This window comes from Oncorhynchus nerka, linkage group LG25 (genome assembly GCF_034236695.1).
Source record: "Oncorhynchus nerka isolate Pitt River linkage group LG25, Oner_Uvic_2.0, whole genome shotgun sequence".
In the NCBI taxonomy this organism is placed as follows: Eukaryota; Metazoa; Chordata; class Actinopteri; order Salmoniformes; family Salmonidae; genus Oncorhynchus; species Oncorhynchus nerka.
In genome coordinates, this window is record NC_088420.1 from 53,849,765 (window position 1) to 53,987,997 (window position 138,233).

Below are 138,233 nucleotides of genomic sequence, written 5' to 3' on the forward strand. Positions count from 1 at the left end.
TGTATATCTAGACTTAGATTTAGCTTTCCCTGACTTTGTCGCCATAATGATTGATATATAAACAGCTGAATATGCGCGTTTACTAAACAATGCAATGCATAATATGCGTTTCTCCTTCCGGTATGAAACTTCAATAGCGAATGACTCACTTTACGCTGGAGCTTACTACATGGGTTGGTCTTGCAACACATAAACATGGCCTATTGCCGTTTAGCTCAGCTCATTGGCCATCTACCCAGCTAGATTTCAAGACGATCAGTGGTCATTGGGTTAAAAGACAGTCAATCAACGAAACAGCGGGCAAATCATTGGTGCACAATGATGTCATGACTTGTCTTCAAATCGGTTTCTTTCTGCAATACGTCCTGCGAAATGGCCCATCAGGTTTGATTGTGTTACAAACAAACCAGTTGATTGCAGTGAAACCAAACATGACTGGAAAAGTCACGTTCTGTGTGGGTTATTTACCTGGAATGTGTCGTCGAAAATGGAATGAGACGGAATTCACGACACAAGCGGTTCACAAAATGTTTCGTGTTAGGCTATAAAAACGGATTTTATCAAACAAAAGATCATTCATTGTGTAACAATGAGCATTGGAATTGCAAACAGACGAAGATCGTCAAAGGTAAACTATTTATTTTAATGCATTAATGCAGTTTAATGTTACGCCTGTGCTGGTTAAAATTCTTGTTTTTTATGGGGCTCTATGCTCAGATCGCATCGTATTCTTTCGCAGTAAATCTTTTTTTAAATCTGACAACGCAGTTGGATTAGCAAGATTGTAGGCTTTCGATACATGTGAGACACTTGTATTTTCATGAATGTTTAATATGACTATTTATGTAGCGATCACCGTATGTTGTGGAATTTCAGCCCGCTAGCGGGTTCCGTGCGCAGAGGTTAACAAAGGCTTCCAAACCTGCAGTGACTACAGGGTAAAACAGACCACGGGTTGCTGCCACTCCAATATGTCCCCTATACAAATGTAACTGTTGGGACACTACTACCAAGTCTGGCTGCACAACCGATTGGCACAACCGATTGGCAAATGTACTGCAAATTGAGAAATCATGTGACTAACCTGAATAAAAAGAAGAAGAAACTACACTATGAAACAAAGATAAATTACATAAAGAATGATAGTAAAAAGCTTTGGAGCTCCATCATTCTGTCACAGGTGACAGAGGTGTCACTACAGACATCTGTTTCACCTGTCTTTGTTCTTGTCTCCACCCCCCTCCAGGTGTTGCCAATCTTCCCCATTATATTTATACCTGTGTTCTTTGTTTGTCTGTTGCCAGTTCGTTTTGTTTTGTAAAACCTACCAGCGTTTTTCCCCTTGCGCCTGTCTGTTCTAGTTCCTGTTTTGCCTGCCCCGGCCCTGAGCCTGCCTGCCGTTCTATACCTTGCCCCACCACATTGGATTATTGACCACTGCCTGCTCTGACCCTAAGACTGCCTGCCGTTCTGGACCTTTGCACCCTATCTGGATTACTGACCTCTGCCTGCCCTTGACCTGTCATTTTGCCTGCCCCTGTATTAGTAATACACTTTTGTTACTTCGACACTGTCTGCATCTGGGTCTTACCTGAAACGTGATACATTCATTGAATCAGATGGCTCATTCATCACAAAACCCACTGATATTGCCAACTACTTTAATGATTTTTTCATTGGCAAGATGTGCAAACTTAGGCCTGACATGCCAACAACAAACGTTGACAGTACACATGTTTACTCCATGTGTAACTCTGTGTTGTCTGTTCACACTGCTATGCTTTATCTTGGCCAGGTCGCAGTTGCAAATGAGAACTTGTTCTCAACTAGCCTACCTGGTTAAATAAAGGTGAAATAAAAAAATAAAAAATAAAAAATTAAAGTATATCTAACCAAAATATGAAAGACAAGCATTATCTTGGGCTCCCGAGTGGCTCAGCGGTTTAAAGCGCTGCATCTTAGTGCTTGAGGTGTCACTACAGACCCTGGTTTGATTCCAGGCTGTCTCACAACTGGCCGTGATTGGGAGTCCCATAGAGTGGCACACAATTGGCCCAGTGTCGTCCGGGTTAGATACAAGGGATGCATGTCGAGATACAATGCCATTTTACAATAAACAAATTGACAAAAGACTTTTAGCACACATAGGGAAGTGTAACGGCTTTCTAATGGTGAAGGAGAGTCGGACCAAACTGCAGCGTGTCTATTGCGATTCATCTTTAATAAAAAAACGTAACACACAACAAAACACTAACACTACAAAACGAAAACCGAAAACAGCCTATACAAGTGTCTACTAACCTCTAACCAGGACATCAAGACACACAGGACAATCACCCACAATACAACCAAAGAATATGGCTGCCTAAATATGGTTCCCAATCAGAGACAACGGTAAACACCTGCCTCTGATTGAGAACCACTTCAGACAGCCATAGACTCTCCTAGAACACCCCACTAAGCTACAATCCCACTATACACACATACCAAAATCCCAAGACAAAACACACCACAATACAAAAACTCTATGCCACAACCTGGCCTGACCCAATACATGAAGAAAAACCAAAATACTTAGACCAGGGCGTGACAGGAAGGACATTCAACAAGCACAGCACTTACACAAATTACTGATGATTGGCTGAGAGAAATTGATGATAAAAATATTGTGGTGGCTGTTTTGTTAGACTTCAGTGCGGTTTTTTACATTAGCAATCAAAGTCTGCTGCTGGAAAAAAAACACATGTGTTATGGCTTTACACCCCCTGCTATATTGTGGATAACAAGTTACCTGTCTAACAGAACACAGATGGTGTTCTTTAATGGAAGCCTATCCAACATAATCCAGGTAGAATCAGGAATTCCTCAGGGCAGCTATCTAGGCCCCTTACTTTTTTCAATCTTTACTAACGACATGCTTTGAGTAAAGCCAGTGTGTCTATGTACACAGATGACTCAACACTATACACATCAGCTTCTACAGCAACTGAAATAACTGCAAAACTTAATGAAGAGTTGCAGTTAGTTTCAGAATGGGTGGCAAGGAATAAGTCAGACCTACATTTTTCTAAAACTAAAAGCATTGTATTTGGGACAATCATTCACTAAACCCTAAACCTCAACTACATATTGTAATGAATAATGTTGGAGGGACAAAACTGCTTGGCGTAACCCTGGATTTTCAACTGTCATGGTCAAAACATACTGATACAATAGTAGCTAAAATGGGGAGAAGTGTGTCCATAATAATGTGCTGCTCTGCCTTCTTAGCTGTACTATCAACAAGGCAGGTCCTAAAGGACCTAGTTTTGCCGCACCTGGATTACTGTTCAGTCGTGTGGTCATGTGCCATAAAGAGGGATTTAGACAAATTGCAATTGGCCCCTAACAGGGCAGCACATCTGGCGCTTAGATGTACACAGAGATCTAACATTAATAATGTCAATCGTTCCTGGCTCAAAGTGTAGGAGAGATTGAATTCATCACTACTTTTATTTCTGAGAGGTATTGACATGTTGAATGCTGTCTGGTTGAACTACTGGCACAAAGCTCGGATACCCATGCAACCCCACAAGACAAGAGGTCTCTTCACAGTCCAGAACAGACTATGGGAAGCACACAGTACTACATAGAGCTATAATTACATGGAACTCTATTTGACAACAAGTAACTCATGCAAGCAGTAAAATTTGATTTGAAAAACAGATGAAAATACACCTTATGGAATGGTGGGGACTGTGAAGCAACACAAACATAGGCACAGATACATGCATACAAACACACAATAACTATGCACACAGGTACATGTGGATTTTGTGTTGTAAATATGTGGTAGTAGTGTAGGAGGCACACTGAGGGCACACACTTAATGTGTTGTGAAATCTGTTGTGAATGTAATGTTTTAAAAATAGTATAACTGTTCTTCCTGGACCCCAGGAAGAGTAGCTGCTGCCTTGGCAGCAGCAAATGGGGATCCATAACAAATACAAATACAAAATACAAATACCACCTTAATGGAGAATGTTTTATGTATGAACTGGTCTATGGGGGGAACTAGTGCATAGCCAGCTGAATAGATTCCCTTTGGACAGTAAGATGACACGACTCAATATCGTCATCTGCCGGCCTTTGGGCTAAGTCAACATTGACTCCTGTTACAGTGCAACGGTATCCCAGATTTTAGGGCTAGATTCAATCAGTTCTGCCTTAACCCGCGATAACCGACAGTTGCATAGCAGTTTCATTGTTTTTATTTAGACGATGTCAGAGGTGTAACTGTGTTGGAGCTATCAAATCGGCAAACGATCCCGGTGTTATACCTATACTGGAATGTGTATGGCTTAGTGACAACCACAGGAGCAGCTGCTCACAGATTTGACAGCTCTAATGCAGTTACAACCCCGACACAGCCAAAACCCCCGGCTGTGGAGATGTCGGCTACCGACGGTTAACGCTTCATCTGATTGAATCTAGGCCTTAATAAGTGTGTAGTCTATGGTGAGACTAATAGACAGGGATCAATAAAAGAGATAAGCTCCATTTACACTCAGGGTAGCCGTTGATGACTATCCAGCAGTCTGGCCAAAATACATAAAAATAGCCCCAGGGACGTCCTTTACCGAAACAAATGGCACCCTATTCCACATTAAGTGCACTACATTTTACCGGGACTGATAGGTCTCTGGTTAAAAATAGCACACTATATAGGGAATAGGGTGCCATTTGAGTCGCACACCAAGACTGAAGAGCAGAGGTTTCACTGTCTGAAGGTAACTCCAATCTGCAATAAAAGTACTTTAACATTTTAAGGGGTCCATTAATTATTGTAGAGCACCAGAGAGAGCCGTATATAAAGATGGCTCTGCCTGAGGCCCAAATGGCACCCTATTCCCTATATAGTGCACTACAGACACCAGTGATATGTAAGGCGCAATCCATTCTGAGGAACTCCCAGCATCCCTTGTTTGATGAATTTATGTTGCTTCCCCCAGGGCGCAGCTACAGTACACACTCCCCAAGTTTAAAATGGCTCAAAACTCTCCTTCATGCCAGCTGCTATCAGCTTTCTCAATAAGCTTAAGGACTACTGTTAGTTGTGTACATATTGCTGTATTTATTGTTTTGGGGTATATTTATTTGTCTGTGTTCAATGTGTTTTTACTATGTGCTGCAAAATGAATTGCCCCATGGGTTAATAAAGACTCTACACTAGTCTACTCTACACTACTCTGCTCTACTCTAGTCTACTTTACTTTTGACCAGGGACGATACGTCCCCCGTCAAAAGTAGTGCACTATATAGGGAATAGGGTACGATTTGGGATGCAGCCTCTGTCTAGCACTTGGGTTTGACAGGTGAAGTGGGTCATAAAGGGAACCAACATTAATAGCAACTGGTTTGGCAAGTTACAACATGATGTGCTTAGTGGAAGCCGCTCAAATCAGTTCCGTCTGACAGGGAGAAGAGCCCATCTTCTAGGACACAACATATGATACCATTAGATGATGCTATTATAGGTCAAAGTCACAGCCAGACAAACACCCTGACTGACAGAGAGCAGACCAGTAGTACCCCATCTCATTATAAACTGTGAGGGAGAGGAGAGCAAGTTATCCCCACATCACTGAGAGGAAGGGGATTTGTGTCACCAGGCAAAGCCATGATAAATCCTGGGATATACAGCCATTTTCAGGACAAAGGAGCTGCAAGTCTCAGTGAGAGAAGATTGGGTTTTACAACGGAACAGTAGTTCAATATTTAATGCAGCCAACACATACTTGTGCATAAAATACTATACCTATGGGAGAATTTTACATTACAGCACAGAATAAAATGGTAATAACATGGTAATTGTATAGTAACAAGTGATAGTTACTCAAAAAGAAAGAAAGCCCATGAAGCGACAGGCACACTCACCTGCCTGCTGTCTGTGTGAATGTGAAGGAGTTCTGGCGATGCTCTGTGCTGCACGTTGCCACCAGTCTAAATTATCTCCGTGACTCACACAAGAGCAGATCATTAGCTCTGAAAAAAGTTCCCGTAAACACTAATTATAATGGCAGTCGTCTGGTGAGGCTATCTCTGTCTGTCTCCATCTCGCTCTTTGATCTCAGTCTCTCTTTTCCAGCCCTCTTACTCTCTTCCCCTTTGCCTGCCTCACTCCCCCGCTCTGACTCTCCTCACCAAGGTGTCACTGTGTCTGCACATACACTGCTTCTCATTTGTTGTCAGTTTTTCCCTCTCCTGACTCTCCTCCCCCTTCCAGACGTTTGGTCTTAAAGTGACAACACATTGTAATGCATCTCTCAGCCTCAATTCGGTGGCTCGAGATACCCATCTGTCAGTTAGACTGAGAGATTTAAACCAATCCAAAAAATATGGCCTAAGAGCATACTAAGGTCATAAGAGGCAATCAGCAGTTGTTACATCCATTCATGGACTCAATGATTAATTAAATGGATGATATGTACCCATTTATTCTTGAAGAATATAACCTGTAAATACCTCACGAGCTTAGCTTAACTGTCGTATCCCATCAGAACCCAAGATATAAGCCTCGATACATGGTTAAAACTATAATTTTTATATCATGGATGGTCAGTCCTTGCATCCATAGCTCTGTCTATGAATTTGAGAGTATTTACATTTCTCTAGGCCCATTCCTCAACTTTTTACCGAAACAGTGGTGGGGAAGATGCTTTGTTATTGTGACAACTGCTGATTGGCCCTTTAAGGCTGCAATCCCATTACCGGGATGATATGACAACAGCCACTGAAAGTGCAGGGCGCCAAATTCAAAACAACAGAAATCTCATAATTAAAATTCCTCAAACATACATGTATCTTATACCGTTTTAAATGTATTCTTGTTGTTAATCGCACCACAGTGTCCGATTTCAAATAGGATTTACGGCGAAAGAACCACAAACGATTAAGTTAGGTCAGCACATAGTGACAATAAAACACAGCCATTTTTCCAGCCAAAGAGATGAGTCACAAAAACCACAAATAGAGATAAAATGAATCACTAACCTTTGATGATCTTCATCATATGACACTCATAGGACTTCATGTTACACAATACATTTATGTTTTGTTTGATAAAGTTCATATTTATATAAAAAAATCGGAGTTAACATTGGCACGTTACATTCACTAGTTCCAAACACATCCAGTGATTTTGCATAGCCACATTGATTCAACAGAAATACTCATCCTAAATGTAGATGATAATACAAGTTATACACATGGAATTATAGATATACTTGTCCTTAATGCAACCGCTGTGTCAGATTTCAAAAAAACTTTACTGAAAAAGCAAACCATGCAATAATCTGAGACGGCGCTCAAAACAATCAAGTCAAAATAGCTGCCATGTTGTAGTCAACATAAACCATAAATTACATGCTAAATATTCCCTTACCTTTGATGATCAGAATGCACTCCAAGGAATCCCAGGTCCACAATAAATGCTTGATTTGTTCGATAATGTCCGTTATTTATGTCCAATTAGCTACTTTTGTTAGCGCGTTTGGTATACGCTCGTTCTGGTCAGCGTTAAGTCGGACAAAAACTTCAAAAAGTTTTAATACAGGTCGAAGAAACATTTCAAACTAAGTACAGAATCAATTATTAGGATGTTTTTAACTTTCCTCTTCAATAAAGTTCCAACCAGAGTATTCCTTTGTGTTTCCGGGAGCCATGGAACACAAGTCGCTATCATGTGCAATGCGCTTGACCAGAATGGCTGACTGCCAGACACCTGATTCATTCTGCTGTCATTCAGTCCCACAACACAGTAGAAGCCTCATTCAAATTTCTATAGACGGTTGACATCTAGTGGAAGCCCTAGGAAGTGCAACATCATTAATATCTCAAGCGGATGTCAATGGGAAGATTTCAGTAAGTGTTGATCCTCTCTCAAAGAGAGAGGGTACAAAGTGTACTGGTCCATTAGTGAAAACAAGGGGGCCAAGAGTCATGGACCCCCTGTATTTATTTGCAATTAAATGAGACTTGCTGCACCTGAAAATGTAGATACATACAGTACATAGTATATATACTGTGCCCTTCATGGTGCTCTCTTTCATGCAATATTTCTAATGCCTAGACATGAATCATAAATGAATGAATGAATAATAACATTGCCAGTGGTGGAGCTTTGTGGTGTGAAGTGCTTGGTGCCCTGCATACTTGTGATGTTAATAAAGCATTTCAAGGGTGGCTGCTGCAGTTTAAATGGAACACTCTAAATCATCTACACCAACACATCACTTCGTCTTGGTGTGTTGGGGTTCACTGTTCACTGTTGTAAGCATGAACTCAATTCAACTGTGCTCCATTTGATCTGCACAAGAGACCAATAGACCAGTCCTACAACTAGGAACGTGCCTTTCCCATCGTTCTGTAAAGAATACTCACTGATAAAATCCAACCCAGAGATGACCGACACAAGTTCGAAAACATCCTGAGTTAAAACACCAGGTTGAGCCCAGGGGCAACTCACCCTGGGGTGAAATTGCCAGCAGAGTCAAAAAAGTATACTTTGTCTGCACTCTGCAGCAATGTCACCCTCCTCTACAGTAGCAAACAAGCTCCAAACAATTCCCATCTCTGAATTTTAGAGACAGTCTGCTCTGTAGTTAATCTGAAGTTAAGTTGTAGTTAAATTGGTTAAACTGGGGCTCTATGTGTACTTTAGATATTCACATGTACTGTACTTTGGAAGTGAGCTTGGCTAAATGAATGAATATTAATAAAAATGTATGTTGTGATATCAAATGCTCTTCCAAGGATAGCTTCTCCCTTATCTTTCACCAACAACGTCATATGGTAAAGGATGGAGGAGGAGAGGAACACTGACAATAAAGGATGGCTTGGCCAACAAACATGAAACGACTATTAAAAAATCTGTACTTCACTGACCGGTGAAGTACCTTATTATGAGGGTCATATATGATTTTGACAATTCTTACAATGCATTTATAACAGCATCACAATGCATTACACATGCAGCCTAAGCAAAGCCTTACCAAACACATTGATTTGATTGCTTGACAACACTGAGTGAACATTAGCCTTCTCGGCAAACAGGTGGTAGATTATAGGTATAGAGGGTCAGACATTAAAAAGTTGGAGGTATCGGAGAGATTACAAATGCCTCAACTTCTCCACGACACCTGCCTCTGTTGTTCCTGGAATATATTAGTAATTCCTGGAATGTATTATTCATTCCTGGAATGCATGAATAGTTCCTGGAATGCATGAATAATTCCTCAGTCAGACACAAGCAGTCTGACAACCTCGAGTCAACCCAATCATTCTCATGGTGTGGAGGGATGTAAACTAATTTACACGCCATTCTCTCTGCCTGAAAGTCTAGCATATCAGCGTGTACAGCAGTGTGATTACCATGGCCACTATCAAATGACAGGTAAGAGTCACTCCTAGACAACAATTGCCATGTAGAGAATCAGAGAACAGCTTCAGAGGGCACCCAGGTTGACAGAACAGATTGACAGGTCCTTAAATCTTACTGGCAGAATCATGCAGCATTGTAGGGCCATTCAACTTTTCAGAAAGAGGCAAGTTTGTCAGATGAAATGTTAAAAAATCGTCCTGCTTCATCCATGTTTCATGAACTGAAATTAAAGATCCCCGAAATGTTCCATATGCACAACAAGCGTATTTCTCTCAAATGTTGTGCACAAATTTGTTTACATCCTTGTTAGTGAGCATTTTATCCTTTGTCAAGATAATCCATCCACCTGACAGGTGTAAACAAATTTGAAGTTGATTAAACAGCATTATCATTACACAGGTGCACCTTATGCTGGGGACAAAAGGCCACTCTAAAATGTGCAGTTTTGTCACACAACATAATGCCACCGATGTCTCAAGTTCTGAGGGAGCTAGCAATTGCCATGCTGACTGCAGGAATATCCACCAGAGCTGTTGCCAGGGAATTTAATATTAATTTCTCTACCATAAGCCACCAATTGTATTTATATTTGTAATAATACCCTTTTGTGGGTAAAACCTCATTCTGATTGACTGGGACTGGCTCCTCAGTGAGTCACCTTGACTCCCAAGTGTGTGGGCCACCCATGGTTGATGGTTGCACTCCTGCCCAGTCATGTGAAATACATAGATTAGGGCCTAATGAATTGATTTAAATTGACTGATTTCCTTATATGCACTGTAATGTACACAAAGTCAAGGTTATGCTTCGCTGATGCTAATTACTGTCTATTTGCATGCTCTGTGATTACATGCTTGGCTTGACAGGCATCAATGTTATCATTTAGTGAGGTTCGTCAAAGGTGTGTGTGTGTGTGTGTATGCGTGCGTGCAATTTATTGAGAGCAAAGGACTTCTTCTTTCATAGGTTGTCACTCAAATCAGCCTGCCAACCTGCCATGTAGGCTCAGGCTGGCTATCCCCGTGGGGTTGGAAGAGTCTGAATTTTTCCTATCCTCTAATTTGAGGTGTTGTGGGAAATCCCAGTTTCACTGAAAATTCTGATTCAGATTTCACCCAAGTGGAACAAGAAGGGCAGACAAGGAAGAGCAGATGCTAAGGAGAAAGAGAAGGCATGAGCTGCATGATCCTCTCAACTGTTATCGCACAGATCAGATGCCCTCAGTGTGGGGGGTCTGATTCACAGAAATACGGTGAAATATACAATACATAGCACTGATGAGCTAAAACAGTGAGAGTGAATGGGGCACCATCCCAAATCACCGCAAAGGAAGTGGCAGCAAACCAAGTCGTTAAGCAACACAAGCACCTTGGGACTTGATTGTGTGTGTAATAGGAAAGCATACAATTTCCTTTTCTTGAACCTCATTTCGAAGACAAAACAACACTGCCAAAACTAAATGACTTGGCTTGACTTTAGCTTATTTAGCAGGAATATGTACATTCGATTCAGAGCATGGCTGAACCATCTAGTTGTACATGTTTGAGGTTTAGCTCAAAAAGGTTACTTGAGGCACTATTCAATCAGAACCCCTTACCCAGTTTCAGCTGGGTTTTTTTTCAATTATGCAATATCTGTCTGTTGCATAATTCCATTAATTATTTCTTCCATTCAAATGCAGATTATTACTCAGTTGTATTATTTAAATAGGTATATTACTTAGTTTTAGGAGCAGCATTTCCCTCTTAAACAGCCATTCATGGTTGATGCAAGTTCACATCGTGTTGGTTTGAACACGATGTCAACTTGTTTAAGAGGGAAATTCTGCTCCTAAAACTAAGTAATACAACTATATAAATCATAAAACTGAGTAATAATCTGCATTTGAAATAATGAAGAAATAATACATTTTCCAAATCAGGCTTTGTTCAATAGAGCACGCTCCAACTGCAAGTGCTTCAACGTCATTATGGTCGCATTACATTAAGTTGTTCCTGCTACCCATATTTTGGGTGTTGTTCTCACTGATGTATTCAAGTCCATCTAAATCCAATTGCTGTGTTAATAATGAATAATAAGGGCAGAGCCCAGTGACAAGTTAATTCTGAAGTGGGGTCAGTAAACGCTCACGACTTCAACTTATGTTATTACAGGGTCAGAATAACCTATATATCAAGACAACCATGACAATCACATCTGACAGGATGGGCTGCTATTGGCAACACAAAACATATTTTTGTTGTAACACATTGTCTTTTTCATGTATTACTATAGCATATAAAAAAAAGTAGAGCTTGGCCTACCATGTGCATGGTTTTGGAAAAATGTTATACTAAAGTAGGCTATTCTATATGTTCTGGTCTTAATAAAACTGACTCAATATTGTCCTGCATTATGTTCAAAATCAAGTAAAAAAAAGGTAGCTTTTATTTATCAAAACTATTCCGTATCACAAGAAGACTTCAGGGGCACTACAGTATTTGAACATCAGAGATGACTGACCTCCAGTAGAAAAACTCCTGGGGGCTTGACTGACTCCGTTGTCTTGGTGAATAACACAAAGAGACTCTGCCAGACATGAGTCCTGTCATGTGGAGCTTCTTCCACTCTCCTACAGTAAAGTGACAGTTCATGCACTGAATTCAGCCGAACATGACCTTCACAGAAAAGAGCAGTGGTGTAGTGGAGTTTATCGTCTCCACCTCATGTTGAGATTCAAAGTTCAGACCACTTTAAACGTGCAGCTGCAGCTTCACACTTTTCTAGTCCAATGTGGGTTTTTTTAACCTATCATTTATACAATTTGTTCGAAAGGGGCTGTTCCGGCAGGCTGGCACACTCCCTGACCTCACGGCAGGTAGCCTAGTGGTTAGAGCATTGGGCCAGTAACCGAAAGGTTGCTGGATCGAATTCCTGAACTGACAAGGTAAAAATCTGCCATTCTGCCTCTGAGCAAGGCAGTTAACCCACTGTTCTCCGGGCGCTGTGGATGTTGATTATGGCAGCCCCCTAGACCTCTCTGATTCAGAGGGGTTGGGTTAAATGCGGAAGACACATTTCAGTTGAATACATTGTTGGACAACTGACTAGGTATCCCCCCTTTCCCTTACTACTCACCGTGCAAAGTTAGGTAAAACTCGTATAGCTTCTCAAATCACATCCCTCTCTTAACAAAAACATGGAAACTTCATACATACAGTGGGTATACTTTCCAAGTTACAGTATTTAGTTTATAAAATGTTTCATGATATTAGTGTTCTATAGATCGCCTCTGACCATTCCCCACGTTCTGTGTTAGAAATATTGAACGTGTTAGTTTCAGCGGGAAAAAGTCAGTTGAAACAAAGCACATTCCTTTGGTGAATCTTGAGAGCGCATGCCTGAATCTTCTCCCTTGATTTACAACAGGGCGTGAGTTGCTAACCCCCACTAGTTATTTCCTTCCCCCTCTAGGGTGAGAGGGGGTCTGATTGAAGTTATTCATTGCAAACCTGATCTGACCTATTTGGATTCTCGTGGACATTCATGACAATGTTTTGGGTGTATGATATTTGTGACATGGTGACATGCTAGTAGAAATGAGGTAAAATGGATTTCAGTTTCCCTGCATTACAATCACCAGCCACTAGGAGCGTCACCTCTGGATGAGCATATTCTTGTTTGCTTATGGCCCTATACAGCTGGTTGAGTGTGGTCTTAGCTCCAGCACCAGTTTACGGTGGTAAATAGACAGCTACAAAAAATATATATGAAAACTCTCTTGGTAAATAGTATGATCTACAGTTTATCATGAGGTATTCTAACTCTGGTGAGCAGAACCATGAATAGTCCTTAATATTAGAGATGGTGCACAATCTGTTGATAACAAAGACACACCTCTTCTCCCTAACCTTACCCAATGCTGCCGTACGGTCTTGACGATGCATTGAAAAACCAGCTAGATGTATATTTTCAGTGTTCTTGTTCAGCCACGACTCTGAGAAACATAGGATATTACAGTTCTTCAGGTCCCGTTGATAGGATAATCTCAAACAGACCTTGTCCAGTTTCCTCTCCAGGGATTGTACGTTCACCAGTACAACGGCGGGTAGAGACTGATTATTTATTTGCCAACGTAGTTTTGTCAGGGTCAAGATATATAACCTTTGAGTTAATAAAGCCAGAAACAAACTTGGTCTCTTTTTTGCTTTCTTGAGTAAGTCAGCCCCAAAATGCAGGTGTTTCAGTCTAGCTCAGTGCTTTCTGTGATGGTGGGGCAGCCAGTGGAAAATACGGAGCGTAGCGGTTGGTAATGCTCTTTAGTTGCGCCGTGATTGGCTCAGTGTTCTGTCACTCATGGGGACACTACGTCACCGCCAAATCTAAAAAATTCAAGCCCCTTGGGTGCTGCCATAGAGTTACATTAGAGGTTACCATCCAAGAATGCTCAAGGTCATTGGCCACATATAAAATTACATCAAATCATGTTATATTTACAGCAGCTTTGATTGGACTGATGTCAACATCATGCTTTCAAAATCTTAGCTTCCAAGCGAGCAGTCATCATCATGAATCAAGTCGACAATCTACTGGCAAATCCTTTTTAATCCTTGTCATATGAAGAGAAATAATGAAGAAAAATTATAGATAAAACGTATTGGTGCTCAACGGCCATTGGACATAAACATTACACAACATTGAGTGGTTTGGAAGGAATCTGTGGCTAACTGCAAGCATTGCAAAGCAATCACTAGCTTGCTATTCAGTGGAGTGGGTGTGTGGTCCCAAGTCTGGGTTTAAGGGTATCTTTTCCAAGCTTAAAAGGATAAACATTCAACATTGGCCATGGTGTCAATACAGCATGACTTCTGCCTCGCTCAAAACAACTGGGAGCTCTGAATTGGGAAATCTGATTTCAGTGAGTTCAAAACAACTGGGAGCTCTGAATTGGGAAATCTGATTTCAGTGAGTTCAAGACAACTGGGAACTCGGGAAAAACAAGATCCGACTGGGAAAATACATTTTGAACGGTCATCCAACTTGGAATTGCAAGTCGGGAAATCTGGCCTCTTTCTTGATTACTGACGTCATCATGAGTCGATCTTGTTTTTTTTTCAGAGTTCCCAGTTGTCTTGAAAGCACAATAATTCCAGAGAATGCCAGACTTTGATGATAAGGTTTGATGAGAAAATTTGCCCACAAAAGGACCTCCTGTTCAAATGAGAACAGCACAAGGTGAGTCAAAAAATGTCTTGTATGCTGCTGCATAAACAATGTAATATGCCAGGGAGATATGTACCCTGTAGCTAAGAAAGTAATACTAAGTGTTAGTAGCCCATGTGCCTCACCCTGATAATTTAGTCCCGTTTCCCCTCCTAAATTCGCCTACTGTTCTGACTTGGTGGTGCACATGTAGCCTGTTTTAGAGAAATGTAATTGAATATTGTAAGAGCTTTCATTGTCTGCTTATATGACCCCTTTATTATCATATGGTTGTGACTTGGTGTAAAAAATACTGTAAAAACGACCCATGTTCTGAATTCTGTCGCTGTACATTTCAGTTTTTTTTTGCCCCACCAAGATTTACATGCTAATTTTGCCACTGGCAGGGTGCACGCACGTCAGCCTCTCTTTACACCGTCTTTTCCTTTTCCTAACAATTTAGACAAAAAGTTAAGACGGTATGACATCTTTATCTACTTCTCTGCTATTCAAATCTGAAATATTTACGGATCTAACAATATGGCTGTTTTAGTTACCGCATCAACAACATTTTCTATAACTTTTTTTTTTCGCAAACAGCTCCCGTTTTGTCCACTACCCCAACAAGTTAGACAAAAAAAGTTAGAGGGTATGAAATGTTCCTCTACTTCTCTGCTATTCATATGAGTGTGGAACCAACATGTTCACTTCAGATCAGTACAGCTGTTTTAGTAACTGCATTCCCACATTTTCCACAAACTTGTTACAAACAACTGCCATTTTTGCCACTGACCCAACAAGTCAGACAAAGACATAGAGGTTATGAAATCTTATCAAATTAGGAATAACGTTTACCAATCTGTAGATGGAGCCGTTTTAGTAACCCATCAACTGCTTTCTTTCTTGATGCAGTAAATCATGTCAGAAGCTAGCAGATTAATTATTTACCAACAGCTGTTAATTCCAATAAAACTACATCACGTTTTGAAGTTCACTTTCCTTGCTTTATCTAACACTATCATGAATTTAGCAAATCCATGTTGTGGCTCAGAGTGCAGTATTTAGTTAATATTAAAAAGCACAAACTTACTGTATGTAACCATGCTTCTCACACTTGTTTTAGCCAAAAGGGAGCAGTGTTGCCAAGGCTACTGTTACCTAGCAACGCTTGACTCACAGGTATGAATGTCTTCATAGCTCTTCAAATTCCCATGATTTGTCAGTCTTTTTCAGACCGAACAGCTAGTGCTAAGATTTAGACTACCTTCCCGGTCTGGACGACCTGGAATGAGAAAGATAAGATTTCTAATGCTTACTAGCTTCGTCCTCCTTTTCCAGGATCATGCTCCGTGCTCTAAATACCTTAACTGTCTCTAAAGAGAAGGGTGGGCTGTACCCCACTGATTAGATAGAGCGGATTAGGAATAGCTTCTACCAATAAAAACGTTTTGGCTGTTTGTTGAAGTTGAGTGACAAAACATGGCTAGCTAACATCTACTAACAGCTCTCTGCGTCATCATTGAGCAGCCCAAACAAAGCAATTCTCAGGTCTAACCATGCCACGTGTGTATCAAGCCATTGTTGTGACAGTGCTTCCTCTTATTTGACACAGTCTTATTCTCCAACTGAAACCCAAACAGTCGATAGGCCTACTACGGGCACAGTTGTCTGATGTTTCATTCCTCTTCTAGAAATGAATTGCAACCCAATGCATAAGACAGAACATGAAGGTACAGCCTGTTCAGAGAAACATTGAATACTTATCCATTCTGAAATTATAATCATATAACCACAAGGTAGTTTATTTAGAACGCTTCTCTACAACAGCAGAGTTTTCAGGCAGCTAATAGCTCTGCTCATTAGTAATGCACCTAGTCCAGCCTCAGAGAAAGAATCAGGATTCGATACTTTACAGCAGGACATTTCAACAGATGAGAATCTCCTCCCACTCGTAGTCCTAGCTATGGATCGATTTGGAATACAGAAACAAAAAAGAAAAGTATAAAAACTGTCCCTTTGATTTATATTCAAATGAGCAGTAGGCCTATGTGTGGAAATTGGATTTCTCAGAAATGAATTTCCTGATGGCAAATTGTATTGGATCATCTTGCTGTATTAATATCCAGGCTATGAGGATCATCAGGCTAGGCCTATTCTTCATTTCACAGTACAGAGGTAGGTTGAATAGAACCCTCCAACCACAAAGGAGCTCTGCACAAGAATTAACATTAGCTCTCTGTCTGTGTGCAGACTGACTCACATTTCCATTCCAGTTTCCATGTTCAAACAATTCCCCCTAAGCAATTTGGGGGATTTCGTCCTTGTTCATTTACATGTGAAAGGCGATCATATTTCAAGAGTCCCAACATTAGAATTCAAAAGGCGCATGCATTGAAAGTTACAGAGGCGAGGGAGAGAACTTTTCTCCACAATGCTAATGAGGTATTTACGCTAAGATTGAAATTCAATGGCCACATCCTCACTGAATAAGTGAAAACTAAAATGATTGGCACCCTCCGATAAAGCTAAAAAATACTTTTAAATAAATCATACAAATTCTGCATTATATTGTATGAAAATATACACAGTACCAGTCAATAGTTTGGACACACCTACTCATTCCAAGGTTTTTCTTTATTTAAAAAAAAAAACTATTTTCTACATTGTAGAATAATAGTGAAGACATGAAAACTATGAAATAACCAGTTGTGTAAAGTACTTCATTAAAAATACTTTAAAGTACTACTTTAGTAGTTTTTGGGGGTATCTGTACATAACTTTTACTTTTTGACAGGAAAATGGTCTAATTCAAACAATTATCAAGAAAACATCCCTGGTCATCCCTACATTTACATTTACATTTAAGTCCTTTAGCAGACGCTCTTATCCAGAGCGACTTACAAATTGGTGCTTTCACCTTATGACATCCAGTGGAACAGCCACTTTACAATAGTGCATCTAGGTCTTTTAAGGGGGGTGAGAAGGATTACTTTATCCTATCCTAGGTATTCCTTAAAGAGGTGGGGTTTCAGGTGTCTCCGGAAGGTGGTGATTGACTTCGCTGTCCTGGCGTCGTGAGGGAGTTTGTTCCACCATTGGGGGGCCAGAGCAGCGAACAGTTTTGACTGGGCTGAGCGGGAACTGTACTTCCTCAGTGGTAGGGAGGCGAGCAGGCCAGAGGTGGATGAACGCAGTGCCCTTGTTTGGGTGTAGGGCCTGATCAGAGCCTGGAGGTACTGAGGTGCCGTTCCCCTCACAGCTCCGTAGGCAAGCACCATGGTCTTGTAGCGGATGCGAGCTTCAACTGGAAGCCAGTGGAGAGAGCGGAGGAGCGGGGTGACGTGAGAGAACTTGGGAAGGTTGAACACCAGACGGGCTGCGGCGTTCTGGATGAGTTGTAGGGGTTTAATGGCACAGGCAGGGAGCCCAGCCAACAGCGAGTTGCAGTAATCCAGACGGGAGATGACAAGTGCCTGGATTAGGACCTGCGCCGCTTCCTGTGTGAGGCAGGGTCGTACTCTGCGGATGTTGTAGAGCATGAACCTACAGGAACGGGCCACCGCCTTGATGTTATTTGAGAACGACAGGGTGTTGTCCAGGATCACGCCAAGGTTCTTAGCGCTCTGGGACGAGGACACAATGGAGTTGTCAACCGTGATGGCGAGATCATGGAACGGGCAGTCCTTCCCCGGGAGGAAGAGCAGCTCCGTCTTGCCGAGGTTCAGCTTGAGGTGATGATCCGTCATCCACACTGATATGTCTGCCAGACATGCAGAGATGCGATTCGCCACCTGGTCGTCAGAAGGGGGAAAGGAGAAGATTAATTGTGTGTCGTCTGCATAGCAATGATAGGAGAGACCATGTGAGGTTATGACAGAGCCAAGTGACTTGGTGTATAGCGAGAATAGGAGAGGGCCTAGAACAGAGCCCTGGGGGACACCAGTGGTGAGAGCACGTGGTGAGGAGACGGATTCTCGCCACGCCACCTGGTAGGAGCGACCTGTCCCTACTGCCTTTGATCTGGTGGACTCACTAAACACATGCTTTGTTTGGAAATGAATGTCAGAGTGTTGTAGTGTACCCCTGGTTATCCGTAAATAGAAGGAAAAAAACAAGATAATTGTGATGTCTGGTATGACTTTTGAGTACTTTTTCCATCACTGGAAAAAGCACATATGGAATCATGTATTAAACAACAAAGAAAATCATTTAAATATTTTTTGTGAGACGCAAAGTAGGTAAACGGAGGATCTCAGCATGTGTGGTTCCCACCATGAAGCATGGAGGAGGAGATGTGACGGTGTGGGGGTGCTTTACTGGTGACACTGTCTGTGATTTATTTCGAATGCAAGGCACACTTAACCAGCATTGCTACCACAGCAATCTGCAACGATACGTCATCCCATCTGGTTTGCACTTAGTGGGACTATCGTTTGTTTTTCAATAGGACAATGACCCAACACACCTCCAGGCTTTGTAAGGGCTTTTTGACCAAGAAGGAGAGTGATGGAGTGCTGCATCAGATGACATGGCCTCCACAATCACCCGACCTCAACCCAATTAAGATGGTTTGGGATGAGTTGGACCACAGAGTGAAGGAAAAGCAGCCAACAAGTGCTCAGCATATGTGGGAACTCCTTCAAGACTGTTGGAAAAGCATTCCAAGTGAAGCTGGTTGAGAGAATGCCAAGAGTGTGCAAAGCTGTCACCAAGGCAAAGGGTGGCTACTTTGAAGAATTTAAATATATTTAGATTTGTTTAACACTATTTTGGTAACTACGTGATTCCATATGTGTTATTTCATAGTTCTGATGTCTTCACCATTATTCCACAATGTAGAAAATAGTAAAAATAAAATAAAAATCCTGGAATGAGTAGGTGTGTCCAATCTTTTGACTGGTACTGTATATATTATTTTATACTAATACAATGGCTCAGAGAAAGAGATATTGTTTAAAGCGGCACTCAGCACTTGAAACAATAGCAAAGCGTTCTCCCCACCACTGTTTATTTTTCAAGAATCAATGGGTACATATTGTTAGTTTATAAGTCCAAACATGGATTTAGCAACTACTGATTGCCCCTTGAACAAGTAGTACAAATTATTGACACCCCTGTTTTCAATATACCTGCAAAAATGATTGGCACCCGTTTTCAATACTCCTGCAGCCTCCCCTTGCGAGGATAACGACACAGCCTTTTCCTAAAATGTTTTATGAGATTGGAAAACACATTGTGAGGGATTTTAACCCATTCCTTCAAACAGAATCTTTCCAGATCCTTGATATCCTTCGTCTTCGCTTATGGACTGTCCTCTTCATTTCAAACCACAGTCCGGCCATTGCGATTTATGGCCATTGCAATTTATTTATTTTGTGGTCAATTAAACATCTCTTTGTGAATTTTCATGTATGCTTTGGGTTATTGTCTTGCTGGAAGATCCATTTGCAGCCAAGTTTCAGCCTCCTGGCAGAGGCAGCCAAGTTTCAGCCTCCTGGCAGAGGCAACCACGTTTTTGGCAAAAATGTCCAGGTACTTGGTAAAGTTCATGATGCTGTTGACCTTAAAAGGACCAATATACCTGTTTTTATCTCCATATCAAATCCTTTCTGAGTAACAATTCAAGTACCTTACTGTGAATTGTTCAATTAAAATGGTCAAAAATAAACAAAAATAATTTCTTAGCAAAGAGCAATTTCTCAAGCAAAGAGTTTTGCTAGGACTGTCTGGTAATGGCCTGAGTGGGGAGCCGAACAATTAAAACTAGCTGTTATTGGCAGAGAACTTTGGAACTCACTTTCTTATTGTTTTACTACTGGTGATATCATATCACCAGGCAAGCCAAAACTCCTTCCCACTAAAAGAGGCTGATATTTCAGGCAGTTTTTTCAAACAGCTCTTACACTAAAATCACATTTTTGACCGCACAGGGCCTTAAACAACATCAGTGGAAGCAAAATAGACTCATGACATCAAAGATCCACAATCAGTTGAACTTGTGCACGTTCAGTTTTCATTTTATGCCCCTATATAAAAATAGCAAAAAAAATTCAAAGGATACGTGAAAGGTGGAGCAAAATATGTATCTCCTCTGCGCTGTCAGGCCAATGGACAGAGCGTACCGCAGTGTGTAGGGTGGCTATGGAAAGCAAATGAGGTGGTTAGGTATGGCTCCTTTGGGTGTCCATAAAAATAATGAAAAAAAACCACTTCTCATCTGTGATATGATAAGTGAATAACGTGATACGATTCTGTGTTGCACAGATTTAGATTTAGAAGGGCGGGATCAAGTTTACTGCTTCACTCAACTCTGCCTCACACCCCACCACTGAGCTAGCTGTAGAACGTGTTAGTGTTATTAGCCTTAGCCTATTTAGCTAACTCGAACCAGCTAATCTGCCATGATGGTTATCAGAAATAGGCTTCGCTAAAGTAACAAAACAAAGCCAAAAGGAGGAAAGCAATGAGCAGCAGGAGCATCAAACCATGAGGCCGACATCAAGCCCAGCAGCGATGATGCTGACGGGCTCCAGCTAGCGCCAAGTGCAGAGCCTACTCACCCTTCCACAAGCTCTGCCAGGATAATGGCTCTACAGCCCTCTCCACCTCCGACTGTTCCTGACGAGGAGCCAGCCCAGGTTAGCCTAGAATCTTACCCTAGCTGCAGGTTCTGTTCAAAAACATTAATTTAATAGCAACTGGTTCATAGAAGAGTGGGTGGAATATTTGGTTACCGCAGAATTCAATATAATTCCAATGCAGGAATCCAAATGACGCCCCTGGGTATAGCTACATATCGGTATGTTTCACCATAGAAATATAATGAACAAAAAATGTAAATGCAACATGCAACAATTTCAATAATTTTAATTAGTTAATTGAAGGAAATAAATAAATTAGGCCCTAATCTATGGATTTCACATGACTGGGCTGGAGCGCAGCCATGGTTGGGCCTGGGAGGGCATAGGCCCACCCACTGCAAATCAGAATTAGTTTTCCCCCACAAAAAGGGCTTTATTACAGACAGAAATACTCCTCCTTCATCAGCTGTCCAGGTGGCTGGTCTCCAACGATTCCGTTAAGCCGGATGTGGAGGTCCTGGGCTGACGTGGTTACACGTTGACTGACTGTGGTTGTGAGGCTGGTTGGACGTACTGTTAAATTCTCTAAAACAATGTTGGAGGTGGCTTATGGTAGAAATTAACATGACATTATCTGGCAACCGCTTTGCTGGAAATTCCTGCAGTCAGCATGCCAATTGCACGCTCCCTCAAAACTTGGGATATATGTGGCATTGTGTTGTGTGACAAAATGAAGGTTACGTATATAACCACAGTTATGTGAGCTATATGGATCACTCCAATATATTGGTATCACTCCACGGCGGAGGGATACATCCGAGGTGTGGATTTACAGATATACTCCCTTGTACACCTGTGTCACGGCTGGGGTCCGCTCCTATATATAGACCCCATGGCCTTGACACGCATTCTCTACATAATTTCTGAGGCTCCTCTAACACCGTAGAGGATTGGAGTGATCCATACAGCTCACATAACCGTGGTTACATACGTAACATTCTTTATGTTTCACTATATTGGATCACTCCAATATATTGGTTTACCCATACTAGAGGGACCTGGCCAGCCAGCAGTGAAGTCCCAGCGTGGGACCGAGACGCGGGGGCCGTCAATGTGGAAGGGGGGTCCCGGCACATTCCCCGGAAGGAGAGGCGACGCCCAGGACCATTAAATCAACTGCAGAGGGAGGTGCCACATTTACCCAATAGTACCTAGCAAGGGTGCAAGAGGAAGCCCTCAGCGAGGGGCACTCCACTCAGTAGAGCCAAGGAAGCAGCCACACCTCGTGTTGAATGTGCCACCACAGATCCCAGCACTGGCCTGCCAACCAGGCAGTATGCTGTTGTAATCGTGTACATGATCCAGAGAGAACCTCTGCTTTGATAACCCAGCCCCCAGGACTCTCTCACTGACTGTGTCCACTCCACATAGGCAGTCAGTGCCCGCACAGGGCTCAGCATGCCGGAGGAAGACATGACATAAGCAGACATGTCGGTCAGACAGAACCTTTGGGAGGAATGAAAGGTTGGGGCTGAGAGATGTACTACTCCCACCGGGGTTCATCCGGTAGCACTCAGAACTTTCCCGAAAGAGCATGGAGCTCACCCACCCTCTTCATGGAAGTAATCGCTACCAAGAAAGCCACCTGTATATAGAGGAGTTTCAGGGAGGCCGACTCCAACGGTTCGAAAGGCGGCTTTGCCAAAGCTGCTAAGACCGCATCCAGATCCCAGCTCGCCATTGAGTGGGTCCTAGCTAGACGAAGGCGACGAACCCCCTTCATAAACCTGGAGACCAAGGGATGGTGCTCCTCTGGCCTGTCCATCCACCCCACACAGCAGGCAGATATAGCGGCCAAATACCCTCTCAGTGTACAGGCTGCCAAGCCTTCATCCAAGTGAGACTGCAGGTATTGGAGGACATACTGCACCCCGCATGACTCGGGCACAACCTCAATACCAGTGCACCAAGAGCAGAGCGCAACTGGTATGCTGCGGTTGTAGCCGGTGCCCTTGCGCTCTGCATGGTGTTCATTAAGCGCTCCTGTAGTCCTAACATGGACCATTGGTGCCGTTCAGCGACCAAGCCCACAGACTGAGGTTATGCGGTCTCGGATGCCACAGAGTTCCCCCAGCCTGAGACTGCAGGTCAGGTCTCAGTGGCAGTTGCCAATGTTTCTCAGACAACAGGGACAGGAGAAGGATGAACCAGGGTCGTCTGGGCCCACCAGCAGCAGACGATGCTCCGCAATTCTGGTCATGTACAGCAAAGCTTGGATCAGGTGAAAATGTGTGAATGCGTAATGCTCCAGCCCTGGCCAATAGGGAGCCAGAGCATCCATGTCCAGAGGCCCTGGTCTCCGACATGGAGTACCACAGGGGGCAGTGTGCATTGTCCAGGGAGGTAAAACAGGCCCACTTGCACCCTCCCGAACTTGTCCCACAGGTGCTGCACCACCTGGGGATGTAGGCTCCAGCTCTAGTGTATTGATGTGCCTGCCGCTCCAAGGGTGTAGCCAACAGGGCTGACAAACCTGCCCTTGGTCTCACACCCCCCTCAGCCGATCTTGGAGGTGTCTGTGCTGACCAGCTCCAGCAGCACATCCTTAGCATCTCCACCACACCTGAGAGAAAGGAGTGACAGCGCCACCTCAACAATGCCCTGAGGCACTGTGCAGTCACCCGCAGGTGGCGGTGACACTTCGGGTGGAGCTGGTGGGAGCTGAACCACCGTTGAAGAGGCCAGAGATGGAGCAGGCCCAGGTGAATCACCCAGTACCTCTGCAACAAAAAAAACAGGGAAGACCCGGGTTGGAAACACAGGCCGACTAAAAAAAAACAGGAACCAGGTAATGAATTTGATTTATTAGATTTTTTGTTTTTCGTCAAATGCAATATTACCTAGCCGGTTAAATATCCAAGCAGTAAAAACAGCACCATATGATGGAGTAACTCCATTAATGATCTCCAAAGTTAATGTCTCAATGTAGTGGAAAGCCCACCACGATACTCTTACACTCTGCAGGGGGAAAGAACAACAAAAAAACATGCAGGGTAATTACCAGAGAAGCAGCATGTTAAAAAGTAATTCACACACACACATAGAACAAGCCAGTCGGCAAGTTGTGTAAGGTAAATGAGTTTGTGGCAGCAAGAGCCACCATACTAATGGATGCACACGGAGTAGTAGTGTAACTCTAACGAAACACGAGTCCGACAAACCGCAGTGAGTGGAGCAGAAAGTTTGTACCTCAAACCATAATGAAAGAGAACGTGTGCTGCGGCCATGGGGTCTATATTTAGGAGTGGACCCCAACCGTGACACAGGTGTACACGAGAGTAAATCTGCAAAGCCTCACCTTGGATGTATCCCTCCGCCGTGGAGTGATACCAATATATTGGAGTGATCCAACATAGTGATTCATAACTGCACATTTTAGAGTGGCCTATTATTGTCCCCAGCATATCGTGTACCTGTGTAATGATCATGCTGTTTAATAAGCTTATTGATATGCCACATGTCAGGAGGATGGATTATCTTGGCAAAGGAGACATGTTCACTAACAGGGATGTAACCCAAGTTGTGCACAAAAGTTGAGAGAAATAAGATTTTTGTGCATTTGGAAAAATTCTGTGATCTTTTATTTCAGCTCATAAAACATGGGACGAACACTTTACATGTTGCGTTTATATTTTTGTTCACTATAGATACGTCCTATTATGTTTTTTTGTGGATGTAAATGAAACTGTACTTATTGGAAACATGTTTATGGTAGGCTGGCATTGCGTAATTGATTACGTGGATGATCCGAATTTGATCCGTGTTGCTGTACTCATGGTACGCATGGTTTTTCATGTTTGAAGCAGGCCTATAGGCCTATTTGTATGACAAGACAGCTGTGCATGGCTGCATCTCACTATAGAAGCCGGTTTTGGTTATTTTTATATTTTTACTGCGTTTGTTTACTGTTTTTGTAACGAGCTTAAATACAGATTGTATCATGCCGCTGGCTGCTTTGTTCTGTTCACATTCATTCGTTTCTTATTCACAGTTGTGTCGGTATTCTAAACCAAACTGCTATTCAGTATTTTGGTTTGCATGCATTAATTACTAGGCTTCAACTTTCAGCATTTAGGTGCATTATTTTGGGAAGACAGATGTATTCACATAGTGTTATTCACCTATTATAAACAACCTATCTTGTGGCCTATATTCATTACCAACACAGCTTTGCTTTAATATGTAGGGCGCTGTTCATTGTGCTGATACAACAGAGCGCAGATAGCCTATTGATTTCACACCAATAATCCCAAGCTCACAACAAAATCCACCATTTTTTATATATATTTTTTTTATTGAAAACAAAACTCATCTCCGGACTTGAACCCTATTGAAAATCTGTTGTTTGAATTGAAGAGGGAAGTCCATAAGAGCAGATGAAGCATATCAAGGATCCGGAACGATTCTTTATGGAGAGAAAGGTTTAAGATCTCTCCCAATGTGTTCTTCAATCTCGTAAAAAAAATGGACAAAAAGGCTCAGTGCCGTTATCCTCGCAAGGGGAGGGTGCTAGAGTACTGACAAAATCTCTTTCTCCGAGCAATTTATCAAGGGTGCCAATAAATTTGGACCTGACTCTATGTGATAACACCAAATGTCAATATCCTATAACCAAACATCACATCCATTTGAGAGGGTAAGTATCTAAACAGAACAGTATAAACACCTTTTATACATTTTGCAAGAAATTCAAATGATTCAAATTCCTTTCCTAAATACACATCTTTGTTATGTAAACCATTTGAAAATATTCAAGCATCTAACACTCATACCTTTAACAAAATTCAAGCAGATTACTATCGATGGTTTGAAGTGATATCCGTAGATTATCTTCCACAAAGCTGTAGCTATGTGTAGGCCTAATTTGCACAATATGCCAAATTTGAAACTACTAGGTTTCTCACATGCTGCACAGTGCAACACAGAATCTATAGGTCTGTTGCAAGAGCTAGTTCCTAAGTTAGTTCCTTTTATGGGAGTCTTCTGAGCTCATCTTTGACCAATATTTCATCTAGAGATGAAGTCATTTTTGAAAGTCATTTTGTCGCCACACTTCGTGTGGTGTCTTCAAAGTACCAGTAGTCCAAGAAGGTCCCCTTCAGTGCATCATCATGTAAACTTCTGTTTTGCAGTCTTCCAATTCAGTGACTGAAGATGGTTAACACTCACTGACATGTAAACCCCAGTGTGGGGTGCAGCTGTCCCTGTACCCCACTGCTTCTGCTGGATGGGGTGGGAAGTGTTTATGGCTTATGGTGAGGGGCTGAGCTAAATGTCCAGGCCTGGTGGGATGGCGAGTTGTGGACGTGAAGGGTTCAGGATGGCTTGGGGAGCTGGTGGGGCAGCATTCTTTATTTTGCTCACTCCCTCCCTCTCGCTCTCTCTTTCTCTAAATGGTTCAATAAAGAGCTTTCAGAAGTCTCTCTGGAGTGGTGATTGACAGGGGCATGGGAGGTAAGACTAGAGGTCCATGACAGTGAGTGTATCAGCGTACCCCGGCAATGCTGCTGCTGCTGCTACTACTACTATTACTTGGCTGCAGCGTCCCCCTCCGGCCTCATGCTGAAGGGCTCCAGGCGTTCGCTCTCCGGCAGCAGGTTGTTGAGCCTCTCCATCAGAGGGATGGTCTGGTCGATGCCCATCTGGATACGCCGCAAGATCATGGACATCTCGTTCACCTTCTGGATCTGCTCAGCGTACTTGGCGTAGTGCTTCTGACGGTCCTGCATGATGCTGAACAAAGTCTCCACCGATATGTCCATCTGGGAGGAAGAGTGAGGAAAGAATATGCCTTTCTGGCTGTGGCACACAAGTGACAAACGTTGTGGTGATATGGCATGTATTTCAATAGCCTAAAGTGCCTTCCTCTCCTCCTTTCCTACATCTGTGAGGAGGCCACTTTCGTCTATCTATAGGGATGCAGACAGTTAATTACGGCATTAGTTACCTCTTTGATCCCCTTGACCAGGGTGTTCTGGTCGAAGGCCACGGCCTCAGAACACTGGTGTAGGTGGTCCTGGTAGCGGATGCACAGCTGCAGCACCTGGGCATAGTCCAGCTGCTCCAGACACACACTGCTGGGGGATGTCTGGCCACTCAGCACACCTAGAGACATGGACAGACTGACCCTCAAAACACTGGACATTATCAGTCTTGCTTTAGACTTCATGGTCATAAAGGAATGTCTAGACCTATTCATACTTCTACACATTCTCACAATATGATTTTCCTGGACTATTATGTAGCGTATTCAAACTTGTGTCTACTTTCTTCTCCGAATCTCTGCAATACTGTAAAGGCAGAGAAGAGGTCTAGATCCAGGTTAGAGGCCGTTGAGCTTACCTTTCAACAATGGCTGAAAAGTTGGGATTTCACAAAGCTTAATGACATCAGGGTCATTGTGGATGTTGCGCAATGACTGTGTCCCCTGGGCCACCACCACAATGTCATCCATTTTAGCCTTCTGCTTTGCTGGTGAGGGCACCACTGCAACAACAAAGCAATACATTTTTAAAAATGGCCAACTATAAGTAATACAAATCAAATCAAAAGTATTTGTCACATGCTCCGAATACAACAAGTACTGTGAAATGCTTACTTACGAGCCCTTTCCCAACAATGCTAAGTTAAAAAGAATAATTTGCAAATAAAGAAAATGGGAATAGTAACACAATAAAATAACAATAACGGAGTTAGAAAGTTTGCTGTCAGAAGTTTTACAATGTAACAACTTTTAATCTACATAGTGTATTTCAAAACACGGCATGTCAGGGTGCGGTGAGATACACAATTGGTTGGACCATACTTATCGCAGTCATTCTGAAAGAAAAACGTTTTACTTCAAAAATTGAAATCAAATGATCCTCCATCATTAAGACAGCAGATGAATCAAATACATTATTATTTAAAATATTGAAAAAATGTTGGCTACAGAGAGAAACAAAAGAGTGCAATTTGTGTTGCAAGCACTGGAGATATCCAAAAGATGAAAAAAGGACAGGGATGTTATTGTGAGACGGACGGGATGGGTATGGATACGGTGTGAGCATGTGAGTCTAAGCAAGTGTGATGTCATTCATGTTTGTTGAAATTTATGTACGTCTGAGTTGGTGTTTTTTGTATTTTTTTCTTTATGTTGAAGGTTGCGCATTAAGTCCCAGTCAACGTCATGTCTATTTAGTGGATCTGTTTGTGGAATGTTAAATTGTCTTTGTACACCGAGTGTACAAAACATTAGGAACACTTGCTCTTTCCTTGACAGACTGACCAGGTGAAAGCTATGATCCCTTATTGATTTCACCTGCTAAATCCACTTCAAATCAGTCTAGATGAAGGGGAGGAGACCGCTTAAAGAATCCTTTTTAAGCCATGAGACATTGATTGTGTGTGCCGTTCAGAGGGTGAACAGGCAAGACAAAAGATTTGTGCCTTTGAATGGGGTATGGTAGCAGGTGCTAGTTTCACTCAATAGTTTCCCGTGTGTATCAAGAATGGTCCACCACTCAAAGGACATCCAGCCAATTTGACACAACCGTAGGAAGCATTGGAGTCAACATGTGCCAGTGTCCCTGTGGAACGCTTTCGACACCTTGTAGAGTCCATGCCCAGATTAATTGAGGCTGTTCTGAGGGCAGAAAGTGGTGCAACTCAATATTAGGAAGGTGTTCCTAATGTTTTATACACTCAGTGTATATGTATATTTGTGTATTGTCTAAAATCCTAAATAAATGACAGAAAAAAAACATTTAAAAAACAAGGCTATATACAAGGAGTACCGGTACAGAGTCAACGTGCAGAGGCATGAGGTAGAATGTACATGTAGATAGGAATAAAAGTGACTAGGCAATAAGGATAGATAATAAAACAGAGTAGCAGAGTGTAAAATAGTGTATACAGTGTGAGTGTTTGTGTGGTGTCGATATGCATGTGAGGCTGGCTAGCCATGTGATTAACTAGAGGACCAAATGGCGCAGCGGTCTAAGGCACTGGTGCTAAAGGCGTCACTACAGACCCGGGTTTGATCCCGGGCTGTATCACAACCGGCCGTGATTGGCAGTACCATAGGGCAACGCACAATTGGCCCAGGATCGTCTGGGTTAGGGGAGGGTTTGGCCAGGGTAGGCAGTCATTGTAAATAACAATTTGTTCGTAACTGACTTGCCCAGTTAAATTTTAAAAATGTACTGTTCAGCAGTCTCATGGCTTGGGGGTAGAAGCCTTTTGGTCCCAGACTTGGCGCTCTGGTCCAAACACACCAACACAGTTGTGAAGAGGGCTCGACAATGCCCTCTTCCCCCTCAGGAGGCTGAAAATATTTGGCATGGGCCCTCAGATTTGGTACCACAGTACCACTTGCTGTACGGTAGCAGAGAGAACAGTCTATGACTTGGGTGACTGGAGTCTTTTGACCATTTTTAGGGCCTTCCTCTGACACTGCCTGGTATAGAGGTCCTGGATGCCAGGGAGCTCGGCTCCTGTGATGCATTGGGCCATATGCACTACCCTCTGTAGCGCCTTGCGGTCAGAGGCTAAGCAGTTGCCATACCAAGTGGTACTCAAGATGCACTCTACTTTGAGGATCTGAGGTGACATGCCAAATCTGTTCAGCCTCCTGAAGGGGTAGAGGCATTGTCGTGCCTTCTTCTTGACTGTGTTGGTGTTTGGACCATGATAGGTCCTTAATGTGGACACAGAGAAACTTAAACCTCTCCACGACAGCCCCGTCGGTGTGAATTAAGGTGTGCTCGGTCCTTCGTTAACTGTAGCCCACGATCAGCTCCCTTGTCTCCTTTTGTAATTGTTTTATGTTGAAAGATTGCTAACTAGCTAGAGAGCTCCTAAACAATGACCTATGACTATGGGCCCTGGTCAAACGTAATGGTCTATATAGCAAAATAGGGTTATTTGGGACACATCATAGGTCACCCTGCTAATATGAAACACTGTCGTTATGTAGTTTACATCCTGCAACCACAATTCTTGTCAGTATCCTATGTGTAAAAGAGGGCAAGGAATAATGTAGGGTAGGAACTTTGCGAGTCACCTACTAGACCGACAATGCGTGTCCTCCCTTACCCGAGGTGCTGTAGTCAGAGTGCTTGTGCTCAGAATCACCACTTTGCTCGGCCCCCATCGTGTCGGTTATCCTATGGCTTCAATTCACCACCTCGGGAGACCTAAACCCAAACAGTTAAGTTATCAAGCTAACGTTAGCTGTACCACGCAAACAGACGGTTGAATGATAAACAAGCTCCGCTAGCTAACTTAGCTAGCACATCTCTTAGCTTAGTTCTTTTTCTTGCTCTATTAGACCGCGTCTGTTCGATTTCTATGAGATCTTTACCGTCATGATTTCCCGAGCGAGCTACTTCTGTAAACAAACGTTCTCTTCTTCACTAGTAGTCTGCCAGCAGCACAAACGATGTTTCTTCTGTGGGTTTTATGGCGGACCCAAAAAGGTGTATTGCCGCCACCATCTGGACGGGTTGAAACCAAAACAAGGTAAAAAAGAAAATCCATACGCGATAGGGACACTAAAATAATCCGACAAAATAAAACTCTCTTCTCAAGAGGGTGATACGGCTTGTGACAATATTCCATGTAACTCCGTCGCGAAAAATCTTTCAGCCCAGGAACCGCTCCACCGATTCCACAATGATTTCTATCTTCCTGGACCTTCTCTCCACATTGGCAGTGCCATTTATCACCATAGCTATAAAAGGCCACCAAGTCCACCTTCCTAACCTTGAAAATGTCAGGATCCTGCTGGTGAAAAGCAACCCCTGCAGCCTGCAGTAAAGGCCTATCCACCACCATTGCCTCTTCAAGTGCACCATTCAAACTCTCAACCCTTTTAACAGTTGCTGCATATGATATGCTCTGGATAGCCCTGACTTTGTCCACCTCATTCTCTTTCATCCATGTTGGGGAATCAAAACACGTAGCTTCATGGTTCCCACCACAATTGCAAAATGTCACATTTTCCCCACTTTTAAAACACATTACATGATATTTTCCACAACTTGGACATCTCCTTTCTACAAACACTTGAAACATGACCAACAACTTTACAATGATCACACTGCATTGGTCTTGGGATAAATGCTCTGACTGTAGTTTATATATCCCAACTGCACTTGAGTAGAAAGACTCCATATCAAAAAACAACTGAACAGATACTCTTCACGTTTTCACCATTCACCACACGATTCATTCGACGTGCATCAATCGCTCCAGAAATATTTTTAATCTCTTCACAATCGACTTCCGACGAGACACCAGATATAACCCCCTTGAGGGGTGCCCTGTTCCAAGGAGACGCACACGACGCAACCGCACGTTCCTTCTGTTCCGCATAAGCAGAAAACAATCCAAACATGCCAGCCTGTCGACAGTCTTCACTTTAACCAGCACGCTCTCCTTCTTCTTTGGTTGGGTTTATCGGCGGTTGGCATCAAACGTTTTGGTGTATTACCGCCACCTACTGTACTGGCGTGCGGGCCTGAGACGGAGAAACGAAATCCTACCTGCCAGCCCCGTTGCTCTTTAAAAAGATAACAAAATATATGAAACTATATCTAATGACGTTCTCCTCAATATACTTTTAAAACGAATTTCCTGTTTATCCTTCTCCCTCATACTATATCTCAGCCTCTCTCTTTCCCTCTGATACTGCTTACACTGTAGCAATGCAGTACATGCTCCATGGTCTGTTTCCTGGCAATAATCACACTTTCCTGTTGGATGCTTTCCTATCACATTTAAGGTCTTATTCAACTGGCTGTGTCCCACCCTTAATTTTGTAAAAAATACCCTCCTCTCTTCTGTCCCTTCCTACCGTCCTCGACTTTCCTCTGGACTTTAAATAAATGCCTGCCCTTAGTACCTCTACTCCACTGCTCCTGCCATCTCTGTCCATATCAGGCTTTTCGCTCAATGAAACTATATACTATATAACAATATCAACATCGCCACTACTAAGTGGTTGTTTAGCCAGTACATCAACTGCCTCGTTCCCCTCCACCAGCACTCTCTCCACCAGTTTGGATATCTCAAATGTTTTTGTCAAGATTGGTAATCTGCTCAACTGCTGCTCACTAACAAACCGTACTCCTATTAGATACGGAGGGGCATTCTCTTCACTGTACACTACTTTGCTCCATTTTCCATTATTTTGGACAATACTCAAATTCTCCTTGATTCTACCGCCATTTAGATTCAGAATCCTCTTCATCGTCCGCCTCCGCCATCTTTTTCCTTTCACCGGGAAACACAACTCAACTGGTATGTTGAGAATATTGGGCTGTAGAGAGAACTTTTCTACCTGTCTAAATTAAACTGGGGTTGAATGTACTCAGTAGGTTCTCTACTAACAAATGTGTGTATTTTTGGAGGGGGAGTGTGTCGTACATACCCAGCAATGCTTTGTTCTCCACCATCTCCATAGTCCCCAATGCAATACACTGTAATAGACTGTACATGGGACACATTTTGGCTTGCAGACAGAAAACGTTACAACCTTTCTCAGCTAAAGTAGGATGGGAAATACTCAGGATGGTCTCCCGAGTGGCGCAGCGGTCTAAGGCACTGCATCTCAGTGCTAGAGGCATCACTACAGACCCCGGTTTGATTCCAGGCTGTATCACAACCGGCCGTGATTGGGAGTCCCATAGGGCGGTGCACAATTGCGCCAGCGTCATCCGGGTTAGGGTTTGGCCAGGGTAGGCCGTCATTGTAAATAAGAATTTGTTCTTAACTGACTTGCCTAGTTAACAAAGATGACATTTTTAAAACAAATATATGTGTAGTTTTGGAGGGGGACTGTGGCGCACATATCCAGCAACAAAGCTTTAAATGGCTGGGTACTATCCATGGTCCTGAAATAAATACACAGTCATAAAAAAAGAAACACAAAAGCTAACCTTTAAAAAAAAATCTAAAACAAAATCAAAATTGAAATGTAATGAAAATTAACCAGCCTATTTGGACACAGTATAATCACACTTTCTGAACAGCCACAGAGAAAATTATTCACAAGTTGTAGGCCGATATATGCTTCTTATCTATCAAGGTTTGCAGTATACAGTAAAGGCATAGGCCTTGTTACCTAGTTTGAAAGAATAATAACAGAGACAAGATTATTTACAAGCTATATTGATGATCAAGGTCAGCCAAGACACTTTTGTAGAGTTAGAAATGGCTTACAACAGGCAACAAAGCTACAAGGCTAACAGTACACAGCGTAATCAAGCTTTCAGAACAATAATGGAGAACATTATTTACAAGTTATAGGCCTCTGTGTTGCTTTTCCATCAAGGTTAGCAGTATACTGTAAAGTCATATTAACCAAGTTTTCAAAACCAATAACAGAGACAAGATAATAAACACGTCTCTGTATTATCTACCATGGTCAGCAAAGGCATTTTCTGTAGAGTTTCAAATGTATTACATAGTATTTTTCTCTCTGATCACTCATATAAAACCTACTCTCGCATGCCATTGTGACAAAGCGTATTCACATTGCCCTCCAATAAGACTGCTTTAGTGAATAAGCACACAAACTTACCTCAACTACTACCATCTGACTGTTTTCTAAAATGAGGGCACCAATGAGAAAATTCATAGTTTAGTGTCACATCCACCACAAATCCATGAATTGCCAGATTCTGTCATGCCAGGTATTTCTTAAGTGGAAGTAGTGTATCCTTTAATTCTCTTTCATACAGACTTAAGGAATCCATAATTGTTAGATTTCATCTAGAACTGTCCAATGTGACTTTAAGTTCACAGGAACTGTCACATGCTCAAAACCCCATCAATTGTGCACCCGTTCCAGGCACATTTGGCATGACCTCTTTGTTTTGTCACAGCAGACTCTGTAATTCCTGACTCGCAAAAGACGCAGGAGACGTTAACACAAATTGTTCATTCAGATGTGACTTCAAAAGAGCATTATAGCCGTCAATTATTCGGTCACTGAACCACTTGTCGTCATTGCTTAATATGTTATAATCATCTTAAGTAAGTGAAGATGGAAGAGTTTTGGTTGTCTTTAGAATTTGAAGTTTAGACCCAGATGAGTCATTCTTTGTGCATTTGTCAGAGCACAGATGGCTTTTGTTTTCTGAAGAAAATGTAGTACCTTTTCACAGTATTTATTTTCGTATGATACCATATAGAACACAACTTGATTCAATAATTATTGGACCTTCTCTAAGGTGAAGCCCACACTTGATTTTGATACTTGAGCGCAGTCGATATAAACAGAGCTATGTCGTGTGTACAATTTGACAAATAGGTAATTGTTTGAAAATTCTAAAATACTAGATAATTCATAGAGGTGTATGTAATACTGTATATGTAGGATAGTTTCAAGCTCTTGGGTAAACAGCTGTCTACCTTCACAAGTAATGCCTCTGGAGCATGAAAGACATTAAAGCTTGACCTCTGAAAGTTGTTAGCATTATAACATGTTTTACTAATCTTGTTTTCTTGAGATGCGTGCAGTGAAAATAATTATTTAATGGCTCTTTCTGAAATATCACTTGGTTCAAATATGATTTTTTACCCTGGCTATACATGGCTTTTTGCTTTGGCTGCTATTTTGACAGCATGAACTATGATTGTGGAGGAGATCATTGGCTAAGAAATTTGTAGGTAGCATTTCCTTCACAGAAGATTCTAGAAGGTCACACATCGCTGTTTTGAAGCCTCTGTTGAAGCAATGGTTGTGTAGCCTGTCCTGTTTTCACTGCATCCAACTGTGAAACGACTTTGCTGATTTGGACTCCTGATGTTTGTTCTAAGTAATCTTTTGTGACATTCTTTGAAAGTGGATGTTTTCTTCCGAAATGTCAAAACAGGAAAGGCTTTAACCTCAAGATGATTGGGGAAATAGTAACATGTTGGAATAACATCAATATCGTAATCTGGCTCACAGGGATGTACTTGCTCACTGATATCAGAGATTCTGTGAAGTCCCATTTTTGGCAGGCCAAGCAATTGACCTGATGCATTTTTGGGACACGTCAAGGCTGGCCCCTTTGGGCTGATTAAATGTTACCGTCACCATTAGGGTAATCTAGGTCATTAACAGGTATGCCAGTCCATCATTGTTTACATTGTGTCTTTGTCTTTGGTTACATTTTATTTCACACTGAAGGTAAACATGGTAAGCAAAAAATAAAAAAGTGTTAAATTGTTTTGTCTTTACAATTGATATTCAACACATATGGAGGGGGCGGAGTGAAGAGCCAGCAGCAAGCCGTACGACACAGTCCCCCTCCAAAACTACACATATTTGGTGAGTAGAGACCCTACTGAGTATTTCAAACCCCAGTTTATAAGACAGGTGGAAAAGGTTACTCTCAACAAGCCAATATATATCCCATGTACAGTCTATTAAAGTGTATTGCATTGGGCGCTATGGGGGGGGTAGAAACTACTGAGTTTTTCCCACCCCACTTTAGCTGAGACAGGTAGAACAGTTCTCTCTACAAGCCAATACGTATCCCATATACATACCGTGTATTGCATTGCAGTGAATGAAGTGTGTGGAGTAAGGAGTCACCAGTACTCTGTATTAAACACGTTGCCTAACACAAGAGACCCATTTAAGTATTGAGAAATTACAAAAACATATATTTGTATTTTCTTTTAAAAAGGGAATTTCTTTAAATATAGCCGACACAATAGCTTTCAACATACCAGTATTTGTGTAAACTTTCCAAATAAATGCTGGTATAAATAATACAATATTAGATATAAAATACGTCAAATTATGCATTGCTGTGGAAAACAGTTGTGCTAAAACAAATATTCCCACAGTTCAGCATGTCTATTTCTCTTATTTAAAAAATAAAAAGCAAATGCGGAAGTGCAACGTCAGCGGATGCGGTTGATTGAGACGCATCACATGCAAAACAAAACTGATATCTCTCGTTAAACTCACCGATTTTTACTGGGATTGTTCATTTTAATAATTTTACTGTGAATATTTGACCAGCATAGGAAAACCGTCTTCTTCTTCTTCAATTGCATTTTGGCGGTCCGCAAACATTAATTAGACAGAAAAGCAGAGGAATAGGGGAAGAGGTTTTACTCCACCCAAAATCTGTCCACGAAAATAAGACCACAAAGTGAGGAATATTTGTATGGAGGACAACGAGAGTGTCATTTGGTCAACAAAAAAATGGAATTGGACCTTACAGTGCAGTTAAAAAGTGCAGTGCAGTTAAAAAGTATTTAGTATTTACTAAAATAAACTGAAAACAATATCTATATATATATATATATATATATATATATATAAACATAAAAAATATGACATGTAAAAATAACAAATGATTAAGGAGCAACAATAAAATAACAGTAGCGAGGCTATATACAGGGGGTCGAGGTAATTGAGGTAATATATACATGTCAGTAGAGGTAAAGTCACGATGCATGGATGATAAAAAGAGAGTAGCAGCGGTGTAAAAAAAACGGGTGGGGGGGGACAACACAAATAGCCTTTTGGACCTAGACTTGGCGCTCCGGTACCGCTTGCCGTGCGGTTGCAGAGCGAACAGTCCATGACTTGGGTGGCTGGAGTCGTAGGCAATTTTTGGGCCTTTCTCTGACATTGCCTGGTATAGAGGTTCTGGATGGCAGGAAGCTTGGACCCAGTGATGTACTGGGCCGTACAAACTACCCTCTGTAGTGCCTTGAGGTCGGAGGCCGAGCAGTTGCCATACCAGGCGGTGATGCAATCAGTCAGGATGCTCTCGATGGTGCAGCTGTAGAACGTTTTGAGGATCTGAAGACACATGCCAAATCTTTTCAGTCTCCTGAGGGGGACTAGGCGTGGTCGTGCTCTCTTCACGACTGTCTTGGTGTGTTTGGACGATGATAGTTTGTTGGTGATGTGGAACCCACGGAACTTGAACCTCTCAATCTGCTCTACTATAGCCCTGTCGATGAGAATAGGGGCGTGCTCGGTCCTCCTTTTCCTACAATCCACAATCATGTCCTTTGTTTTGATCACGTTGAGGAAGAGGTTGTTATCCAGGCACCACACTGCCAGGTCTCTGACCTCCTCCCTATAGGCTGTCTCATCGTTGTCAGTGATCAGACCTACCACAGTTGAGTCATCGGCAAACTTAATGATGGTTTTGGAGTCGTGCTTCGCCATGCAGTCATGGGTGAACAGGGAGTACTGGAGGGGACTGAGCATGCACCCCTGATGTCCCCTGTGTTGAGGATCAGCGAGGCAGATGTGTTGTTACCTACCCTTACCACGTGGGGGTGGCCCGTGAGTAAGTCCAGGATCCAGTTGCAGATGGAGGTGTTTAGTGTTTAGTCCCAGGGTCCTTAGCTTATTGATGAGCTTTGAGGGCAGTATGGTGTTGAACGCTGAGCTGTAGTCAATGAATAACATTCTCACGTAGGTGTTCCTTTTGTCCAGGTGGGAAAGGGCAGTGTGGAGTGCAATAGAGATTGCATCATCTGTGGATCTGTTGGGGCGGTATGCAAATTGGAGTGGGTCTAGGGTTTCTGGGATAATGGTGTTGATGTGAGCCATGAGCAGCCTTTCAAAGCACATCATGGCTACAGACGTGAGTGCTGAGTCGGTAGTCATTTAGGCAGGTTACCTTTGTGTTCTTGGGCATAGGGACTATGGTAGTCTGCTTGAAACATGTTGTTATTACAGACCCTGAAAATGTCAGTGAAGGCACTTGCCAGTTGGTCAGTGCATGCTTGGAGTACACGTCCTGGTAATTTGTCTGGCCCTGCAGCCTTGTGAATGTTGACCTGTTTAAAGGTCTTACTCACATCATCTATGGAGAGCGTGATCACACAGTCATCCGGAACAGCTGATGCTCTCATGCACGCTTCGGTGTTGCATGCTTCGAAGCGAGCATAGAAGTTATTTAGCTCATCTAGTAGGCTCCTGTCACTTGGCAGCTCACGGCTGTGCTTCCCTTTGTAGTCCGTAATAGTTTGCAAGCCCTGCCACATCCGACGAGCCTCAGAGCCGGTGTAGTACGATTCAATCTTAGTCCCGAATTGACGCTTTGCCTGTTTGATGGTTCGTCAGAGGGCATAGCGGGACTTCTTATAAGTGTCCAGGTAAGAGTCCCGCTTTAGCTCAGTGCAGATGCTGTCTGTAATCCATGGCTTCTGGTTGGGGTATGTACGTACAGTCACTGTGGGGATGACGTCATCAATGCACTTATTGATGAAGCCAGTGATTGATGTGGTGAAAATCCCAGAACTTATTCCAGTCTGTGCTAGCAAAACAGTCCTGTAGCTTAGCATCTGCGTCATGACCACTTCCTTATTGAGCGAGTCACTGGTACTTCCTGCTTTAGTTTTTGCTTGTAAGCAGGAATCAGAATTATGGTCAGATTTGCCAAAAGGAAGAAGGAGAGTTTTGTACGAGTCTCTGTGTGTGGAGTAAAAGTGGTCTAGTGTTTTTTTTCTTCACATTTAACATGCTGGTAGAAATTAGGTCAAATGGATTTAAGTTTCCCTGCATTAAGGTCCCTGAATGAGCATTTTCTTCTTGGCTTATGGCCTTATACAGGTCGTTGAGTGCCGTCTTAGTGCCAGCATCGGTTTGTGGTGGTTAATAGATAGTTACGAAAAATATAGAGGAAAACTCTCAACCTCAGGCGAGCAAAAAAAACAGCTGTTATTTACAAATAGACCCAGACCGCCACCCTTTGTCTTACCGGAGGCAGCTGTTCTATCTTGTCGATGGACCGAAAACCAAGCCAGCTGTATCTTATCCATGTCGTTGTTCAGCCACGACTCGGTGAAACACAAGATATTACCGTTTTTAATGTCCCGTTGGTAGGATAGTCTTGATGGGAGCTCATCAATTTTGTTATCCAATGATTGATGTATTATAATAATTGATTATGCTTATGTTGTATTAATAGAGGGGGAAGGGCTATAAGATTCCTCCCCCACTACATTTATAGGATCCTGGACTAATATATATATATATATATTTGCGAACAAAGCACAATCGTTGCACAAATGTACCTGCATATTTAGTTAAAATAAATTAATGTTAGCAGGCAATATTAAACTAGGAAAATTAAATCACTTCTCTTGCGTTCATTGCACGCAGTCAGAGTGCAACAGTTTGGGCCGCCTGGCTCGTTGCGAACTAATTTTCCATAATTACGACATAACATTAAAGGTTGTGTAATGTAACAGCAATATTTAGACTTATGGACATTAGATAAAATACGGAACGGTTCCGTATTTCACTGAAAGAATAAACGTTTTGTTTTCGAAATTATAGTTTCCAGGTTTGACCATATTAATAACCATATAAACCGTATTTCTGTGTGTTATTATATTATAATTAAGTCTATGATTTCATAGAGCAGTCTGACTGAGCGGTGGTAGGCAGCAGCAGGCTCGTGAGCATTCATTCAAACAGCACATTACTGCGTTTGCCAGCAGCTCTTCGCAATGCTTCAGGCATTGCACTGTTTATGACTTCAAGCCTATCAACTCCCGAGATTAGGCTGGCAATACTAAAGTACCTATTATAACTTCCAATAGTCAAATGTGTATGAAATACAAATGGTATAGAGAGAAATAGTCCTATAATAACTACAACCTAAAACTTCTTACCTGGGAATATTGAAGACTCATGTTAAAAGGAACCACCAGCTTTCATATGTTATCATTTTCTGAGCAAGGAACTTAAATGTTTGCTTTTTTACATGGCACATATTGCACTTTTACTTTCTTCTCCAACACTTTGTTTTTGCATTATTTAAACCAAATTGAACATGTTTCATAATTTATTTGAGACTAAATAGATTTTATTGATGTATTATATTAAGTTAAAATAAAAGTATTCATTCAATATTGCTGTAATTATCATTATTACAAATATGTATATAAAAATCAGCTGATTAATTGGTATCAGCTTTTTTTGGTCCTCCAATAATAATATCGGTATCGGCGTTGAAAAATCATAATCGGTCGACTTCTAATAGACACAGAACCCTGCAGGGGAGTGAAAGAGATACGAAACTAGTCAGACATACCACTATAAAGCAACTTGGGGAGTGGAAAATTACTGCTGAGTCCTTAGAAAACACTGGAACCATCGTCTCTGCTGCAAGTTTGTATAACTGTAAATGCATGTGATTTGTCTCATGAGTAGAAGGTGTTGACATAGGCAGTTACATCACTAGGGGTTGACTGCAAGCATATTAAAGCAACTTGGACCCTTTCCTATTTTGCAGAACTTACTCGGAAACATGCATATGCTATGTTCTCATTGTCAACTTCTGTCTGCAATTGCATTAATAAAGGTTTTTGATTGATTTACTTAAAGATATTGTCTGATTGCTGATTTGACCATTAAGCAAATTATTGACAAGGAACAAGGAACCTACCCCAACATTTGCATGTTGGTTAATAGGATTGATGGTAGAGGGGGATTACTCACTCGGCGTCAGATCCTTACAAGGCACCCGAACTCCGTCCCCGATATCTCCATCTCTTCTTCATGTGAATGATGGGGATTTGGGCCTTGCGTCCGACTCGTTAAATAAAAAATCTTTGTCCAGTACGAGGTGAGTAATCGCTGTCCTGATATCCAGAAGCTCTTTTCAGTCATAAGAGACAGTGGCAGAAACATTACATACAAAGTAAGTTACAAATAACGTAAAAAAACACACACAATGGCACAATTGGTTAGGAGCCAGTAAAACGGCACCCATCTCTTCCGGTGCCATCATCAGGACTCATCATGGATATAACCCATTTTAGCATGAACATTGCCATTGAGAGCTTCCACCATTTTAAAGTCGTCAACTGGGTGGGGATTCCTATAAGTTGGGAACAAGCAGTCAATGAAGAAGAAAATTGATTACTTTCAATGGCGCGATAATGGCAAAGATTTGTCCCCTATACATCTCTTTCACAGGAGGTTGGTGGCACCTTAAGGGAGGACAGGTGACAGGTTTGTGGTAATAGCTGGAGAGGAATTTGTGGAATGGTATCAAATAATGGCTGGAACGGAGCAAATGGAATGGAACGCATGTGTTCAATGCCATTCCATTTACTCCGTTCCAGCCATTATAATGAGCCATCCTCCCCTCAGCGCCTCCACTGATCTCTATGCCCGTTGTACACACGCATATCTGCCCTTTTATTGTCTAGAAAGGTCCCACCTGATCTTGTTTCCTCCCGCCTGCTTTCTATATTGAAGAACATGTATTTCCATTGTTAGAGCGGTCACTCGAATTTCTTGTCAACATAGTCTTTGAGAGAACGCAGGCCGATAGGAAGTAAAAGGGAAGCGCGTCACCGCTGAGCTTCTTCTTCGACGGGGTTCAACGACGGTTGGCATCCAATGTTAATGGTGCACTACTGCCACCAATTGGACGGGTTACTGCTGATCTGACCAATCGACAAGGAGTTATACATTTGGTAGCCAATCACACACGACAACACAATCTTTAAAACATTGGCAGTCGAAGCAGACGACAGTGTAACGTTTGCGTTCAGAATTATCGTAATAACTTTTTGCTTTATGTCACATACATCAGTATGATGCAGGTACGAGTTTAATTGTTCATTTATCAAGGTTCTTCCCACATTGCTGTTGTCTCTCGCTAATAGCTAGCTATCCAGCGTTGTTTGAGAATGGCGTTGGCTAGCTAAAATTAGCTCAATGGTGGAGCTAACTTGAAGTACTTGATAAACTATTAAATCTCTTTGCAGAATAAGGAGAATTGTGATCCTAAAGGGCTACATAGACCGGTAGGTTTTGCTACAAATATGTTTTCTCTATTTTTGCTTCCATCCTTTCCATCTGAAATTTGAGCGCGTTGTGTCTAACGTTACATTTACATTACATTTAAGTCATTTAGCAGACGCTCTTATCCAGAGCGACTTACAAATTGGTGCATTCACCTTATTCCAGTGGAACAGTAGTGCATCTAAATCTTTTCAGGGGAGGGGGTGAGAGGGATTACTTTATCCTTCCTAGGTATCTAAAGAGGTGGGGTTTCAGGTGTCTCCGGAAGGTTGATTGACTCCGCTGTCCTGGCGTCGTGAGGAGTTTGTTCCACCATTGGGGGCCAGAGCAGCGAAAGTTTTGACTGGGCTGAACTTCCTCAGTGGTAGGGAGGCGAGCAGGCCAGAGGTGGATGAACGCAGTTTTGTTTGGGTGTAGGGCCTGATCAGAGCCTGGAGGTACTGAGGTGCCGTTCCCCTCACAGCTCCGTAGGCAAGCACCATGGTCTTGTAGCGGATGCGAGCTTCAACTGGAAGCCAGTGGAGGGAGCGGAGGACGTTACGTTAACGTAACTAGCAAATAATGTTGGCTAGTTAACGCTAATGTCCGTTTTATCTGTCTAGCTAGTTAGCTACCATTTGAATGAATTTATTACATTCAAATGACAATTCAGAACGTTGTACCAGTACTGGGGAGTTGGAGGCAATTGGGTTTAATCTAGGATCTTTTTTTCTATACGATAGATGGCAACTCCAATGGTTTCTTTGGGTCCTCAGCGAGTTCAGATGCCCTCTGCGCCAGACGCTACAGAGAAAAAAGAAATTACAGGTACATTTCTGTAGCTACTATTTTTGCCTGCGGTGTTTCTATAACTTTTCAGATGCCACATCACACCACAATATAATACACCACCACTTCTGTTGCAACATTCTGAATCCCCATCTCCTTAGGTCCTGGGAGAGAGCTTGCCAGGTCTTCATCCAGTGCAGCTCTAGCAAAGTAAATATTCTATCAAACAATACATCACCTGACACTAAATGTTTTTAGTCTAAAATACCTATATTCTTATGTAATATATTTGTACATTCAAGTTGTGGCTTAGCAACTTCTGTTTCTTTTAAGCAGGAAATTCACCATCAATGACTTTGACATTGGGCGGCCACTCGGAAAAGGCAAGTTTGGGAACGTTTACTTGGCCCGGGATAAGAAGCTGGACTTCATCGTGGCGCTGAAGGTGCTCTTCAAGTCTCAGATGGAGAAAGAGGGTGTGGAGCACCAGCTCAGGAGGGAGATTGAGATTCAGTCCCACCTTAGGTCAATAGTTTTGATTTAGACTTTTATTACATTTTTAAAGGGGTGGTTTCTGAGTCACAGATTGAAACATAATACTGTAATGAAATGTATTTTCAATTGATATTTTGTGGAAAACCAGCTCTTTTGAATGTAGAGATATGGGTTGATGTTGCCTTACTATTGTGTTTCTGCAGTCAATGTTGTGGCATGTTGATTACCACCAACATTATGTCTGGAACAATACCAGTATTGTGATTCTCGTTAGTATTGTGGCAAGGAAACAAAACAAGAAGGGGATTTAACTTCTTTAGGAAAACGGCCCTGATGTTGGAAACAAACAAACAAATCATTATGTTGTCATCCAGAGTCTAATTTATTTTCCGAGCTACAGCACACTATTTTACATGTGTAGTCTGCTTTGTGTTTTCATTTTTGCCATGGAAGAAAAAAAGCGCATCCAAGCCCTAACCAATATAATGCAATGTACTTAATTTGGTTCACTTTTGAAACGGACCATAAATTCCTTTAGTTCATTGTGTTAATTGTTCCGATTATGGGAAAACTGAGATTAAATCCTTGCTGTCTCCGCCCTCCTTTAGACACCCCAACATCCTGCACTTCTACAACTACTTTCATGACCGCACCAGGGTCTTCCTGATCCTGGAGTATGCGCCGCGGGGGGAGATGTACAAAGAGCTGCAGAAATGTGGTCGCTTTGATGACCAGCGCACTGCTACAGTAAGACAGGGATCAGTGTTGCGGGCTATTTATAATGAATCTATTCTGACTAATCCTTTGTTTTATTTCACTCTGTATTTGCCCAAGAACCCCTCCAATCATAACATTTTGTAACTGAAAGGTGATTTTTGGTTTATAGATGCTAAAATAATTAACTTGATATGAATATTCCTACAATGGACTAGTTTTGGCAGGTAGATTCATGAGGCTGACATGACTTTCTTAGCATTTTAAATCCATTGTAATAATCAAATATGTGTCAAATGTTCTTTGTCAGTACATGGAGGAGTTGTCTGATGCGCTGTTGTACTGCCATGAGAGAAAGGTGATCCATCGGGACATCAAGCCTGAGAACCTGCTGCTGGGATTCCGGGGGGAGCTGAAGATAGCAGACTTTGGCTGGTCTGTCCACGCACCATCCCTAAGGTGAGGGAACCCTGAACAGAACCCTCTCCAGCCTAATATGTTTGCCTTCACAGCATTTACTTTTGGTACAATGTGTGTTTTATGTTGTAGGCAGATTGCGCAGAATTGCTAATCGACAAATCACCTTGTGTTCCAAATACCTACTCATTATGTGATCAAGCGATTAGTGATGTGATTCTTAGCCTCGTCTTACTCAAACGGATCCCAGCAAAACAAACTGAATGTGACCGTACTCAATATGGCTGTCCCCGACAAATCTTGGTCGACTGAAAGTCGTCTTGATTTGCCACTTTTAAAATGTGTATTTTTCTATAGACAAACTGTTTGTAATAAAAATCAACTAAACTCGGCAACAACAAAAAGCCCTCACTGTCAACTGTGTTTATTTTCAGCAAACTTAACAAGTAAATATTTCTATGAACAGATTCAAAAACAGACAAACTGAACAAGTTCCACAGACATACGACTAACAGAAATGGAATAATGTGTCCCTGAACAATGGGGGGGGTCCAAAATAACAGTCAGTATCTGGTGTGGCCACCAGTTGCATTAAGTACTGCAGTGCATCTCCTCATGGGCTGCACCAGATTTGCCAGTTCGTGCTGTGAGATGTTACCCCACTCTTCCTCCAAGGCACCTGCAAGTTCCCGGACGTTTCTAGGGGGGGGGGGGGTGTCTTCCCTGTAACGCACAGCATTGAGATTGCCTGCAATGACGACAAGCTCAGTCCGATGATGCTGTGACACACCGCCCCAGACCATAACGGACCCTCCACCTCGGTGTAACGCTCATTCCTTCGACGATAAACGCGACTCCGACCATCACCCCTGTTGAGACACAACCTTGACTTGACTTATCAGTGAAGAGCACTTTTTACCAGTCCTGTCTGGTCCAGCGACGGTGGGTTTGTGCCCATAGGTGACGTTGTTGCCGGTGATGTCTGGTGAGGACCTGCTTTACAACAGGCCTACAAGCCCTCAGGCCTACAAGCCCTCAGTCCAGCCTCTCTCAGCCTATTGTGGACAGTCTGAGTACTGATGGGGGGGATTGTGCTTTCCTGATGCAACTAGGGCAGTTCCCTTGCAGGGTCTGCCACTGCGAGGACGATCAGCTGTCCTTCCTGTAGCGCTGTCTTAGGCGTCTCATAGTACGGACATTTCAATGTATTTCCCTGGCCACATCTGCAGTCTTCATGCCTCCTTACAGCATACCAAATGCACGTTCACGCAGATGAGCAGGGACCCTGGGCCTCTTTCCTTTTGGTGTTTTTCAGAGTCAGTAGAAAGGCCTCTTTAGTGTCCTAAGTTTTCATAGCTGACCTTAATTTCCTACCATCTGTGTCTTAATAACCTTTCCACAGATGCATGTACATTGTTTATGGTTCATTGAACAAGCATGGGAAACAGTGTTTAAACCCTTTACAATGAATATCTGAAGTTATTTGGATTTTTAAGAATTGTGTTTGAAAGATGGGGTCCTGAAAAATGGCCCCCCTTTTTCTTTTCTTTTTTGCAGTGTTTATATATTTGCTACTGCCTGACAAAACAATCTTCCTCCACCAACATCAACCAGTCAAATAATTAGGGTCAGCCTTTGTATTCATTAATTCACTGAGACATGTTTTTCCTTCCTCTTCATCTTGACAGTCTATTTTGTACATATGGGTCAGTCTAAAAACCCTATCACTTATGTTATTTGTTGACTTGCCCCTCTAGGCGCCATACAATGTGTGGAACACTGGACTACCTGCCACCAGAGATGATTGAGGGAAAGCCCCACGATGAGAAGGTGGACTTGTGGTGCATCGGGGTGCTCTGCTATGAGTGCCTAGTTGGAAACCCCCCTTTTGAAACCGCCAGCAACTCTGAAACGTACAAGCGCATCACAAAGGTTTGTATTTTTAGATGGTCGTTAACTTGTTGGCAGAGGCTGCGGATCTGACTTTTCCGGGCCCCTCTTCCTAACAGCTAAAGATCCCGACGCTTCTGTGCGAGATTCTCTACTTTGCACACAATCTCTGCTCTACTCTGTCAAGAACCTGCCATCACATTTCTCACTGTCAATCGTGAATGCTAATTTAAGTTTTACCGGTGACTAGTCCATGCAGCATCTGCATACCAACCATTTGATCTTACTCGATTTCGTGGGGATATATATATGCATTTAGATCTTGCGTTGGTGTTTTTGAAGTAGCCTACAGGGTTTTGACTGATGTGCCGCGAGCAACCATAGAGTAGCCTGTTCTCTACAAGTAGAGCAGAGACTGCGTAAAGAATCATGCACAGAAGCTTCAGGGCCTTTAGCGGTCTAAATCTTTATGACCATATATTTTTCATTAACATAAAATATAGTTTTTACTGCTGTTTGACACTGGTGGACCAAAAATAGACATGGATGATATTAATCAATTAACTAAATGCAGTGGGTGAACAGAAATCTAAATCAAATCCATATTTGGTGTGACCACCCTTTGCCTTCAAAACAGCATAAATTCTTCTAGGTACACTCGCACAAAGTCGGGGATTTTGTAGGCATATTGTCAGGCGTATGATTTAAACAATTATACCAAACCGTTGCTAATGATCATCAATTCAATATGTAGGTTGAAACACGATCATTAACAGAAACGGCTGTGTAGGAGGAATAAAACTGGTTGAGGAACAGCCAAACTCTGCTAACAAGGTGAGGTTGCTGTAGACGGATTACTGTCAAAAATCATACACCACGGCAAGACTGAGCCCAGCAACAAGACACAAGGTAGTTTATCGGCAAGGTCTCTCCCAGGCAGAAATTTCAAGGCAGACGAGGCTTTCCAGATGTGACGTCCTAGCTCTTTTGAAGAAGCACAAAGGAAACCGGCAACGTTGAGGGCCGTAGACACAGTGGTCGGCCAAGGAAACTTACTGCAGCAGATGAGACCTCATGCTTACTTCCCTTCTCAATCAGAAGATGTCCAGCAGTGCCATCAGCTCAGAATTGACAGAAAACCGTGGGACCCTTGTACACCCATCTACTGTCCAGAGAAGTCTGGTCAGAAGTGGCCTCCATGGAAGACATGCGGCCAAAAAGCCATACCTCCAATGTGGAAACGAGGCCAATTGACTCAATTATGCACGAAAACACAGGCACGGGATGCAGAAAAATGGCAACAGGTGCTCTTGCCTGATGAGTCCATTTGAAACCGTTCAGCAAATAAACTGCCTTCTGCTACAGCCAAAGGGCTGGACAGCGGTACACGAATGAGTGCCTGCAGGTAAGTGACTCATGGTGGAGGCTCTTTGCAAGTTTGGGGCTGCATTTCTGTTTACATACACCATAGCCATACATTTAAACTCAGTTTTTCACAGTTCCTGACATTTTAATCCTAGTAAAAGTCCCCTGTTTTAGGTCAGTTAGGATCACCACTTTATTTTAAGACTGAAATGTCAGAATAAGTGACTTATTTCAGCTTTTTATTTCTTAATCACATTCCCAGTGGGTCAGTTGTTTTAAATGCACTCAATTAGTATTTGGTAGCATTGCCTTTAAATTGTTTAACTTGGGTCAAACGTTTCGAGTAGCCTTCCACAAGCTTCCCACAATAAGTTGGGTGAATTTTGGCCCATTCCTCCTGACAGAGCTGGTGTAACTTGAGTCAGTTTTGTAGACCTTGCTCGCAAACGCTTTTTCAGTTCTGCCCACAAATCGTCTATGGGATTGAGGTCAGGGCTTTGTGGTGGCCACTCCAATACCTTAAATTTGTTGTCCTTAAGCCATTTTGCCACAACTTTGGAAGTATGCTTGGGGTCATTGTCCATTTGGAAGACACATTTGCGACCAAGCTTTGACTTCCTGGCTGTCTCGACGTTGCTTCAATATATCCACAATTTTCCTTCCTTGTGATGCCATCTATTTTGAAGTGCACCAGTCCCTCCTGCAGCAAAGCACCCCCACCACATGATGCTGCCACCCCCCATGCTTCACGGTTGGGATGGTGTTCTTCAGCTTGCAAGCACCCCCCATTTTCCTCCAAACATAACAATGGTCATTATGGCCAAACAATTCTATTTTTGTTTCATCAGACCAGAGGATATTTCACCAGAAAGTATGATCTTTGTCCCCATGTGCAGTTGCAAACCGTAGTCTGGCCTTTTTTTATGGTGGTTTTGAAGCATTGGTTTCTTCCGTGCTGAGCGGCCTTTCGGGTTATGTGGATATAGATACTTTTGTACCTGTTTCCTCCAGCATCTTCACAAGGTCCTTTGCTGTTCTGGGATTGATTTGCACTTTTCACACCAAGTACGTTCATCTCTAGGAGACAGAACCCATCTCCTTCCTGAGCGGTATGACAGCTGCGTGGTACCATAGTGTTTGTACTTGCATACTATTGTTTGTTCAGATGAATGTGGTACCTTCAGGCGTTTGGCAATTGCTCCCAAGGATGAACCAAACTTGTGAAGGTCTACATATTTTTTCTGAGATCTTGGCTGATTTCTTTTGATTTTCCCATGATGTCAAGCAAAGATGCACAGAGTTTGAAGGTAGGCCTTGAAATACATCCACAGGTACACCTCCAATTGACTCAAATTATGCCAATTAGCCTAACGGAAGCTTCTAAAGCCATGACAACATTTCTGGGGAATTTTCCAAGCTCTTTAAAGGCAGTCAACTTAGTGTATGTAATCTTCTGACCCACTGGAATTGTGGTACAGTGCATTATTAGAAGTGAAATAATGTCTGTAAACAATTGTTGGAAAAATGAGTTGTCATGCACAAAGTAGATGTCCTAACCATCTTTCCAAAACTATAGTTTCTTAACAAGAAATGTGTGGAGTGGTTGAAAAACCTAATATTGACACCAACTTAAAGTGTATGTGTGAAAGATATTTAATGGTACAATGATTCCTACACTAGCAATTTAGCAAACAGGAAATGACAGCAATTTCCACTAGGGGAAACAGCCACATAGTCAGAACAGCTTTCCCAGTTTGACAACCGATACCTTGAGAGAAATCAATAGCCGAATATCACCGCCAGTCACAACACTGGAGGATATGTTATACTATGAAACACCATTCCCCTGTTAGTGCCAGAGATTGACATTCTCTGAAATTACAATGCAAAAATTCCACCACAAAAAATGCATAGCACCTTTTTTAAGTATCTGCTATATAGAAAATGCTTTTATGCAACCTAGTTGTAATTTATTCAGAGAATGATTGATCAATTCATCCAGTAACCAATGCATAGGTATGAACAGTGATTAAGGACATCTCCTCAATGTCTCAGGTGGACCTGCAGTTCCCCAAAGTGGTGTCCGACGGGGCTAGGGACCTGATCTCTAAGCTGCTCCGCCACAGCCCCTCCAAGCGGCTGCCGCTGCGGGATGTAATTGACCACCCATGGGTGAAAAACAACTCACGGCGGGTCCTACCTCCTGCCTTTCCTCTCAAGAAACCCTAAAAGCACCAAAGAGACACATCTATTCACGGTTCCAGTCTGCCATCTACCTGAGTGGGGGACTATGTCTTGCACTGCTGATTGGGAGGGACTATGGTGATATGTTTTTCTTTTTTTCCTTCTCCACATTCAAGGGTTTCACACTTTTTGTTACCCGGGCAATCTTCATCCACAGGGTTTAGAGTAGTCTTTTAACTTCTAATTTCTCTGGTTTCTAAGATCTGAGAGGTTTGGGGGGGGGGGGGGCAGTTTGGGAAAACCTCAACTAGATTACTGTCATTTCTATTTCAATTTACACCAAGAACAGGTTAAGGCTGCTCTCTACTGGTAGAAATGAGGAAGGCCATTGAGAATAAGGATGATTCCTTTATAATTCTTAAATGGATTTCAAGAAGAGGATGTCTGTCTACTAACTAAAGTCTTTTCAGTTTTTGTACAGCATGTGTGTATAACTGCATCTACAAGCAAAGTTTATGTATCTGAAATGTCCTTGTGCAACTGTTTTGAAATAAAAATCATCCCAACTGTGAGGGAACCTTAAACTCTCCTGCCTGATGTTTGCGCCACAAAGAAATACCTTGAAGTCAGTGTTTGAGATGGTGCAAAAGTGTGGCAAGGATTAATTGAAGTTGTGCAATTTTACCTGCCAAAATGCATATCTTACCACCTTGGAAAGGCTGGTCATGGATCACATCAACAGCATCCTCCCGGATACCCTAGACCCACTCCAACTCGCATACCGCTCCAACAGATCCAAAGATGAATCAATCACACTGCCCTTTCCCATCTGGACAAAAGGAACACCTATGTGAGAACCTCCTCTGCAACTGGGTCCTGGACTTCCTGACGGGACCGCCCAGAGGTGGTAAGGGTAGGCATCAACACGTCTGCCACGCTTTACTCCCTTAATCACCCGCGACTTGCTAAACACTACACCCAACACCTTCATTACGTTTGCTGACGACACAACTATTTGCATCCCCCCCCACGCTGCCGCTGCTCTTATCTATGCATAGTCCCTTTAATAACTACCTACATGTACATATTACCTCGACACCGGTGCCCCTTTTCGCACCAAGTACGTTCATCTCTAGGAGAAAGAACCCATCTCCTTCCTGAGCGGTATGACAGCTGCGTGGTCCCATGGTGTTTATACAAACTATTGTTTGTTCAGATGACTGGTACAGTCAGATGTTTGGAAATTGCTCCCGAGGATGAACCAGACTTGTGGATGTCTACAATTATTTTTCTGAGATCTTGGCTGATTTCTTTTGATTTTCCAATGATGTCAAGCAAAGATGCACAGAGTTTGAAGGTAGGTCAAATCTCACATCTGTGCCATATGCATGAGAAAATTTCACCGAGCATCTGTGATGGGACTTGATTTCATGACTGACAGTGGCGAGGTGGCCAGTTCATCGCTGATCAAGAAGTATTTTCAGTTTTTCCCCCAGTGTACTGTGCCGCCACCATGGGCTTCCTAAATGTATTATACAGGGAGCTACACACACTGAAAAAGTCCTCTCTCAGGTTCCTCAGACATAGCGTGCACCACAACCAAATGCAGACCTTCAAGCAGGCGTTACAAAAGCCCTGCTTTCTCCCACTTAAAATGAGGCTCAGGTAAATGTCAAGACAAGCCTGCGCTGGCTCCTTCCTCCAACACCAACGTCGTCAGGCGCTAGGGGCTGGGGTAACGGAGGTGCAGGTGCTGGTTGTGATGTTACCCATGATCTTCAGATCATGAGCACACACCGGCATATAGCCTTTGTCCCGGTCTGCGCTACTGGCAAGCCCATTGGCCACCAGGCATGGTAATTAATATACCAATTGTTATGTTTATGGGAAACAAAACTGGGGGTGGGCACAAATTCTAGCTGGGGATCCATACCTGGCTTTGCCACCCCGTAGAGCCGGTGTTGTGCCGAAAACCTCTCCCCTGCCAGAACCCCCCCCTTCGCGTGAACGCGTACACGCACTCAATTCTATATTATTGCCTATCCTGATGTGAAGTTTGTTCTATAGAAAGTATTTGACTCTGATGTGTGCCACAGAAAGTATTTGACTTTGATGTGTGCCACAGAAAGTATTTGAATCTGGACACAAAATTAAGGATATTAGAAGGGGGGTATTTTGGCAAAGCTATTTTCTTGCCTGCCGAAATCCCCTCCTATCTGAAACATTTTGGTAGCTCATGTTGACCAGTAGTGTGTGCCACAGAAATGATTTGACTCTAGCCACAAAATGAAGTAAATTAGAAGGGGGGAGGGGAGGATTTCGGCAAGGCTATTTTCTTGCCTGCTGAAATCCCCCCCTCTCTCTTCTCTTGGTACTGCTACAGAAAGCAAAAGTAGAGTATAAAGAAACATAAACACTTATTTTAGAAACATATTGTAATGTTTAAGATAATACACATATTATCACACAGTAACATAAAAACATCACAGGAAGTTAAGTTAGTTAATAAACATTAAATAGGAAATACAAATTTTGATCATTGCACAATAAGATATAAAATGACAAATCAAATATAAAAAGACAAATAACAAACAAATACTGGAAAGCTACAACAGCTCGACTGAACATTTAGTCCACTTTTTATGGAAAGATTTCAGGTGATGCCGTTGCCTTGAACTCAAGCCTAACCTAGTCCTGACAGGCAGCGCAGAAGTAATCCTCCAATGATGGGATGGTTTTCATACAGGACTGGTGGAACCATCGTGGGCAGCGTGATCACAACCACTCTGAAATGTATGCTGAAAAATGTTAAGATATTTTAAACATTTAAATACATCTTCTTGAATTACAATTATTTAATTATCAGACAAAGCAGATAATACTACCTCTAGAAATATTACTGCTTATACAAATTCGTACTTGTAAAAATGTGCCTTTAGAAGTGAACAAGCAATTACCCAGTTAGTCTTTTCCTCGTTATTGTCCACATCACAATGTAGAAAGCTTGCTTGGTTGACTGGCTGTTAAAATTCCACACCAGATGGAACATGTAGGCATTGATGGTCTGGCAGAAAAAAAGAAAGACAATGAAGGTAAATCAAGTTATTCTTAGAATGTGATTTTTTAAAATAACATTGCAGTTGATGAACTCAGTCTACAGATGTTGCTTATACCTCTGTATTGTCCCGTTCATCCTTTCTACCAATCCATTAATCTGGGGATGGTACGGTTTTTGTTGATCTTTTATTATAAAAGGGGAAAAAACTTTTAGAAAGCTGAAGACATTTAAATAAATATTAAAGTTGAGTAACACAGTTACTATTTACTTCATTGACAAACTCCTTCCCTTGGTCTGTGAGTATACGTTTGGGTGCCTCAAACTGACAGAAAAATGTGATTATGCAGTCTGTGACCTCCTTAGCAGACTTTGTGTGTGTGGGGGGGGTTATGCCTGTGGCCATTTAGTGAGGTAGTCAATCATAACACAGATATACTGGTGTCCGCTGTCTGTTTGTTTCAGTTTGCCGATAAGGTTCATCCCAAGTAGTTCAAATGGCTGCGTGACCTTGAGGAAACATTGAACACACTTTACATTAAGTGTGTATTAGCTATGCTGTAGGTATATATCAACACCTGTAGTAACAACATTGTAGATTGAATTGCTATGTAAATAACCTATCTGTTATGTCAGGGTCACCTACATCACACACGCTAAGACACACACAAACTTAAATGCACCATTTTATGTGAAAATTTGCTAGCAACAGCAAGCTAGCTAAATAGGACAAATTAGCTAGCAACTGCAAACTAGCTAGCTCGATTGCCATAAATGTTTAATGCTTTTCAACCTGTCCACAAATTAATATAATTGGTTCAGAGTTTGTTTTTATATTTCAACCTGCGTGTTGTGATCACGTTTGGTGTGGGGGGACAAAATCAATTTGCGTAGCAGAACAGTTTACATGACTCTTCATAGCTTTCTTCATAGCTTTCTGTTTGGAAATCAGACCCAGTTGTCATGTCAGCACAGCTGTAAGTACTGCTGCATACCACAACAAAAAAAGACATGCCTGAGGGGCCAGGCTTCCAGTCTGGAAACACGTTTTCTACGCTCTTTGGCTTAAAGATTTGAAGACAGAAATCTGTGGAAAGCTTGATATACTGCCATTAAATGTTCAATTTGATCAATGTTTTCCTGCATGTGTATGCCACATCTTCCATTATCCATTGGCCTTTTTAGAATATTGCATGGAATAGAAAAATAGCTTGTCAGATGTCTAAAATGTTGTGTCCTTTCGGGACTTTATCATTGAGACACTACCGCAGATTGTAGATTTATGTACACAAATGCAATTTATGTATATTTGCCTTTATTGTAACTTATGAACCAATGAGCTGAAGTTCTGAAATGCGTTAATATAAATGTATATCACTCAACATGTGGTGCAGTGATGTGTTCAATCGAGCAAGAATAAACTGCAAAACGTATACACATTAGGTAGTTTGTTAAAAAAAAAACTTTATTGCCATTTCACTATCGATTATACACTTAAAACCCATAAGAGCAACAATTTAAGACTACTTCCATTTGAATTAAATACAAAAACAATGCATCAGAATTATCAACATTCTGCTACAGTACGCAAGATGGGAGTATTATTAAACCAATGACTTAAACATATTTTAGTAATGCAAACTTTATTACAAAAACAATTACTTCATGCCATGCTCCTTGCTTTACTTCGAGAACAGAATCAACCTTCAAGTTTTACAAGTCTTAACTTCATAGATGGAAAAGCAAAATAGCAAGTTTAGCAAACAGTCGTATGTACTGACAGGGCCTGAAAACAGGGTCGGGGTCAATTCCAGAAGTAAACTGACATTCCAATTCCTACTCAGATTTTCCTAAATGCTTCTCTATGAGGAAACATTTGTTTTTTTGTTTACTTCCAGAAATAACTGAATTAAAATGGAATTGACCCCAACCCTGCTTGGAGGCCCAGAGAAGAGACATGTCATGGTTTGACTATGAAATTCAAAACCTTACAAAAAAAAAAAAAAAAGCTAGATTAAGTAACACATATTACAGCATTCTGAACATGGAAACTGTACACTGTAACCCTAACTTGACACTTAAAAGCATTGAGTGGTTAGCATCCATGAGTATATACACAATTGTGCCACGATACTCAACAAAAAAATTGTCCACTTACAGAATATTATACAATGAGACCGGTGCTTTTTTAATTTACACAGAAGAGGGGGTTACCCAGAAAAAGAAAGCCAGGATAAGAGCAGGGTTTTGGGGTGGGTAAAGCCAAGGCTGGGTGGGTATCGGGTCGAGGGTGGGGGCTGGCTAACACATTGGATAGACTGGGTATAGAGATGAGCTTGGGGGTCAGGGGTCGTTTATTGGCGGTTGCTCTTTATCCGTTCCAGCCTCTTCTTGAGGTCGTCGAGGTTGGCGGAGGGGGACGAGCATCGAGTGGGGCTGTGGGAGTGGGACTGCTCCTGCTGGAAGTGGGACTCGCGGGACTCTTTGAGCTGAGACAGTTTGCTTTGGAGCATGTCTGTGGAGGAGGCCACCGAGGGCTTGGACAGAAGGGACGTGATGGGACGCATCGGTCCACTGTCCCCCTCCTCCTGCTGCAACAGCTGAGCCTGCTATTAGGATGGAGATGAGAGAGAGAAGAGAAAATGAGGGACGAGAAAGAGAAGGAGAGAAAGAGAACAGGTGATCAGCTTTCAAATTTAAAGTAAGCAAGCCAAGAAACGATGCTACATTACTGTGGGTATGACAAGCTATAATATAATGGGGACACTCATTAATACAGCAAGTATTCAATTTCTACATCATCATATGAATGTGAAATTGTAAGCAGAGTGGCACCAATGTGATCGACATTAAACTAACCCTGGAGTTGTTCTCCAGTCCTTGTCTCTGTCTCAGAATCTTCAATCTCTCGTAGTACACTGCAGGTTTCATCTCCTCTCCGTTCAGAGGCACTGAGCCAGAGTCTAGGCCATGTTGGGGAATCACTGGAACAGAGAAACATTTAACTTCAACAGAACTCGTCACAGCAACTGAAGCGCTTTTCAAGCAGTCCAGCACATGCATATACAGTAATATGCATTCGTCAAGTATTCAAACACCTTGACTTTTTCCACTTTAATCCAATAACATTTTATTGGTCACATACACACAGTTAGCAGATGTTAATGCGAGTGTAGCGAAATGCTTGTGCTTCTTTCGGTTACTAGCCTAACGCTTTAACCACTAGGTTTCCTGCCGCCCATATATTAAAGTGTCCAGTGATTGGGTCTCAATGTAGGCGGCAGCCTCTCTAAGTTAGTGATTGCCGTTTAGCAGTTTTATGGCCTTGAGGTTGAAAAACAGCTTCTATCTCTTGGTCCCAGCTTTGATGCACCTGTACGGACCTCGCCTTCTGAATGATAGCGGGGTAAACAGGCAGTTTGTTGTCCTTGATAATCTTTTTGGCTTTCCTGTGCCATCAAGTGCTGTAGGTGTCATGGACGGCAGGTAGTGTGCCCCCGGTGATGCTCACCCTGCGGAGAGCCTTGCGGTTGAGGGCGGTGCAGTTGCCGTACCAGGCTATGATACAGCCCGACAGCATGCTCTCGATTGTGCATCTGTAAAAGTTTGTAAGGGTTTTGGGTGACAAGCCAAATTCCTTCAGCCTCCTGAGGTTGAAGAGGCGCTGTTGCGCCTTCTTCACCACACTGTTTGTGTGGATGGACCATTTCAGTTTGTCTGATGTGTACGCCCAGGAGCTTAAAACTTTCACCTTCTCCACTGCTGTTCCTTCGACGTGGATAGGTGGGTGCTCTCTCTGCTCTTTCCTGAAGTCCACGGTCATCTCCTTTGTTTTGTTGACGTTGAGTGAAAGTTTGTTTTCCTGACACCACACTCCGAGTGCTCACCTCCTCCCTGTAGGCTGTCTCGTCGTTGTTGGTTATCAAGCCAACTACTGTTGTGTAGTCTGCAAACTTGATGATTGAGTTGCATGACCACGCAGTTGTGGGTAAACAGGGAGTACAAGAGAGGGCTGAGCACACAGTCTTGTGGAGCCCCAGTGTTGAGGGTCAGTGAAGTAGAGATGTTGTTTCCTACCTTCACCACCTGGGGGTGGCCCGTCAGAAAGTCCAGGACTCAGTTGCACAGGGTGGGGTTGGAGGGTACTATGGTGTTGAATGCTGAGCTGTAGTCGATGAACAACATTCTTATAGGTATTATTTTTGTCCAGATGGGATAGGGCAGTATGCAGTGTGATGGCGATTATGTCGTCTGTGGACCTGTTGGGGCGGTGGGAATAAATATATCTGAATGACAGTATGAGGACTGGTCTTAATAAATCAATCAGATTTTTCTGGTAATGTAAGGATTATTTTGCTCTTCACTAACTAGCCTAAGGCCTCCGCTTGACCGGTCAGGTTGTACAGCGCCATATTTTCCTAACAGAAACCCTTAATTACAATTGCTTTAACCGTGATTGAAAAATGTATCAATGCTCCCTTTGTCATTTAGTTTTATAACTAAAATGCTTGACTGCATTTAAAGACATGGATGACTTGTATGCTGTTTGATGACGTGCACAAATTAATTGATTGATGTACTGTATATTTAAGTAGGCCTTTATGCCAATAAGTAAGTTACACTAAAACAGCTACAGTAACAAATGCACTTTTGCTTTCTTGGAATAGAAACACGTTGTATAGTGCCATATCTTCCTAACGGAAACCCTTAGGCCCACAGCACATCGGCTACAGTAAGATGCATTTTTGTTTTTTTGGAAATAGAAAAACCACAATATTCATCAATTTAATTAAGCTACATTTTAAAATTGTATAAAAGCCCCTTAGATATTAATTTAGAATCCTCTGAATTGAATTAGAACTACAAGGACATTTTATTGATCTGCCAGTATTTTCATTTGGAGATTCCGGTAAACTCTGATATTTCCTTTTATGTGTCCTACCAACTATTATTGGATTATTCACCATGGCAACCAACAAAATGTATTTCTTAGTTAGTTTGGCTTTTGTGCAGATCAGACCGTTTTCATTTGCGCTTTTTTGACCAAATGTAAGTCAAAACAAATACTTATTTCACTTTCATAATATTCCTGATGCTATTGTTATATGTAACTACAAGAAATGTGCATGTAGTGGGTTAACTTCACCAGTTCTCTTACCATTCTGTACAATTGTGTGATTAGCCTACCAGTTGGTCAAACTCTAATGTTAATTCTCTTGAGATTAATTATGGTGTGTTATTTCTCTTGTCAATTGTGTATAGAGATGGTTGACATTAGTGTTTAATGTAATATTGTTTATTTGATTTACATTGTAGTAATGTTCTATTTCTTTTATTCGGTTTCTCTCTGTACACAGACCACATGTATACTCTGCTTCATCATTAAACACCTAGACTGGGCTTCTGTGTCTGTCATCACTCTTTGACCAGAGTGCAGTCCGGTATCCGTTTACTCCCAGTGGCCTATCCACACATTAGAGAGCACCAGACTCCGTTTTAATAATATACAGTGGCAAGAAAAAGTATCTCAAATCAGGTTGAGGTCAGGACTCTGACTGGGCCCCTCCAGAAGGCGTATTTTCTTCTGTTGAACCATTCCATTGTTGATTTACTTCTGTATTTTGAGTCGTTGTCCTATTGCGTCACCAAACTTCTGTTGAGCTTCAATTGGCGGACAGATAGCTTAACATTCTCCTTGCAAAATGTCTTGATAAACTCCGTAGATGATAGCAAGCTGTTCAGGCCCTGAGGCAGAAAAGCAGCCCCAAACCATGATGCTCCCTCCACTATACTTTACAGTTGGGATGAGGTTTTGATGTTGGTGTGCTGTGCCTTTTTTTCTCCACACATAGTGTTGTGTTCCTGTGCTGTGTTCCAATGGTTTTTTTTGGACAGCAGTGGCTTCTTCCGTGGTGTCCTCCCATGAACAACATTCTTGTTTAGTGTTTACGTATCATAGACTTGTCAACAGAGATGTTAGCATGTTCCAGAGATTTCTGTAAGGCTTTAGCTGACACTCTAGGATTCTTCTTAACCTCATTGAGCATTCTGCACTCTTGCAGTCATCTTTGCAAGACGGCCATTCCTAGGGAGAGTAGCAACCGTGGTGAACTTTCTCCATTTATAGACAATTTGTCTTACTGTGGACTAATGACGCTACGGTCACAAGACGCAGGCCTCCTATTTGTCCCTAGAATTTCTAAGCAAACAGCTGGAGGCAGGGCTTTCTCCTATAGAGCTCCATTTTTATGGAACGGTCTGCCTACCCATGTCAGAGACGCAAACTCGGTCTCAACCTTTAAGTCTTTACTGAAGACTCATCTCTTCAGTGGGTCATATGATTGAGTGTAGTCTGGCCCAGGAGTGGGAAGGTGAACGGAAAGGCTCTGGAGCAACGAACCGCCCTTGCTGTCTCTGCCTGGCCGATTCCCCTCTTTCCACTGGGATTCTCTGCCTCTACCCGGTTACGGGGGCTGAGTCACTGGCTTACTGGGGCTCTCTCATGCCGTCCCTGGGGGGGGGGTGCGTCACCTGGGTGGGTTGATTCACTGTTGTGGTCGGCCTGTCTGGGTTGGCGCCCCCCCCTTGGGTTGAGCTGTGGCGGAGATCTTTGTGGGCTATACTCGGCCTTGTCTCAGGATGGTAAGTTGGTGGTTGAAGATATCCCTCTAGTGGTGTGGGGGCTGTGCTTTGGCAAAGTGGGTGGGGTTATATCCTTCCTGTTTGGCCCTGTCCGGGGGTGTCCTCGGATGGGGCCCACAGTGTCTCCTGACCCCTCCTGTCTCAGCCTCCAGTATTTATGCTGCATTAGTTTATGTGTCGGGGGCTAGGGTCAGTTTGTTATATCTGGAGTACTTCTCCTGTCCTATTCGGTGTCCTGTGTGAATCTAAGTGTGCGTTCTCTAATTCTCTCCTTCTCTCTTTCTTTCTCTCTCTCGGAGGACCTGAGCCCTAGGACCATGCCCCAGGACTACCTGACATGATGACTCCTTGCTGTCCCCAGTCCACCTGGCCATGCTGCTGCTCCAGTTTCAACTGGCCTGGGCCCTAGGACCATGTCCCAGGACTACCTGACATGATGACTCCTTGCTGTCCCCAGTCCACCTGGCCATGCTGCTGCTCCAGTTTCAACTGTTCTGCCTTACTATTATTCAACCATGCTGGTCATTTATGAACATTTGAACATCTTGGCCACGTTCTGTTATAATCTCCACCCGGCACAGCCAGAAGAGGACTGGCCACCCCACATATGCTCTCTCTAATTCTCTCTTTCTTTCTCTCTCTCGGAGGACCTGAGCCCTAGGACCGTGCCCCAGGACTACCTGACATGATGACTCCTTGCTGTCCCCAGTCCACCTGACTGTGCTGCTGCTCCAGTTTTAACTGTTCTGCCTTATTATTATTCGACCATGCTGGTCATTTATGAACATTTGAACATCTTGGTCATGTTCTGTTATAATCTCTACCCGGCACAGCCAGAAGAGGACTGGCCACCCCACATAGCCTGGTTCCTCTCTAGGTTTCTTCCTAGGTTTTGGCCTTTCTAGGGAGTTTTTCCTAGCCACCGTGCTTTTACACCTGCATTGTTTGCTGTTTGGGGTTTTAGGCTGGGTTTCTGTACAGCACTTTGAGATATCAGCTGATGTACGAAGGGCTATATAAATAAATTTGATTTGATTTAATGAACATCCAAGGCTTTTAGAGATACTTTTGTAACCATTTCCAGCTTTATGGAAGTGAACAATTCTTAATCTTAGGTCTTCTGAGCTCTCTTTTGTTTGAGGCATGGTTCACATCAGGCAGTGCAGTGCTTCTTGTGAATTGCAAACTCTAATTTTGTGAGTTTTTTTTATAGGGCATGGCAGCTCTAAACAACATATCCAATCTCATCTCATTGATTGGAGTCTAGGTTAGCTGACTCCTGACTCCAATTAGCTTTAGGAGAAGTCATTAGCCTAGGGGTTCACATACTTTCCCCCAACCTACACTGTGAATGTTTAAATGATGTATTCAATATATACAAGAAAAATACAAGAATGTGTGTGTTATTAGTTTAAGCACACTATGTGTGTCTATTGCTTGTGACTTAGATGAAGATCAGATCACATTTGATGACCAATTTATGCAGAATTCCTGGTAATTCCAAAGGGTTCACATAATTTTTCTTGCCACTAACTTATTTTGAACAAAAGCCAGGACTGAGAAAGTCACTCAGCCCTATTCTGTTCCTGCTTCTGTTGCCTATTCTCATTGTCCTGTTGGTTTTGTCAGACTACACAGTAGCCTAATAAACATATGCATTTTAAAACAAAAAATAATAATACATCTAATTCATTACAGTTCCCGGTTTACAGTAGTGATGGACAGCAGGAGGCATTTTGAAAACATGTTGTTTTCAAACACTTGTTTTTCACACAAGTGTAGCAGGTTGTAGAATTCTGCAAACAACGTTTCCACTCCGAGAATGAGAATGGTAAATGACTGTAATTAATACATTCATTCAAGACTTTGGAATACGAAAGAAGCCATCTACCTATGATGGGCTAAAAACATCCCCACAGCATGATGCTGCCACCACCATCTTCACCGTAGTGATGGTGCCAGGTTTCCTCCAGATGTGACTCTTGGCATTCAGGCCAAAGAGTTCAATCTTGGTTTCATCAGACCAGAAAATCTTGTTTCTCATGATCCGAGAGTCCTTTTAGGTGCCTTTTGGCAAACTCCAAGCTGTCATGTGCTTTTTACTGAGGAGTGGCTTCAGTCTGGTCACTACCATAAAAGCCTGATTGGTGAAGTGCTGCAGAGATGGGAGAACCTGCCAGAAGGACAACCATCTCCACAGACGAACTCTGGATTTCTGTCAGAGTGACCATTGGGTTCTTGGTCACCTTCTTGACCAAGGCCCTTCTCCCCCTATTGCTCAGTTTGGCCGGGCAGCCAGCTCTAGGAAGAGTCTTGGTGGTTACACACTTCTTCCATTTAAGAATGATGGAGGCCACTGTGTTCTTGGGGACCTTCAATGCTGCAGAAATATTTTGGTACCCTTTCCCAGATCTGTGCCTCAACACAATCCTGTCTTTGAGCACATGGCTTGGTTTTTGATTTGACATGCACTGTCAATTGGGGGACCTTATGTAGACAGGTGTGTGCCTTTCCAAATCATGTCCAATCAATTGAATTTACCACAGGTGGACTCTAATCATGTTGTAGAAACATCAAGGATGATCAATGGAAACAGGATGCACCTGAGCTCAACTTCGAGTCTCATCGTAAAGTGTCTGAATACTTACGTAAATAAGGTATTGCTGTATTTATTTTTTATAAATGTGCATAAATGTCTAAAAACCTGTTTTGATTTGTCATTATGGCGTATTGTGTGTAGATTGATGAGGAACATTATTTAATCAATTTTAGAATAAGGCTGTAACGTAACAAAATGTGGAAAAAGGGAAGGGGTCTGAATACTTTCCGAATGCACTGTACATACAGTAGTTAGCTACTAGTAATCCTCAATAGTAATTCAAACAATACTAACAAGGCTTATACCAAAGCACTAGAGCTGATGTCAGGATTGCATTTCCTATTACTCTGCTACAGATTTGTACAATCTCTGGGTTAGACACATGGTAGACAGTCATATCAGATGGCATAGAACAAAACTTGACATTTAAACTTTTGAGTGGAATTCCCCTTTAATCGTTCAGGGTTTAGTACCTGTGCTAGAAGGCTGGATCCTGCCTTTGCCCTCTCTCTCAGACTCGATCACGCGGAGGCCTCTCTCCACGTAGCTCTGAAAGAACTGAGACGTGTTCCTCAGGAAGGGCTCCAGGTCAGCGTCGGAGTACTTCTGCTTATACTCATACAGCTCCGTCAGGCCCTGGGGGAAACAACAAATAGTTAACTCACTCACAATTCTGGATTGGTACTGTAAATTAGCTTAGCCAGTCACTGAGAACACCATCTTTTACAATTACGACCTTAACAAGAGGGTGCAACACCGTCAAATTAAGGTATGACTACATGAACGACCAAGGAAATAAAGAAAAATAATCACCTCTTTTGTGTTTTCCTTGGAGCCAATCTTCTTGAATATCTCAGAGAGGATATCGCTCACTTTAGCTTTCGACATCCTGTCATCCTGGAAGCGGCAAGGACACATTAGGCTATTATGGAAGTGGACTCACGTTGCACTACAGACATGTTTGTAAAAACTTTGTGTTATCCACAACTATTTTAAAAGCAGTGTATTCACTTGAATGAGGTTAAATAAATCAAGTAATTAGAGGTTGGGTTAACAACGCACCTGGCCTTTCTCTGTGCCCCGGTCAGACTTCATGCCAGAGAAGTTTCCAGAGTGTTTGACCACTCGTCTCAGGTGGGCCTCCAGCTCAGAATCATTCTTGTTCTCTATCATGGACATGTGGTCCAGGATCTAGACACGGCAAAGCAACAGGGTCAAAACAACAACAAGCCTAGTAGCCTCACTATGGTCTACTTAAATCAAAAACACAGACAACAATCACTCAACTATTGGATGTGAATGAGCTTTGGGTATGTATAGTACGTACCTTGGCTCCAGTGAGTTTACACAGTGTGTGCAGCAGTGTCTTGAGTGTCCTGTGGGGCACGTCAGACTTCAGCTGCTTCAGCTTCTCCTTGGGGAACACCTTCATAAAGTTGTGGACATCCAACAGGATGCGGTCCAGGTTGATGCTGTTGACGGTCTCCGGCAGGAACCGGATCATACGCCACAGGCACTAAAGAGACAGCGAGAACCGAGGGTTAAATATATTACATTTCAAATTTGTTCATTGAGCCTCAAAATAATTATTCATAATGATTGGGATTGGAAATAGGTCATCATTTGTTTTAGGAGCTAAACATTTTTTTTAAAGAAGGTAAAATGTCCCAAAGAACAGGGAATACACATTTGACTAGCTCATGTGCAAACACCATACATATCATGCACAGACAAAAGTAAACACTCCCATAACAAATGAAATAGCAATACCTTCATGACCAGTTCAGAGAACATAGGAGACCCTGATGAGGTGGTAAGGCTGTCCTGTAGCAGTACTAGAAGAGCACTGGGGGAAGAGAAAAAGACAGACAGAAAATACTAGATACACTATTCTGGAAATGCCTTTAGCTGTATCACCCTTAACCAGGGTGCATTCTACTGCTCAGAGGTTCTCTAAAGTACACGAGCCATCATCGCTAACATTTCTCAGGACAAGGCATTTCGAGTAATGTTAGTTTAATGTGCACTGTCCCAGTAAAACTAAATGTAATAAAAAAACATTTAAAAGTCAATGTTCTGAGTTCTGACCTGAGGATGTTGGTCTGGTCAGACTTCTCCAGTACTCTGACCACCAGCAGGTTGACGGAGCGAATGAGCTGCTGTCCGTCCTCGATGTCCTCCACCCGGGCATCCAGCATCAGGGTGATCAGACCGTGCATCAGGTCCTTTAGAACCCCCATAGATGCCTCTCGCGCCAGGCTCTCCATAGAGAACAACTGCAGTACACAGGTGACACACAAACACAGCTGTGGCACAGGATGTCCACACCAGTCCACTATGCCTACTCGGGTGAGGTTTTATATGTTAAAACAAAACCTCTTAATAGAGAGACTGAGCCGACTCTGAAACAACAGACCAGTATCACCCCTTAGTGGTGTGAATGTGTAGTCGCTACTCACCGAGAGCATGTTGCCGATGATACAGCTGTAGAGCTTGAAGATGTCCTTCTTTTCGAGGCGGTCGTCAGCCATGTGTGTGTTGTAGATGAGGCGCAGCTGCATGAAGGTGGCGATGAGGAACTGGTCGATATGACCTGACATGGCCTCCGCCTTGTCCTCCTGCCTCAACACCTCATCAATCTTGGGGGAAGGGGAGAGACAGAGGTTAATACCCACTGCTTGCGCTCTTCTCGTTTCTAACTAGAGCAGAGTACTGCAGGTAGATCGGTCGAAGTTCGATGTTCCCTAGTCTCCCATTTCCAGACTCCCAAGTACCCTTCACTCAACTATTGGAAGACGACAATCAAGGTTTGATGTTCCCTAACCTCTTTTTCAATAAAATACTACGTACAGGAGAGCCTGCTATTGCACCATGGTGTACCTGAGCCTATACTACAGTGATGTACCAACCTGTGCCAGCGCCTGGATGCTGGTGTTGATGTCTCCACTGGCCACCTGGGAGATGACAAAGTTGATGGTGGAAGCGGTGCTGTTGTGAAGATCATCAAAGTGGGGCGAGACAGAACGGATCCTGGGGAAACACACACACACACAACTAATTACATAACCACTCACTGTCATTAGTCTTGGGATGCCACAAGTCTCTTGGATCTTAGAAATTATAAAAATAACTTCTACAGTAGATCAATGCACATCCCTCCCAGCCAGTTGGTATAATGCTCGGACAGTTTAACCATGTATCCATACTTTAAAGATCATCCCTCTACTGTTCATCCCAACGCTATTTCAGAACTACTGTGAAAAAGGCTGAAATGGAAGTTCAGACCAGCCAGGCCAGCGTTGGTCTAAGACTTGGGACAGGTCGGTATGAAGTTTGGCTCCGTTCAAACAGACACTCACTTGGGCTCTGGCATCATGATGGGCTCCAGCAGTTCGTCCAGTTTGTGTTGGACCAGGTCGGGCAGCTCACTGACCCGTGTGTGGTCGTTCTCAATCATGTCCAGGTCCAGCTGAAACTCCTTGGGGATGGACGGGTGTGAGTGTTCCCGTACAGCGTTCTGAGCCCGCGCTTGGCTGGGGGAGAACAGAAGAGGATCACTCAGAACAAATGTCATCGAAACCAACACAGACAGACAGGTCGGGGTCACACATCTCCGTTCCAATATACCCGCACCGGCATACTATTTGGAATGGCTGTGGAATACATTGCTTCACCCTAAGTGGTTTGCTAGTATGGAAGGTTGCCATTAACACAGGACGACAAGGAAGGGACACACACACCAACTGAACTATTTAGTTTAGACTGGTGAGTGTTATGTTTAGATTCATCTACATTACATCCCCATTCTGAGTGCTTCTGGAGGAGAGCAGAGTGCACACTGTGTCTGGGAGAGGCACGGCGGTACTCACATCCTATAAGTGCGATACATTATTCTGTCCATGGAGAGCAGAGCAGCGATAAGAGAAGAGCAATTATAAAGGAGAAGACAGGCTCAGGATTAAGAGACCACACACACACCATGCAATGAAACCAAACAGAATAGGAGAAGGAAAGAACATGCAAATACTCTTCACACCCTCGTGCCAACCCAAACCACGCAAACCAATTTGACGATTTTTAAAAATTATCATCTCACTGTGCCGGCTCAGATATTTTTTCTTTCAAATTGTTGTTCAAGCGCGTATAATGGATGCGAAACCTGGCCAGCGCAGTAGAGCTCGGCACGGCTCGGCTCATCTCGTCAGTGTGAAAAGAGTAAAAGACGGACATTGAGGAGGAGCATAAAAGAGGCCTTATCCTTACGAGGGTTTTGTAGGTAAGGTCTTAAGACATGGACAGAATGTTTTTGCCACGAATGTGAGTAAAGTACAGCGGCACTTGTAACTGCTCGATCACCAGACTAAAGTTAAAAACCCCATAGATCCGTTAGAATAGAGAGCCATGCTTTGGTAGGTAGGTAGTTAGTTGAGGAGGCACTAGGTCAGGGATTTTGACCCATCCCATACTTGAGCTTGTTGGGCACATCCTCCTGAGGTTGCTGAGCAGGCTTCCTCATGAAGGTAGCATTGGGGTTGGAGGGGTGCTCTCTCTGGGGCCTCTCCCTCTCTGCAGCCTGTCTGGCGGATGGTGGGGCTGCTGCAGGGGTCTTCTTAGCAGAGCGCTTGACCCTCTCCTCTAACATACTCATCTCCTTCTCGGACAGCTGCAGAAGAAAGACCGACAGGGTGTTTGAGATAAACACCGGAGATGACATCTCCAGAGGTGTATACTCCAAAGCAGGATACTAAGTTAGCCAACTTTAAGAAACATTCACATTTTCTGGTTCGTTAATAAAGTGAATGTTGACTACGGGTTGTTGGTTGAAACAGTCCATGGCCATTTCAAGCATATTTAAAAAAATATATATATTAATTTCTGAACATTTAAGCAAGTTTGCTGGCTAACTCATTGATCCTGCTTTGTGACATAACCTCTATTGCCGTATATTGTAGTAGTATCTTACATTGCCAATGAGTTTGTAGACTTGGTCCCCACAGACATTGTACACAGCCAACACTGTGTTGAGGGCAGCGTTGCGTACTGAATTGTCCCTGTCTCCGATGTGAACAGCGATCTCTTTCATGGATTTGGCCGGTGTTGGCTGACAGACGTTCATTCCATAGTTCTCTATCAGACAGCCCAGCTCCTCAAGACATTCTAGGGGAATACAGGGAGAGAATGGTTAGTTCGTGCCACAACGAGGAGATACAAATAAGGATATTGAAGCACAGGAAGTTTACACTCAAGAGAAGGTTCTTACTCTCCCCTGCTTACTGTTGCTTGGCGATATTAATATTCACGTGGACTCACACTAAAAACTTGTCTCAGATTTCATTTGTGTTCTATTTCAATATTACCCAACATGTACATTTTTCCACTCTCATCAAAGGACACCTCGTCTGCTCTTTTGGCCTCAACCCAACTCATATTTCCCCCTCCCTGTTCTCACTCTGACAACAAGATCCTTAATTTCTCTCTTCCCACATACTCACCCCACAACACTGACAAGCGCCTCATCAACTTCCGCAACGTCAAAGCTGTCAATCCCCTCCAACGCTCTGATGCCATTTGCTCTGCCCCTTGACCATGCCCACCAATTCACCTGATGAACTAGCTGCCCAATTCAACACTGTTCGGTTTCCCTCAACTCTCTGGCCTGTCTCCAAACTAAACTCTGCAATTAATTCCTTCAGTTTCTCAAGGACAAGTTCACCAAAATAAAATAATCTCCCTCAGCTGCCCCTCCCAGTCAACCACCACCCCTGAAACCCGGCTCTATGAATTCGGCCCCCCATTGACCATCCCTTTATCTGTCATCCAAGACTACAATTTGCACACTGGATCCTCTCCCCATTGTTCTCATCAAAGCCTGCCTGCATGCTCTCTGTCCATATATCACACACGACGTCAACAGGAACTGTCCCCTCCAGCTACAAAACAGCTGCAGTCACCCCCCATAACTTCCACCCCATTTCCAACCTCTCCTTCCTTGCCAAGGAATGGACTGTTGCCTCCCAATTACAAACCCACCTGCTATAACAACAACATATTCGAGCCCCTCCAGTCTGGTTTCCTCCCCTCCACAGTAATGAAACTGCGCTCAAAGTTGTTAATGACCTCCTCACCTATGCTGATTCCCTCTACATCCTTATTCTCCTTGACCGGAGGGCCACTTTTGACACAGCGAACCATCAGATCCTCCTCACCAGGCATGAGGGTCTGGGTGTTGAGGACTCTGCACTCTCCTGGCTACACTCATACCCCACAAATCGGACCCCCTACATCTGCCTCAATGGCCACACCTCAGACTAAGCTGCAGTTACACAAGCTGTCCCCCAATGCTCTGTACTGGGTCCCTTACTCATAATCTACATCCTCCCCCTTTGGGTCAGATCCTCAGGTCACTTCAACTGAGACTCACACTGCTATGCCGATGACACCCAGATCTACCGCAGTGCTAAAACGCTACTCCTCATTAGGTACCAAATCCACCCTACCAAAGCTCGCAACTTTACCGTTCAACATTGACGACACAACTGTCTCTTCCTTGGCATCATCCTGGATTCCACTCTCTCCTTTTACCACCACTAGAGACAAGACGGTCAAATCCTCTTCCCACCTCGCAACATCAGGTCCTCGCGCCCTGCCACTGAAACCCTCATACATGCATTCATCTCCTCCAGTCTTAACGACTGCAACTCACTACTCAAGCTCCCTCCATAAGCTCCAAATGGTTCAAACCTCTGCAGCCCGACTCCTCACCCGCACTAAGTCCTGGCAGCACACCCCTCGTGTCCTCCGTGAACTCCACTGGTTTCCTGTCTCCCAGCGCATTGACTACAAGATCCTGCTTCTGACCTACAAAGCCCTTCACCACCTGGACCCCCCCTTACCTCTCAGACCTTCTCCCCTACCAACCCACACGCTCACTCCATTCTACCACAGCAGGCCACCTTGTCATCCCCAGGTTGAAGCGCCAGAGCTTCGGTGACAGGGCCTTCAAGGGTTGCTCCTAGGCCCTGGAACACCCTCCCTCCAGCTATCCGAGTCCTTCACCCTCTTTCAGTCCCTCCTAAAGCCCCACCTCTTTGACAAGGCCTACCCTTAAAGGAGAATTTTACCCCAAATCCAGAAACTCCCAAGTGATTCCATACACTGAAACTAGTTCAGTGGAGTTGGCCCTCTCCCCCTCCTTGGATTGCAGAACTGAGATAGCTGCAAAAATGGGTCAGGTGACGTTGCTGGATGCAGGCCTCACTCTGCATGATTCACAAATAGTGTGTTACTAAAAAGAGTAGGGACGAATTAGCTAACTTTGAGTCAGGAAATGTGCCACAGCAGCAGAGACGGGTAACAACTGAGCATGTGCGCCCTCGTGGGGGAAACCCTGCTCATGATATGCCCTTATATGGAGGTTGATGTCAACGCATACGAGCGAGATATGCAATCTGAAATTACGGGGGCAGAAAACGAAGGGATAATAAAAGATACAACTGTTGCTACTGTAATTCCATGGACTGGATCTGGCGCAGTGCGGTTGAAAAGAGAAAGCGACAAAGAAAGCAATGCGGCGGTATCGTATGTGGCCTAAGCTGATCCTTGAAGTGCAGTGTGTTCTGATTACCATATCATGCAGACATAGGCCTAGGTGCTCGACAGGTTAGCATACAGTATACTCGGGGAAAGTATTCAGACCCCTTGAATTCTTCCACGTTTTGTTACGTTACAGGCTTATTCTGAAATTGATTAAAAAGAACATTTCCTTATCAATCTACACACAATACCGTATAATGACAAAGCGGAAACAGATTTTCCACCTGTGATAAATTCAATTGATTAGACATAACTTGGTGAGGCACACACACCTGTCTATTTAAGGTCCCACAATTGACAGTGTATGTCAGAGCAAAAACCAAGCCAGGAGGTTGAAGGAATTGTCCGTGGAGCTCCAAGACAAGATTGTGTCTGGACACAGATTTGGGGAAGGGTACCAAAAAATGTCTGCAGCATTTAAGGTCCCCAAGAACACAGTGGCCTCCATCATTCTTAAATGGAAGAAGTTTGGAACCACCAAGACTCTTCCTAGCGCTGGCCGCCTGGCCAAGCAATCGGGGGAGAAGGGCCTTGGTCAGGGAGGTGAACAAGAACCCAATGGTCACACTGACAGAGCTCCTGAGTTCCTCTGTGGAGATAAGAGAACCTGCCAGAAGGACAACCATCTCTGCAGCGCTCCACCAATCAGGCCTTTATGGTAGAGTGGCCAGACGGAAGCCACTCCTCAGTAAAAAGCACATAACAGCCTGCTTGGAGGACTCTCAGATCTAAAAGGACTCTCAGATCATGAGAAACAAGATACTCTGGTCTGATGAAACAAAATTGAACTCTTTGGTCTGAATGCCAAGCGTCACATCTGGAGGAAACCTGAAGCATCATGCTGTGGGGATGTTTTTCAGTGGCAGGGACTGGGAGACTAGTCAGGATTGAGGGAAATATGAATGAAGCAAAGTACTGAAATGTCCTTGATGAAAACCTGCTCCAGAGTGCTCAGGATCTCAGACTGGGGTGAAGGTTCACCTTCCAACAGGACAGCGACCCGAAGCACACAGCCAAGACAACGCAGGAGTGGCTTCGGGACGAGTCTCTGAATGTCCTTGAATGGCCCAGCCAGAGTCCAGACTTGAACCCGATCAAAAATCTCTGGAGAGACCTTAAAATAGTTGTGTAGCGACGCTCCCCATCCAACCAGACAGAGCTTGAGAGGATCTGCAGAGAAGAATGGGAGAAACTCCCCAAATACAGGTGTGCAAAGCTTGAAGTCATACTCAAGACTTGAGGCTGTAATCTCTGCCAAAGGTGCTTCAACAAAGTACTAAGTAAAGGGTCTGAATACTTACGTAAATGTACATTTCAGTTTAATTATTTAATACATTTGCGTAACAAAATGTGGAAAAACTCAAGGAGTCTGACTACTTTCCGAATGCACTGTATGTGCCTTATGTATTTATGACAAGGGGGGGTTGAGAGGACAAGACATTGTGCCAGCTTACACTGCAGAATAAATATTCCTATATGCACTACCGTTCAAAAGTTGTTTAGGGGTCAATTTTTTAAAAGAAAAGCACATTTTTGGTCCATTAAAATTGGACCAAATTGATCAGAAATACAGTGTAGATATTGTTAATGTTGTAAATGACTACTGTAGCTGGAAACGGCTGATTTTTAAAGGATTCTCTACATCGGCGTACAAAGGCCCATTATCAGCAACCACCACTCCTGTGTTCCAATGGCACATTGTGTTAGCTAATCCAAGTGTATCATTTTTAAAAGGCTAATTTATCATTAGAAAACCCTTTTGCAATTATGTTAGCACAGCTGAAAAGTGTTGTTCTGATTAAAGAAGCAATAAAACTGGCCTTCTTTAGACTAATTGAGTATCTGGAGCATCAGCATTTGTGGGTTCGATTACAGGCTCAAAATGTCCAAAAACAAAGGACTTCCTTCTGAAACTCATCAGTCTATTCGTGTTCTGAGAAATGAAGGCTATTCCATGCAATAAATTGCCAAGAAACTGAAGATCTCCTACAACACTGTACTACTCAGATCAGCGCAAACTGGCGCTAACCAAAATAAAAAGAGGAGTGGGAGGCCCCGGTGCTCAACTGAAGAAGAGGACAAGTACATTTCAGTGTCTAGTTTGAGAAACAGATGCATCACAAGTCCTCAACTGGCAGCTTCATTAAATAGTACCCGCAAAACACCCGTCTCAACGTCAACAGTGAAGAGGTGACTCCGGAATGCTGGCCTTCTAGGCAGAGTTACAAAGAAAAAGCCATATCTCAGACTGGCCAATAAAAAGAAAAGATTAAGATGGGCAAAGGAACACAGACACTGGACAGAGGAAGATTGGAAGAAAAGTGTTAAAGATACATCTGTCCAAGTTTGAGGTGTTTGGATCACAAAGAACAACATTCGTGAGACGCAGAAAAAATGAAGATGCTAGAGTGCTTGACACCATCTGTCAAGCATGGCGGAGGTAATGTGATGGTCTGGGGGTGCTTTGGTGGTGGCAAAGTGGGAGATTTGTACAAGGTAAAAAGGGATCTTGAAGAAGGAAGGCTCTCACTCCAAATTGCAATGCCATGCCCTGTGGACGACGCTTAAATCGGAGCCAATTTCCTCCTACAACAGCACACTGACCCAAAGCACAGCTCCAAACTATGCAAGAACTATTTAAGGAAAACGCAGTCAGCTGGTATTCTGTCTATAATAAAGTGGCCAGCAGTCACCGGATCTCAACCCTATTGAGCTGATCTGGGAGCAGCTTGACCGTAAGAAGTGCCCATCAAGCCAATCCAACTTGTGAGAGGTGCTTCAGGAAGCATGGGGTGAAATCTCTTCAGATTGATAACTAGAATGCCAAAGGTCTGCAAGGTTGTAATTGCTGCAAATGGAGGATTCTTTGACGAAAGCAAAGTTTGAAAGACACAATTATTATCTCAATTAAAAATCATTATTTATAAACTTGTCAATATCTTGACTATATTCCTTTTCATTTTGCAACACATTTCATGGAAAACAAGGACATTTCTAAGTGACCCCAAACTTTTGAACGGTAGTGTACATTTCCTGAGTCAAAATTCAGCCTTACGCTTTCAATAAAACAATGAATTTGTCAGTTAGCACATTTGTGAATCATGCATTCACTGACAACGGAGCGGAGTGAAGCCTGCATTTAGCAACGTCACAAGTGACATGACCCGTTTTTGCAGCATTCTGCACTCCAGAGAAAGAGAGGGCAAACTCAACAGAACTAGTTTCAATGTATGGAATCACTTGTGAGTTTCTGGATTTTGGGTAAATTTCTCTTTTAAAGAAACTTTGGGTCGTTGAAAAATGACTATACAAGTCCCATGTATTAGTATTATTACAATGAACATAAGATTTGACAATGCAATAAATGATATTGTCTCGTTCTTTATTCTAGCCTTGGTCCACTTGGTCTTACCAGCTCTTTGTTTGGAGTTCTTGGACTTGGTCCCGTCCATGAGGAACGGGAAGACTTTGCTTGCAGGGTAGACCTTACACAGCATGGTGAGGATGGCACGCACGTCTTTACGCACCACATCCTTGGACTCCCCAACCTGTCAGGTGAAAAGAGGATGTTAAAACAATGGTTAGTCACACAAACAATAGCTTCTATAAAACAAAGACCACACCACATGGAGAAAGTGTGTGGTGGTCCCAGACCTAGGTTCAAATAGTATTTGAAATATTTGTAATACTTAAGTCTACCCTGAGTGCCAGATAGGTGGTACTCAAAATGTGGGACTTTCCTACTTCGCCAAGGGAGCTCAATCAAGCAGAGTTTAAGTATTTGAAAGACTTCAGACATCATTTTAACACTGCTAGGGGTGGTGGAAGAGGTGACTTTTGTTGAGGTAGGGGATGAAGGAGGAGGTGAATTTGAGAAGGAGGTAGGGGATGAAGGATAAAGTGACTTAGTTTGAGGATGAGGTAGGAGATGGAGGTGACTTAGTATTAGTATTTAGTCAGCCACCAATTGTGCAAGTTCTCCCACTTAAAAATATGAGGCCTGTAATTTATCATAGGTACACTTCAACTATGACAGACAAAATGAGGAAAAAAATATTCCTGAAAATCACATTGCAAATAAATTCATTAAAAATCCTACAAATTATGGTGGAAAATAAGTATTTGGTCAATAACAAAAATGTATCTCAATACTTTGTCATATACCCTTTGTTGGCAATGACAGAGGTCAAACGTTTTCTTTAAGTCTTCACAAGGTTCTCACCCATGTTGCTGGTATTTTGGCCCATTCCTCCATGCAGATCTCCTCTAGAGCAGTGATGTTTTGGGGCTGTTGCTGGGCAACACGGACTTTCAACTCCCTCTAAAGAATTTCTATGGGTTTGAGATCTGGAGACTGGCTAGGCCACTCCAGGACCTTGAAATGCTTCTCACGAAGCCACCCCTTCGTTGCCCGGGCGGTGTGTTTGGGATCATTGTCATGCTGAAAGACCCAGCCACGTTTCATCTTCAATGCCCTTGCTGATGGAAGGAGGTTTTCACTCAAAATCTCACGATACATGGCCCCATTCATTCTTTCCTTTACACGGATCAGTCGTCCTGGTCCCTTTGCAGAAAAACAGACCCAAAGCATGATGTTTCCACCCCCATGCTTCACAGTAGGTATGGTGTTCTTTGGATGCAACTCAGCATTCTTTGTCCTCCTAACACAACGAGTTGAGTTTACCAAAAAGTTATATTTTGGTTTCATCTGACATTCTCCCAATCTTCTTCAGGATCATCCAAATGCTCTCTAGCAAACTTCAGACGGGCCTGGACATGTACTGGCTTAAGCAGGGGGACACGTCTGGCACTGCAGGATTTGAGTCCCTGGCGGCGTAGTGTGTTACTGATGGTATGCTTTGTTACTTTGGTCCCAGCTCTCTGCAGGCCATTCACTAGGTCCCCCCCAGTGTGGTTCTGGGATTTTATGACCCCACGGGGTGAGATCTTGCGTGGAGCCCCAGATAGAGGGAGATTACCAGTGGTCTTGTATTGTCTTCCATTTCCTAATAATTGCTCCCACAGTTGATTTCTTCAAACCAAGCTGCTTACCTATTGCAGATTCAGTCTTCCCAGCCTGGTGCAGGTCTACAATTTTGTTTCTGGTGTCCTTTGACAGCTCTTTGGTCTTGGCCATAGTGGAGTTTGGAGTGTGACTGTGAGGTTGTGGACAGGTGTCTTTTATACTGATAACAAGTTCAAACAGGTGCCATTAATACAGGTAACGAGTGGAGGACAGAGGAGCCTCTTAAAGAATAAGTTACAGGTCTGTGAGAGCCAGAAATCTTGCTTGTTTGTAGGTGACCAAATACTTATTTTCCTCATTTTGTCTGTCATAGTTGAAGTGTACCTATGATGAAATTACAGGCCCCTCATCGTTTTTTCTGGGAGAACTTGCACAATTGGTGGCTGACTAAATACTTTTTTGCCCCACTGTGTATATATAGTGTATGTGGACATCACTTCAAATTTGTGGTTTCGGCTATTTCAGGCACACCTGTTGCTGACATGCATATAAAATCGAGCACACATCCATGCAGTCTCCATAGACACACTTTGGCAGTAGAATGTCCTTACTGAAGAGTTCAGTGACTTTCAACGTGGCTCTGTCATAGGATGCCACCTTTCCAACAAGTTAGTTCATCATATTTCTGCCTTGGTCAACTCTAAGTGCTCTTATTGTGAAGTGTTAATGTCTAGGAGCAACAACAGCTCAACCGCGAAGCAGTCTAGGCCATTATTTTGGAATGGCATGTTCGATGAGCAGGTGTCCACATACTTTTGGTGATGTAGTGTACTTTAAGGACGAGGTAGGGGACGGAAGTGACTTACTTTGAGGATGAGGTAGGGGATGAAGGAGGAAGCCTCGTATTCGTTGAGGTGATAGTTCTCTCTGCTCAGCGTGGGGAAGAGCAGCTTGAGGTACTCCAGAACCTTCATCAACACAGTGCTGTTGGTCTCAAAGAAACGCAGTGTGAACCACTTCAGGATCAGGTCCAAGCAGCTGACTGTGCCCTCAAGCTCATCCTCCATTCGCTAATGAGTGGAAACATAACATCGTAGTCAGTCAAGTAAACAAACGCCCTTACGTTTCAAAGAAACACAAAATGGTTTTAGTCTAAAATAAACATGTATATAATAGGCGGAATCTACCACACGGCCTTGGCTGATTTGTGAAGGTGCTGGAGGCAAAAAGGCAATACTGGAGAAACAGGAGACTTTTTCCTGTTACTCCCGTCTAAAATAAACTAAAATTACGATTATATATTTGAATCCTTTTCACTCTTCAGAGTATAGTTCTCTATTGCAAAAAATATATATAATCTCAATAACACAAGCCTGTATGAATAAGAAAGAGCCCTTGGTGAGTCTATCATAAATGTGTTTTGCTGTCTCCTGCGGGGTTCTTACCTCTCCCATGACCCCAATAGCCTTGACCTGGCGTTGGAAGTCAGAAGCGTGGAAGAGTTCGTCCTGGAGCCATCTGGCGAAGCAGGTGGACATCTGAGTCTTCAACTGGTCCACATACTCGTCTCGCGGAGTGTTGAAATTCCATTTCAACACCTGCATCACAAGTGAGATGATTATTCAAGCACTATATCAGCGTTATTTGCTCACATTACCGGGGGGGAGGGGGCGGGACATGTTTTAAGATGGTCATACCAAGAATCATTTAGATATGACATTTTTTACATTTAGAACCACTTTAGGTATCCCAAAAATAATAATTGTTGCTGAAACAAAGGAGTTTAAAAAAAAATGTATTATGCCAATTCGAGTTTCCGCAAATTTACTCGGTTTAACTGACTCGCCAGGTTGAACAAAGGATAAAATAAAACAATATTTCTTCCTCAGCAAACAGTCTCATCTTGGACATCCAAAATGACACACACAAAAAAGAAAAAACTGTCAGGGAGCAGATGAAACACATGACATGACTCATTTTGATACTGTCCTTTTGATCAACCTAGAGTTTCCTTCAACACTGCACAACCTCCCCTGACAACAAAGAGACACCTCAGCCACTCCTTTTATCAAAGTGAAAAGCTGCAAGGTGACAAACTGAATAGCTAAAAAGGTGAAGTGACTTCTCTGTAGCTCAGTTGGTAGAGCATGGAGCTTGCCACGCCAAGATATAGGTTTGATTGCCGGGACCACCCATAAATGAAATGCATGCATGATTAAGTCGCTTATATTATTATATTATATATTACTTGCCTTCAGCCCTTTTTCCTCCTTTATCCTCTGTTCCTTGCCGTTGGGTACCAGAATAAAGATAACACCAGACCTGTCCTCCTCATCCTTGGCAGTGGCCTTAGTGACCGGGGCCTTCTTCCCAAGCACACCCTGATGATGGGACAGAGGAGAGAAATGGGGAGGTTTACAAGACAGCACAGAGACATTATCAGAACAAGATACAAAGCTACAGGTAACTGCCAAAATAAAGGAAACACCAACATAAAGTGTCTTAATAGGGCGTTGGGCCACAACGAGCCAGAACAGCTTCAATGCACATTGGCAGAGACTCTACAAGTGTCTGGAACTCTATTGGAGGGATGCAACCAAATTTTTCCACAATCAATTCCATCATTCGGTGTTTTGTTGATGGTGGTTTCAGGCGCCGCTCCAGAATCTCCCATAAGTGTTCATTTGGGTTGATATCTGGTGACTGAGACGGCCATGGCATATGGTTTACATCGTTTTCATGCTCACCAAATGATTCAGTGACAACTTGTGCCCTGTGGATGGCGGCATTGTCATCCTATGGGGGCATAGCCACGGTAACCAAAATAATGGCCTGCCCAGCATTTTTGTACATGACCTTAAGCATAATGGGATGTTAATGGCTTAATTATCTAAGGAACCACACCTGTGTGGAAGCACTTGCTTTCATTTACTCAAGTGTTTCCATCATTTTGGCAATTTTCTGTATATAAAACGCTAGAGATCTATATTGTGCTCAGAATATGTGGTAGAGAAACGGGGAGGTTTAAAAAGACAGTTCGGAAACATAAGACATAAAACTCATTTATAGCATGGTCAGACAAAGAGAAAGGTTTAAAAGACTACATTATAAACCTGTGTTTATAATGTAAAAGAACTCGGATTTCAGCCTGTAAATGAGAATAAGTCAAGGGGTATGAGAAGCTAGACAAAATATTACTGCAAGACAATACGAAATAGAAAAGCAAAAACATACATCAGTTCGATATTGTGTTCAGCCTCACACAGTGTGTGTGGGGGTGTGCGTTAATACCCACAAAACATGCTTCAAAAATATAATTTAAAAAACATTGTTTTAGAGACAGACACACGTGCAGTGTCTCAACAACAGCCGGTGCAAGGCTCAGTCCACCCAGTTAGTAATTCCCATGTCACATATTAGCAACACAGTGGTGGTCGACTCCAACCATGTACCTGCTGGCTGCTAGGCTTCCCCTTTGTAAGTCTTTTAGGACTACTGACACTATCTTTATCCGAGCTCGCAACAGATTCCTGGGGGGTGTTCTATTAAATGCAGAATTAAATATCCAGTTCACAGAGAGAAAAGCTGGCACATAGTAGTAGCTTGGTGTGCCAAGTGCCAAATGAGATTGTCATGATTGTACAGTGGCAGGTAAGATTCCCAGGGACTGGAGCTGAGGATTATTGGTCTAGCCACAGAGCCTTCAAAAAGCATTTACACCCCTTTACTTTTTCCACATTTTGTTGTGTTACAGCTTGAATTTAAAAATTTAGATTGTGTGTAGGCCAGTGACAAACAATACCCCATAATGTCAAAGGGGAATTATGTTTTTAGAATTTTTTTTACAAATGAATTTAAAAAAAAGCTGAAATGTCTTGAGTCAATAAGTATTCAACCCCTTTGTTATGGCAAACCTAATTAAGTTCAGGAGTAAACATGTGCTTAACAAGTCACATAAGTTGCATGGACTCACTGTGTGCAATAATAGTGTTTTTGAATGACTGCCTCAACTCTGTACTCCACTCACAATTATATGCAAGGTCCCTCAGTCGCAGTGAATTTCAAACACCGATTCAACCAGAAAGACCTGAGAGGTCCTCCAATGCCTAGCAAATAATGGCATTGTTAGATGGGTAAAAATAAAAGCATGGTGAAGCATGGTGAAGTTGTTAATTACACTTTGGATGGTGTATCAATATGCCCAGTCACTACAAAGATACAGGCGTCCTTCCTAACTCAGTTGCCGGAGAGGAAGGAAACTGCTCAGGGATTTCACCATGAGGCCAATGGTGACATTGAAACTGTTACAGATATTTGTAATGGCTGTGATACCAATACTCTCCATATTTTCAAGAAGAGTGGTGGTTGCATCATGTTATGGATATGCTTGTAATCCTTAAGGACTGGGGAGATTTTCAGGATCAAAAATAAAAACTGAATGGAGCTAAGCACAGGAAGAATCCTAGAGGAAAACTTGTTTCATTCTGCTTTCCACTAGACACTGGGAGATGAACTCACCATTCATCAGGACAATAACCTAAAACACAAATCTACACTGGAGTTGCTTACCAAGATGCCAGTGAATGTTCCCGAGTGGCTGAGTTACTGTTGGACTTAAATCTACAGCAAGACCTGAAAATGGTTGTCTAGCAATGATCAAAAACCAATTTGACAGAGCTTGAAGAATTTAAAAATATATATTTTTTTAAATGGGCAAATGTTGTACAATCCAAGCGTGGAAAGTTCTTAAACTTAACCAGAAAGACTCTCAGCTGTCATTGCTGCCAAAGGTGCTTCTACAAAGTATTGACTCAGGCATGTGAATACTTAAGTAAATTAGATATCTTTATTTCACTTTCAATACATTTGCTAACATTTCTAAAAACATGTTTTCACTTTGTCATTATGGGACATTGCATGTAGATGAGTGAGAAAAAAAAAACGAGTATATTTTGAATTCAGGCTGTAACAACAAAATGTGGAATAAGTCAAGGGGTATGAATACTTTCTGAAGGCCCTGTATATCTGGAACAATGCATCAAATGTATGTTTTAATTGTACACGGTGCCAGACAAATAAACACTTATTAAGATGAATAAATGCATACCTTTTTAGCAGCTCCAGGCTTAACCACTTTCTTAGTCTTAGTTTCGGGCTCTGGCTCGTCGTCATCATCATCATCATCATAGTCATCAATAACAGGTTTAGGTTTAGCTTTAGACGAAGCTGCACAACACCAAAAACAGAGTGGTTAGGAAGTTCTGGGATGAACACGGCTTATATAAACAATACTCTATTATAGAAGACATTTTTATATAGATTTACAGACAAAGTCGACATTTTACAAAACAGGCTACCTGTCCAAGGGAGGTAGAGAAATGTTTGCTTGCTCAAGATGATGGGTTGAGAATCTGAAATATACTTATTCATGTCACTGAGGGAGTGCTGAGGTTTAGAGGGTCTACACCAGAAGTGAATGGTTATAGGAGGAAGGTATATAGTGTGTGCAATTAAGCTTGGGATGTGTTGAGTGCAGGGAAGCGATTACAGGTGGCAGACATTGATAAGGGGAGAGAGTCATGGATTAGTGATGGAGGGGTGGGTTGAGGTCAGGTAACCTTAAGGGAGAAATAAAAGTCTATGGCCCATATCACTAGTGTCCTGCCTAGCAGTAAAGAACGATGTTTGTACAGATAGGTAGGAGGAGACTCAGCCTACGAGGATACGTTAAATATCTGTGCTTGTGTGAAAATGTTTGTCTAATGCAGCTGTATTGATCCTCTGGACAGAATAAACTTGGTTTCATAGTGTCCGTAGAGTTTTTTACTCTGAGAATTAGAACCTAAGATAAGACAATTGGAAAACACCACATGAAAAGGCGCATACTCCCCTATTGAACCTGGTCAAAAGTAATGCGTATTTAATTAGGTAATAGGGTGCCATTTGGGATGCACACTGTTCTGCACACTCATAGTTATACAGCTGCACCATCGAGAGCATCCTGAACGGTTGCATCACCGCCTGTGACGGCAACTGCTCGGCATCGGACAGTAAGGCGCTACAGAGTGTAGTGCGCACGGTCCAGTACATCACTGGGACCAAGCCATCCAGGACCTATATAATAGGCGATATCAGGCCCCCAAAAAATTGTTAAAGACTCCAGTAACCCAAGTCATAGACTTATCTCTGCTACCGCATGGCAAGCAGTACCGGAGTGCCAAGTCTACGTTCAAAAGGCTAATTATGAGCTTCTACAGTGCTGTATGATCAAATCGTATGTCACATGCATCGAATACAGGTGTAGACCTTACCGTGAAATGCTTACTTACAAGCCCTTAAACAATGCAGAGTTAAGAAAATACTAAAGTAACAAATGTAATAAAAAGTAACACAAAATAACAATAACGAGGCTTATTACAGAGTGTACTGGTACCAAGTCAAAGTGCGGGGGTACAGGTTAGTCGAGGGGGGGGGGGTTCAATGTAAATAGTCCGGGTGACCATTTGACTAATTGTTCAGCAGTCTTACGGCTTAGAAGACTGCTGAACAATTGATCAAATGGGAGCGACCATTTGTGTATTCGGCGCATGTGACAAGTACAATTTGATCACCCATCATTCAGACAGTAACTGAGAAGCAAGCCAACCTGACTTTGCAGCAGGGGCACCGCCGCTGACAGACTTGGCTGCGCCAGCTTTGCCAGGAGGTGGAGCGAGCTTGGCTGGCATCACTGCCCGGGCCTTCTCCAGCAGGGCAGACACAGGCTCCTTGGAGGCGGGCTGCAGGGAGAGTGGGACACACAGAGAGTCACGACAGAACAACAATACAAGCCCATTGGCTTCAGAAAAATTGCGTCATTCTAACACGACAGCGTAGCCACGAACCGGACGTAAGACAATGTTCTCTAGCCTGGGAATCCAGCTCCATTTAACTTTCTTTCACTCCACTATCAATTAGTCATTCAGTCATCTTTTATATCTTTAAATTTAGCCTGTCCAAGTCATCTCCTCCGTGGCAGGGCGTACCTTGAGTTTGCCAGTGGCCTTCAACATCTTCTCGTAGCCCAGGTGCATCATAAAGATGGGCAGGGCGTCCTGGGCCTTCTTCCTCACATCTCCGTTGCGGTCCTCCAGACAGGAGTACAGGTAGGGCACACACAGCATCAGGTCAGAGGGCACCGTACGCATGGCGGGGAGCTTCTCTGCCAGCCAGCCCAGCACCTGGGGGGGGGGCATGTTATAGGAGTCTTTCTCAATCAAATGCATTTATAAAGCCCGTTTTACGTCAGCAGATGTCACAAGTGCTTATACAGAGACACAGCCTAAAACCCCAAAAAGCAAGCAATGCAGAGGCACAGTGGCTAGGGGAAAAACTCCCTAGAAAGGCAGGAACCTAGGAAGAAACCTAGAGGAACCAGGCTCTAAGGGGTGGCCAGTCCTCTTCTGGCTGTGCCGGGGGGAGATTCTAAACGCACATGGCCATCAAACATGGTTGGGAGGTATTACGCTTCCCATTCCAGATGCCCCCAATGTTTCAACCTTGTGCTCAGATTCCACACAATACCAGCACCTAACCACATCCTTATTACATATTACTGGCAGCTACAAGAGGCAGGCTTTAAGAGAGGTTTAAAGTGATGACCTGAAGGGCTGTGTTTGTACCTCCTGCCTAAGGAAGGGGTTCTCTCTCTTGAGCTCTTCAGACAGGTCCTCTCCCTCCAGCCAGTCCTTCATGCCGGTCTGTTCTACCCAGGCCTGCAGGGTTGTCATGGCAGCAGCACGCACGTTGGTCTACAGGGGAGAGGGGATACACAAGAGTCAGTCAACACCAATTATTCACTCAATACAATACTGAGTGACAACTGATACTGAGAACAACAAACAGTCACTCAGTCTATCACTTATACGAGATTGTTATGCTCATCATATGTGTGTACTATGCGTACAGTATAATATTCTCTATCACACTAATCATAATAACTACCTATGCCTTTGTGCATGCATGTCAGAGTATGATAGTCTTTACCTTGCCGTCTCCCAGTACAGTGATGATGGGCATGCCCAGGTTCTTGACATGTTGCTTCAGAGCTGGGCCCATCGCTACGGCGATCTGCTGAAGAATGGTCAGGGTTTGCTGGACCTGGGGAGAGAAGAGATACTTTGGGGTCAGAAAAAGCTACAATAATCATATAACATTCTACTATCAGACAGAAGAAAATATACTTTAGACTTAACATACAAGAGTGCCTGGCAAAATGTTTGAAGACTTTGTCGTAAAATAACTGCCTTTAAAACAATCCACGTCTTCATCATGCTTTATATTGAATTTGAAACTGGAAAAAAAAAAAACAGACCGTTAGCTCTTCAGTCAGAGCCCAGCACACTTCTTACCAGGATCTTGTTGGAGTCGTTGAGGCGTCCCTTCAGTGCCATGGGTAGCTCTCCGATGCTGGGCTGGATAAACTTGGCCTCAGAGATGACCGCTGCCACCTCGTCCAGACCCTCCTTACGAATCTTCCAATTCTTGTCACCTACCTTATCCACCATGTCTTGCGTGATCTTATCACTGCACAGGAGACGGAAGAATGGAGTGGATTAATGAGGTGGAATGGCTAAACCATTAAAAACATAGAGTGGAAAAAACATCATCTAAATAGTCAAAGTAGTACAGGGTTCTTCACACTACTGAGCTGAACAGAGCCAAACCGATCTAAGCACTAATGAGCTGGCCTGATTACGCATCCATCATAGTTGCTGAAAATACAGAACAGCACCGACAAGGTAGTGTGAAAAAGGGTATGAGCGTAAAGTACAACCTGATGTCGGTTCTAGGTAGCAGATCCATGACGTCAGGTGCTCCTCCCCCATCCTCCTCCTGCTCGTCTGCCTCCTCTCCATCCTCCTCCGCTCCTCCTTTCCTGGCTCCTCTGAACGCAGTTGGAGGAGACTGGCCTTGCATCTGAAGCAGCAATCTCATCAGCCCCATTGAAAATGTATACATGTACATACAATATATACATGTCTTATATGCCTTCTTGACAATCTTATGTAGAGCGAACAGATAGCAGATGAAATCAACCTGTAGCTAGCGATTTCAAAAGAGAGCCAGAGAGGCCATTCATTAGAAAATACAAAATACACAATTGTATACATACTACACATATTAGATACGGCCATATTGCCGGGTTCTTCAAATCAACCTATTCCTCACCCATGTTTTTCTTACCTTTTCAAACTCATCGTCTATCTGTTTCAGCAGGGCAGGTTTCTCATCCTCGAAGAACATGCGCAGAGGAGCTCCCATGTACAGGTACATGACTCCTAGGAGGGTGATGGCTGCGGTCCGCACCGCAGGGTTGGTCGCTCCCAACGCCGTCTTGACGTTGTTAATGAAACCCTTCACATTGATGCTGCAGGCGATAAACATGCACATTATCATACATATTTAGAACAAGCTATAAAGCATTATACTGGCAGACTTGTGTTACCACCATGTGTTACCAGTGTTACCACCATGGTTGCGTGAATTAGAACATCTTATCATAGGACACAGAATGCTTTGATATTGTCATTGGTGAATGAATACACCGACAATAATGGGAAGTAAGACACTTACCCAGCAAATCCAAATTCCTTCATGGCATTAGCCAACCAGTTGAGGGTTTCAGCTTGATTTTTAGGATTCTTCTGTGCAAAAACCATGGAAACCACCTGAGGGATGAAGAACGCTCGTGAACAACTGACATTTCTTACCTGTGTTCTTTTTTTAAAATTCAAAGACACGGGAGGAAAAAAATGGAATAGCAGAACCACAGTGTCAATTAGAAATGTAGTCAGAAAGACAACAGACCTGTTCAGCAGTCCAGGGTAGGGAGCAGGCTTCAGCAGTAGCAGTCAGGCCCTCCTTGGCTTTGCCGCCACACTTCACATCTCCTATTTTATCCACCAGGCCGTCCAACACCACGAAGGCTGACGTCTTGGAGAATGATCCCTTCTGGGCTATCAGACCCACAATGTGAAGCTTCATCTGCATCACCTGAACCATGACCCAACCCAAGAACCAAAAGTCAGTTGTGACGACAGAGCAAGGTGGATCCATCTAGTGAAAAGAGTTTTTTTATTTGACACAATCCACAATAATGACAGGCGCTGGACAAATACAAGGTCCAAGCCGTAAAAAAAAAAAACTCAGGTGATTAATCAACATTTGTATCTATGCATCCATTTTAGCGCTTGTTGTTGCGGTAAGTGTTTTAAAACGTTGGTATGATGTACCTGGAAGTTGGTCTCTTTCCAGCCTGGTTTCTTGGCAAGCATCCTAACCAGAGCCTGGCAAGGCATCTCACTCTTGTCCATCTGCTCCACAGCCTGATGACAATCACATGACAAGAATTTAACATAAAAGTACCTAACTCCACTAATTAATCTATTTACAGGTTCGCGATACGAGCAAGATCACAAAATTAAATAGAACACAAACGGGTTCCATTTAATGAGATTTGAGTAAGACAATACTAAAGAAGTCAGATTATACAGTCAAAACTAGTCACCTTCTGAAACTCCTCCATGCTGGCCAGTCTCTCCTTCCAGTTAGCGGAGTCCAGCAGCTGCATGCAGGAGGCAGGGAGCACCGTGGCGGACCTCTCCTCACACACCTCAATCTAGTGGACACAAACAGAAGGGAGATGAAAGAGTTCACTGCACGGAAAACTGTTTCGCTCATTCAAATCAGACCCATAAAGCATGAGTATTCCTACGGTTAAAACGCTGCACATAGCAGTCCTCTTAAACAGTCGACTCACTGATAGCTCGGTCTCTACAAATTCCTTTGTTTCAGGACATTTCTTTCCTTTCGCACTCGGAGCGGAGGCAGGTTTCCCTTTCTTAGGAGGTCCACCCAACTGCAAAATAACAAACACAAATACTAATTTTAGTAGTTTCTACAGTAGTTTTTACATACGCCTACAATGGTTACAGTTTGTCATCGGGGACAGTGCAGCGAGCCTGGTGAATAAGACTGACAGCCTGGGCTTCACCTCGTCTCAGGCGGAAGTGGCTTTAATATGCATTTTAAATGCCAAATCAATTAAATCAATCAAACCTTAGCTGCTGGGGCCTTCTTGGGCGGTCCAGAGGATCTAGCTGGAGCCACAGCAGGCGGTGCTGCCTTTGCAGCAGGTGCCTTCTTCTCCGCCCCAACACCACCACCACCACCTTTCTTTCCAGGCAGCTCCACTTTATCGGCACTTTCTTTAATCTGTTCATTTAGAGATGGATGGTCAGGTCATTTAATTTGTTGTCTACTCTTCCAAATGGGTCAACTTTAAAGGATACAATCTCATTTACTCATAATAATACAACCCTGTATCCGATAAAGAACTCATCTACATTGGCATTAGTTCACCTTTAGTTTCAAGGGGTAAACTAGTTTTACACAGGATACACAATATAACACGGCACACAAGATCGACTGATACCAACGATAAGGTCATGCTGTATATTGACGATAGACTAACACACTGATATTAATGATAAGATATACTGATAGCAATCCTCACCTTGTCAAGCTTGAGTTTGTCCAGATCAGCCAGGAATGGGTTGACAGCCTTCTCCCCAACCACCTTCATGGCTGTCCCCAAAGCTTCATACGCAGCGTCTCTCACCTCTGGGGCCGAATCATTCACTTGCTGAGAGGGTTAATCAAGAGATGGGGAAGTAGAAGTATAATTCCACACGCATTCACAAAATGGCGGACAAAACATTATCACTTGTGAACACAGAGGGACGTTTTCCCCAGGCACAGATTAAGCCTAGTCCTGGACTAAAAAGTACTTTCAATCCAGATTCTCAACTAAGCATGCTTTTTAGTCCATAACTAGGCTTAATCTGTGTCTGGGAAACCAGCCTGTTGCCCATTTATGAATAGGAAATGTTTTCGGGAACCTTGAGAAATGCAGGACAGAAAGCTTTGAGCATGCTCTTTGGCAATGTGGCTTGGGTGCAGTGGCGGAAGCTTCTGGCCAGGAACAGAGAGGCCTGCTGTTTGATGGAAGGGTTCTTGTTGTCCATCACACCCAACACATCCTCACTGATATTCTGGAGAGTTGTCTGCAAAACAATAAGAAGACATGGAAAATATTATGTTAGGCCCAGAAAACATAGGCAGTCCCTTGACCAAGTCAAACGGCAAAGAATATCTCAAAACAGTACCGACATTCCAGATCTCACAAAATCAGCTTGATATGAATCACATAGCAACAAAGCCCAAACTATTACCAGTGAATCCACATAGTACAGTTCACTCACAGTAAGGAAGATTGCATCAATAGCCTCTTGCAAGGCCTGGACCACTTGGGGTTTCTTCTCTTTAAACTTTTCTAAAATTGTTGGCACCACCTTGAAACACAGAGCATAATATAAGCACAGTGTTTCTGGCACAGTAAATCAGGATGTACAAGGACATGTTGCCACTGCTCCCTACTGTTAACCCACTCAGCTTGTTCATGCATCAGCTCCCACATTCACTGCTCTTGGCTTAGCATAACTGTTGTGAACACAATTCTATACCACTGCCTTGAAGGTAACTTACATGTCCTGCGTACGTTCCAAACTTCTTCCGAAGCCCAGCTGCTAGTCCAGCCACACATTTGGCAGCTAGGGTCACCAACATAACATTTGCATCTTTACCAATAACCTGGGAAACAAGAAATCATTCTTTTCAGGACGTTTAACATTGTCCTACTTCCTGGAGACACATTCCACTACCCGGTATCCCCATTAGTGGTGTTCCCGTGAAGCATAAATGTTACAGTACCTTTCTTAGTGCTCTGACTAAGTCACCAAAGTCCCCATTCTCCAATTTAGGGTTTTTAGCCAAGGTCTCCACTGCTTCCAGGGCCTCTTTCCTCTCCTGCCATTTTTTGGCCTCCTAAGGACAGATATGATGATAGATGGTTTGTCTCATATGACATGGATTCCACACAATACAAGAAACACATAATAGCTTAACTTTTGCTTTCAAAAAATATTACTACACATGTTTAGAAATATATTAATTCAATAGATATTACTTAAGGCCTATGTCCCTTAACCTCTTCAGTCGACCCTCTACTTTTTTGAACATTTTGTTAAAAATCGCGCAACATTTCAGCGCCCTGCTACTCATGCCAGGAATATAGTACGTTCATATGGTTAGAATGTGTGGATAGGAAACCCTCGGACGTTTTTAAAACTGGTTAAATCACGACTGTGGCTATTACATAACGTGCGTTACATCGGAAAGCGCAGGAAAACCTGATCACAGAAAATGGAAATAAATATCCTTGCGCCACTTCCAGCAATTGTTAACAGTGAGCCGAATTAGATAAGACCGAGCATTCAACTCCCACAGCATCCCCGTGTTGTCGAGAGTCTTGTGAATTTAATCATCTTTGATTCTTGGTTGAACCGAAAGAGGGGCACCGCTTACCTCCGGTCTCCGCCCAGATCATTCCGGAAGAGCTCTCTCCTGAAATTTTTTCCAAGACGACAGCTAATGATATTTACATCGCCTACGGATGATTTTTATCGCTTATTAACGTTTACTAATACCTAAAGTAGCATTACAAACGTATTTCGAAGTGTTTTGTGAAAGTTTGTCTACTTTTTGAATTTTAAAAAATGACGTTACGTTGTGAAATCGCGGTTTTTTTCATTTATCACACAGTCTACATATAACGATATCTTGGCTTTATATGGCCCGATTTAATCGAAATAAAGACCCAATAGTGTTTATGGGACATCTAGGAGTGCCAACAAAGAAGATGGTGAAAGGTAATGACTGTTTTCTATTTTATTGTGCGGTTTGTGTAACGCCGAAATGCTAATTATTTTGTTTACGTCCCCTGCTGTGCTTTTCTGTTGTAGTGTATTGGTGCATGCTATCAGATAATAGCTTCTCATGCTGTCGCCGAAAAGCATTTTAAAAATCTGACTTGTTGCCTGGATTCACAACGAGTGTAGCTTTAATTTGATACCCTGCATGTGTATTTTAATGAACTTTTGGGTTTTAACTAATACTATTAGCATTTAGCGTAGCGCATTTGCATTTCCAGAGCTCTAGTTGGGACGCAAGCGTCCCAAGTAGAGGCAACAGGTGAAACAGTGGTGCCCAAACGTACAATGTTGTCGTAGAAGTCTTTAGGTAGTTTCGAGAGGATCTCCACTGCTTCCAGCAGCTCGTAAGGGTCTACCTGAGGTGCAGGTTCATCATCCTTATCTCCTGAAAGAGAGAGTTTACAGTGTTAGACATTCAATTTGATAATGTAGGCCGGCCTACCCATCTCATCATCAACATGATTATAGAAAAAATACAAGACTATACAGTACCAGTCAAACGTTTGGACACACCTACTCATTCAATGGTTTTTCTTTATTTTGACTATTTTCTACATTGTAGAATATTAGTGAAGACATCAAAACTATGAAATAACATAACCAGCTTCATGAGGTAGTCACCTGGAATGCATTTCAACTAACAGGTGTGCCTTCTTAAAAGTTCATTTGTGGAATTTATTTCCCTCCTAATGCGTTTGAGCTAATCCCTTTGTGTTGCGACAAGGTAACACTTTTTTGGTTACTACATGATTCCATGTGTGTTATTTCATAGTTTTGATGTCTTCACCGTTATTCTAGAATGTAGAAAAATCCTTGTGTCCAAACTTTTGACTGGTACTGTATGCTTGACGACGCTTCAGTAAAGGTTTTTCACAAGGCCAGTTTCCATCAACAAGATAACATGGCACATTTACATACATCTTCCACAAAGACATAAAGCGTTGCGCAAATTCTCTCTCAAAAAAAGCCATTGACGAAGATCAATTGTTTCACAAATGGAATTAAGCTGCTGAGGAGAAGCCTAGTCACAGATCTGTTGGCGCTATCTCGTCAACAACTCCTTAAGGAGTTCCATAAGACAGCGCAAAGACTGCCATCCAGGCTAGGGGGGAAAAAAATAAGTAAAAGTGCCTTAAAATGTGAACTTCAAAACTATAGGCTAAATCCGATAAAGTATACCATCTGCCTCGTCTCCTCCAGCTGCCTGCTGCTGTTCAAACTTGGCCTTGAGGGCCTGCTGTGAGCGGAGGAAGCGGCTCTGTTTGGGGGCTGCAGTCGGCAGCTTCACCCACTCTTCCTCCAGTTCCTTCAACTGTGAAAGAAAGAAGAGGAAAGACCGCTGTTAGACATCCCATTCATCAGACGTTCCAGCATTTACGGAGACCCATGTTGCATATGAGCATAAGCAAACTCTGGCTGCATCTCAATTGGTCTTTTGAAGATTCCATGCATCAATCCTATTATTGAAGACGGTCCAAAGTCCCTCCTCTCAGACCTACTTATCCTATGTGTTTTGAGAAGGATGTAAGAAATCAAGGAAAGATGAACTGAGAAAGAGCCTCTGTATCAACGTTTTCAGAAGCCTCATCTCACCTGAACAGAGTTGATGCCCTGGAGAGGAGGTCGAAGAGCATCCCGGATCCATTTATAGATCTCTACTGCTAGTAGTTTGGCCTCATCTCGAACTGCCTTTTCTCGCGACTCAAACTGTTTGGGCAAAACTTTCACCACTGGCTTCAGAGTAATAATTTTGGGGCCAAACTCACTGGAAATGAGAAAAAAAAAGTGCTACATTTCAGGATTTAGCCCTATGGTAAAAAAAAGTGGCTGAATTAATTGGTTGGAGAAATCTTTAGGAAAACTATGAAGTAGAAAAACTCACCTAAGTGCTTTCCTTAAAGTTTCAATACAGGTGACAACAATCTTGGGGTTTTTGTTATCGAGGCCTTTGATGAGCTCGTCCTGAACCACCTCAGCCCTCTCAATCTCCATGTACATGAGGCAGATGTCTGAGCCCAGCTCTTTGGCCCTGAGCTTTAGGCTGGTTGAACACTTTACTGACCACTCCCGACACCACCTCTCCTGATGTTCTGGAACACATGCAAAACACTTAAGCCGAAACCACACAGAAAGACACCGTCAAACTTTCCGTGCGAGAGTAGATGATCAATTCACAGACACTGCGTAGCGTATACCAACTTAATTGTCATTAAGAGTCCATAATAAACAGTTGAATGATATGTTTGCTACGTAGCCCTTAAGAATTATTGTTGCGTGTTCCTTTTGACTCACCTTATATGTCCTACGGGAGCCACTGTACCTGCCTTCTGTTATGTTAGCTCACAAACGCGAGGAGAGTTATAGCTAATACAACCTAGCCGTTTATAAAGAATTTCGCTAGTCTCGTTCTTTCCACATAACAGTATTCTCTCTTGAACGGAGTTCCCCAGGCGTAGGCTATATGCCTGTGCTCGAAATCAACAAAGGCAGAGGCATAAAGTTATTGTTTTCAAATATGTATTATTGGCACTGGCAGCTACACAAACACTAAATAGACGCGTTTTAACTATACATGTCACAACTACAGACATGACAATGCACAAACAGTCTATTTTCTAGCTTTTTATCCGCTCACTTTACCAGCATTGCTTCGGATAGACACGAGGAAAATAGACTTGCTTTCCAATTTGAAACGCATAACGCCATTGATGCTCGCGGCCGTCTTCTCTCATTCACTACCGGGCATTCTAATTCCAGCATGTTCACACACGTCCAAAAAAAAGCTTTTTGTTTGACTTCAAATATAGGTTAGGCTTTGATATCTTGTACAATATGTAAATATCAACCTAGACTAATCACCACATAGTAGACATCATCCGGGTGGAATCTTGAAGTGTCAACTCTGAGATAGACTCAAAGTCCCTACTAGTCATTCAATAGTGTAATCCTTCCTTGATAGGCTGCACACGATATACAGCTCTGATGTCAGACTGGCTCTCTCCATAAATAAATATCAGGCAGGCTTAAAATGTATCCTGACGGCGTTGCAGCTCACTGGAGCTTCCACAACTAGCCCAGTTTCACACAGAGAGCAGCACTTAAAACAGACAAAGCTTTCATTGGGAGATGTAGATGTATTAATCCATCTAATTACAATGAGTCTCTTGTATTATAATTGTATGCATTCACCTAACCTGTTAACCAAGGCTATGAGTTAGGCCTTTTCATGACTTATTTTCAACTAGCCTGAAGATCTAGGCAATGAGTTTCTATTACATCTTCTTGTATTTACAAAGTTCAGTTTGTGTCGTCAGATGCGATCTAGGTCTAATACTTACTTGCCAGCCACATGAGCATTCTCGACGTAGGCAAGTGCTGCCTCAAGGCCCTTAAGCTGGGCCACTGCGTTTGAGTCTGTCACAAACTTCTTAAGCAGGCCCAGGTATTTGCCCCATTCTGGGCTCTTCTCGTCCTCTATCCTCTTGAAGAGCTTCAGGGCTTCTTCATAGCCATTTAGTCTGGCTTTCCATACCTTGGTTGGGATGAAGCAGGAGAATAGTGAGCCTTGTGATGAGAGGGAGTCAAGGTTCATTTTAGTTCATAACTAAGGGATTTGATGTGACCCAGATTCTAGTTGTACAGCCAGAGTAAGAAACAAAATGTATAATGGGCCTTATTTTGATGTTAAGTACAGAGGGCAGTTGTTTGGCTTAGCATATCCTCCATTGTGATTGAAGCAGTCAGTGAGTGTAAATCATTTGAGAGAGACTGAAGACAGGGATCGGAAACTTTAAATCATAAGCTTCACTGCATGTTAGGCTATCCTTTTGGAAAATCCATTGAGCAGTCTTCAGTCTAGCTCTTTGCTGTGGGAAACATAGTCCAAATGAGCTGTTTTTGTGGGGGAAACAGTGTTCAAGAAAAGCTGCTCCTTAAAATGAGCTTACCAGTGTTTTTCACAAGTACACAGAGTAGCCACCAAAGAGAAACATTTGCCAGCCAGGCACCCCCGGGCCAGTAGTGCGAAATGATTGAATTGGCTACTTTATCGAGTTTACCTCCCAGATTGGAAAAATGTATTGTGTAGAAAGACATGACAATTTAAATGACTGAAAATGTATGAATTCAGTGTATTGGTAGTAGCTCTGGATTTTGTCTAGGTTTATATGATAAGGGCTATTTTCTAAGTATAAGAATATGAAACATTTCATTTAACCTGTATTCGAGATTAAAGTCTTATTTCGTTTTACTGCAAAATATGCATTGCCACGTTTCTTTTTCAAATTATGTATTTTAATAGAATAGAAAAATTAAGTAAATAGCCCACATTATCTTGAAAAATAAATGAAAAGGATTCAATGGAAAACATCAACGGCTTTACGTCAGTCTTAAGTATTATACTCAACACAAAATAAAAAAACTCAACATGTTTCATACGCACAAAAAAAATTATGCTAAAAACATCAATACATTCGTTACATTGTTGAATTCCGTTTTAAAGCCCAGATTCCGTAAGGGACCTAATGATCATATTTGGACCAGAATGAGGCTCTCCACAACCTATTGTTCCTGCAGTGATGATTCTTCATCTAATGTTTTCATTATTTATCTGCAGATAATCATCAAACAAACCTTGGCCTACCGGTCCCCATGCAAATTAGGGAGCCAAACGAATGGCTCTCACCTATGCGATAGGCTACACTGACTGATGAGACCAGAGTCACTCACTTCACTGTCTGGCAAGCCCGGACATCCTAGGAAAGGAAAACCTTTGGTTTACTTGTCCCGATGCGATACCATGTACATAACCACGCTGCATGATTTATGAATGGCAAAGGGATATAGGACATCGACTTTATTCAGTCGGTTCGACACCTTTTATAACAAGTCAACACTTGCTTTTCAGTTGTCCAATAAAGCACAGTAAATAGCTTATGCGTCACGACTCTGCGTCGCTGGCTATGTGAAAGACGCGAAAGAAAATACATTGTCGCAGAAAATAATAATTAGGCTAAGTGGATTTCGACTCACTGTTACAACTTACATGACATGGGATGTACAAACCCACGAGCATCATGCGCTCTCCCTGCTCCATGTAAAGAAATTCAACTGCAACCAACCACAGCGCACACAAATTATACCGGGGATGGGACAGACGGCGCTTCCGTCGTCGCTCGCGTTGTGTATAATAGGCGCCTATCCTATCAATAGATTGCTAGAAACTGCATGTCATTCATTCTAGCGGGAGAGGGCCCGAGGGACTAGCCAATTTAAACTTTTAAATGAAAAGTAGCCTTGTTAATAGGAAGTGGAAAAGGTAACCGGCTGAAAAGGAGTCCGTAACCGGCTGATTAGCCGACGGCTGGCACTAATGGAAAACACTGGCTTATAAAGCGAGTTCAGGGTGTGCATTTTCTGAAACAAAACCACAGCTGCTGAAACACATCCAGCAAGGATTCAACACTGTGGAAAGTCAGGTTTGTCTTCAGTGTGTGTGTGTGTGTGTGTGTGTAAGGGGTAATCACCTTGTGTTCACACTTCTGGTCGATGGGCAACTTCATCCACTCACTGTCATCACCCATGATGACCTCTGTTTTCACCTTACAAATTCAACTGTAACAACAATATCAAAACAAAGTGGGAGTCACCAGTTTTGCTATCCATTCTCAGAACATCCAGTTGGAATGAGTGATGGTATGTCAATAGTGCAGTCATAACATACAATGCCTTCAGGAAGTAGTCATACCCCTTGACTTATTCCACATTTTGTTGTTAAAAGCCCGAATTCAAATATTACTGCACACTGAGTGAGTCCGTGCAACTTATGTGATTTGTAAAGCACATTTTTACTCCTGAACTTATTTAGGCTTGCCATAACAAAGGGGTTGAATACTTAAGACAGTTCAGCTTTTCATTTGTAAAAATGTCGAAAAACATATGGTCTATTGTGTGTAGACCAGTGACAAAATCTCAATTTTAAGCTCAGGCTGTAAGAACAAAATGTGGAAAAAGTCAAGGGGTGTGAATACTTTATGAAGGCACTGTACATTTCCGATTAAATTAAATGTGTATTTCACTTCCTTTCATCCAAAACACATAACCTACTATGCATGCATCAAAAGATTGAGAAGATCATTCCAATAGTGAATTTAGATAACAACATGGCACTCACAAAAGCATCAGTGTGAAATGCTCTGGCCTGCAGCAATAACGTGTGTGGAGAGTGCCGACATAATTCAGTTAAACAATTAGCTTGTCGAATGCACTGCGGGTGGAGAACTGAAGGCAAAACTTGCCGTTACAATATAGCCAGCTAGTTAAGTAGTTAAAAACGGCCGTACTAGGTGCTACAGCTCTATTTGAACCGACAAGCATGTCATTCCCTCCTAATGCCCGTCAGATTTCATATTGACCAATGCACGTTCGGGTAAACAGCATTCAGAAATGACATTTACGGGTACCACTATCATGTCATATGTAACGGTATTCCTCAACATGTTAGCTATCCCATCTATCTAGCTAGGCAAATTAACTACTTGCAAATAGCTGAGCGATATGTAAAGATTTGCCAAAAAGCATGGCAACAGACTCTGGCAAACTACATCAAGTACATTACCGGGGGCTGTGTTCCCACCCATCCAGAACAGCTACTTGAAACGGTGCCTGAAGAAGTCCTGCAGCATAATCAAAAGGACCCCACACCCCAGTCCACTCCCTTACCGTCTGGCAGACGCATCTGAGCATGAGGTCTGATACCAACAGGCTCAGAGACAGTTTATATCTACAAGCCATCAAGCTGCTGGACTGACCATCTGCACCGACTCCCCACACCTTAGCACACACCCACACAATGTAAATACTTGGCCCCCAATTCCCCCCTTTCGTCGATACATGTCTAGCGTTAGCTTAAATATTGTACTACAAATGGTGCCTTCCTGTATTATACTAAAATGTTTATTCTACTTCCATTCACTTGTTCCTATTGTTATATTGTATTATATTTGATTGTTGTTGCATTGTCGGAAGGGAGCATGCAAGTACGAATGTCGTTGTATCCTGTACATACGACCGAATACAACTTCAAACGTATGTGTGACTGGCTGGGACGAGTTCAGTATCTTGGCTGGGCAGAATGAACTAGCGAGCTACATTACAACCTAACGTTAGGTTGCTAGTTACAGTAATATGATGAACATTTCTGGCAGAGCCCCGCTCGCAACTAGTTAGCGCGCTAATATTTCGAGAGAAAAAAAACTGTTTGTTATGAAACTAGATTTGGTTGGAATCAAATAACGATACAAATGTGTGGCACACGTCTTATACGTCAACGCAGTCAGCTTGCTAAAACTGATGCCGTTGCAAGCGGCAGCGGACAGCGTCAAGCTAACGTGGCTAGTAACCGTAACGTTAGCTAGTAACTGCTAGCTGGACCTGTCAACACCACCAACACCCAACAACCACGTTAACTATTTACAACGATGCTTTCTCACCAACCGGTGTAACGTGGAGCAAATATAGAAGTTACGACATTGCATTAAGCTGGCAGGTGTACAAAATAAGATATGTCTAACGTTACCTGACATTTAAAAAAAAACAGCTATTTCATCTCCACCACAGCCAGGCCCAGACAACGCAGCAGTGAGCGAAATGAATGAGGTCTGTCTGAGTGAACATCAAAGCGCGAACTCTCCTTTCATTAGCTAGCTAAGAAGCAGAACAATGAATAGTGGCTTTTTAAAAATTACCTGTGGTCTTTCTGTTAGGCAAAATGGTGTTATCTATTTTGATGGAGCCGATATTCGATCATTACTTTCTCCAGTCCAAGCTTTGAAAACGCCTCCAAGGGCGGGGAACCAGAGGGAGGGTCATAACTAGAGTAACGTACCACAGCCACAAATGGCTAAACCCCGCCTTTTTCTACAATTCTCTTCGTTCAAATCTTAACTCTAACCTCAACCCTAACATTAACCACACTGCTAACATTATGCCCAAACATTAAATTAAGCAGTCCCCCTAGGTAAGTGTCAATCAAAATATATTGACTTTTAGACCTCAACAATACATATTGTATTGCCAATATGGCAAACGCCAATATCTGCACATGGCATATGGAATGAAAACTTGTGTGAGCCCTGAAATTGTAAAGTTATAGAGTCAGCATGAGCATGGTCTCAACTCTCTTCTGTCTATTTCATCGCCAGTGTTTCCCCTTACTGTCCCTACCTGCCCTGAGGTCAGCTTGGTGCTCTACTGTCTCCAGTCCTCCCCTGCCCCTTCCTTCCTTTTCTCTGCCTGCCTCCTGTTGCTTGCCCTGGCTTGCTCCAGCCTTAATCTTTGGCACATGATGCCCTCTTTCTGGGGCTATACCTGACACAGGACATACTGCCTTGTCTTCACAATTTGGATTATTGTTTGACCTGGTTGGCCTACACTATTTATTCTATTCGTGTTAAAGGGATACTTCATGCCTTTGGAAATGCATGCTAGCAGTTACCATAGACCTCCAGACATTGCGCTAACGCTAGTTATCAATTACGCTAACTCTAGTTAGCAACTTCCTTCAAACTGAACCTAAAATGGTACAGTACCACAAATTCATCTGACTCTGGGGAAGTAGATAAAGGGCTTCATTACCAAAATAGTATCCCTTTAATGTATTTGACTAGGGACAGATACAATAAAAACATTTACACATTGAATAACAGTCAGATACCTTGCACCATCACACTTTAGGTTGAAGTAATTTCCAGTGGTGTGCAGGGAGTAATATTCTAGTGATTATGCTATTTCCAGCTCTCTCTGCTGCTAAAGCCACTTTCTACCACTCTAAATTCCAAGCATCTGCCTCTAACCCTAGGAAGCTCTTTGCAACCTTCTCCTCCCTCCTGAATCCTCCTCCCCCTCCCCCCTCCTCCCTCTCTGCAGATGACTTCGTCAACCATTTTGAAAAGAAGGTCGACGACATCCGATCCTCGTTTACTAAGTCAAACGACACCGCTGGTTCTGCTCACACTGCCCTACCCTGTGCTCTGACCTCTTTCTCCCCTCTCTCTCCAGATGAAATCTCGCGTCTTGTGACGGCCGGCCGCCCAACAACCTGCCCGCTTGACCCTATCCCCTCCTCTCTTCTCCAGACCATTTCCGGAGACCTTCTCCCTCACCTCGCTCATCAACTCATCCCTGACCGCTGGCTACGTCCCTTCCGTCTTCAAGAGAGCGAGAGTTGCACCCCTTCTGAAAAAACCTACACTCGATCCCTCCGATGTCAACAACTACAGACCAGTATCCCTTCTTTCTTTTCTCTCCAAAACTCTTGAACGTGCCGTCCTTGGCCAGCTCTCCCGCTATCTCTCTCAGAATGACCTTCTTGATCCAAATCAGTCAGGTTTCAAGACTAGTCATTCAACTGAGACTGCTCTTCTCTGTATCACGGAGGCGCTCCGCACTGCTAAAGCTAACTCTCTCTCCTCTGCTCTCATCCTTCTAGACCTATCGGCCGCCTTCGATACTGTGAACCATCAGATCCTCCTCTCCACCCTCTCCGAGTTGGGCATCTCCGGCGCGGCCCACGCTTGGATTGCGTCCTACCTGACAGGTCGCTCCTACCAGGTGGCGTGGCGAGAATCCGTCTCCACACCACGTGCTCTCACCACTGGTGTCCCCAGGGCTCTGTTCTAGGCCCTCTCCTATTCTCGCTATACACCAAGTCACTTGGCTCTGTCATAACCTCACATGGTCTCTCCTATCATTGCTATGCAGACGACACACAATTAATCTTCTCCTTTCCCCCTTCTGATGACCAGGTGGCGAATCGCATCTCTGCATGTCTGGCAGACATATCAGTGTGGATGACGGATCACCACCTCAAGCTGAACCTCGGCAAGACGGAGCTGCTCTTCCTCCCGGGGAAGGACTGCCCGTTCCATGATCTCGCCATCACGGTTGACAACTCCATTGTGTCCTCCTCCCAGAGCGCTAAGAACCTTGGCGTGATCCTGGACAACACCCTGTCGTTCTCAACTAACATCAAGGCGGTGGCCCGTTCCTGTAGGTTCATGCTCTACAACATCCGCAGAGTACGACCCTGCCTCACACAGGAAGCGGCGCAGGTCCTAATCCAGGCACTTGTCATCTCCCGTCTGGATTACTGCAACTCGCTGTTGGCTGGGCTCCCTGCCTGTGCCATTAAACCCTACAACTCATCCAGAACGCCGCAGCCCGTCTGGTGTTCAACCTTCCCAAGTTCTCTCACGTCACCCCGCTCCTCCGCTCTCTCCACTGGCTTCCAGTTGAAGCTCGCATCCGCTACAAGACCATGGTGCTTGCCTACGGAGCTGTGAGGGGAACGGCACCTCAGTACCTCCAGGCTCTGATCAGGCCCTACACCCAAACAAGGGCACTGCGTTCATCCACCTCTGGCCTGCTCGCCTCCCTATCACTGAGGAAGTACAGTTCCCGCTCAGCCCAGTCAAAACTGTTCGCTGCTCTGGCCCCCCAATGGTGGAACAAACTCCCTCACGACGCCAGGACAGCGGAGTCAATCACCACCTTCCGGAGACACCTGAAACCCCACCTCTTTAAGGAATACCTAGGATAGGATAAAGTAATCCCTCTCACCCCCCTTAAAAGATTTAGATGCACTACTGTTCCACTGGATGTCATAAGGTGAATGCACCAATTTGTAAGTCGCTCTGGATAAGAGCGTCTGCTAAATGACTTAAATGTAAATGTTAAATGATGATGACATTCTGAGTTCTTGTAGAATTCTGTGACAAATGAATTTAAATGTAGAAAGCATTACAGTACATAAAGTTGAGGATTCCACTGATTTATTTATACAGCATAGACTAGAATATATTCCTATGGTATACACAGTAATAATATGCTGTAAACTTGTAACATCAAATTTTAGTTTGTGTACTTGCATATTGGCGTATGTATCAATGAAAACATGGAGAGGACAATGATGTCCATGACAGGACAATGGCTTACCTTGCTTTCATCTTCTGATCTTGCCTCATTGTATATATATTCCATTAAATACATGGAATATAATAAATGTTGCATGTTGTCAGAACAACAGAACCAAATGAATGGATTAATTAGTGGAAACAGCATACTGTACTCATCAAGTTCAGGGTTTTCAGGCACACTGGAGCCAAGGGAGGTAGTTGGATGCCCCGAAGAAAGATCGATTGCCTTGTAAAATGTAATATATGTACAGTACCAGTCAAAAGTTTGGACACACCTACTCATTCAAGGGTTTTTCTTGATTTTTTCTATTTTCTATATTGTAGAATAATAGTGAATACATCAAAAGTATTATATAACACATATGGAATCATGTAGTAATCAAAAAAGTGTTAAACAAATCTAAATATATATTTTATATTTTACACTCTTCAAAGTAGCCACCCTTTGCCTTGATGACAGCTTTGCACACTCTTGGCATTCTCTCCACCAGTTTCATGAGGTAGCCACCTAGAATGCTTTTCAAACCATCTTGAAGGAGTTCCCAGATATGCTGAGCACTTGTTTGCTGCTTTTCCTTCACTTTGCAGTCCAACTCATTCAAAACCATCTCAATTGGGTTGAGGTTGGGTGATTGTGGAGGCCAGGTTATCTGATGCAGCACTCCATCACTCTCCTTCTTGGTCAAATAGCCCTTACAAGCCTAGAGGTCATTGTCCTGTTGAAAAACAAATGATTGTCCCACTAAGCGCAAACCAGATGGTCGCTGTAGAATTCTGTGGTAGCCATGCTGGTTAAGTGGGCCTTGGATTCTAAATAAATCACTGACAGTGTGGGAACCAAACATGCAGAGATCATCTGTTCACCGACTCTGCGTCTCACAAAGACCCAGCGGTTGGAACAAAAAATCTCAAATATGTACTCATCATACCAAGGGACAGATTTCTACCAGTCTAATGTCCATTGCTCGTGTTTCTTGGGCCAAGCAAGTCTCTTCTTCTTATTGGTGTCCTTTAGTAGTGGTTTCTTTGCAGCAATTTGACCATGAAGGCCCGATTCACGCAGTCTCCTCTGAACAGTTGATGTTGAGATCAAATCAATAACATTTTATTGGTTACATACACGTGTTTAGCAGATGCGTCTGTTACTTTAAATCTGTGAAGCATTTATTTGGGCTGCAATTTCTGAGGTGCAGTTAACACGAATGAACTTATCCTCTGCAGCAGAGGTAACTCCTGTGGAGGTCCTCATGAGAGCCAGTTTCATCATAGCGCTTGATGTTTTTTTCGACTGCACTTGAAGCAACTTTCAAAGTTCTTGGAATTTCCCGCATTGACTGACCTTCATGTCTTAAAGTAATGATGGACTGTCGTTTTTCTTTGATTATTTGAGCTGTTCTTGCCACAATATGGACTTGGTCTTTTACCAAATAGGGCTATCATCTGTATACCACCCCTACTGTATCTTGTCACAACAGAACTGATTGGCTCAAATGAATTATTAAGAAGGAAAGAAATTCCACACATTAACTTTTAAGAAGGCACACCTGTTAATTGAAATGCATTCCAGCTGACTACCTTATGAAGCTGGTTGAAAGAATGCCAAGAGTGTGCAAAGGTGTTATCAAGGCAAAGAGTGACTACTTTGAAGAATCTCAAATTTAAAATATATTTGGATTTATTTCACACTTTTTTGGTTACTACATGATTACATACGTGTTATTTAATGGTTTTGATGTCTTCACTATTATTCTACAATGTAGCAAATAGTAAAAAATAAAGAAAACCCTTGAATGAGTAAATTTGTCCAAGCGTTTGACTGGTACTGTATATATTTGTTTACTATTGTGTATGTTATGCTTTATTTATACAGGTGAGTCACTGAGTTAAGAATCTATTTTCCATACCTGACAACTATTCACGGAACAGAGGAGTGTGTTTGTGACAGAGGGGGTGTGTTATCGATACAGCATTTGATTCCTATTGTTCTGACCACATGCAAAATGTATTTGTCTTTGATTTCTATGAAATAATACAATAACCTCCATTGGTGAGGTCATTATGTGTAAAGACATCAAGACAAATACATTTGGCATGTGGTCAGATTAACGGGAATCAAATACTGTAGATGCAAAAGTGGAAACATTATATCCATAAGGTATAACACGACAGACACATTGGGGCCAAAGAGAGTAAGAGCTGGGTGCCCTGAATAGACAGAGAAGTAGTAGATATTCCTGATGAGTAACATCTTGATGCCACATAATACTATTTTTATTTGATGTATTTGACATGTAAAGTTGGTTAAAGCACAACAAATAAATTCAAAAATGTGTAATTGTGTAATGTACTATAATATAATTGTATTATTAATAACCATTAATGAACCATTCTATAATTATCCTAAAATGATCCTTAAATATAATTGTTATTTATTATAGGTGTCACCTTCCTTCTCCTCATTCACAGTGCCAAGACACGTAATATAATTTCTGCTTTCCTCTGTAAAACAGTTGGCCTAAAGACATAGCAATCGCTGGAATTTAAAAAATTTAGTTGATGATGAGCCAACATCATAAACACCCCCTCGGTTATGCAGGCATTCAAATAACTGAGTGCCTTACATTTTCCAAAGACCCATTCCTTTTTGGCGAATCTACCAGACGTTTTGATTTGATATTATCTAGAGAACGTGGCGTCGAGAAGAGTGGCCTCTCAGTCCTCTCTGTACGATTGTCACGGTGAACCTGCTCATGCCATTGACGAGGACAATAACCAAGACTATCAAGCAAGGTCCTGTAGCGGCACTTCATGGCAAACTTTCCCAGATGTGTTGTCATCTCCCAAATCGGACCAGGCAAGACCGAAAATGTCCAGTGTAATTAGATGGAGGGTCGCTACATCATTGTGGTCATTCCTGGAAAGGACAACCTACTCATGCTATGTGAGGTGGAGGTACATGCAACTCCTGCAGGTAATAGCCAATGACTGTCTTCACTGTTCATCTTCATCAGACAGTTGAACTCTTCCTGTATTTCATATAGACCGTTTCAATCTTTTTTTTAGATAGGAAATTAACTCTTGCACATTTACAGAGATATGCATTGGCCCTGTCAAATACATTTAATAAAGTAAAGGAAACATTTTTGGTATTGTGGTAAGATTCCCTGCATGCTGTGTCAGTGAGTGCACCCGTGTCAAGAGTGAAATATTGTATACTCTCTCTCTGTTTCAGACACACCCACCTCTGTGTCCTCCACTCAACCTTCCAAAATCCTCCTATCTTTTCTCCTCTCTTCCCCAATATCCACTCCTCTTACTTCTTCTTCAACTAGTGCTTCAACTCCCCCATCTTCTCCCACCACCACCACCCCTCCTCCACTTCCTTCCTACAGTGTCCTCTTAAGGGGAGGAAGGGGACAGTGGTGACGAAGAAGCTGTGTTGGTCCGACGCTCTGTTCTACTGTAGGGATTACTATGGGGACCTGCTCTATGTCCGCAGCAAGGATGAACAGAGAGCGGTGGAGGATCTGCTGCAGCGCAGCGACCTGCCCTCACAGACAGGTGATGCTGGATGACCGGGGACCACATGGACTACAGACACTGGGAGGGAGTCACACCCCCTAAGAAGGACTTCTCCGACCCCTGTGGAGCGTTGACCAACGGGTGAGTCTTCCTATGGGTGGAGCTGCGCTATGATGTCCATCACCCCTTCCTCTGCTATGCAGGTGAAGATGACAGAAATGCACTGCCTTACCGCCCCATGGTCACTCAGTGAACCTCAACAAACCTCTTTTCATCCTGTGTTTCAAATTACTTACTGTACCTCCAATACTTTAACTATGTGTTCTGATGCTGTGTCTGAATGTTTAGTACCAAGATACCACGATTCCAAAATCCCTGTCTCGCCTTCCTCCTGAGTAACATCTCTCATTTTCACACCCTCTCTCAGATGCAGCACATAAAGATGCCTCATACATATGCTTCAAAATGTAGATAATAGAGAGATAATAATAGAGAGAGATCAAATCCAATGTATTTATAAAGCCCTTTTTACATCAGCAGATGTCACATAGTGCTAATACAGAAACCCAGCCTAAAACTCCAAAGATCAAGCCTTTTTGTGAATCCTTTGTCTCTCTCTCCCTCAGGTGCTGAGGAAGGGGTCTAAAGAGTGTGGTTCTACAGCACCTACAGAGACAAACGGCCAGAGACAGGGTCTGTGGAAAGACAGTCCATCCATTGATTCAACCGGTAGTGGAGTAGTAGTGTTTGATAAAGATCTGTTGATAGATGCAGAAAGGAGTGATTTATTATCCTTTTTAATGTACTTAGATGTTTTGTGTTGTCTTTAACTAAACATGGCCCTTAATTTAAATGTTAATATGACAAGTGACAAAGGACGATTTTGATAAAGTGATTGAAATTAGACGATTGAGGCTACTCAGGCCAACATACTTCATAGCTTGATGTATTGCATATACGGACTGCTTTAATAAATGTGTAATAAGCTATTTGAATTATTGTCCATTACATTAATAGTTCATCAATCACTTATTGTCCATTACATCAATAGACCCATGATTGTTGCCTTCTGTTTGTGGGCTACACTAGGAACCTTTCAGTGAATACTGATGTTCCATGGGGGTTTAGTTGATAAAACCCAAAACATCCGGTACTGTTTCCCATGGAAACGAAGTCTGTGCCGAAACCTACCAAGGCTAGATCGCCACAGTAACATGAACATGCAATGTCAGCTATAAAATTCAAGTAGTGCATTATACATTAAAATATAAATATATAACCTTATAATTACGGACGCAGCAATGTGCACGAAAATGAATCCTGATCGTTTCAACCCTACCCTCTCAGTTGATGAGTACCTTGGTGAGTAGCTAACGTTAGCTAAACCAGGCAGCAGAGCCGTTATGGCCTATGGGTAGAGATATGCTGCTCTGCATTACTCTTCTTTGTTAGCTAAAAGGGCACCAATATTGGTTGGCCCAATGCTAAAAAATAGTTTGCAGCTACTCACCCTCTCTCCTCTGGCAGCTGAGACCAACGTGCTTTTCTACCTGAACGATGCTGTGACCCAGCTTCTGGAGCACAAGGAGGAATACACCCAGTTTGGCATCGTCCGTTACTTTGCAGAATAGTACGTTTCTATTCTATTCTACCAGTCTTGTTTCTTCAGAGCAGATCATGTTGTTGGTGGAATACGTTTCCCTGCTACGTTCCTCAAATCAATTCATCTTATTTCAAAGTTACTACATTGTATCTACAGTGTAGCTATGTAGGTAGATATACATTCTTACATTAAACTGCTTATAGCCATATCCTGTTTATGGATTATTATTATGTTTTTGTCAAATAATTGGACCTTATGTTGTATTTCACTTCCTTTTTGATTGGTTGACAGCTTTAGCAGTGTGAAGAACGGCAACCACGTACTGTTCAGAGAGTTCGGCTACATCAAGGCCACAGCTCATAACAGGACCTCCTTCATCCGCGTCCTCTGGAGGTGCTTCCGACAGATCGGGAAGAATGGAGGTAGGCCTAATGAGTGTGTGTGTGTGTGACTGTCTGTATGTGTGATGAGGTAACGCTGTCTTTGAACATTTGGAAAATGTGAAAACAATTGAGGGAAAAAGTTACGATTAAAAACACAATGCTTATGGAATTATACTCGAGCTTCAGCTTCCTGCAAGGACCTCCTGTGTGTGTGTCAAATCAAAATCAAATCAATTTTTATTTGTCACATGCGCCGAGTACAACAGGTGTAGATCTTACGGTGAAAGGCTTACTTACAAGCCCTTAACCAACAATGCAGTTTTAAGAAAAATAAGTGTGAAGTAAAAAATAAAATACCAAAAAATAAAAGCAGCAGTAAAATAACAGTAGCGAGGCTATATACAGGGTTACCGTTACAGAGTCGATGTGAGGGGGCACCGGTTAGTTGAGGTAATTGAGGTAATACGTACATGTAGGTAGAATTAAAGTGACTATGCATAGATAATAAACAGAGAGTTGCAGCAGCGTGGGGGGCAATGCAAATAGTCTGGGTAGCAACTTGATTAGCTGTTCAGGAGTCTTATGGCTTGGGGGTAGAAGCTGTTAAGAAGTCTTTTGGACCAAGACTTGGAGCTCCGGTACCGCTTGCCGTGCGGTAGTAGAGAGAACAGTCTATGAATTGGGTGGCTGGCGTCTTGACAATTTTTGGGGCCTTCCTCTGACACCGCCTGGTATATTGGTCCTGGATGGCATGAATCTTGGCCCCAGTGATGTACAGGGCCGTACGCACTACCCTCTGTAGTGCCTTGCGGTCGTGCCTTGCCATACCAGGCAGTGATGCAACCAGTCAGGATGCTCTTGATGGTGCAGCGTTAAAACTTTTTGAGGATCTGAGTACCCATGCCAAATCTTTTCAGTCTCCTGAGAGGGAATAGGTTTTGTCGTGCCCACTTCACGACAAATGTCTTGCTGTGTTTGGACTATGATAGTTTGTTGGTGATATGGACACCAAGGAACTTGAAGCTCTCAACCTGCTCCACTATAGCCCCGTCGATGAGAATGGGGGCGTGCTCGGTCCTCCTTTTCCTGTAGTCCACGATCATCTCCTTTGTCTTGATCACATTGAGGGAGAGGCTGTTATCCTGGCACGACACGGCCAGGTCTCTGACCTCCTCCCTATAGTAGCCTAGTGGTTAGAGTGTTGGGCCAGTAACCAAAACGGTTGCTTGATCAAATCCCTGAGCTGACATGTTGTTCTGGCAGTTGTTCTGCCCCTGAGCAAGGCAGTTAACCCACTGTTCCCGGGGCGCCAAAGACGTAGATGTCGATTAAGGCAGCCTCCCACACTTCTTGATTCAGAGGGATTGGGTTAAATGAGGAAGACACATTTCAGTTGAAGGCATTCAGTTGTACAACTGACTTTATATTGTTGTCGGTGATCAGGCCTACCACTGTTGTGTCGTCGGCAAACTTAATGATGGTGTTGGAGTCGTGCCTGGCCATGCAGTCATGAGTGAACAAGGAGTACAGGAGGGGACTGAGCACACACCCCTGAGGGGCCCACGTGTTGAGGATCAGGGTGGTGGATGTGTTGTTAGCTACTCTTACCACTTGGGGGCGGCCCGTCAGGAAGTCCTGGATCCAGTTGCAGAGGGAGGTGTTTTGTCCCAGGGTCCTTAGCTTAGTGATGAGCTTTGAGGGTACTATGTTGTTGAATGCTGAGTTGTAGTCAATGAATAGCATTCTCACGTAGGTGTTCCTTTTGTCCAGGTGGGAAAGGGCAGTGTGGAGTTGCAATAGAGATTACATCATCTGTGGATCTGTTGGGGCGGTATGCAAATTGGAGTGGGTCTAGGGTTTCTGGCATAATGTTGTTGATGTGAGCCATGACCAGCCTTTCAAAACACTTCATGGCTACAGTCTTTTAGGCAGGTTACCTTAGTGTTCTTGGGCACAGGGACTATGGTGGTCTGCTTGAAGCATGTTGGTATTACAGACTCAGTTGAAAATGTCAGTGAAGACACTTGCCACTTGGTCAGCGCATGCTCGGAGTACACGTCCTGGTAATGTGAATGTTGACCTGTATAAAAGGTCTTACTCATCGGCTACGGAGAGCGTGATCACACAGTCTTCCGGAACAGCTGATGCTCTCAAGCATGTTTCAGTGTTGCTTGCCTCGAAGCGAGCATAGAAGTAATTTAGGTGGTCTAGTAGGCTCGTGTCACTGGGCAGATCACGGCTGTGTTTCCCTTTGTAGTCTGTAATAGTTTGCAAGCCCTGCCACATCCGACGAGCTTTGGAGCCGGTGTTATACAATTCGATTTTAGACCTGTATTGACGCTTTGCCTGTTTGAGGGTATAGCGGGATTTCTAATAAGCTTCTGGGTTAGAGTCCCGCTCCTTGAAAGCGGCAGCTCTACTCTTTAACTCAGTGTGGATGTTGCCTGTAATACATGGCTTCTGGTTGGGGTATGTACAGTCACTGTGGGGACGACGTCATCGATTCACTTATTGATGAAGCCAGTGACTGATGTGGTGTACTCCTCAATGCCATTGGTAGAATCCCAGAACATATTCCAGTCTTTGCTAGCAAAACAGTCCTGTAGGTTAGCACCTGCTTCATCTGACCACTTTTTTATTGACCAAGTCACTGGTGCTTCCTGTTTTAGTTTTTGCTTGAAAGCAGGAATTAGGAGGATAGAATTATGGTCATATTTGCCAAATGGAGGGCGAGGGAGAACTTTGTACACATCTCTGTATGGAGTAAAGGTAGTCTAGTGTTTTTTCCCCTCTGGTTGCACATTTAACACGCTGGTAGAAGTTAGGTAAAACAGATTTAAGTTTCCCTGCATTAACGTCCCCGGCCACTAGGAGCGCCGCCTCTGGATGAGCTTTTTCCTGTTTGCTTATGGGCGTATACAGCTCGTTGATGCGGTCTTAGTGCCAGCATCGGTTTGCGGTGGTAAATAGACAGCCACAAAGAATATAGATTAAAACTCTCTTGGTAAATAGTGTGGTCTACAGCTTATCATGAGATACTCTACCTCAGGTGAGCAAAACCTCGTCATTGAGTTATATAGATGAATGAATACCTCTGGTGTTGCTTGTCGGTGTTTATATATTTTATGTGCTTTTGTATGCTTGCTATAGACCTCCTGGCCATGTTGGAGTACAGCTCCCTTCTGCAGCTCCTCTGTCCAGACTTCCCAGTGGAGATGGTACAACATGCAGCAAGGTCTGATTTGGCATAATTTATTGATATTGTACAATATGTTAATTTAGCTACATTTAAGTTACATTACGTTCAGTGCGTTTCCATCTCTGTGAAATGGAATGCCAACACATGATTGTAAATATTTAAAGTATACACTATTTGTATTTGTATTTATTATGGATCCCTTTTAGCTGCTGCCAAGGCAGTTATACAATTTTAAAAACATTACAGTACATTCACAGATTTCACAACGCACTGTGTGCCCCTCAGGCCACTACTCCACTCCACATATCTACAGTACAAAATCCATGTGTACCTGCTGTGGTAAACCGTGGGGTGTTGGATTGAGCGTGCAGAGATTGACACAGAGACAGGGAGGCTTTAGTCTGGAAAAACAACTTTACTTAAGACAGAAAATGAATATATCAAAGAAATAACTCAGGTTTGCGCGGTCTTCCGTCTCTCTCTTCTCTGGTGTCCGTCTCTCTCCCTTCTCTCCCGCGGTGTGCCGTCGTGCTCCTTTTATTTAGCCTCCACGGCTGGTTGGCACTTTTGTCTAATTACCTCCACTTAGCTGTCAGTGCCCAGCTCCGGTATTCCCAGCAGAGGGAGCCAACGTCGCCTCACGTACCTCCCCTCTATTACCATCCCCCGGGGTAGACCTCCTGGGATACCACAGTGTGTGTATAGTGCGTATGTTATCGTGTGTGCATGTAAAACCAAATCAAAGTTTATTTGTCACGTGCGCCGAATACAACAGGTAAACCTTACAGTGAAATCCTTACAGTGAAAAAAAGGCATGTGTGTGTGTGTAGGTAAGTAATGAAATAAAACAACAGTAAAAAGACATTTGAAAAAAGAGTAGCAAGGCTATATACAGACACCGGTTAGTCAGGCTTATTGGGGTAGTATGTACATGAATGTATAGTTAAAGTGACTATGCATATAAGATAAACAGAGAGTAGCAGCAGCGTAAAGAGGGGTTGGGGGGGCACACAATGCAAATAGTCCGGGTAACAATTTGGTTACATGTTCAGGAGTCTTATGGCTTGGGGGTAAAAACTTTTGAAAAGCCTTTTTGTCCTAGACTTGGCACTCCGGTACCGCTTGCCATGCGGTATTAGAGAGAACAGTCTATGGCTGGGGTGGCTGGGGTCTTTGACAATTTTTAGGTCCTTCCTCTGACACCGCCTGGTGTAGAGGTCCTGGATGGCAGGAAGCTTTGCCACAGTGATGTACTGGGCCGTACGCACTACTCTCAGAAGTGCCTTGCGGTTGGAGGCCGAGCAATTGCCGTACCAGGCAGTGATGCAACCGGTCAGGATGCTCTCGATGTTGCAGCTGTAGAACCTTTTGAGGATTTCAGGTCCCATGCCAAATCTTTTTATCTCTGTTTCCTGAGGGGGAATAGGCTTTGTCGTGCCCTCTACACGACTGTCTTGATGTATTTGGACCAATCTAGTTTGTTGTTGATGTGGACACCAAGGAATTTGAAGCTCTCAACCTGCTCCACTACTGCCCCGTCGATGAGAATGGGGACGTGCTCGGTGCTCCTTTTTCTGTAGTCCACAATCATCTCCTTAGTCTTGGTTATGTTGAGGGATAGGTTGTTATTCTGGCACCAACCGGTCAGGTCTCTGACCTCCTCCCTATAGGTTGTCTCGTCATTGTCGGTGATCAGGCCTACCACTGTTGTGTCGTCAGCAAACTTAATGATGGTGTTGGAGTCGTGCCTGGCCATGCAGTCGTGGGTGAACAGGGAGTACAAGAGGGGACTGAGCACGCAGCCCTGGGGAGCTCCAGTGTTGAGGATCAGCGTGGCAGATGTGTTGCTACCTACCCTCACCACCTGGGGGTGGCCTGTCAGGAAGTCCAGGATCCAGTTGCAGAGGGAGGTGTTTAGTCCCAGGATCCTTAGCTTAGAGATTGCATCATCTGTGGATCTGTTTGGGCGGTATGCAAATTTGAGTGGGTCTAGGGTTTCTGGGATAATGGGGTTGATGTCAGCCATTACCAGCCTTTCAAAGCACTTCATGGTCTGTAGTCATTGAAGCAGGTTGCCTTTGTGTTCTTGGGCACTGCTTGAAGCATGTTTCTATTACAGACTCAATCAGGGACATGTTGAAAATGTCAGTGAAGACACCTGCCAGTTGGTCAGCACATGCCCGGAGCACATGTCCTGGTAATCCGTCTGGCCTCGCAGCCTTGTGTATGTTGACCTGTTTAAAGGTCTTCCTCACGTCGGCTACGGAGAGCATGATCACACAGTCGTCCGGAACAGCTGATGCTCTCATGCATGCCTCAGTGTTGCTTGCCTCGAAGCGAGCATAGAAGTGATTTAGCTCGTCTGGTAGGCTTGTGTCACTGGGCAGCTCGCGGCTGTGCTTCCCTTTGTAGTCTGTAATAGTTTGCAAGCCCTGCCACATCTGACGAGCGTCGGAGCCGGTGTAGTATGATTCAATCTTAGCCCTGTATTGACGCTTTGCCTGTTTGATGGTTCATCGCAGGGAATAGCGGGATTTCTTGTAAGCTTCCGGGTTAGAGTCCCGCACCTTGAAAGCGTCAGCTCTACCCTTTAGCTCAGTGCGAATGTTGCCTGTAATCCATGGCTTCTGGTTGGGGTATGTACGTACAGTCACTGTGGGGATGACGTCCTGCACTTATTGATAAATCCAGTGACTGATGTGGTGTATTCCTCAATGTCATCGGAAGAATCCCGGAACATGTTCCAGTCTGCGATAGCAAAGCAGTACTGTAGTTTAGCATCTGCTTCATCTGACCATTTTTTTATAGACCGAGTCACTGGTGCTTCCTGCTTTAATTTTTGCTTGTAAGCAGGAATCAGGAGGATAGAGTTGTGGTCGGATTTACCAAATGGAGGGCGAGGGAGAGCTTTGTACGCGTCTCTGTGTGTGGAGTACAGGTGATCTAGAATTGTTTCCCCCTCTGGTTGCACATTTAACATGTTGATAGAGATTTGGTAGAACTGATTTAAGTTTCCCTGCATTAAAGTCTCCGGCCACTAGGAGCGCCGCCTCTGTGTGAGTGGTTTCCTGTTTGGTTATTTCCTTATACAGCTGACTTAGTGCGGTCTTAGTGCCAGCATCTGTCTGTGGTGGTAAATAAACAGCCACGAAAAGTATAGCTGAGAACTCTCGAGGGCAAGTAGTGTGGCCTGCAGTTTATCACAATATACTCAACTTCAGGCGTGCAAAATCTAGAGACTTCCTTAGATTTCGTGCACCAGCTGTTGTTTACAAATATGCACAGACCCCCCGTCTTACCGGAGAGTGCTGTTATATCCTGCCGGTGTATCCCGCTAGCTAAATATCCATGTCGTCATTCAGCCACGATTTCGTGAAGCATAGGATATTACAGTTTTTGATGTCCCGTTGGTAGGATATTCGTGATCGTACCTCGTCTAGTTTATTGTCCAATGATTACACGTTGGCGAGTAATATTGACGGTAACGGCAGCTTTCCTAGTTGTCTTCTGCGGTTCCGGACGAGGCATCCGGCTCTTCGTCCTCTGCGTCGCTTCCTTTTGCGAATAATTGGGATGTCTGCCCTGTGGGGTGTTTGGAGAATATCGTGTGAGTCCTGCTGTTGAAATCTTTGTCTAATCCGAGGTGAGTGATCGCTGTCCTGATATCCAGAAGCTCTTTGTCTAATCCGAGGTGAGTGATTGCTGTCCTGATATCCAGAAGCTCTTTGTCTAATCCGAGGTGAGTGATCGCTGTCCTGATATCCAGAAGCTCTTTGTCTAATCCGAGGTGAGTGATCGCTGTCCTGATATCCAGAAGCTCTTTGTCTAATCCGAGGTGAGTGATCGTTGTCCTGATATCCAGAAGCTCTTTGTCTAATCCGAGGTGAGTGATCGCTGTCCTGATATCCAGAAGCTCTTTGTCTAATCCGAGGTGAGTGATCGCTGTCCTGATATCCAGAAGCTCTTTGTCTAATCCGAGGTGAGTGATCGCTGTCCTGATATCCAGAAGCTCTTTGTCTAATCCGAGGTGAGTGATCGCTGTCCTGATATCCAGAAGCTCTTTGTCTAATCCGAGGTGAGTGATCGTTGTCCTGATATCCAGAAGCTCTTTGTCTAATCCGAGGTGAGTGATCGCTGTCCTGATATCCAGAAGCTCTTTGTCTAATCCGAGGTGAGTGATCGCTGTCCTGATATCCAGAAGCTCTTTGTCTAATCCGAGGTGAGTGATCGCTGTCCTGATATCCAGAAGCTCTTTTCTTCTGTAAGATACGGTTGCAGAAACATTATGTACAAAATCATTTACAAATATTGCGAAAAAAAAACCCACATAATAGCACAATTGGTTAGGAGACCGTAAAACGGCGGCCAATTCCTCGGCGGCCATCTCCTCCGGCGCCATTTTTTTTATATATGTGTGTGTGTGTATGCATGTGTCTATGCCTATGTTTGTGTCGCTTCACAGTCCCTGCTGTTCCATAAGGTGTTTATTTCATCTGTTTTTGAAATGTAATTGTACTGCTTGCGTCAGTTACTTGATGTGGAATAGAGTTACATGTAGTCATGGCTCTATGTAGTACTGTGCGCCTCCCATAGTCTGTTCTGGACTTGGGGACTGTGAAGACACCTCTTGTGGCATGTGTTGTGGGGTATGCATGGGTGTCCGAGCTGTGCGCCAGTAGTTCAAACAGACAGCTGGGGTGCTTTAAACATTCAACACCTCTCATAAATACAAGTAGTGATGAAGCCAATCTCTCCTCTACTTTGAGCCAGAAGAGATTGACATGCATATTATTAATATTAGCTCTCTGTGTACATCCAAGGGCCAGCCGTGCTGCCCTGTTCTGAACCAATTGCAATTTTCCTCATTTCCTTTTTTGTGGCACCTGACTACACGACTGAACAGTAGTCCAGGTGCAACAAAACTAAGGCCTGTAGGAGCTTAACTCTTTATTAAGTGTTGCAGTAAATTCAGTTGCTGTAGTAGCTGACATGTATTGTTGAGTCATCTTCATACATAGACACGCTGGCTTTACTCAAAGCCAGTGGCATGTCATTAGTAAAGATTGAAAAAAGTAATGAGCCTAGACAGTTGCCCTGGGGAATTCCTGATTCTACCTGGATTATGTTGGAGGCTTCCATTAAAGAACACCCTCTGTGTTCTGTTAGGCAGGTAACTCTTTATCCACAATATAGCAGGGGGTGTAAAGCCATAACACATACATTTTTCCAGCAGCAGATAATGTCAAAAGCCGCACTGAAGTCTAACAAAACAGCCCCCACAATCATCTTGTTATCATCAACACTATGACTATATCCAACTGATATCTCTTTCAACATAGGATAGTGCTAATGGATGATGCCATGGACTGCCTCATGTCCTTCTCGGATTTCCTCTTCTCTTTCCAAATCCAGTTCTACTTCGAAGGTAAGTACATCTGTATAAACCAATGACGAGAGAACTTGGTTTACCACTCTGTACCTGACATGATGATCAAATCAAATCAAACTTTATTTGTCACATGCCGAATACAACAGGTGTAGACCTTACCGTGAAATGCTTACTTACAAGTCCTTAACCAACAGTGCAGTTCAAGGAAGAGGGACGAAAATATTTACCAAATAAACTAAAGTAAAAAAGAATAACAAGTAACACAATGTATATAGTCCGGTGGCCATTTGATTAATTGTTCAGCAGCCTTATGGCTTGGGGTAGAAGCTGTTAAGAAGCCTTTTGGTCCTAGACTTGGCGCTCCGGTACCGCTTGCCGTGCGGTAGCAGAGAGAACAGTCTTATGACTTCGGTGACTGGAGTCTTTTTGGGGCTTTCCTCTGACACCGCCTAGTATATAGGTCCTGGATGGCAGGAATCTTGGCCCCAGTGATGTACTGGGCCGTACGCACTACCCTCTGCAGCGCCTTATAGTCCGATGCAGAGAGCAGTTGCCATACCAGGCGGTGCTGCAACCGGTTACATAAACTCTAATGCTAGAGCACTAGATCCTTTTCAGACTCTAACTGGGTAGACTCTAGGTTGTACTGTGTCACCTGAAATCCTGTATTCCTTTTACTTTCCACTAACAGAGTTCCTGGAGAGTATTGCTGTGATCTACCAGGACCTGCTGTCAGGGAAAAGCCCCAACACTGTGATCGTCCCAACCTCTACCTCAGTGGAACAGCTCCCCCAGGTGGCCACAGAGGAAACTGAGGCCCAGGAAGGAGTGGACTCCTCTGTCTTTGGAGAGTGCATCGAGGTGCTTTGTGAAAGGTTCAAACACAAGTAAGAAATAGTTCCATGATTACAATACATCTAAATAAATATTGTGACTAGCCTACAATGACAATATAAACAAACATTCAATGATTCTCAGGTAACACCAGCACTCGGGAGAAGATCATACCGGGGGGTCAAATTAAGTTGTATTGAACTGCTAGGGTACATAACTCCTGATTAGAGATGCTCTATGTTGAAATCGCTCCACCATTTCCTGGTTGCTAAAAATGGAATAGTTTGCCTAATATCAGTTTATGTGATAAAACAAGCAAGTATAGTGTAGAGAATCATTGTACCATCTAAACAGCTTTTAAATATATTTTCCAAACCCAAAAAATGTTGTAATTTCAGCTGTTTGAAGCTTTTGTACAAAACTGAAAGTAAAGGACGCAGAAACTAAACTTAAAAACAGGAAGTATAGAAATAGTGCTCATAGAACAGATATACTGCATCTTAGACTTTCTTTCATTTGGGAATGACAGATCTATAACACACATTTCTATGTGAATTTGGTCAGGTCACCGAAAAAGTTACATATTGCCGCTTTAAGTTAGAGTGATTTATTGATCTTGTGTGTTTCTCCATAGCCATCCTTCTACATCTGCCATTAGAGAGGTTCTGGAGCTAACACAGAGAGTGACATTCTATGGCTTTGTGATGGCTCTGGTCAGACATGAGGGCATCAACCAGGACATTGGTGAGAACTAGCCTACTGTGTCGTTATCTATTGATAACAAAGACTATTGTTCCAATAATGAAATAGAACTACAATGCATTACAATAAATGTACCTTAAAAGGCTTTTCATTTAATCACTGTTTTATCTAGTGTTTGTAATTGAGTTGACCTTGCTAGGTGCCCTACCAAACAAGTCAGAGCTTCTCATTGACCCTGAGATGGACCAGGAAGTGGAGAAACTGTGAGTAAACTGGAGCACATAATGTACCATAATCAAAACCTAAATTTGCCCATGTTTCTACTACACTGTTAAAAATGGCTAATAGATCATGTTGCATGCCTTCATTGCCTTGACACAACTTGACTATGAACCTTCAGTCACCCTCTGGTTGGAAGCTCAGTCAGTTCCGTAGTACTGTGTATCCTCTCCTCTCAACAGGATTCAATAATATTATATTGTAATGTGTTATTATATCTCTATGCTCTCTACAGCATTGCCCAGATCGCTATCAGTCCTACGTCCAACAGCAGCAGCAGTGTACCAGGACACAAGGAGCCCCCTAGGAAGGCCTCCCCACGCAAGTCCCTTCACCACCGCAAGAGGATCGAGATGGAGAGTGACGGATCCACCGAGGAGACTGACTCCTCAGAGAACTGAGCCTGGACTGAGGCTGACCTCCCAATGGCCCCTTGGCCTCCCATTAACACACTTATACTTCCACTGGCGGACTAAACTTGTCATTAACCCTGTTACAACTATAGTGTCTGTGTTACAACGGTGTAGGCTTATTAGGCTTATTACTCTAGGCGAATTTCTATAGAACTGCTATATATTTAGTACTATGAGAACCTGTCTGTCTGAGAAGTGTGAAAGTTTTATTTTACGATAACATCTCTGCAGGTTGGAACTGTAATTCAGTGTTCCCTACCTGGTAACGCATTCTTGTATGTAGTTATTTATGATGTGATATATCTGTATGTAATTTCTGATTACCAACCCTGTATCACCTAATATAAAAATGGTTGCTGTGTGTCACAATGTCGCCCATGGCAATAATCTCTCACTGCATGGCCAGGAAGATTTTTACACCTCAGGCTACCTCTTAGAGTGTTGTTTAGAGATGGAATCATCAAGGAAAATATCAATCATAAAGTTCAGAGAGGATGCAAACACCTTCACATTTAATGACAAGAATTGACATCCTGTGTTTTTTTCTCTACAATGTTTTGTTTGACATTGATATCATGCAATACACACCCGGTTTGATCAAACTAACTGTAGGACATTTCATTTGCAAACAGCATATTTATATTGTACAGGTATTACATCTGTCCCACAGTGCCAGGATAACCTTATCAAATAAAAAGGAAATACATCATGTATACAGTAACCACAATAATTAGAAAATAGGCACTACTTGTGGTTTGAAAACATGATTTTTAACACATGCCTTCTGGGTGACTTTTAAAGTGGAAAGACCACAGTGATTCCAAGATCATATTTATTAAAGTATTTTCCTAATAAAGGAATCCCACCTTACAATTTGGGCCAAAAATATTGTTTCCAAGTTACAGTAGGAGTATGGGCTCTATTAAATCATATCCCCTTTGGCCGACATCCGCATAGCAGTTGTTTTGGAGGTGTCAGAGGTGGAACTGCGTTAAGAGTTGTCAAATCCACAAGCCTAAAGCGGACATTGCCATTGGCTGTACGGAGTCACTTTAAGAGAAAAATAAAAGTGAATTCACCTTTTTGGTATTGGAAGATAGATGACAGGCCCTAGTCAGAGTTCATTGGTGAGAATGATGAACGGGGCTTCATTTAAAGCCTGTTATGATGTGATGGGGACCATTAATCCATTAATACACTTTCCCATCCAACATACATACTAACTGATTCTGAAATCAAACACAGTGTGACATTAAAAACAGTCCAGGGACACATACCCACAGATTGAAATCACTGCCTCTCTGTCTTCCTCTGTGCAAAGACAAGGTTTCCAGGTGACTTGATATCGTGATCTCATATCATTTGGAATTGCTCGTAAAGCCACACACATAGAAACATTCTTTCTTGATTTTGAGTGTGATATTGAATTAGATCTGAAATCTGTAACTACTTTTTTTCTGTACTGTAGTGCCGGTCCTTATATTTGGCTGCACACTTGACATTTAAAAGTACTGTACTTTTGGCCAATTACCTTCTTTTTCTTTTAAGGAAGATACATGTTTGCTCTTTTGGATAGGATTGGTAATGCTTTAGTTTGGGTATTTCTGTTTGTGCTGTGGAAACACGACAGTGAATAGGAAGACCGCACCAAGTAGACCTGTGTGACAGATCAATATTACTATAAGTTACCATTCAATGCAGTAGTCCACCAATGCAAGTTGTTTCATCATGACACAACATTGGAGAAATGTACTATAGCCAGAAGAAAGCTACTCAATGAAGATGTCCTCCGTTGGGCATGAGTAGCCCACCGTTTCCTTGTAGTACAATTGAAAGGCTTTCCTATAGGTAGGAACAACAAAAGAGGGGTTAGGTACAAATAGTGAGTAGCAGTTTGTGACTAGAAAGATGTATTATTATAAACAGTATGATGTTCATATTCATGAGCGTATTTGGATAGCAAGAAGAGATGAGTGGGAGAGAGAAAGGAGGAGAGAGAAACGCTAGAGAGCTTACCCAACAGACTGAGCCAGAGGCATCATGGAGTCGTCTGACATAAACACATGGCAAGCAAACCTCTGGTGATCAGGATGTTTGGTGATGAATCCAAAATACCTGGAATCAATGGGAGAGATGTGGTACAACCTGCTCCAGATACAGTAGCTGCTACTTGCTCGTCTTTCTGCCCTTGAGATACAGCTCTTTTCATTTTTGTTATAATAAGTTGCCCACTGGGCACAGACGTCAGTTTTGATTTACATTTGGTTGAGTTGTCAACGAACATGGATTCAACATGGAATCAACAAAAAATGGAACCATGTCATTGGATTTAGGTTCAAAGTTCAAAGTGAAAAAGAAGAAATTCCCTTTCGTTGATGACTGTGCAAATCCAATCAGTTTTCCACGTTGATTCAACGTCATCACATCATTTCGGGGGGTTGAAATGACATGGAAAGATGATTGAACCAGTTTTTGCCAAGTGGGTGAGGTGGTCATCAATCTGATTTGGTATTTATAGGCCTGTAGCCTGGAGTTGAATGACTTCCTTAGTTAAGTACGTGTCATTTACTCACTTGTTATGTTTTGGGTGACAGCCGCAAAAGGAGATGTTCTTAAGCTGAAAAAAGTGAAAGCACTTATCCCCCTGTGAAAATATACATAGAGATGAGAGATAGTCACGGTGAGTTCCTGCACTAGCATGTGATGTCATAGAATTAGAGAGTACTTATAGAATGTGCTAATTCTATTTCTATGGGTACAGTAGTTGTTGGGCCTGAGTGAATGCATCATACTAGCGTAGCCTGGGTCCCAGTCTGTTTCCGCCTATGCTTGCCATGGCAATTCAATAAAGAGTTGTCAAGAGAGCAGAAACAGACTGACTCTCAGGCCACACCACACCATACACCACACCTCGGTAAGAACAGAACATAATGTTAGGCTCAGACCCTATCCTCTGTGTCTGAGAGTGTACTCATACAGTAAGCCAGTCCAATGGGACACACGGGTGGAACCACGAGTGAGGAGGATTAAAAAGTCTTAAGACTAAGTGGTCATTATGCAAGAGGGGTTATGTCACCAACCACAGGACCACAGTATCCCACCAGGGAAATGTCCACCCTGCTAAATGACTGCTGCTTTCCACCCAAGACTGTTTTGAAAAGATCTATTCATACTTAACCTCGTTTTGAACCATGTTTGAACCCTGCTTTGAAAAGGTCTAGTTATACTGTATTTTCCATGCCTACAGAAATAATCCAGACTTGTATTTTCCAATGTATGACAAACGCACGAGGGACTACGACTAATGTATGACTACAAGTGACTTACAGGATTAACTTTGGTCTGACTGGAACATTCCCTATCACAACGTGTGTCTAGCCAATCGAAATGAGAAATGTGTATCTACATAGGACTTGAACACGGATGCATGAACTAATGAGAGTGAGGCATTGTGAACACGGATATCAATAGAAAGGGCATTTGAGTGTATAAGAGAGGACATACTCTTTCCGAGGTCCTACATTCATCTTGCACAATGATTTTCACCCCCTTCAGGTTGATTTCCAGAATACATGCAGAGGGAGGCTGCATGGTCATCCGGCGGTTGTTAGCAACCTGTTGACGAAAACAATAGCACAGCTTGATTGTTTACACGTGTGCACGTCAGCATATCCCCTCGGGTTTTAAAGAAGCCAGTCCGTTCTCAGACTTTGCTGTGAGTACAATAGGCTGCCTAATCCCCTTCCGTCTGTGTTGTTCTTCCAATTGAGGATTGTGAAATTATGGTTTAGATTACCAACCCCAACACACCACCTGGGGGGGGGGGATACTGTACCTTTTGCATAGCAGCACAAAGCACATCGTTGCCTTTGTGGTAGGGTACGTTAACAGAACCCAGGAACTTCACTCGGAACCTGTCTACCCAGTCATCTTTGTTATCTAACGGAGATGGGGTAAGACAAAGGCAAGGGCAAAGACACACTTAGAGTTCTATTTGTCAGCATATTATTCAGTAGAGGTTCATTCAAAGCCAAATCAGGCTATTTAAAGATCCTATCCATCCTATACTGTTTGAACTCTCTTGCCAAAATGCCAACTCCTATGGGCAAACATGTTTGGCATGACAATAAGGGACAAGGAGTTGGCAAGAGGGCACAGACTTGCACTCAGGCTAATGAATTGAATGCATTTCATAGAACGTCTATATTGATCCTATAACCAAACACTGATGCCCAAAGTGTATTGATGACAGTACCCTTGCTGTGTTCAAAGCCTGTCTAATGGATTAAATAAACCATCATAAACAGTGTAAACCATATTTGATACCTTTGATGGGTTCCTGGGTGACCTTGGCAGCATAGTAGGCAGGGAAGATGCCGCAGGCCCCAGTTCTCATATTGTAGGCCTTACACCACAGATCATCAGCCTGAACCACCATAAGCAGAGGGTCGTCCACTTCTAGCTCCAGCTCATCGCTATGGCGAGGGACAAACCTGTTAATCACACAGACAGCATGGTTAATCATTCAATCAATAAATCAATCAAATGTATTTACAAAGTGTGTTTTGCATGATCTTGCTTAATGAGGTGTTAATCACACTGACCACTATGATGTTATGTTTGATATTAATCCATGTAATGAATCTCTAATGTGTTTGTCGGTACTTGAAGGAGGACCCTGTGTAAGATTGCTTCAAGCATTCATAAATATTTATATCACAGCGTTGTTGAGTACTCGTCTCTGATTGGCTAGAAGTCCATTCTAGGGCTTGAGCCGGTGTTTGGAGGGGATATATTGGATATATTTGGATGTGGACATTTAAACCCAAATGAATGCAATCATCAATAGACAAAACAGCTACTTTGATACATTGTTTCCAACAAAGAAAAATTCTGGCTGAAGACACATTTTTGGGTCATGTACATCTCATGATGTGGTGAGTGATAAACTGTGTTAGCAACAAACTATTTAGCATCTCGTAGCTAGTCAAATGAATGTCAATAGAAAAACAGCTACTTTGCTGACTAGCTGTTTCAAGCGTAAGGGATAGCAACAAACTATTTAGCTGCCAGCAGCAGGATGGCAACGGAACATAAAGAATTAATGACTGGGTCACATCCATAAATATCGAACTAATCGAATGAACGACTGGATGGCGTCTCTAGCAACCAAATGTTTTTACTTGTTACTCCCAAACTTTGGGATATCTAATTGGTAGTTACAGTCTTGTCCCATTGCTGCAACTTCCGTATGGACTCGGGAGGGACAAAGGTCGAGAGCCATGCGTCCTCCGAAACACGACCGTGCCAAGCTGCACTCTTTACCCAACCCGGAAGCTAGCTGCACCAATGTGTCGGAGGAAACACCGTACAACTGGTGACCATGTCAGCATGCATGCGCCCAGCAAACCACAGGAGTCGCTAGAGCACGATGGGACAAGGTTATCCCTGCCGGCCAAACCCTCCCCTAAACCAGAAACAATTGTGCAATTGACCCCATGGGTCTCCCGGTCGTGGCCAGCTGTGACAGAGCCTGGACTCAAACCCCGAATATCTAGTGGTACAGCTAGCACTGCGATGCAGTGCCTTAGACCACTACACCACTCGGGAGGCCTCTGGCAACATTCTTATCCCTTGCTTGCTAGCTAGCTACAGCTAACACAGTCACGACCTCTTCAGCCAGAATAACAGCAAAGTAGCTGTTTTCTATTGACATTCATTTGGATACATCCATGACAATGAGCTGAAAACGCTAGATTTTGCCTGGCATAGCTAGGAAAGTTTGCCTTCTTCTCAGGACATTCGGCACTGGTCATTACAAGGAGATCTCAATACATATCAAACACTAGGCTAGAAGCTAGCTAAATAGTTTTTTTGATACAAACCTGCCAATATGACAACCAAATAAAAATATATAATTTGCTGAAAACAACTGGTCAAATTAGTCTAGAACTGTGGGAGTATTTGACAGCATACAGTTGAAGTAGGGAAGTTTACATACACTTAGGTTGGAGTCATTATAACTCGTTTTTCAAACACTCCATAAATTTCTTGTTAGCAAACTACAGTTTTGGCAAGTCGGTTAGGACATCTACTTTGTGCATAACACAAGTCATTTTTACAACAATTGTTTAGAGACAGATTATTTCACTTATAATTCACTGTATCACAATTCCAGTGGGCCAAAAGTGTACACACGCTAAATTGACTGTGCCTATAAACAGCTTGGAAAATTCCAGAAAATGATGTTATGGCTTTAGAAGCTTCTGATAGGCTAATTTATGTCATTTGAGTCAATTGGAGTTGTACATGTGGATGTATTTCAAGGTCTACCTTCAAACTCAGTGCCTCTTTGCTTGACATCATGGGAAAATCAAAAGAAATCAGCCAAGACCTCAGAAAAAATGTGTAGACCTCCACAAGTCTGGTTCATCCATGGGAGCAATTTCCAAATGCCTGAAGATACCACGTTCATCTGTACAAACAATAGTATGCAAGTATAAACACCATGGGACCAAGCAGTCATCATACCGCTCAGGAAGGAGATGCGTTCTGTCTCCTAGAGATGAAAGTACTTTGGTGCGAAAAGTGCAAATCAATCCCAGAACAACAGCAAAGTACCTTGTGAAGATGCTGGAGGAAACAGGTACAGAAGTATCTATATCCACAGTAAAACGAGTCCTACATCGACATAACCTGAAAGGCCGTTCAGCAAGGAAGAAGCCACTGCTCCAAAACCGCCATAAAAAAGCCAGACTACGGCTTGCAACTGCACATGGGGACAAAGATCATACTTTTTGGAGTAATGTTCTCTAGTCTGATGAAACAAAAATAGAACTGTTTGGCCATAATGACCATCGTTATGTTTGGAGGAAAAATGGGGGAGGCTTGCAAGCCGAAGAACACTATCCCAACCATGAAGCACGGGGGTCGCAGCATCATGTTGTGGGGGTGCTTTGCTGCAGGAGGGACTGGTGCACTTCACAAAATAGATGGCATCATGAGGAAATAAAATTATGTGCGTATATTGAAGCAACATCTCAAGACATCAGTCGGGAATTTAAAGCTTGGTCGCAAATGGGTCTTCCAAATGGACAATGACCCCAAGCATACTTCCAAAGTTCTGGCAAAATGGTTTAAGGACAACAAAGTCAAGGTATTGGAGTGGCCATCACAACGCCCTGACCTCAATCCAATAGAAAATTTGTGGCAGAACTGAAAAAGCATGTGCGAGCAAGGAGGCCTACAAACCTGACTCAGTTACACCAGCTCTGTCAGGAGGAATGGGCCAAAGTTCACCCAACTTACTGTGGGAGGCTTGTGGAACTTCTACCCGAAACATTTGACCCAAGTTGAACAATTTAAATGCAATGCTACCAAATACTAATATAGCGTATGTAAACTTCTGACCCACTGGGAATGTGATGAAAGAAATAAAAGCTGAAATAAATTATTCTCTCTAATATTATTCTGACATTTCACATTCTTAAAATAAAGTGGTGATCCTAACTGACCTAAGACAGGGATTTTTACTAGGATTTAATGTCAGGAATTGTGAAAAACTTCCGATTTCAACTGTAGCTCGACATGCCTCAAGACTGCAACAGTAGGATTCGTGTTCATCACTCACCACGATAAGGTGATCAGATGCTCCCTGCAAAACAAATCAATGCTAGCTAGTTAGCTACGTTTTTTCCTCGTTGGACCTGCGTTTACATTGTATCCAATTTCGGTTTGTTCGGTTGTTGGTTTAGCTTTCTGTAACTTTGTACGGTTTGCATGTGTAGGTGCTTATTGTGTCGTGATTGCAAGGTGTCCCGATATCTTTTCCAACTGTTCCGTGTCCATTCTAGAATGCTCTTCTAACCAATCAGAGCCAGTATTCATCAACGCTGTGGTATAAATATATATACATGTCATTTACCAGATGATCTTATCCTAAATGACTTGCAGGAGAAATTAGGGTTATGTGCCTTGCTCAAGGGCACATCGATAGATTTTTCACGTAGTCAGCTTGGGGATTCAAATCAGTGAAATTTCAGTTACTGGACCAACGCTCTTAACCACTAAACTAGCTGCCGTGGCTCTATGCACTCTCTGGCAAATAATGTAACTTTTTCCATAGAACACTCGTCGTTGATTATCACTTACGGATAACTCATTTATAATGGCTTATTCGTGAGTTTTTATATAAACCAAGTTTTTATAAAGAGTAAAACCGTACAACGTCTCACCTAAACACAGCTCTGTGGCTCTGCTCTTGCTCTACTCCATCCAACACACAGGAGAACAGGCCAAAGGACTCCGCACCTGGAGGACACAAGGCAGGAGAGGAGCATTAGGTCATTGTGATAAAAATGGAATAACAAAGTGCCAAAACAAGAGTGCCATACAGGAGTAACTTTGCTGAATTTAGTGTCTTTCAATCATGTTAAATGGGGCATTCTAACTTCTGGAATTCCTTTGAATTAAGAAAGTAAGTTCAGCTCTTTGTCTTCAGAAAGGTAAACATGGTTTCAATTGAGTATGAGCATTATCCTGAGCCAGGTCTGCCTCAGGGGGAAATAAGGGTAATTGGCAGCAGACAGCCACACAAAACTCACCAGAAGAATGTAAATGTCTGTTCACAAACACATTGCGGAACTTGCGTGTTCGAGGTCCCCCGCCAACTCCTGCCTCAGAGGACGAAGAAGCCCTCGACAGACGTGATGACTTCCTTTCTCTCTTCAGCTCGCTGTGATCCACCTCATAGTCCTCTTCCTCGTTGGCTGACTCATATACCGTCTCTGTGTCGCTTTCATCACTGTAGCTCTGGTAGCACTGCTTCAAGCTCACCAGTTCTAACTTGGCGTGCTCGTCCACCACTAGGGTGTACTTAACAGAGTCATAGGAGAGGCCGTCGGCCTCGGAGCTCTGAGCGTGTGCAGTCCGCAGGGCCCCCGACCCCCCCGACTCACCCTTCGAGCTAGACTTAGAGCCCCTGTCCCACAACCCCCTTTCCCGCTCCCCTCCCTCACTGTCAGATGGCCTAAAGCATGAGGAGATGGAGAAGGAACGTGGAGGAGGTGCAGGGGGGTGCAGGTAGACCTCGTCCTCCTCGCTGATAGAGGGGTTTGTTCGGTTGGGGAGGGCAGTGTTTGTGTAGGCTGGGGGTCCCTCCGCGTCAGAGCTGATTGACATGCGATTGCCCTCGCTGCTCTGAGACAGGAAGGGACGGTCAGAGTCTGGACGGTCAGTGTCTGTGTTCTTCTGGTGTACCGGTGTCAGGTAGATCTCCTCCGTGGCTTCTGGCTGGCGCTCCTCCTCACTGCAGCACCCTCGCCCATGCCCCTGTCCTCCTCGCCCCCTGCTCCCATCCCCATCCCTATCCCCATCCACAGCTTTGTCTCTCACGCTGTCTGCTTTGGGCTTTGCTGCTGTCGTCCGGTTGTGCGGAGCAGTGGAGGACTTCTTATCCCGCTGCTTTGCGTCACGCCGCCTGCCCCGTGATTCTGTCGGTCCATGTGAGATGAACGTGGAGTAGTCCTTGCTGTATGCCTTGACTGCCTTCTCTGGTACTCTACCTCTGTGTTGGGGTTGTTTGGCCACAGAGCCATCGTTGTGCTGCTGGACTTTAGACTCATCGTTGATCTGCTCATTAGTGGGTGTCAGATCGCCTTTAACACACACAAACAAAACAACAGCACAAGCAAAAAGAAAAGATGATTAACTTAGGCCGCCTCAAACTGCTGAAGGATTCTAAGGGATGTAGCCGCAGTAACAGTATCCGTGTTGCGTGGGAAAGAGTTACAGGATGAGAGCCATTTGTTTGGGTTTCCTGGCCAACGTGTTCTGATTGTGTGTATCATACTGAAGTATGAGAACGCCGAAGATGTTGGGCTTTTAATATTTTCTATTTCTCGAACATTTGAAGGATTGTGACTGTGAGTGTTCATGTCAGGGTCACCTTATGAAGGGATTGGCGGATTGGAGTTGAATAAAATACTGTGCTGTAGTGTTGACATACTGTATGCGCAATTACATTGTGCTCATTGACACAGATGAAGTAAAAATGTCGAGAAAAATGCCACTGAAAGTTGTCATTTTCTAAACGCTTCCACTTCTGCGGACAGAAACGTTGCTGCCTTGTTCAAAGTTAATGTTGGTATTACTCTCACAAGAAAGTACTATATACATGTATAGGATATGGTTTAAACCAGTGAATATCCCATTCTCACCTGTTATGTGGGGGGAGGAGGAGTTTGAATTTGACAGATTCTCCTTCCATGTGTCCTTCTTTCCAAATGAGTTGTTGTTAATTGTATCCTTGTCCTACAACGATATTACAGACAGAGAGAGGTAAAGATCGAGAGATAGGAAGAGCGAGAGAGGAGAGAAAGATAGTTAGATGTAACTTTTATTTGATCAACTTTACATCACCCTTTAAGAGTGTGTGTACTCACACACAGTCTGTACAGCTAACCTTGTAGGGACACACAATTCAGTCACATTCAAAATCCTATTTTCCCAAACCCCTAACCCTAAATCTAACCTGTACTCTCACCCTTACCCTAACCCCAACCTTAACCCTAACCTAAAAACCTAACCCTCAAATGAACCCTAGCTCCTAACCCTAAACATAATTATAACCCTAATTATAACCTTAACCCTAAACCCCATAGAAATAGCATTAGACTCCTGGTCCCCACAAGAATAGTTAGACATGTCCACACACACACACACACACACACACACACACACACACACACACACACACACACACACACACACACACACACACACACACACACACACACACACAAAGGAGTGGCTGTTAAAACGCATGAGTGGTTGTTCTGCCTAAGAAGACGGCTGTTCTCTATTCTCTATTATTACCACACAGTCCAGCCCAGTCAGTCCACAGCCCTTTTCTAACCAAGCAGCTCTTTGATCAATGACTTGTCTCAGCTGTCAATCACATCTACCTGGTCCTAGCCTCTGTTCCAGGCTTCCTGCAGCCAAGTGATGAACGAGGCTTTGGACTACGGTAACGCAAGATCACAGCCATCTAAATATATGGCGCTGGCTTCACCAAGCCCCGATGACATCATCTCACATACCATCACAATTTGATCCGGCTGCCAGGAAGAGGAATCAGGAGCTAGCCAATAAAGAGGAAGTCAAGACTGTTAGACTACACAGCAGCACACTGTCATAGAGACCATTCACAGGGATGATGCTGACTCACAGTCGTGATGCAGCTGCTGCTGGGCACTGGAACTGGCTCTGTTACCATGGTTACCGTGGCCAGGAACTGGAGGAGAGCGAAACCGTGTGTAGGTGTGTGTGTGTTTCTTTGGTGCGTCGGGTTTGTGTTGATAGAACGGTTTGATGTTGAAACGCTCCAAGTTCTATTTATGAAATGAAAATAAGACATTTTGGAATTCATGGGACTGACTGTTTATCAAGACTGTGTTATCATTTTGGTAGCTGTTATCCCTTTGGTTGAAGTCTTCGGGTCTCAGGTAAGGTTACTCCTCATGTAGCTTCACAAACTTTGGTACACTTCACCCTCCCCCTTGGCCTCCTGTCCACAGTAACCAACCCCGGCAACTGATAACCATCCACTGTGTAATCCGATTCACGACACCACCATAATCAGTCATATTGCTCTGAGAGATTCAGGCCTGTTCAGGCAACATGGCACCGGCATAGTTTAGAGTAGTATCATCACGTCTAATAGCCTAATTGTCAGAAAAGTGTTCAGCCCAAATAAACAACCGTGATGACTGTAATGATAATTGGACTGCCGTGTGCTCCATAAGCCGCACCTACGTACGCGTGTGGCCAATGCAGCTTACATACATAGTCACGCATACACACACACACACACACACACACACACACACACACACACACACACACACACACACAGACACACACGGCTCAACCCATCCATCACAACAGCGTGATGTAACAAGGTGGGACACATAGTGACGGCAACAGCCATGGTGACATATGGCTGGCAGATGTTGTTCACAATCAAACTAATCCGTTTTTTTTGTCTCAACAAAGAGGCTAAAGTTTCTAAGTAATCGTTCACCTTGATCACATTAGAAACCCGAGTGGGTGTGATATAGTATAGAGCAGGGCTCTTACAACCCTGTTGCTGGAGAGCTAGCCTCCTGTTGGTTTTCACTCCGCCCCAGTTGTAACTAACCTGATTCAGTTTATCAACCAGCTAACTATTACGAGAATCAGGGGCGCTAGACTAGGTTTGGAGCTAAAACCTACAGAAACAGGGTTGGAGAGCCCTGCTATAGTCACTTGATCTTGAGGGGGGATGTAATCTCAAGGACTGTGAAAATAGGCCTTGCTACAGCACAAACAGATCTGGGACCAGAATATCTGAATCAAGCTTTCACTACCTGTTTCCCCAGTCCTTGAGCTCAAGTGTCTCTGTCATCTGTACCAGGCTGACACTCAGACAGAGTAGGAGCGAGACATCAAACATGGTTCGCCTAATCACAGCGTGACCACGAGCAGCAGCAGGGCTCTGAGGTCAGGTCGTGTTGTGGTGCCATACACAGAGACGTTAGTCACGTGACCAGGTCTGACAGGGCCAGAAGTAGGAATTACACCTCCTAGAGGGGAATAACATCCCAGGCCTCCCTCTATCCTCCGCAGGCCACACCTGGGTTCAAAAACACATACTTTCAAAATCCTTTGAATACTTTTTAGCATTTGCTTTAGTCTGCCTAGAGTGCCAGACGGACAGAGTCTGAGTCTAAAGTGGATGTGGTGTTAGGTTATTTGATGGGAAGGGACCTTGACAGGGTAAGGATTAACCAGTCAGTGTAGCAGGTTATCCAAACCGACATCTGGTCACACACCTTATCCTGATCTTCTTTGAATTGAATCAGAAGTCTGCCATAAAGACATTGTGCTCATCATTCGTGAATGCCCTTGTGAAACAGATTCTCTGAAACATTTCCTTGTTTAGCATCTTGATGTTTCGGTGACAACTGATTATAAGCGGTTATGTCTGATTATCACCGGTTTCAACTGGTTCCGCCTGATTTTAACTAGTTATAACTGGGTGGAGTTGTTTGGGTGGGTACATATATCATACATACAGTACATACACTACAATAATCCTACCAATGGCTTAGGTTAAAAGATGAAACCGTCAAACATTCAAACTGCAGTCTGCACTCTACTACTAGAGACTGTAGAGTAATTTGGCCGTGCTGAGCATTGTGGGCAATTACTAAGATCATTCCAAATCTCCTCCAGAAAAATGACAGCCCTCTCCCCGTCGCATACGTCTTCAATGAAGACAGGTCTGAAGCTCACTGGACTGTATCAAAGCATCCAAGCAATAATAAACCCTTTTTTCTTTTTACTACAAAATACTAACCTACAAAATCTAATTCTGGCAAGAGGTCTATTCTGAGGGAAAGATCAAAGACGTTTTATAAAGATCAACATGAGGATGCAATGGATGAAAGACGAGTGAACAGATCCTCACTCGTTTAGACACTCTACATAGGGTTGCCATTGTAAACGGCCCTATCCTTGGACTGACACTGATGGACTCTGACCTGTCCTTTCCATCGTAATCCCTAGTCAGCAGAGCACACACACCCTTCCTTCCCTGTCGGATGCCATTCAGCTGGCGGGGAAGCCGACAGACTCACAGAGGGACAGAAGGGTGCGCTGTTTACAGACAGCAAAGATCCAGGACAGCAGTCACACGGAGCACATGCCACAAACACAGTCATAAGCATGGGCTCCGTCGAGAGAGAGAGAGAGCACATTCATTATCACACGCGTGAACATTTCCTCTACTGTTACAATGCTTCGATCGAGAACCACAACCGTCCCAGCTTTATGGTTTTCTGGTATACAGTGGCTGCAAATGTGAAATTAAAATATTTCCATTTAACGACATTAACAAATACACACTGTAGACATATTGCTTACATGACATTAAAAGGGAATCCATATTTATATTGGTGCCTGGGTAAAGCATGCTGCCTCGACACAGACACCATTCTATACCGATTCAATTCTATCTGGTCTCCCATTAATTATTTAAACCAAACAGACGATCTGTAAAAACAGAGGAGAAAATAAGCAGGATCTCTACTGTAAATTGGTGCTGCGTGTAAAGCTACCAGCTTCTATACTGCTCTTATACAGATCCCATCCTATCCAATCTCATATTTCAAACAAACCTAATATGATCTATGATACAGTACATGATCTGCCTGTCATCCCAGGGAAGATATAGAAGCAGCTCCTTTAATGCCTCTTTACAGATCCCGTTCTATAGCCAATCCAATATTATATGAACCAAACAGATGATGTGATGATGTCGTGTCATCACAGAGGGTAGAAATAGACAGTCCCCACCTGAGTCCTGGGAGGCTGAGGAGGCTGAGGCTGCACCTGTGGAAACAGCGCTAGTGTGGTGGGTCTCTTGGGCCTGTACGTATCCATAGCGACTGGATGTTCAGCAGATTTGAATTCTATCACATTGGGCTGCTGCTGTCTGACAGGAGTTAGAACGACGGCCCCTCTCTCTTCCTGGTTGAGTCTGTGGTCACCGAGGGAACCATGGATCAGGCCCCAGTGCTCCTCTTCCTCCTGGATCTCCCCCTCAGCATCGATCAGGTCCAAGTGGAGCATCTCCGCCTGCACTTCCCTGAACCCCCGCCCGTCTGCCTTCCCCGCCTCGCTACTGGCTGGCCACGTCACATGGTCCTGGGAAGAGCCAGGCAGCAGTGTTGCAGCAGATAGAGAGAGAATAATTCAGTGAGGTGGAGGGGGAGAGGGAGGGAGGCGGAGAAAGCAAGAATGAGAGCGAGTGGAGAGAGAGAGAGAGAAAAGGATTCAGTGAGGAGAAAAGGAAGGGAGGGGAAGAGGAGGAGGAGAGCAGAGAGGGAGCCAGTCAATCACGGCCTGGCAATGACATCAGCAGCCTGAGCCCGTGGCTCGTTCTCTGCTCATGCTCACTGTAATGCCATTCTAATTCAATCATACTGTAGTAGGATAAACCTCCCTGAAAACAAACACAGGCGAAGCTAGGCCACTGTTCTGTTCTGTGAGGTATACAACAGCAGCATGTAACACCCTTACTGTCTTTACACTGACGTCAAATCTAAAGATAATGTTAATACGGAATCATTTCTTTAACCACAAAATACTAAGATGCACACAGGCCTGCTGTACGGTACATCAACGTCATACAACCTTCCCCTGAGCTAATGTATGGTCTGACGTTCTCCATTTGACTCATACTAAAATGACAGTTCACCCTAGCAGCTAGTTGAGTAGAATATCTGCAGGGCTGAAGGCGGAGGCCAGTGATGCGATGGCCAGGCTTTAATGGCGTGTGGCATGTTAGGTCTACTCGGCTCTGGAACACATGTGTACCAAGACCATCCCCGCCTGCAGTCATTAATCTGATTAGTGACTTTGGACTACTAACTCTGGATTCTACTGCCTCTTCTGCTTCTGCTACTATCTCACAGCGACAGACCCAAAATAACATCAAGCATACAAATGGGGAGCGACATTTATCTCAATATCTCAACCTTCTGTTATGAATATTCATATTATGAAAAACAGGACTGCAACAGAGTGAAGTCAGGCAGTGTGTTGTCGGAGAAGGGAGGGAGGAGTTTGTTGAGGGGAAACTGGTGCAGAGGAGCTTACTTGGTCATCCCGGTTGTCGTAGTTGAGGCTGACACCCCGCTGTGCACTGGGTTCATATACGATTCAAAATCATTTCAAATACTTGATCTGTGCTTGATTGAGCTTGCCTGGCTTAATGGACCAATAGAAAAGTCGCAAAATTGCGATCTGAGCTCATTTGACATTTTGAAACTGTTTTTGAACCCAGGTCTGGTGTGTGTACATGTAGATTAGCTTACTTGAGAGTCAAGGTCGTCGTAGTTAAGGCTGGCTCCAGCCTCATCAGTGATCTCTGTGACCTGAGAAAGGTCCTCGTCCTCAAACTCCTCCAGGCTGATGTCATGGGTCAGCCTGAGGACACGACATACACACCGCATCACACCACACTACAGAAAACAAACCACGCCGTCACTCAACATCTCTGAGAGCCGAGGGCAGAGCACACTGTTTTACACACATCAACGAGAGAGTAAACACATGGGTGTCGCTCTCTGCATACAAACGACTTGGTCACACTTTCACCTTAGTGAGGTACTGCTTGATACTCCTGATGGTAGGTGGAGGTTGCACAACCAGGTGGACAACCATCTGTGCTGACATCAAAAAGCTCTAAACCCTTTAATAAAAAGGCGTGCATTGGGGTTTGCATGAAGGCCCGAGAAAGACAGGAAAAAGTGTGCTCTCTTACATTAGCATCACTGTACGTCACTGCCAGGAAGTCTAGACCTTTATGGCAAATAAACGCTTGTCTGGTAAACACTTGTTTTAGTTATCCTTTGAAAAACATTTAGTTACTTTTTACCCTAATGAATGTGACCCTGGTTTAACTCTACAGTATATAAATACTACTGTACCATTTCTCCCACTGGTCCTCCATCCACTTCTCTCCATTCTCCTCCTCCCTCCAATTCTCCCCATCCTCGTTGGACTCCATGGCCAGACTGAGGTAGAGCAACATCAGCTGGGCTGGGCAGGGTAGGCAGATGGACCAGGAACTGGTCGATTCAACAGGCAATTACAGCACTTCCGCCTTTCAACAGAGCATCATTCACAGTCCTGACTTTTCAATCTCCATCCGCTCTGGCCCACACGTCAGCAACAGCATCAGCAACAAAAAAACAACAACAACACCACCACACCACTGATAGAGAGGGACCCTGAAGCTAAAGACAGATTATTTTTCCTTTTCCCCACACACAGTATAGAGCTCTCTTCTCTTCACCACGGGCTCCACCCAGGCACTTATCTCCTCTCTGTGTATTTGTACTCCCCCTCTGGTCCAGAATAATGACTGGAGGAGGATGGGGGGAGGTGCAGGCTGCAGGTGGACAGTAAAGAGACTGGCGATTGGGTGACTCAATCACTCGCTCAAGCCCCAGCCCATCAGCCCTAGCTGGGTAGGTTCTCCTCCTGTAAGTCCCTGCCTCCTGTGTGAAGGGCGGCTGGAATCGATGCAGCTCTACTCCGTTTGCCTGCCCCCTCCTCCGCAGGCCAGGCAGCCGTATACAGGGAGGGCCAGACTGAGGGAAGGGAAGTGGTGACTGCTAGGATCAATGGAGCCGCTGTAGTGCTGAGCCTTCTTCCCTTTTATCCCTGGTCTGAGGGAGGGAGGATTTGGAAGGTCCGTGGCCCTGCTTAGAACATCATGGCTTCCATTGTGTTGTTGTTTAGGTTGGTTCTCACGCCATGGAATGACCCACGCCTTCTTCTCCTCACTCTGAACAGACTGTGACGTGATGTGTGAGCCGGTGCAGCAGAGAGAATTAACAGCTTACGTATGTCGGCGGTGTAATTTTTTTAAATGGCGGAGGAGGTCAAGTGTGCTAAGCGGTCATTACATTATTTACCTCTAATGTGATTTGCTGTCCCTGTGGACATGTCCACACATTACACACTAAAATACTGTTTAAGACATGACATGCACACACATTTTACACACTACAACCCTGGCCGCTAACACGCATACCACGCCAGGGGTGGGTGTGTACATCACAGTTCATTTATAACTGGATACAGCAGAAAGAAGGGAGGGCAAAATCACAGTAAAAAGTTTGACAGCCCGGGCCTGTGTACATTCATAGACACAATATCCTATTCTTGGTATCCTAATCCTGTCCTCACTTTATCAAGTTACAAACCAGGATAATTATACTGTACGGGAAAGCTAGAATGTCACTTTCACTGCGCCAGGTCTGTATCAGATAGCTTAAAGACAGCCAGGTCTGTATCAGATAGCTTAAAGACAGCCAGGTCTGTATCAGATAGCTTAAGATAGCTTAAAGACAGCCAGGTCTGTATCAGATAGCTTAAAGACAGCCAGGTCTGTATCAGATAGCTTAAAGACAGCCTTTAGCTCGTTTCTCCCTCCTCACCCTTCTATTCTTTACTGTTCACCGCAACAGACGGGTCGTCAGAACCATTCAGGAATTTGTTTCTATCAGAGTTGATATCAGGGAGCGAGGCGAGAGAGTGTGAGATGGAGAGACAGACACAGAGAGGAGGGAGAGACACGCACACACACACAGAGAGAGAGAGAGAGAGAGAGAGAGAGAGAGAGAGAGAGAGAGAGAGAGAAATAGATAAGAGAGAGGGAGAGAGAGGACTCAGACCGTTAGCAGCGATCCCTGAGGAGATGGCATGAGGGTTACTGCTGGTCAACAAAGCACTGTTAAACCTCATCCTTCTCATCCTCCCCCCAGACTACAACCTGTACAGTATTACATAACAAGCTTCTATTGCTATAACTGACCTGAGATTACCACTTCAATAAACCAAAGGTTGACCCTAAAGTGTTGATGGATTGTTGATTAATTGATAAGTCTATTAATGATACATAACAATTGATGAGTCACAACCATTTTCAGAAAATAAGGGTTGTTCGAGTGAAGTGCAGATGACCTGCGGTCCAAGTTCAGTTCCAGACCTCCTGCACTGTACAAAGCTTTCAGCACATTCTGTGCTAAGAACCTACTGCATGTGGCCCTCCAGTGGCGAAACGCAGTACTGAAAAAGTGGTACTGTAACTACCTACTACCAATTATAAACTGGGTGGTTCGAGCCCTGAATGTTGATTGGCTGACAGCTGTGGTATATCAGACCATGGGTATGAAAAAACAGTTATTTTTACTTCTCTAATTACGTTGGTAAACAGTTTATAGTAGCATTAAGGCACCTCGGAGGTTTGTGAAATATGGCCAATATACCACGGCTAAGGGCTGTAATCCAGGCACTCCGCGTTGTGTCGTGTATAAGAATAGCCCTTAGCCGTGGTATATTAGCCATATAGCATACCTCCTCGGGCCTTGTTTCTTAAATACAATGCTATGAATGAACTATATTTATTACCATCGACAGTGAATTCCAGCATCAGGTATAGAGGTTCATATACAGATACAATCCCGAAGACTGAGTGGATCACTATACTATCAGCACTTTAATGAAAATAAAACTATTTTGTACAATACAAAACAAATAAATACAACTACATACACGTTTCACAAAGCTCATCATGGGATTTTGTTTTTATAGTAAATGTACTCTTTTTCATAGAATGTACAATATTTGGTGACTGACAAATTATGACAAGCTTTAGATGTTAACGGGAAATATAAATGAAGTTGACCTCTGTCAGTATATCCTAAAGGCTTATTTATAGCCAATTTAAGTATGCAACGCAAAAATGCAAAATGGCTGTCCTGAGTACTTAAGTATACATTAGGCAAAACTCATCCCCTTCTGGGCAGATCCACAGACAGAACAGTGCAAACATGGTAATAAATACAGTATAATATACACACAGGGCTGATAGATGTGCAAATATAAACAGAATATAGCGGGAATTAATAGAAATCTTTTATACACATGGTACTTAGCGGAACTAGTTCTTATTGTATTAGTATAGACACTATTATCATTATGGGATCTTTTGGCAAAATATTTGTTTCTAAACCAACGACATGGTTGTGATCGAAGTCAAAATATCATACAGAGGACAAACAGATGAATGACAGTAGAAGCTCAGATCACGAATGGAGGTTGTTAGGAACACTGAAATGTATAGAAAATATGAATTGCGTATTTTACATGAATGTGTATTGTTTTAATGCAGGTTTTTTTATGCCGGGGGATAACAAGAAAAACATCCATGTTAATATTGCCTGCTCGCTTGACCAGTCAGTTCGTAAATCTAAGGTTTGTATCTTTGAGGTTCTACTGTAGTCCTAAGGCAGTTATTCACTCACGAATCAAAGTGTCTGGTGGTGCAAAAAACTATAGCAAAAAAAAAAAACGTTTAGGAAAGCTGAACAAACGGTGTAAAGCACTAACTTGCTATATAATACACTGGTTGTAACCTTTCTGTATGCAAATTATTATTGGCAATTACAGAGATGTTCTTGCTGCTCTTATACCTCATAAACCGGTTATTGTATGTACAACTCTGTGTATGCTTGTGTGTGTGTGTGTGACTAGTCTTGCCCGAAGGGAAAGAGTGAGCACAAGACATCAGAAGTCTTCTGCTATGTCTCTCTAGCATACGCCATCCCACATGCCAAGCTCAGACAAACACAGAAACCAAATTGTACAGTTGGTTAAATTTCTACAAATAGCCTACAGCAGGCAACCCCAACTGGCAGCCTGCGGGCCGACTTTGGCCCGTGGGTGGTTTTATTTGGCCCCGCAGTTTTGCTGAGCAAAGGAAAATAAAACAATACGATCACGCGTCTCTCTATTATGCTTGGGAATACTTGGGAACAGATATCTTAAATAAAAATCAATTGGAGTTGATTTCCTGGTGTTTTTCCAGTCTTTTACACTACCAGTCAAAAGTTTTAGAACACCTACTCATTCAAGGGTTTTTCTTTCTTTAACTATTTTCTACATTATAGAATAATAGTGAAGACATAAAAAACATGAAATAACACATATGGAATCATGTTGTAACCAAAACAGTGGTAAACAATATATTTGAACAAATTATTTTATATTTGAGAGTCTTCAAATAGTCACCCTTAGCCTTGATGACAGCTTTACACACTCTTGGCATGGAAAGATACCAGGAAATAAACTCCAATGGATTTTTATTTAAGATATCTGTTCCCAAGTATTCCCAAGCATAATAGAGAGACACGTGATTGCATACAAATGTCAGCAAGGTTTGAAATGATTATGTTTTAGTCTAACATTATACAGTCCCTTGCAAAAGTATTTATCCCCCTTGGAGTTTTTTCTATTTTTGTTGCATTACATCCTGTAATTTAATTAAATTGATTTTTTAAAAACATATTACTAGCTCAAAGCATTTGAATCTGCTATATGACAAGTTAATCAGTGGGTGATGAGGATGTTGGATAACAAGGTGGGGGCACAAATCTGTTAGTGGTAGATGTACACACACACACAAACATACATTTTGTTGTCCAAATTGTTGAAGTGAAATTTAAAAAAATACCTTTTTAAAATTACTTTAAAAAAAATTAAATTAAATGGAAAAGTGGTGCATGCATATGTATTCACCCCTTTTGCCTATGAAGTCCCGAAATAAGATCTGGTGCAACCATTTACCTTCAGAAGTCACATAATTAGTTAGATTGCACACAGTTGGACTTTATTTAAGTGTCACATGACCTGCCACATGATCTCAGTATATATACATACACCTGTTCTGAAAGGCCCCACCACTAAGCAAGGGGCACCACCAATTAAGCTGCAACATGAAGACCAATGAGCGCTTCAAACAGCTCAGGGACAAAGTTGTGGAGAAGTACAGATCAGGGTTGGGTTATACAAATATATCCGAAACTTTGAACATCCCACGGAGCACCATCAAATCCATTATTAAAAAATTGAAAGAATATGGCACCACAACAAACATGCCAAGAGAGGGTCGCCCACCAAAACTCACAGACCAGGCAAGGAGGGGATTAATCAGAGAGGCAACAAAGAGACCGAAGATAACCCTGAAGGAGCTGCAAAGCTCCACAGCGGAGATTGTAGTATCTGTCCATAGGACAACTTTAAGCCTTACACTCCACAGAGCTGGGCTTTACGGAAGAGTGGCCAGAAAAAAGCCATTGTTTAAAGAAAAAAAATAAGCAAACACATTTGGTGTTTGCCAAGAGGCATTTGGGAGACTCCCAAACATATTGAAGAAGGTACTCTGGTCAGATGAGACTAAAATGTAGCTTTTGGCCATCAAGGAAAACGCTATGTCTGGTGCAAACCCAATACCTCTCATCACCCGAGAACACCATGTTTTTCATCGGCAGGGACTGGAAAACTGGTCAGAATTGAAGGAATGATGGATGGCGCTAAATACAGTGAAATTATTGAGGTAAACCTGTTTCAGTCTTCCAGAGATTTGAGACTGGGACGGAGATTCACCTTCCAGCAGGACAATGACCCTAAGCATACTGCTAAAGCAACACTCGAGTGGTTTAAAGGTTAACATTTAAATGTCTTGGAATGGCCTAGTAAAAGTCCAGACCTCAATCCAATTGAGAATCTGTGGTATGACTTAAAGATTGCTGTACACTAGCGGATCCCATCCAACTTGAAGGAGCTGGAGCAGTTTTGCCTTGAAGAATGGACACAAATCCCAGTGGCTAGATATGCCAAGCTTATAGAGACATGCCCCAAGAGACGTGCAGCTGTAATTGCTGCAAAAGGTGGCT

At 43.2% G+C, this 138,233-nt stretch overlaps 5 protein-coding genes across 11 annotated transcripts; 2 read left to right on the forward strand and 3 right to left on the reverse strand.

Moving 5' to 3' along the window:
* Positions 1-25,511: 25,511 nt before the first annotated feature.
* On the reverse strand, positions 25,512-41,577 carry LOC115109676 (BLOC-1-related complex subunit 5-like). 6 transcript variants are annotated; one of them, XM_065009871.1, is made up of 6 exons: positions 41,433-41,577; positions 40,706-40,864; positions 30,319-30,419; positions 27,586-27,729; positions 27,191-27,348; positions 25,512-27,005 (listed from the first exon to the last, which is right to left on the reverse strand). In XM_065009871.1, the coding sequence occupies exons 3-6, from the start codon at positions 30,374-30,376 to the stop codon at positions 26,772-26,774; spliced, it is 594 nt and encodes a 197-aa protein (XP_064865943.1). In that variant the 5' UTR covers positions 30,377-30,419; positions 40,706-40,864; positions 41,433-41,577; the 3' UTR covers positions 25,512-26,771. The 6 variants fall into 6 exon arrangements, with proteins under 6 accessions (XP_064865943.1, XP_064865944.1, XP_064865945.1 ...); XM_065009872.1 differs by having other exon boundaries at positions 40,706-41,087; XM_065009873.1 differs by lacking the exon at positions 41,433-41,577 and adding an exon at positions 41,133-41,407.
* A 120-nt stretch (positions 41,578-41,697) lies between these two features.
* Positions 41,698-50,439, forward strand: LOC115109677 (aurora kinase B-like). 2 transcript variants are annotated; one of them, XM_029634889.2, is made up of 9 exons: positions 41,698-41,820; positions 41,986-42,024; positions 42,745-42,829; positions 42,952-43,000; positions 43,124-43,315; positions 43,894-44,032; positions 44,310-44,458; positions 46,174-46,348; positions 49,727-50,439. In XM_029634889.2, the coding sequence occupies exons 1-9, from the start codon at positions 41,812-41,814 to the stop codon at positions 49,898-49,900; spliced, it is 1,011 nt and encodes a 336-aa protein (XP_029490749.1). In that variant the 5' UTR covers positions 41,698-41,811; the 3' UTR covers positions 49,901-50,439. The 2 variants fall into 2 exon arrangements, with proteins under 2 accessions (XP_029490749.1, XP_029490750.1); XM_029634890.2 differs by having other exon boundaries at positions 43,127-43,315.
* Positions 50,440-54,354: 3,915 nt separating this feature from the next.
* Positions 54,355-96,426, reverse strand: LOC115109678 (cytoskeleton-associated protein 5-A-like). Its single transcript, XM_029634891.2, is given in 44 exon segments — positions 54,355-55,519; positions 55,770-55,894; positions 62,625-62,787; positions 62,965-63,048; positions 63,214-63,342; positions 63,479-63,667; positions 63,922-63,997; positions 64,240-64,427; positions 64,611-64,790; positions 65,061-65,181; positions 65,511-65,684; positions 66,618-66,814; positions 67,115-67,308; positions 73,157-73,292; positions 75,577-75,780; positions 76,156-76,308; positions 76,963-77,091; positions 79,818-79,936; positions 81,357-81,489; positions 81,736-81,930; positions 82,372-82,500; positions 82,736-82,849; positions 83,101-83,275; positions 83,526-83,668; positions 83,936-84,119; positions 84,326-84,420; positions 84,560-84,745; positions 84,985-85,077; positions 85,260-85,370; positions 85,512-85,610; positions 85,811-85,966; positions 86,268-86,396; positions 86,653-86,817; positions 87,016-87,105; positions 87,299-87,403; positions 87,524-87,637; positions 88,869-88,969; positions 89,764-89,896; positions 90,178-90,349; positions 90,467-90,615; positions 90,617-90,674; positions 91,923-92,116; positions 94,110-94,197; positions 96,330-96,426. Coding segments are annotated over 43 exon segments (6,096 nt in total). The 5' UTR covers positions 94,167-94,197; positions 96,330-96,426; the 3' UTR covers positions 54,355-55,264.
* Positions 96,427-104,232: 7,806 nt separating this feature from the next.
* Positions 104,233-116,254, forward strand: cstpp1 (centriolar satellite-associated tubulin polyglutamylase complex regulator 1). Its single transcript, XM_029634892.2, has 9 exons — positions 104,233-104,441; positions 104,607-104,709; positions 104,974-105,104; positions 108,216-108,300; positions 113,604-113,689; positions 114,345-114,540; positions 115,122-115,231; positions 115,389-115,452; positions 115,704-116,254. Exons 1-9 carry the CDS (start codon positions 104,381-104,383, stop codon positions 115,867-115,869), a joined length of 1,002 nt encoding a protein of 333 aa, XP_029490752.1. The 5' UTR covers positions 104,233-104,380; the 3' UTR covers positions 115,870-116,254.
* Positions 116,255-116,360: 106 nt separating this feature from the next.
* mapk8ip1a (mitogen-activated protein kinase 8 interacting protein 1a) lies at positions 116,361-133,268 on the reverse strand. Its single transcript, XM_065009874.1, has 12 exons — positions 132,417-133,268; positions 131,802-131,913; positions 130,279-130,629; positions 126,099-126,192; positions 124,485-125,537; positions 124,116-124,191; positions 120,208-120,374; positions 119,717-119,820; positions 119,386-119,496; positions 118,455-118,525; positions 117,898-117,996; positions 116,361-117,723 (listed from the first exon to the last, which is right to left on the reverse strand). Exons 1-12 carry the CDS (start codon positions 132,518-132,520, stop codon positions 117,651-117,653), a joined length of 2,415 nt encoding a protein of 804 aa, XP_064865946.1. The 5' UTR covers positions 132,521-133,268; the 3' UTR covers positions 116,361-117,650.
* Positions 133,269-138,233: the final 4,965 nt, after the last annotated feature.

Coding starts and splice junctions, on each gene's coding strand:
- LOC115109676 (XM_065009871.1), bottom strand. CDS start 30,376: ATGGGGGCCGAGCAAAGTGGTGATTCTGAGCACAAGCACTCTGACTAC. Junction 27,730..30,318: donor CTCTGACTACAGCACCTCGG/GTAAGGGAGGAC, acceptor TTGTTGTTGCAG/TGGTGCCCTCACCAGCAAAG. Junction 27,006..27,190: donor TGGTCAAGGGGATCAAAGAG/GTAACTAATGCC, acceptor TCTTCCTCCCAG/ATGGACATATCGGTGGAGAC.
- LOC115109677 (XM_029634889.2), top strand. Junction 43,001..43,123: donor TCCAGTGCAGCTCTAGCAAA/GTAAATATTCTA, acceptor GTTTCTTTTAAG/CAGGAAATTCACCATCAATG. Junction 44,033..44,309: donor ATGACCAGCGCACTGCTACA/GTAAGACAGGGA, acceptor GTTCTTTGTCAG/TACATGGAGGAGTTGTCTGA.
- cstpp1 (XM_029634892.2), top strand. CDS start 104,381: ATGTGCACGAAAATGAATCCTGATCGTTTCAACCCTACCCTCTCAGTT. Junction 105,105..108,215: donor ACAGATCGGGAAGAATGGAG/GTAGGCCTAATG, acceptor TGCTTGCTATAG/ACCTCCTGGCCATGTTGGAG. Junction 115,453..115,703: donor GACCAGGAAGTGGAGAAACT/GTGAGTAAACTG, acceptor TGCTCTCTACAG/CATTGCCCAGATCGCTATCA.
- mapk8ip1a (XM_065009874.1), bottom strand. CDS start 132,520: ATGTTGCTCTACCTCAGTCTGGCCATGGAGTCCAACGAGGATGGGGAG. Junction 126,193..130,278: donor CTCAGCCTCCCAGGACTCAG/GTGGGGACTGTC, acceptor ATATCGTTGTAG/GACAAGGATACAATTAACAA. Junction 117,724..117,897: donor CCTCTGGCTCAGTCTGTTGG/GTAAGCTCTCTA, acceptor TCCTACCTATAG/GAAAGCCTTTCAATTGTACT.